General features: G+C 43.4%; 3 protein-coding genes, 1 non-coding gene and 2 pseudogenes across 7 annotated transcripts; 1 reads left to right on the top strand and 5 right to left on the bottom strand.

The window, feature by feature from the left end:
- Nucleotides 1-13,514: 13,514 nt before the first annotated feature.
- On the bottom strand, nt 13,515-13,832 carry LOC120095266 (cytochrome c oxidase subunit 7C, mitochondrial-like). Its single transcript, XM_039087631.2, has one exon. The coding sequence runs from the start codon at nt 13,784-13,786 to the stop codon at nt 13,541-13,543; it is 246 nt and encodes an 81-aa protein (XP_038943559.1). The 5' UTR covers nt 13,787-13,832; the 3' UTR covers nt 13,515-13,540.
- Nucleotides 13,833-32,538: 18,706 nt separating this feature from the next.
- Nucleotides 32,539-32,670, bottom strand: LOC120095450 (small nucleolar RNA SNORA17). Its single transcript, XR_005490922.1, has one exon. It is a non-coding gene; the product is annotated as a small nucleolar RNA SNORA17 (small nucleolar RNA).
- A 10,544-nt stretch (nt 32,671-43,214) lies between these two features.
- On the bottom strand, nt 43,215-43,680 carry LOC103693441 (60S ribosomal protein L27a pseudogene; annotated as a pseudogene).
- A 15,135-nt stretch (nt 43,681-58,815) lies between these two features.
- Nucleotides 58,816-91,675, top strand: Nufip2 (nuclear FMR1 interacting protein 2). 3 transcript variants are annotated; one of them, XM_003750867.6, is made up of 5 exons: nt 58,816-59,058; nt 59,178-59,581; nt 64,586-66,298; nt 79,565-79,597; nt 83,119-90,188. In XM_003750867.6, the coding sequence occupies exons 2-5, from the start codon at nt 59,305-59,307 to the stop codon at nt 83,169-83,171; spliced, it is 2,076 nt and encodes a 691-aa protein (XP_003750915.2). In that variant the 5' UTR covers nt 58,816-59,058; nt 59,178-59,304; the 3' UTR covers nt 83,172-90,188.
- A 641-nt stretch (nt 91,676-92,316) lies between these two features.
- Cryba1 (crystallin, beta A1) lies at nt 92,317-98,872 on the bottom strand. 2 transcript variants are annotated; one of them, NM_013056.1, is made up of 6 exons: nt 98,634-98,669; nt 96,873-96,937; nt 95,885-96,003; nt 94,548-94,689; nt 93,077-93,219; nt 92,317-92,593 (listed from the first exon to the last, which is right to left on the bottom strand). In NM_013056.1, exons 1-6 carry the CDS (start codon nt 98,662-98,664, stop codon nt 92,446-92,448), a joined length of 648 nt encoding a protein of 215 aa, NP_037188.1. In that variant the 5' UTR covers nt 98,665-98,669; the 3' UTR covers nt 92,317-92,445. The 2 variants fall into 2 exon arrangements, with proteins under 2 accessions (NP_037188.1, XP_017452534.1); XM_017597045.3 differs by lacking the exons at nt 92,317-92,593; nt 94,548-94,689 and having other exon boundaries at nt 93,093-93,219; nt 98,634-98,872.
- Nucleotides 98,873-107,900: 9,028 nt separating this feature from the next.
- Nucleotides 107,901-116,883, bottom strand: Bola2-ps5 (bolA family member 2, pseudogene 5; annotated as a pseudogene).
- Between the last annotated feature and the right edge of the window lie 4,510 nt (nt 116,884-121,393).

Genomic DNA, 121,393 nt, shown 5'->3' on the forward strand with positions numbered 1-121,393 from the left:
GACAGTGGTTGTGAGGAGACTGACAGTGGTTGAGAGGAGACTGACAGTAGTTGTGAGGAGACTGACAGTGGTTGAGAGGAGACTGACAGTGGTTGTGAGGAGACTGACAGTGGTTGTGAGGAGACTGACAGTGGTTGAGAGGAGACTGACAGAGGTTGTGAGGAGACTGACAGTGGTTGAGGGAGACTGACAGTGGTTGTGAGGAGACTGACAGTGGTTGAGGGACACTGACAGTGGTTGTGAGGAGACTGACAGTGGTTGAGGGAGACTGACAGTGGTTGAGGGAGACTGACAGTGGTTGTGAGGAGACTGACAGTGGTTGAGAGGAGACTGACAGTGGTTGAGAGGAGACTGACAGAGGTTGTGAGGAGACTGACAGTGGTTGAGGGAGACTGACAGTGGTTGTGAGGAGACTGACAGTGGTTGAGGGACACTGACAGTGGTTGTGAGGAGACTGACAGTGGTTGAGGGAGACTGACAGTGGTTGTGAGGAGACTGACAGTGGTTGTGAGGAGACTGACAGTGGTTGAGGGAGACTGACAGTGGTTGAGGGAGACTGACAGTGGTTGTGAGGAGACTGACAGTGGTTGAGAGGAGACTGACAGTGGTTGAGGGAGACTGACAGTGGTTGTGAGGAGACTGACAGTGGTTGAGAGGAGACTGACAGAGGTTGTGAGGAGACTGACAGTGGTTGAAGGAGACTGACAGTGGTTGTGAGGAGACTGACAGTGGTTGAGGGAGACTGACAGTGGTTGTGAGGAGACTGACAGTGGTTGAGAGGAGACTGACAGAGGTTGTGAGGAGACTGACAGTGGTTGTGAGGAGACTGACAGTGGTTGAGAGGAGACTGACAGAGGTTGTGAGGAGACTGACAGTGGTTGAGGGAGACTGACAGTGGTTGTGAGGAGACTGACAGTGGTTGAGGGACACTGACAGTGGTTGTGAGGAGACTGACAGTGGTTGAGGGAGACTGACAGTGGTTGAGGGAGACTGACAGTGGTTGTGAGGAGACTGACAGTGGTTGAGAGGAGACTGACAGTGGTTGAGAGGAGACTGACAGAGGTTGTGAGGAGACTGACAGTGGTTGAGGGAGACTGACAGTGGTTGTGAGGAGACTGACAGTGGTTGAGGGACACTGACAGTGGTTGTGAGGAGACTGACAGTGGTTGAGGGAGACTGACAGTGGTTGTGAGGAGACTGACAGTGGTTGTGAGGAGACTGACAGTGGTTGAGGGAGACTGACAGTGGTTGAGGGAGACTGACAGTGGTTGTGAGGAGACTGACAGTGGTTGAGAGGAGACTGACAGTGGTTGAGGGAGACTGACAGTGGTTGTGAGGAGACTGACAGTGGTTGAGAGGAGACTGACAGAGGTTGTGAGGAGACTGACAGTGGTTGAAGGAGACTGACAGTGGTTGTGAGGAGACTGACAGTGGTTGAGGGAGACTGACAGTGGTTGTGAGGAGACTGACAGTGGTTGAGAGGAGACTGACAGAGGTTGTGAGGAGACTGACAGTGCTTGTGAGGAGACTGACAGTGGTTGTGAAGAGACTGACAGTGGTTGAGAGGAGACTGACAGTGGTTGTGAGGAGACTGACAGTGGTTGTGAGGAGACTGACAGTAGTTGTGAGGAGACTGACAGTGGTTGAGAGGAGACTGACAGTGGTTGTGAGGAGACTGACAGTGGTTGTGAGGAGACTGACAGTGGTTGAGAGGAGACTGACAGTGGTTGAGAGGAGACTGATAGAGGTTGTGAGGAGACTGACAGAGGTTGTGAGGAGACTGACAGAGGTTGTGAGGAGACTGACAGTGGTTGTGAGGAGACTGACAGTGGTTGAGAGGATACTGACAGAGGTTGTGAGGATACTGACAGTGGTTGAGGGAGACTGACAGTGGTTGTGAGGAGACTGACAGTGGTTGAGGGACACTGACAGTGGTTGAGGAGACTGACAGTGGTTGTGAGGAGACTGACAGTGGTTGAGGGACACTGACAGTGGTTGTGAGGAGACTGACAGTGGTTGAGAGGAGACTGACAGAGGTTGTGAGGATACTGACAGTGGTTGTGAGGAGACTGACAGTGGTTGAGGGAGACTGACAGTGGTTGAGGGAGACTGACAGTGGTTGTGAGGAGACTGACAGTGGTTGAGAGGAGACTGACAGTGGTTGAGGGAGACTGACAGTGGTTGTGAGGAGACTGACAGTGGTTGAGAGGAGACTGACAGAGGTTGTGAGGAGACTGACAGTGGTTGAAGGAGACTGACAGTGGTTGTGAGGAGACTGACAGTGGTTGAGGGAGACTGACAGTGGTTGTGAGGAGACTGACAGTGGTTGAGAGGAGACTGACACAGGTTGTGAGGAGACTGACAGTGGTTGTGAGGAGACTGACAGTGGTTGTGAAGAGACTGACAGTGGTTGAGAGGAGACTGACAGTGGTTGTGAGGAGACTGACAGTGGTTGTGAGGAGACTGACAGTAGTTGTGAGGAGACTGACAGTGGTTGAGAGGAGACTGACAGTGGTTGTGAGGAGACTGACAGTGGTTGTGAGGAGACTGACAGTGGTTGAGAGGAGACTGACAGTGGTTGAGAGGAGACTGATAGAGGTTGTGAGGAGACTGACAGAGGTTGTGAGGAGACTGACAGAGGTTGTGAGGAGACTGACAGTGGTTGTGAGGAGACTGACAGTGGTTGAGAGGATACTGACAGAGGTTGTGAGGATACTGACAGTGGTTGAGGGAGACTGACAGTGGTTGTGAGGAGACTGACAGTGGTTGAGGGACACTGACAGTGGTTGAGGAGACTGACAGTGGTTGTGAGGAGACTGACAGTGGTTGAGGGACACTGACAGTGGTTGTGAGGAGACTGACAGTGGTTGAGAGGAGACTGACAGAGGTTGTGAGGATACTGACAGTGGTTGAGGGAGACTGACAGTGGTTGTGAGGAGACTGACAGTGGTTGAGGGACACTGACAGTGGTTGTGAGGAGACTGACAGTGGTTGAGAGGAGACTGACAGAGGTTGTGAGGAGACTGACAATGGTTGTGAGGAGACTGACAGTGGTTGTGAGGAGACTGACTGACAGTGGTTGTGAGGAGACTGACAGTGGTTGAGAGGAGACTGACAGTGGTTGTGAGGAGACTGACAGTGGTTGAGGGACACTGACAGTGGTTGTGAGGAGACTGACAGTGGTTGAGGGACACTGACAGTGGTTGTGAGGAGACTGACAGTGGTTGAGAGGTGACTGACAGAGGTTGTGAGGAGACTGACGGTGGTTGAGGGAGACTGACAGTGGTTGTGAGGAGACTGACAGTGGTTGAGGGACACTGACAGTGGTTGTGAGGAGACTGACAGTGGTTGAGGGAGACTGACAGTGGTTGAGGGAGACTGACAGTGGTTGTGAGGAGACTGACAGTGGTTGAGAGGAGACTGACAGTGGTTGAGAGGAGACTGACAGAGGTTGTGAGGAGACTGACAGTGGTTGAGGGAGACTGACAGTGGTTGTGAGGAGACTGACAGTGGTTGAGGGACACTGACAGTGGTTGTGAGGAGACTGACAGTGGTTGAGGGAGACTGACAGTGGTTTGAGGAGACTGACAGTGGTTGTGAGGAGACTGACAGTGGTTGAGGGAGACTGACAGTGGTTGAGGGAGACTGACAGTGGTTGTGAGGAGACTGACAGTGGTTGAGGGAGACTGACAGTGGTTGTGAGGAGACTGACAGTGGTTGTGAGGAGACTGACAGTGGTTGAGGGAGACTGACAGTGGTTGAGGGAGACTGACAGTGGTTGTGAGGAGACTGACAGTGGTTGAGAGGAGACTGACAGTGGTTGAGGGAGACTGACAGTGGTTGTGAGGAGACTGACAGTGGTTGAGAGGAGACTGACAGAGGTTGTGAGGAGACTGACAGTGGTTGAAGGAGACTGACAGTGGTTGTGAGGAGACTGACAGTGGTTGAGGGAGACTGACAGTGGTTGTGAGGAGACTGACAGTGGTTGAGAGGAGACTGACAGAGGTTGTGAGGAGACTGACAGTGGTTGTGAGGAGACTGACAGTGGTTGTGAAGAGACTGACAGTGGTTGAGAGGAGACTGACAGTGGTTGTGAGGAGACTGACAGTGGTTGTGAGGAGACTGACAGTAGTTGTGAGGAGACTGACAGTGGTTGAGAGGAGACTGACAGTGGTTGTGAGGAGACTGACAGTGGTTGTGAGGAGACTGACAGTGGTTGAGAGGAGACTGACAGTGGTTGAGAGGAGACTGATAGAGGTTGTGAGGAGACTGACAGAGGTTGTGAGGAGACTGACAGAGGTTGTGAGGAGACTGACAGTGGTTGTGAGGAGACTGACAGTGGTTGAGAGGATACTGACAGAGGTTGTGAGGATACTGACAGTGGTTGAGGGAGACTGACAGTGGTTGTGAGGAGACTGACAGTGGTTGAGGGACACTGACAGTGGTTGAGGAGACTGACAGTGGTTGTGAGGAGACTGACAGTGGTTGAGGGACACTGACAGTGGTTGTGAGGAGACTGACAGTGGTTGAGAGGAGACTGACAGAGGTTGTGAGGATACTGACAGTGGTTGTGAGGAGACTGACAGTGGTTGAGGGAGACTGACAGTGGTTGAGGGAGACTGACAGTGGTTGTGAGGAGACTGACAGTGGTTGAGAGGAGACTGACAGTGGTTGAGGGAGACTGACAGTGGTTGTGAGGAGACTGACAGTGGTTGAGAGGAGACTGACAGAGGTTGTGAGGAGACTGACAGTGGTTGAAGGAGACTGACAGTGGTTGTGAGGAGACTGACAGTGGTTGAGGGAGACTGACAGTGGTTGTGAGGAGACTGACAGTGGTTGAGAGGAGACTGACAGAGGTTGTGAGGAGACTGACAGTGGTTGTGAGGAGACTGACAGTGGTTGTGAAGAGACTGACAGTGGTTGAGAGGAGACTGACAGTGGTTGTGAGGAGACTGACAGTGGTTGTGAGGAGACTGACAGTAGTTGTGAGGAGACTGACAGTGGTTGAGAGGAGACTGACAGTGGTTGTGAGGAGACTGACAGTGGTTGTGAGGAGACTGACAGTGGTTGAGAGGAGACTGACAGTGGTTGAGAGGAGACTGATAGAGGTTGTGAGGAGACTGACAGAGGTTGTGAGGAGACTGACAGAGGTTGTGAGGAGACTGACAGTGGTTGTGAGGAGACTGACAGTGGTTGAGAGGATACTGACAGAGGTTGTGAGGATACTGACAGTGGTTGAGGGAGACTGACAGTGGTTGTGAGGAGACTGACAGTGGTTGAGGGACACTGACAGTGGTTGAGGAGACTGACAGTGGTTGTGAGGAGACTGACAGTGGTTGAGGGACACTGACAGTGGTTGTGAGGAGACTGACAGTGGTTGAGAGGAGACTGACAGAGGTTGTGAGGATACTGACAGTGGTTGAGGGAGACTGACAGTGGTTGTGAGGAGACTGACAGTGGTTGAGGGACACTGACAGTGGTTGTGAGGAGACTGACAGTGGTTGAGAGGAGACTGACAGAGGTTGTGAGGAGACTGACAATGGTTGTGAGGAGACTGACAGTGGTTGTGAGGAGACTGACTGACAGTGGTTGTGAGGAGACTGACAGTGGTTGAGAGGAGACTGACAGTGGTTGTGAGGAGACTGACAGTGGTTGAGGGACACTGACAGTGGTTGTGAGGAGACTGACAGTGGTTGAGGGACACTGACAGTGGTTGTGAGGAGACTGACAGTGGTTGAGAGGTGACTGACAGAGGTTGTGAGGAGACTGACGGTGGTTGAGGGAGACTGACAGTGGTTGTGAGGAGACTGACAGTGGTTGAGGGACACTGACAGTGGTTGTGAGGAGACTGACAGTGGTTGAGGGAGACTGACAGTGGTTGAGGGAGACTGACAGTGGTTGTGAGGAGACTGACAGTGGTTGAGAGGAGACTGACAGTGGTTGAGAGGAGACTGACAGAGGTTGTGAGGAGACTGACAGTGGTTGAGGGAGACTGACAGTGGTTGTGAGGAGACTGACAGTGGTTGAGGGACACTGACAGTGGTTGTGAGGAGACTGACAGTGGTTGAGGGAGACTGACAGTGGTTGTGAGGAGACTGACAGTGGTTGTGAGGAGACTGACAGTGGTTGAGGGAGACTGACAGTGGTTGAGGGAGACTGACAGTGGTTGTGAGGAGACTGACAGTGGTTGAGAGGAGACTGACAGTGGTTGAGGGAGACTGACAGTGGTTGTGAGGAGACTGACAGTGGTTGAGAGGAGACTGACAGAGGTTGTGAGGAGACTGACAGTGGTTGAAGGAGACTGACAGTGGTTGTGAGGAGACTGACAGTGGTTGAGGGAGACTGACAGTGGTTGTGAGGAGACTGACAGTGGTTGAGAGGAGACTGACAGAGGTTGTGAGGAGACTGACAGTGGTTGTGAGGAGACTGACAGTGGTTGTGAAGAGACTGACAGTGGTTGAGAGGAGACTGACAGTGGTTGTGAGGAGACTGACAGTGGTTGTGAGGAGACTGACAGTAGTTGTGAGGAGACTGACAGTGGTTGAGAGGAGACTGACAGTGGTTGTGAGGAGACTGACAGTGGTTGTGAGGAGACTGACAGTGGTTGAGAGGAGACTGACAGTGGTTGAGAGGAGACTGATAGAGGTTGTGAGGAGACTGACAGAGGTTGTGAGGAGACTGACAGAGGTTGTGAGGAGACTGACAGTGGTTGTGAGGAGACTGACAGTGGTTGAGAGGATACTGACAGAGGTTGTGAGGATACTGACAGTGGTTGAGGGAGACTGACAGTGGTTGTGAGGAGACTGACAGTGGTTGAGGGACACTGACAGTGGTTGAGGAGACTGACAGTGGTTGTGAGGAGACTGACAGTGGTTGAGGGACACTGACAGTGGTTGTGAGGAGACTGACAGTGGTTGAGAGGAGACTGACAGAGGTTGTGAGGATACTGACAGTGGTTGAGGGAGACTGACAGTGGTTGTGAGGAGACTGACAGTGGTTGAGGGACACTGACAGTGGTTGTGAGGAGACTGACAGTGGTTGAGAGGAGACTGACAGAGGTTGTGAGGAGACTGACAATGGTTGTGAGGAGACTGACAGTGGTTGTGAGGAGACTGACTGACAGTGGTTGTGAGGAGACTGACAGTGGTTGAGAGGAGACTGACAGTGGTTGTGAGGAGACTGACAGTGGTTGAGGGACACTGACAGTGGTTGTGAGGAGACTGACAGTGGTTGAGGGACACTGACAGTGGTTGTGAGGAGACTGACAGTGGTTGAGAGGTGACTGACAGAGGTTGTGAGGAGACTGACGGTGGTTGAGGGAGACTGACAGTGGTTGTGAGGAGACTGACAGTGGTTGAGGGACACTGACAGTGGTTGTGAGGAGACTGACAGTGGTTGAGGGAGACTGACAGTGGTTGTGAGGAGACTGACAGTGGTTGTGAGGAGACTGACAGTGGTTGAGGGAGACTGACATGTGAGGAGACTGACAGTGATTGTGAGGAGACTGACAGTGGTTGAGAGGAGACTGACAGTGGTTGAGGGAGACTGACAGAGGTTGTGAGGAGACTGACAGTGGTTGTGAGGAGACTGACAGTGGTTGAAGGAGACTGACAGTGGTTGTGAGGAGACTGACAGTGGTTGAGGGAGACTGACAGTGGTTGTGAGGAGACTGACAGTGGTTGAGAGGAGACTGACAGAGGTTGTGAGGAGACTGACAGTGGTTGTGAGGAGACTGACAGTGGTTGTGAAGAGACTGACAGTGGTTGAGAGGAGACTGACAGTGGTTGTGAGGAGACTGACAGTGGTTGTGAGGAGACTGACAGTAGTTGTGAGGAGACTGACAGTGGTTGAGAGGAGACTGACAGTGGTTGTGAGGAGACTGACAGTGGTTGTGAGGAGACTGACAGTGGTTGAGAGGAGACTGACAGAGGTTGTGAGGAGACTGACAGTGGTTGAGGGACACTGACAGTGGTTGTGAGGAGACTGACAGTGGTTGAGGGACACTGACAGTGGTTGTGAGGAGACTGACAGTGGTTGTGAGGAGACTGACAGTGGTTGTGAGGAGACTGACAGTGGTTGAGGGAGACTGACATGTGAGGAGACTGACAGTGATTGTGAGGAGACTGACAGTGGTTGAGAGGAGACTGACAGTGGTTGAGGGAGACTGACAGTGGTTGTGAGGAGACTGACAGAGGTTGTGAGGAGACTGACAGTGGTTGTGAGGAGACTGACAGTGGTTGAAGGAGACTGACAGTGGTTGTGAGGAGACTGACAGTGGTTGAGGGAGACTGACAGTGGTTGTGAGGAGACTGACAGTGGTTGAGAGGAGACTGACAGAGGTTGTGAGGAGACTGACAGTGGTTGTGAGGAGACTGACAGTGGTTGTGAAGAGACTGACAGTGGTTGAGAGGAGACTGACAGTGGTTGTGAGGAGACTGACAGTGGTTGAGGGAGACTGACAGTGGTTGTGAGGAGACTGACAGTGGTTGTGAGGAGACTGACAGTGGTTGAGGGAGACTGACATGTGAGGAGACTGACAGTGATTGTGAGGAGACTGACAGTGGTTGAGAGGAGACTGACAGTGGTTGAGGGAGACTGACAGTGGTTGTGAGGAGACTGACAGAGGTTGTGAGGAGACTGACAGTGGTTGTGAGGAGACTGACAGTGGTTGAAGGAGACTGACAGTGGTTGTGAGGAGACTGACAGTGGTTGAGGGAGACTGACAGTGGTTGTGAGGAGACTGACAGTGTTTGAGAGGAGACTGACAGAGGTTGTGAGGAGACTGACAGTGGTTGTGAGGAGACTGACAGTGGTTGTGAAGAGACTGACAGTGGTTGAGAGGAGACTGACAGTGGTTGTGAGGAGACTGACAGTGGTTGAGAGGAGACTGACAGTAGTTGTGAGGAGACTGACAGTGGTTGAGAGGAGACTGACAGTGGTTGTGAGGAGACTGACAGTGGTTGTGAGGAGACTGACAGTGGTTGAGAGGAGACTGACAGAGGTTGTGAGGAGACTGACAGTGGTTGAGGGAGACTGACAGTGGTTGTGAGGAGACTGACAGTGGTTGAGGGACACTGACAGTGGTTGTGAGGAGACTGACAGTGGTTGAGGGAGACTGACAGTGGTTGAGGGAGACTGACAGTGGTTGTGAGGAGACTGACAGTGGTTGAGAGGAGACTGACAGTGGTTGAGAGGAGACTGACAGAGGTTGTGAGGAGACTGACAGTGGTTGAGGGAGACTGACAGTGGTTGTGAGGAGACTGACAGTGGTTGAGGGACACTGACAGTGGTTGTGAGGAGACTGACAGTGGTTGAGGGAGACTGACAGTGGTTGTGAGGAGACTGACAGTGGTTGTGAGGAGACTGACAGTGGTTGAGGGAGACTGACAGTGGTTGAGGGAGACTGACAGTGGTTGTGAGGAGACTGACAGTGGTTGAGAGGAGACTGACAGTGGTTGAGGGAGACTGACAGTGGTTGTGAGGAGACTGACAGTGGTTGAGAGGAGACTGACAGAGGTTGTGAGGAGACTGACAGTGGTTGAAGGAGACTGACAGTGGTTGTGAGGAGACTGACAGTGGTTGAGGGAGACTGACAGTGGTTGTGAGGAGACTGACAGTGGTTGAGAGGAGACTGACAGAGGTTGTGAGGAGACTGACAGTGGTTGTGAGGAGACTGACAGTGGTTGTGAAGAGACTGACAGTGGTTGAGAGGAGACTGACAGTGGTTGTGAGGAGACTGACAGTGGTTGTGAGGAGACTGACAGTAGTTGTGAGGAGACTGACAGTGGTTGAGAGGAGACTGACAGTGGTTGTGAGGAGACTGACAGTGGTTGTGAGGAGACTGACAGTGGTTGAGAGGAGACTGACAGTGGTTGAGAGGAGACTGATAGAGGTTGTGAGGAGACTGACAGAGGTTGTGAGGAGACTGACAGAGGTTGTGAGGAGACTGACAGTGGTTGTGAGGAGACTGACAGTGGTTGAGAGGATACTGACAGAGGTTGTGAGGATACTGACAGTGGTTGAGGGAGACTGACAGTGGTTGTGAGGAGACTGACAGTGGTTGAGGGACACTGACAGTGGTTGAGGAGACTGACAGTGGTTGTGAGGAGACTGACAGTGGTTGAGGGACACTGACAGTGGTTGTGAGGAGACTGACAGTGGTTGAGAGGAGACTGACAGAGGTTGTGAGGATACTGACAGTGGTTGAGGGAGACTGACAGTGGTTGTGAGGAGACTGACAGTGGTTGAGGGACACTGACAGTGGTTGTGAGGAGACTGACAGTGGTTGAGAGGAGACTGACAGAGGTTGTGAGGAGACTGACAATGGTTGTGAGGAGACTGACAGTGGTTGTGAGGAGACTGACTGACAGTGGTTGTGAGGAGACTGACAGTGGTTGAGAGGAGACTGACAGTGGTTGTGAGGAGACTGACAGTGGTTGAGGGACACTGACAGTGGTTGTGAGGAGACTGACAGTGGTTGAGGGACACTGACAGTGGTTGTGAGGAGACTGACAGTGGTTGAGAGGTGACTGACAGAGGTTGTGAGGAGACTGACGGTGGTTGAGGGAGACTGACAGTGGTTGTGAGGAGACTGACAGTGGTTGAGGGACACTGACAGTGGTTGTGAGGAGACTGACAGTGGTTGAGGGAGACTGACAGTGGTTGTGAGGAGACTGACAGTGGTTGTGAGGAGACTGACAGTGGTTGAGGGAGACTGACATGTGAGGAGACTGACAGTGATTGTGAGGAGACTGACAGTGGTTGAGAGGAGACTGACAGTGGTTGAGGGAGACTGACAGAGGTTGTGAGGAGACTGACAGTGGTTGTGAGGAGACTGACAGTGGTTGAAGGAGACTGACAGTGGTTGTGAGGAGACTGACAGTGGTTGAGGGAGACTGACAGTGGTTGTGAGGAGACTGACAGTGGTTGAGAGGAGACTGACAGAGGTTGTGAGGAGACTGACAGTGGTTGTGAGGAGACTGACAGTGGTTGTGAAGAGACTGACAGTGGTTGAGAGGAGACTGACAGTGGTTGTGAGGAGACTGACAGTGGTTGTGAGGAGACTGACAGTAGTTGTGAGGAGACTGACAGTGGTTGAGAGGAGACTGACAGTGGTTGTGAGGAGACTGACAGTGGTTGTGAGGAGACTGACAGTGGTTGAGAGGAGACTGACAGAGGTTGTGAGGAGACTGACAGTGGTTGAGGGACACTGACAGTGGTTGTGAGGAGACTGACAGTGGTTGAGGGACACTGACAGTGGTTGTGAGGAGACTGACAGTGGTTGAGAGGAGACTGACAGAGGTTGTGAGGAGACTGACAGAGGTTGTGAGGAGACTGACAGTGGTTGTGAGGAGACTGACAGAGGTTGTGAGGAGACTGACAGTGGTTGAGAGGAGACTGACAGTGGTTGAGAGGAGACCGACAGTAGCTGTGATAGGAACTATCTTGCTGCTCTGCAAGACAGGCACGCTCTCTAAATCCATCTCCTACCCCACCCCCGAATCCCCTAAGCCTTCTCCCCAGTCATTACCTATTTATTTTGAGACAGGATCTTTGTACCCCTACCTGGTGTGAAATTTACTATGTAGAGCAGGCTGGCTCTTGGATTTCAGACCCAGGACAAGGGGCTCATGCATATTTCACATACCAAAGCAGACCTGCCCTCCAGGTTCTCCCAGCATCCCTCAGTCCCTGGCACACCCCCTTCCCAGCCATGAATGTTCAGTCCAGGGGCTGGGCTGCCTCTCCCCCAGAGGCTCCTTCCTGTATTATCCAAACATTTTGGTCTTCCCTCTCTTCCCTTTTCTCTCTCTTCTCTTCTTCCCTCTTCCTGTTTGCATTCTATCTCTCTTCCTCCTCTCCCTCCCTCTCCCCATGGGGACTTCCCATTTATACTCTAATCTGGTTTGAATTGGCTCATTTTGCCAGTGGAAAAATAACTTATCACTGGCCTTGAGATCCAACTATTTCTGCCTTCCAAGTGCTGGGATTTAAGGTAGGTATTACCAAGCCTGGCCAAAAAACAAAACAAAACAAAACAAACCTTAAATACAAAGAAATGAAGTAGAAAAGCTCTCCCAATAAGAGTTAAAAAATTACAAATGACTCTAAAATCTTTATTTTCTTTAACAATAATTCCACTTCTAAAAAGTTAATTCTAAGGAAATATGGGCCTGGACGAATGGCTTAGTGGTTAAGGGCATCTGCTCTTCCAGAAGTCCTAGGTTCAATTCCCAATACCAACATGGCGCTCTCAACCATCTGTAACTCCAGCTCCAGAGGGTCTCATGACCTCTTCTGGCCTCCAAGGGCACCAGGCACAAGTGGCTCATAAAGATTCAAAACAGCCATGCAGAGGAAAATACAATTACGAAAAACTGGAACAGAAGAGGGAGAAAGGATACATGCGTGAGGATACATGATATTGTAATGGTGAAAACAGGCTTTTAAGCAAGGGTGTTATAGTAACAGATGTTTCTCAGAGCTGCGAGATGCTTAAATGAGATACTGCACATTTCTTAGCATGCGCTCAGTGTACAAAGCATATGCTTAAAATTTTGCCTGCTTGATTTCAATGATAGCAAGCAAACCACACCTCAGCCACGCCGATCACCATCTGTCTCCCAGCCCCCCATGCTTACAGACAATGAAATGTCATGGACGGAAGGCTACAGATGATACCAAACTTCTGCATCGAGGGGTTGGGGATTTAGCTCAGTGGTAGAGCGCTTGCCTAGGAAGCGCAAGGCCCTGGGTTCAGTCCCCAGCTCCGAAAAAAAGAAAAGAAAAAAAAAAAAACAAAACAAAAAAAAAACAACAAAAAAAACTTCTGCATCCAGCGTTCAAGTGGGACTTTGCTATCTCAGTTTCCAAAAATGTCCACCTCTTATTTAAAGCCTGGCAGTCCACCACATACCAGGCTGTCTACTAAGGTTACCAGTAAGGCCAACGATAACTCCTTGAAGCCTCACCTTGAGAAAAGAATCTTTTATTTATTTATTTATATCATTAGTTTATTTACATTTTTTCTAGTATAAGAGTTCAAGAGTTTAATCCAATTTCCAGATCATATCTCTTAAACTTTCTTCATTCTGTTAATGGGATGAATTAAATATCCTTATTTTTTTTAAAGATTTATTCATTTATTATATATAAGTACACTGTAGCTGTCTTCAGATACACCAGAAGAAGGTATCGGATCTCTTTACAGATGTTTGTGAGCCACCACGTGGTTGCTGGGAATTGAACTCAGGACCTCTGGAAGAGCAGTCGGGTGCTCTTAACCGCTGAGCCATCTCTCCAGCCCATATCCTTTTTTTTTTTTTTTTTTTTTTTGGTTCTTTTTTTCGGAGCTGGGGACCGAACCCAGGGCCTTGCGCTTCCTAGGTAAGCGCTCTACCACTGAGCTAAATCCCCAGCCCCCATATCCTTTTTTTTTTTTTTTTTTGGTTCTTTTTTTCGGAGCTGGGGACCGAACCCAGGGCCTTGCGCTTCCTAGGCAAGCGCTCTACCACTGAGCTAAATCCCCAACCCCATATCCTTATTTTTTAAGCAGCTGGTGCCTTACTATAAAGAAAGGAGCAGCAAATCCAGATCCAAAGTACACGGTCATCATAGCCAGTAACCGCCACTTGTTTTCCACTGAAAACGGCAAATTCTTCCCCGGACCCTCCTCATAGTGGCTGCGATGCACCACGGAGGTGGTGAACCTCCAGATACTCTGGCCCAACATGCTGCTGGAAGTTCTCCGAGAGTCACAGAGACGGAAGGCAGAAGAAATGGCCATACCACCTCACCCTACTTTCTTCACGACCTTGCTATCCTGAACAAGAAGACTGGAAGGGGGGAAAAGAATCTTACGAGAGAATGCTGCTCTACTCTATGTCGTCACAGTTTCCTCTCCCTAGTCTCAGGCAGAAATTTCTAGGAACCATGATACTAGCACAAGTTTCTAAGAGGTCCAGTTGCTATGAGTTGTCCCCCAACTTCTGAGGTTCCTCCCTTTCCAACTTTGTTGTTGGTACTGGTGGGGTTTTTTTGTTGTTGTTTTTTGTTTTGTTTTGACTTTGTTTTTTTAAAAGATTTATTCATTTATTATATATAAGTACACTGTAGCTGTCTTCATATACACTAGAAGAGGGCATCGGATCTCCTTACAGATGGTTGTGAGCCACCATGTGGTTGGTGGGATTTGAACTCAGGACCTCTGGAAGAGTAGTCGGGTGCTCTTAACCGCTGAGCCATCTCTCCAGTCCTTGACTTTGTTTTGACTGGGTTTCTCTGTAGCCCTGGCTATCCTGGAACTCACTCTGTAGACCAGGATGGCCTCAAACTCATAGAGATCTTCCTGCCTCTGCCTCTGGGTGCTGGGATTAAAGATGTGTGCCCCCACCATCAGACTTCCTTTCAGACTTTTGAGTCTTTTTTTTTTTTTTTTTCCTGGTTCTTTTTTTCGGAGCTGGGGACCGAACCCAGGGCCTTGTGCTTCCTAGGTAAGCGCTCTACCACTGAGCTAAATCCCCAGCCCCCAGACTTTTGAGTCTTAAAGTGGAAGAAGCAGTCCTCTTCCTCCTTCCTTTTCCTTTTTCTCCTCTTGTTTCTCCTGGGTTCCTCCCCTCCCCCCATCTCTTTGTGATGCTAGGGATAAAACTCGGGGGGGGGGGGGGGGGGGCTCAAGCACACTAGGCAAGCCCTCTACCATTGAGCAACATTCCTAGGCCATTGCTAATCAAAAATTAAAATTCAAGAATGCTTTTGCTTGACTGCAGAGATGGCTGCTCTTCCAAAAGACTTGGGTTCAGTCCTCAGCACCAACAAGGTAGCTCATAACTCTTGGTAACTTGAATCCCAAGGGGCCTGACGCCCTCTTCTTTCCTCTTTGGCACAAACAGGATGCAGACATACATGCAAGGAAAGCACTTACAGACATAAAAATAAATAAAATAAAAAGAGCGTCTTTTCTGAGGACGGAGAGACGGCATAGCAGCTTGTTCTCAGCACCCACGTGGCAGCTCACAATCATGTCTGTAACTCTAGTTCCAGGAGACCCAATATTTTCTGGTCTCCATGAGCACCGGGCACTCACGTGGTACACATACATACACATGCAGGAAAAACACACCCATAAAATAAGAGTAAATAGATTTTTTTAAAAAGATGTGTATTCTTGCTGAATGTGATGATATATATCTCTAATCTTGTCTTTTGGAAACTGGAGACAGGAGGGTTATAGAATTTCATTGTCTTTCTCAGCAATAGAGTGAGTTTTAGGTCAGTCTGGTTTACAGGAAACTCTCTTTCAAAAACAATCAGCCGGGCCTGGTGGTGCATGCCTTTAAATCCCAGCACTTAAATCAGGCAGATCTTTGTGAGTCTGCAGTCAGCAAGGAATACATGGTGAGAGACTTTAATCTCAACAAACAAGCAAACAACAACAACAGCAAAAATCAAAATGTCGGGCTTGGTGATACACACCTGTAATCCCAGTATTGAGGAAGCTGAGGCAGGATGGTCTGATCATCTTGGGCTACAGAGTGAGATTATGAGTCAAAGAAACAAACAGGCATCGGAGAGCAAGCTCAGAGGTCAAGAACACTTGCTATTCTGGCACAGGGCCCAGGTTCAATCCCCAGTACTCATGTGGTGGCTGATCTCATCGGTAATAACTCCAATCTTAGAGGCTCCAATACTGCCCTCTGGTCTTTGCAGGTACCAGACCCACATTGGTGCACATACATATCTGCAAATACTCAGACGTATAAATTAAAGTAATTGTATTTATTTGGTTGGTTGATTGTTTTTGGTTTTCAAGACAGGCTTTCTCTGTATAACTGCCCTGGGTGTTGTGGAACTCACTCTGTAGACCAGGCTGGCCACACACTCACAGAGATCCACCTGCCTCAGTCTGCAGAGAGCTGGGATTAAAGTCATGCTATGGCAAGTAAATCTTATGAGAAAAAAAACCAAAAAACCAGGGTCAGCGAGTTGGTTCATCAAATAAAGGCACTTGAACAAGCCAGGTGAACTGAGTTTGATTCTCAAACCTACTTAAGGAGGCTTTCGACGTGTGTGTGTGTGTGTGTGTGTGTGTGTGTGTGTGTGTGTGTGTGTGTATGTGTGTATGTGTGTATGTGTGTGTGTATGTGTGTATGTGTGTATGTATGTATGTATGTATGTATGTGTATTGACATGTGCCACACACATCATGTACACCCACAAACAACAATAATAAAAAAAAAATTAAGCAGGGGCTGGAGAGATGGCTCAGTGGTTAAGAGCACTGACTGCTCTTCCAGAGGTCCTGAGCTCAATTCCCAGCAACCACATGGTGGCTCACAACCATCTGTAATGGGATCTAATGCCCTCTTCTGGTGTGTCTGAAGACAGCTACAGTGTACTCACATACATAAAATAAATAAATCTTTTTAAAAAAAATTAAGCAGAGAAACAAATCCTCGTCTATGGAATAAATATTTGGAAGGAGAGCCAGGCGGTAGTGAAGTAGTACATCTTTAATCTTATACCTGGGGAGGCAGAGCCAGGCGGATCTCTGAGTTCGAGGATGGCCTAAGAGTTTTTCAGGACAGCCAGGGCTACCCAGAGAAACCCAGTATGGAAAGAAAAAAATTAATGGGGGGAGGGTTGGGAGGGGAACACCCATAAGGAAGGGGAGGGGGGAGGGGGATGTTTGCCCGGAAACCGGGAAAGGGAATAACACTTGAAATGTATATAAGAAATACTCAAGTTAATAAAAAAAAAAAAATTGAAAGGAAGATGAAGGCTAAATAAAATTTGGTATCCTGGCCTCTAACTGGCAGAGTCTATCCAGTTGAAATAACAGTTGCAAAGTATTTTCTACTTGGCAGATATCGTTTGAAGTGTTGGCGGTGTAAAATAAAGCAAAATAAAGTCCTTTATTTCTACTGGTCAGGAAGAATTTGGCAGGTAGAGGAAACAGCTTCTAGAAGTCAGCCATCTTTCAACATCAAAAGGTCACTGGGTAACTAAGAATCACCTGTAGGATTGGGAAGCTAGGTTCATGGTTATCTGCCGCAGGACAATGATCCGAGTCTAACTATCCTTAGGGGTCCCACTGCCATTGATAAGTACAGATTCTTAGGAATTGAAACTGCCAATACTATTGGAGCAGACATCAGACAACACTTTTCTATTGCTGTCTCTGTCACTCAGGAATTCATTCTTCCTCCAGGAGTCTGTCTATCCCACCAAATCTCTTTCGCTTAAATTGCTAGCACCGATTAAACGAGCTAGAGCAGAAAAAGCCATGTATGGTGGTGCACATCCATAATCACAGCACTTCGGCTGAGGCGGGAAGACCGCTGAATTTGAAGCCAGCCTTGGTTGCAGAGTGAGCTCCAGGCTCTCTGTCTTAGTGAGCTCAGACTCTGTCTAAGCTACAGCATGAGACTCAGCGTGAAACCAAAACACAAACAAGCACACAGCCTGGCAACCATCTGCTCGGACGCTAGAGGCTGTGCCCACTCCTTACTTTAAGGGAAGTCAAAGAAGTACACGGTACTTACTGTTTCTGTCTCTAAGCAAGACTCTGGGCCTGGGAATTCAGGAAGAGACATCTCATAATCACTTTTCCCAAGGCAATAACAAATGTCCGCTGGAGAGGAAGAGCGTGGGATGATAAGAGGTTAGAGAAATAAGCAGGGACCCAATAATTCAGGGTTTACAGGAGAAAATGAGGAAATGTTTTTTACCTGGGGACTAGTATGATTGGATTTGTGGGGTTCTTTAAAAAGATAATTGTAGTGGCTGCTGCCGTGGACAGTGGGGAGGGGAAAGCAGAGAAAGGGAGACCATTGAAGTTCAAACTAGAGTTCATTGTACCTGGACTAATATGCCAGGAAGAGAGAACGGAAAAAGTGCCTGTGGGCGTCATCTTAGAGAACGTGAGGAGCGCTTGTGGATGCGGAGAGAGAAATTGGTGGCTCATGGCTGATCCGAGTCATCTGTCCTGTCTTCCCTCCCATCGGCCACATTGGAGTTAACGTGATCTTCAAAAACATCAAGCAGATCACGTTTCTTCTCTGCTTAAAAACTTTAATGGCCTCTGTAGCTCTAAAAACAAAACCTAAGCTTCCGTCTGTGACTTCAAACACCTTCATGACTGAGTCCTTCCCTTCTCCCCCAATCACTCCGTGCCCCATGCTCCTCCCTAGTCATTACCTTCAGCAATTAGGACCTATTTATTCATGCTGTAGTCTATTATAGTCTATTTTTCCTTTAAAATTTTTTCGAATGTTTTTTTCTGGAATATACTCCATTAGTTTATTGTTTGGTGTTATTGTTGTTGTTGTTGTTATTAAATTTTCTTTTTTTTTTTTTTTTGGTTCTTTTTTTTTTTTTCCGGAGCTGGGGACCGAACCCAGGGCCTTGCGCTTCCTAGGCAAGCGCTCTACCACTGAGCTAAATCCCCAACACTATTAAATTTTCTTATTATTACTGTTGGGCACCTGTGACTGTATGTGGAGGTCAGAGGACAACTTTCTGGGCTTGTCCTTCTTTCCGCTTTCACTTGGGTTCTGGGGCTAAAACTCAGGCTATGTGGTAGCAAGTGCTTCTACCCACTGAGCCATCTGAGTAGTTCTCATGTTTTTATTATTTATTTTTATTTATTTAATTAAAATTTTTGGACTCCTAGGTTCAAGTGTTTTTCCACCTCGTCACCTGGGGCCTGGGAATAGAGGTATTTGTCATTTCTCTCTTCGTTTGCTTATTCATTTTTGAGTCAGTGTCTCCTGAATCCCAGAGGGGACATGCATGCAGTAAAGATGATCTTAAACGTCTAAGTTAAGGCCATCCTTGGGCAGTAGGGATGGCTCAGTGGTTAAAAGCACTGGCTGCTCTTGCAGAGGATCTGGGTTTGATTCCCAGAACCCACATGGCAGTTCACAAACACCTATGAGTACAGTTCCAGGGGAATCTGAAACTTGGTAACGTCCTTGGACACCAGGCATGCACATGGTACACTTACATGCACACAGGCAAAACCACATTAAATAAACAAATAAACCTTTAAGACTTCTGGTCCTCCTCCTTCCAGCTTTCTGGTGCTTAGGTTATAGTACTCAGCGTCACACCCAGCTTTATGTGGTGCTGAGGACCAAATCCAGGGCTTCTCGAATGCCAGACCAGGGCTCGGCTAACTCCACTCCCTGCTCCGCCTTTGCAGTCTTCTCTGTATATGACTCACTCACAGAGGCAATCCCTTAGCTGTTTCCCAGCAGAGAATGACTTTATCTCCCAGGGTTCTTCCAAAACTAGAAACTCTTTTGTCATGATGAAAAGGATTGTAGGATATCAGCAGACAAAAATCTAGGGATGTTTCTAAATGCTCAACAGGGCATCCTTGTGAGAGGAAGAACTAGCCATGAAGCTAGCAGGATGGTTCATAAGTAGGGGTACTTGCTCCCAGACCTCATGACTTACTTATAACTGTAGAATATACTTTCCTTATCAAAGTTTTACTTTAAAATTAATGTAAATCAAATCCTCAACAAAGTATTTTTTGCAATTTTAAAAAGATGTATTTATTTATTATATATAACTACACTGTAGCTGTCTGCAGATACACCAGAAGAGACATCTGATCTCATTACAGATGATTTTGAGCCACTATGTGGTTGCTGGGATTTGAACTCAGGATCTCTGGAAGAGCAGAAAGTACTCTTGACCACTGAACCATCTCTCTAGCCCCAAAGTATTTATTTTTTTTAAAGATTTACTTATTATATGTATGTGAACATACTGTCTCTTTCTTCAGACACACCAGAAGAGGGCATTGAATCCCACAACAGATGGTTGTGAGCCACATGTGGTTGCTGGGAATTGAACTCAGGACCTCTGGAAAAGCAGTCAGTGCTCTTAAGCACTGAGCCATCTCTCCAGCCCAAAGTATTTATTTTTAATCATTACTTAAACAGATACTTTCGGAGCACCAACCATGTACCAATCAATGAGCTAGATGCTGCTGGGAATATAAGGGACAAGAAATGATTCTTGAGGGCCAGTAAGATGGCTTAGAGGGCAGAGGAGCTTGCCACCAAGACTGCTGATCTGTGCTTTGATCCCCTGAGAAAGAGTGAATGACTCCTGCAGTAAGTTCTTTGTTCTACACCCACACACACCATGGAATGGAATTGTGAGCATTTGTACATGGGCACTCACACAGGATGCATTTTATATATATATTTTATATATATATAATACATATATATATAAATATATATTATATATATATATACACACACACACACACATGCGTGTGTGTGTGTGAATGGAGAGAGAGAGAGAGATAAAATACAATTTTAAAAAGGAGATGGAGGAGGAGGATGAGAGCTGTCTCTTGATCTCAAAGGGCTTACAGGTCAAGGTTTGGTTGGGAAGATAGAGAGCCATTTCTACTTTGAAGCGCTGTAGGAAATGAGGGAGAATACAGGTTCTGTGCTTCATCAGTTCTGCGGGAAGGATGAGAAGGAAAGATGCAGGTAAACAACTATAGTCGCCAGAAAAGAAAAAAGCCAAGAAGAGCAAGATCTCTGCCAGTGATGGAAATCGAGACGACTGCTGGAAGAGGATTTGACCAGCCCTGCAGGGAGCTAGGTGAGAACTGGAACAAGTGCAAGGAGACTTGGAGACAAGGCGAGAGGGCATTTGAGACAAAGAGAATGGCAAGAGCCAAGCACAGAGTGTGTGTGCCAGGAACACACAGACTTGCTTGGCTAAGGCACAGCAGGCCAGTGAGAGCCTAGACTGAGTCCAAAGTGGGTCAGTTGAATAAGGATAGCCATGACCCGAATTGTACCCATATTTCCTATAATTTACAGCAGCGCTCCCAGGTGAACCCAGGGAAGGAGTTTTGAGAAATCTGGTGACTTAGCAAATTGTTAGCAGACCAGTATTTCTTTGAGCCTGGCTTACTACACCTCTCAGAAACTCAATATGACAACACCCAAGGAAGGACAGAGATCCCAACACACAATAGAACGTGTCCTTTTTCGTTCTATAAACAATATGTTGCTAAATTTTATTTTCAGGGGAAAAATATCTCAGAAATGAGTTCCTTTCTTTTGCTTCCAGGTATGACAGAAATGAATGGACACAAAAAAAAAAAAAAAAAAAAGGGGAGGGGAAGAAGGGAGGGGCAGTGAACAGGGAGACTGCTCACTTTGTCTTAGGAACAAAGCTATGCTGAAGAACTCATTCGCAAAAACTCCAGTCGTCACAGCAGTTGGTCACTGCTTTTTCTACTGTTCCTACTTTAAAAGAAGTCATTCCCTACACAGACATCATCTTCTGCTGTTGATGGTTGGGACAGTTCCTTTTCACCTCTTTTCCCTTTTCTTCCACCCAAATCTAGCTGCACATCTGGGAAGATTGTGGTGGCAGCAATTTCAGAAGCAGGACCTGAGGATCAAAAGAGCAGCTTCGGGCTGGAGAGATGGCTCAGAGGTTAAGAGCACTGACTGCTCTTTCAGAGGTCCTGAGTTCAAATCCCAGCAACCACATGGTGGCTCACAACCATCTGTAATGAGACCCGATGCCCTTTTCTGGTGTGTCTGAAGACAGCTACAGTGTGCTTAATAAATAAATAAATAAATCTTAAAAAAAAAAAAAAAGAGCAGCTTCAAGCTTGATCTAGGTTTAAATGTTTAGTTTCTGTCTTCTGAGGCATCCTGGCACTTATTTAAATGAGGAGGTTAAAGATTAAGGAAGGTGTGAGTGGCTTTAAAATAAGATGGACGCTGGCTTGCAGGTTATAAACAGTGTAATCAAAATTCTCTAGGGGTTGGGGATTTAGCTCAGTAGTAGAGCGCTTGCCTAGCAATTGCAAGGCCCTGGGTTCGGTCCTCAGCTCTGGGAAAAAAAAATTCTCTGAAATTCAGGGAGAGACAGAGCAAGAATAATTAGAGCATCAGACTCTCCGGTCCCACTTCTTCCTCCCAACAACCCTAAGAGGCAACAGCCAGTGTTCCCTGAGCGTGTACTTCATACCAGTTGCTACTCAGACTCTGTATTCCCAGCTAAGCTGTCACAGCCAAAACTGAAAAGTTGGACACGGGGTTCACTGAACACAGGACATGAACCAGAGCCCTGTGCTGAGAACGTGACAAGCATTTCCCATGACAAGTGTCTGTTTCACTGGGGAGTCAGAGGGGATAAATGGGACACATCTACAGCCCCCGGAGAGGAGTGGGGCCCAAGGCAAGGCTTTTGTACTCTGTAGCTCATGAGCTTCAGCGCTCCAAATATAGAAATGGACAACTGGTTCAAGGTGTCACAACCAGCAGACACAGGCTGGCGTCTGAATAGAGGTCTGTCTAATACAAGAACTGAAATGCTGACATTTTGTATTAATAAAAGCAAAGGAAGACAATTTGTTATTCTTTTCTTTCTTTCTTTCTTTCTTTCTTTCTTTTTTTTTTTTTTTTCCTTTTTGGTTTTTCCAGACGGGTTTATCTATGAAGCCCTGGCTGTCTTGGAACTTGCTCTGTAGACCAGGCTGGCCTTGAATTTTCTGCAACCCTCCAGCCTTTGCCTCTACCCTCTGCTGAGATAGATCACAGGCATGCACTACCATGCCCTGCCTTTAAAGATGCCTACCTGTGCAGGAGAGAGATAGGCGGGGTCTAGCACACACCAGGTTCTGAATTCAATCTGGAGCAGCTCCCCTCCTTCCCCCAAAATAAGCCTTAGCTTGAGCTACTCTAACTAAACACCTTAGACTGGGTAATTAATTTTATTTATTTATTTATTTGCTTACTTATCTATCGATTGATTGGTTGATTGTGTTTTAGAGAGAGGGTTTCTTTATGTAGCTCTGGTTAGCCTGGAACTCGCTCTGTAGACTAGACTAGCCTCGAACTCAGAGATCCGCCTGCCTCTGCCTCCCGAGTGCTGGGATTAAAAGCCTCCACAATCAAGGACAGGAATTCCATTTATGAAGGCTCCACCCTCAAAAACCTAGGACTCTCCCTACAGCTCCATCTCTCACGGACTCTGGGCATTAGGCTTCAGTGCAGGAATTTTAGAAGGTTGTATGGATTCAGGCTATTTAGATACAGAGCCTTTAGTTTTAGATTATCTGAAAACAGAACTGCTTACAGCATTCTGGTAGTGGTCATGTTCCTAAACTGAACTCTCTGGGAACAAAACTATCAGAGACACTGAGGAGAAACACCATATTTCTGGGATGGAATATGGGAAGTGCAGCACACTCAGGACATCTTAGTGTGTCAAATAAATACATAAGTAAATGAATGAATGAACGAATGAACGAATAATAAATAAATAAATAAATAAATAAATAAATAAATAAATAAATAAGAAATGTAATATTCAGAGCAGCACCTTGGAGGTCCTGTGGATCTGTGTCTTGCTTCAACAGTGTTTGGACAGAACGGACCTGGGGACTCCCACTTTATTAGTTCCCAGACGCCTTACAAGTCTCTCCAGTCACAGCCCCCAGAACCATCTCCTCCCTGCCTTCGGCTCCTAGGACCAGCCAGCACCGTCTTCATGGTTAGCCCCATACTCCTGATCAGCCATGACCTCTCAGATTCATCAGAATTATTCCACCGAAGCGGGAACTGCTGCGAACCACCTGGCCAACTTGCACCTGCGGGCCTCCTACACTTCACGGTGTTGAGCTGCAATGTAGGACAAATGGGCAATAAAGCCATCAAACTACCCAAGGCCAGGTGATGATGTCATCTCCACGAGTGACATGCACGATGCATCATTTAGGAATTCCAAATTTGTTTTCTAGAGCCCACGTTAAACCGCTTACGATCATCTGTAACACTGGATCAGAGCCCTCTTCTGGCTTCTTTAAGCACGAAGACACACATGGCATACCCTCACAGAGACACATAAATAAAAGTACATAATTTTTAAAAAGAAGATGAAGTGTGGGGGTGATTATTTCTAGCTCACTACTTTAGAGAGTGGTCCAGGCAGGGGAATCCTGAAGCAGGAACCTGGTCAGGTCGCATCTGGAGTCAGGAAGCAGAGAAAGATGGTGCTGGGACTCAGCCACTTCCCCTTGACATGGAGTGGTGTAGCTCACTTCAAGGGTGGGTCTTCCCACCTCCATTAACCCAGTCAAGACAGCCCCCATAGGCGTAGCCAGAGGCCAATCTAATGGACAGAATAATTCCTCATGCAGGGTGTCTCCCAGGTAATTCTCAACCCTGTCAAGTTGATAATTAATATTAACCATCACGTCAAGCAGAAGCTGGAAGTGTTATTGCATGTCTATAATCCTTGCACCCTTATGGTAAGATCAGAGGCAAAGACAGGAGAATCCCTGGAAACAAACAGGCTGGCTAGCCTGGGGTACATAGCTTTGACCAAGAAACCCCATCTCAAACAAGGTGGAAGGACCAACACCTGAGGTTATCCTCTGACCTCTGCCAGTGTGCTGTGCTATGTGTGCTGTGCTGTGTGTGCTGTGTGTGCTGTGTGTGCTGTGCTGTGCTGTGTGTGCTGTGCTGTGCTGTGTGTGCTGTGCTGTGCTGTGTGAGCTGTGCTGTGTGTGCTGTGCTGTGTGTGCTGTGCTGTGCTGTGTGTGCTGTGCTGTGCTGTGTGTGCTGTGTGTGCTGTGCTGTGCTGTGTGTGCTGTGCTGTGCTGTGTGTGCTGTGCTGTGTGTGCTGTGCTGTGTGTGCTGTGCTGTGCTGTGTGTGCTGTGTGTGCTGTGCTGTGTGTGCTGTGCTGTGCTGTGCGTGCTGTGCTGTGTGTGCTGTGCTGTGTGTGCTGTGCTGTGCTGTGCTGTGTGTGCTGTGCTGTGCTGTGCTGTGTGTGCTGTGCTGTGTGTGCTGTGCTGTGCTGTGCTGAAGGCATACCTGATTGTGCTTTCACTCTCACACTTACACAAGATTATAGAATTATAATGCATATTATAAAATAAAAACCCACAAGTTTATAAAAATAATAAGCAAATGGTAAGTCAAAGATCTTTTTAATTATAGGTGTATGACTGTTTGTTTGTATGTAAATGAGACCAAAGGTATGCCTGCAGAGGCTGGAGGACATCAGGTCATGTGAAAATCAAGTGACAGATAGCTTGTGAACCTTAGCCACTGAGTGTCTTCTATTTTTCTATTTTTTTTTTTTTTTCAGAGCTGGGGACCGAACCCAGGGCCTTGCGGTTGCTAGGCAAGCGCTCTACCACTGAGCTAAATCCCCAACCCCAGCCACTGAGTGTCTTAACCACTGAGCCATGTCTCAAGCCCCAGGTTTTTGCTTGTTTCTTCGACGTTTTGGTTTCTGTTTTTGTAGTGCTGGAGGTAAACCTATAGCCTCACACAGCCTAAACCAGTACTCCATTACCCAGCTACATCTCTAGCTCTATGAAAACAACTTCTTTACAGTGAAATATGAATGAATACGTGCAGATAGAATCTAAGATTAGAAAATCGCCATTTGGAAACCATTATAGAAGTAGTTACATCGGCCAAGAAACATGGCTAAGACCAGAAGCTGAAAACTGGATAAAGAACAGGCTATTTTCATAGCCTCAAAATAGCTCCCCACAACCCGCTTAATAATCACAAACTGGAAGAGGGCTCGTTTCAAAGTGGATAAATCTGGCAGAAAGTTAGCGTCACCAGCTAATGGCACCAACTGAAATCGTGCGATATCTGATGAGATGGGGTAAGAAAAGCCCATGGTAATTCCTCAGGATTGCATTAGCTGACCAACCTTAACTGAGCAATCAATGTTCTAGCAAAGAACCTCTCTTTAGTCTTCAAAAGCATAAGGGAAATTGAGAGTGTAAGTGTGCACCTATAATCCCAGTACTTGGGAGTCGATGGTAAGTTTGAGGCCCAGCTGGGTTACATAGTAAGACCCTGTCTCTGTCTCTCTGTCTCTGTCTGTCTGTCTGTCTCTGTCTCTGTCTCTGTCTCTCTCTCTCTCTGTCTCTGTCTCTGTCTCTGTCTCTCTCTCTCTCTCTCTCACACACACACACACACACACACACACACACACACAAATTACAAGTCAAGAAAAGACTGAGGAAGTACTCTTCTAGATCTAAAGTTACAATTAAGGGGCTAGAACAGCAGTTCCGAACACTTGGAGAAAGAGGTCCTGGGTTCAATTTTTTGCAACCACATGGATGTTCACAACTGCCTGTAACTTCAATTCCAGGGAATCTGGCACCCTCACAAAGACATATGTGTAGGCAAAACACCAAACACATGTCACATAAAAGAAGGAAGAGGAAGAAGATGATGATGACAAGGATTGTGCTGGGGCAGAGGTCGCAGCAGTGCATGCACCAGCAGAGACAGGCAGATCTGTGAGTTCCTGGCCAGCCTGCTCTACAGAGCGAGTTCTAGGACAATCAGGGCTACACAGAGAAACCCTGTCTGGAGAAACAGAAAACAAAACCACTTACTGCTCTTTCAGAGGACCAAGGAGCAGTGACCCACACAACCATCAGCAACTCCAGTTCCAAGTGATCCCATGCCCTCTTCTGCCCTCTCCAGGCATCAAGCACACAACATGTTACACATATATGCATTCAGGCAAAACACTTTTTTAAAAAGATATTTATTTACTTATTTATTTATTTACTTATTATGTATACATCACACAGCTTTCTGCCTGCATGTATACCTGCAGGCCAGAAGAGGGCACCAGATCTCATTACAGATGGTTGTGAGCCACCATGTGGTTGCTGGGAATTGAACTCACGACCTCTGGAAGAGCTTGAAAGAATAAAAAATGCAGCTAAGAAGTCAGAAGTTTGGGGGTTGGGGTTTTAGCTCAGTGGTAGAGCGCTCGCCTAGCGAGCGCAAGGCCCTGGGTTCGGTCCCCAGCTCCGAAAAAAAGAAAAGAAAAGAAAAAAAAAAAAGTCAGAAGTTTAAAGATGCTATCTCGGGCTGGAGAGATGGCTCAGTGGTTAAGAGCACCCGACTACTCTTCCAGAGGTCCTGAGTTCAATTCCCAGCAACCACATGGTGGCTCACAACCATCTGTAAAGAGATCCGATGCCCTCTTCTGGTGTATCTGAAGACAGCTACAGCGTACTCACATACATAGAATAAATAAATAAATAAATAAATAAATAAATAAATAAATAAATAAATAAATAAATAATCTTAAAAAAAAATGCTATCTCACCCCTAAGAAGCCCTGAATACCTCAAATTCCAGACCCTGCCCTCTACCTGTAAGTAAGTAAAAGGTCACATTTCTTGAGCCTGCTCTCCCAGGAACTAGATAAAAGGACTTAAGATAAGGCCCTTAGATATGCAATTCCCGAAAATCTTAGAGAGCAACCTTGAGAAGCAGGAAGCTTCTAGGAACTAGCTGACCATAAAGTTAAGCAATCTTGAGAAACAAGCTTCTCCTTGTGATTTTCCAATGACGCCACCCCTGCCCCCTTGGTTTGTGGCTTCTTCCTTTAAATACCCTTTCTCCCAGCCTCTCGGGGTTGAACTCCTGTGCCCCTGCGTAGGATATGAGTCTTGACCCCAGTGCACTGGTTCCTATCAATAAACCTCACGTGATTACAGCAAGGATGGTCTTGTGTGAGTTCTTGGGGGGTTGCATCATCCCGAGACTTGAGTGAGGATCTCCCTGCTCCGGGGATCTTTCAAGCTTCCTGTGCTCTTAACCTCTGAACCATCTCTTTAGCCCCAGGCAAAACACTTATTCACAAAAAAAAAAAATACACATAAGTACATAAATCTAAAAATAAATAAGAATTAAGGCACAAGTAAATATAACAGGTGATCTTGGGCTAACTCCTATACTTACAGACTTTATTGAATCCTTAGACAACATTCAGCCAGCCAGGCTGTGGTTTCCTGATTTTGAGAGCCATATTGTATTTATGTAGGATAGCCATGTTGGGAGGCATTACACTCTAACCTACATGTGGGTCATGGAGCACTGTGTTGTCCACCTCCTTCATCTAGTTCAGACTAGGAGACATTTTTTTGTAGCATACTTGCAAAGAAAGTGGTAAAGAACGGGTGACAGATTATGAATGTTGTTAGCAATCAGTGCCTGTTATGTATGTAAGTACTAATGCCCAGGCAGTGTTGTTTTCTGATCTTGGCCTGTGGGCATGACATTATCAAACTATCACTGCTAAACAACATGGTAGAAACCCTGTCGACTACTTACCTCTTTTCCCTCCTCCCAGTCTTTCTTACTAACAGAATCCTGTTTGTTTGTTTGTTTTGTGTTTTTGTTTGTTTGTTTGTTTGTATTCGTTTTTTGAAATGTGGCTCCCTCGAGGTGCTCCCTATGTCTGGGAGATGAAGTTTGTTGTTCCAAGCCAGTCATGGTTGAGACAGGAGCATTCTCTGTCATTTTGGTTCATGACACCTGAATGCAAGTTTGCTAGGAGTAAAATAGGATTTGGAGAAAGATTGTTCTTGCTATAATATGACATCCACAGAGAAAATGACCTCTCTTCTGTTAGGTGTGATGGTTGACCAAGCCGGCTCAGTCAGCCTAACAGAGTCTCAAGGGAGAGAGTGAGGACTGAAAAGAAAAAGACAGTTAGACAGCACTAGAACAGGCCTCCAGCCAGTGCTGAGGTTGAAGTGGGTTTAATTTTTTCCGGGACAGTCCTAAGGCATAAACAAAGTTGTTAAGGAAAACGAAGCATAAACCAAGGTCCCCTGATTATTGCATTCAGAGCCTTAACAAACAAGAGCCATCAGGACACACAGAACACGTTCCTCGGCTGCACTCTTCGTCAGCCTACGTCCCTGTCCTAGCCCAATGTCAAATTCCTGCCAAATTCCTAGAAGGAGGCCCCCAAAGCTCTCCACAGATGGTGTCTACTTGTGATACTCCTAGGCTGCCGCAGCCTGACGTACAGGAGATGCCCAGAGGGTAAACACAGATAACAGACGACAAGACAGAAAGATAGACAAGAGGGATGGAGCTTTTTCCTGGCAATCTCATTCGCTGCTGCATCTGCCAACCCAGTAACCACCCTGACTCCTACCTGTGAATAACTCATTACTCACAGCGTCTGTGTATGCAAATTCCCCCAATGCTTGAATATGCTTACAACTACAAGATCAGTACCTGCAGGCCTTTCGCACTCCATCACTGTTACATGTCCCCGTTCAGCAGTGTGTCGACCCCTGGGAGGATCAGGGTTGCATAGAGTGGGGTCGAGGGTAAGACTCACCCTGGATATAGTCTCCTTTGACTCTAGCTATATAGGCACCATGTAGTTCAACGCAGAAGTGTATTTAAGCAAAAGCCATGAAGATCTAGACCCTTTATAACAAAATTCTGAGACTGAGCTGTTGGATTTCCCTTGAGAAAGCTTCAAATAAACCACTTCTTTGCAAACAACAGTTTACTGTCACAAAAAATAGATGACCTAGCTCATGGTCATAATTAGCCTTCTGAACTGAATGACAAGCGAGTGTCTCTCGTTTTCTCCCCTTTCCTTGCCGCTTTGGGCTTCCCACTGTTCCTCAGAACATACATTTTACTAGTAGGTATGCCATGTTTTGTTAATTATCACACTACATACATGTTATGAAACACCATTAAAAGGGCAAGTATTTTGCAGATGAAATAAAATGACTTAGTTTTTTGTGATAGGGTTTCTCTGTGTAACCTTGGCTGTCCTGAAACTCTCTCTGTAAACCAGGTTGACCTCAAACTCATGGATGCTGGGACTAAAAGTGTGTATCATCACTGCGTGGCACAATGAAGTCTTACAAAAGGTTTAAGGAGGAAATCCATTCCCTTCCTCCCCCTCTTCTTCTGTCTCCCCTCCCCTCCACTCCCCTCCTCTTCTCCCTCTCCGTGTGTGTGTGTGTGTGTGTGTGTGTGTGTGTGTGTGTGTGTGTGTGAGAGAGAGAGAGAGAGAGAGAGTATCCAGGGTCCTGCACATGCTAGGCAGTGCTCTGTCATTAAGCTAATGTCCTCAGGCTCTTTCTCTAATTTTATTTATTTATTTATTTATTTATTTATTTATTTATTTATTTATTTATTTATTTTCAGGACAGGGTCTCGTATTTCTGAGCCCCGACAGACTTTGAACTTCTGATGGTTCTGCCTCCATCTCCCAGGTGCTGGGGTTATTGGCACTCATCATCGCTCTGGACACCTTTTTGCTAATTTTTACCTTTTGGGGTTCCAGTTTATATCATTTAACCACAGAGAGAGGAGGGGGAGAGCGAGAGAGATATCATTGTGATGTTTATTCTTGATTGTCAGCTTGACTAGATCCAGAATTAACCCAAGTGGCTAAGTATACTTGTTTTAAATGTTGATTCATTCTCTCTCTCTCTCTCCCTGTGTGTGGTGCGTTGATTGTTAAAGATTTATTTTATGTATGTGAGTACACTGTCTCTCTCTGCAGACACACCAGAACAGAAGAGGACATACATTGGATCTCATTACAGATGGTTGTGAGCCACCATGTGGTTGCTGGGAATTGAACACAGGACCTCGGAAGAGCAGTCAGTGCTCTTAACCACTGAGCCATCTCTGCAGCCCCTAAGACTGAATGAACTTTTTTTTTTTTTTTTTTTTTTGGAGCTGGGGACCGAACCCAGGGCCTTGCGCTTCCTAGGCAAGCGCTCTACCACTGAGCTAAATCCCCAACCCCCTGAATGAACTTTTTAATGATGTATTTTTATTTCGTATGCATTGGTGTTTTATGTGCATGCATGTCTGGGTGAAGGTGTTGGATCCTATAGAATTGGAGTTACAGACAGTTGTGAACTGCCGTGTGGGTGCTAGGAATTGAATTTGGGTCCTCTGGAAGAGCAGCCAGTGCTCTGAACTACTGACTCATCTCTCTGGCCCCAGGAAAAGACCTTTGTAAACTTACATCATGCACCCAATCCCATTCATTTCCCCTCCTCTTGTACCCACCCTTCACCTTTGTAACCTCCTCCCCAACAGAGAAAAATAAATCAATATCTTCTGGAAGCTGTAGTACATCATGGTGCCTCCCATGTTAAACCCTTTTGTCCACAGTTCTTTGCTTGCAAATGTTCGTTACAATGACTCATTGGTTTGGTATGAGGCCTCTGGCTTCTGCTAATCTATCAGTACTTGATTGGAACTCCTCTCAGATATCCTGTTGTTGTCCTGTGTCATGGAGATCCTGTAGTTTTGGATCAGTAGGGCTAGCCCCTTCATGCACTCCAGCAGTTCATTGATGGGGTAATGTTGGGGTGGGCCAACTCAAAGACTTGGATCTGGGTCTGAGAGGCATCTGAGCTAGTCAGCTGGCTTTACCGATCTCTTGCCCTTGGGGCTGGCTCACTAGAAACCCTGCAACTAGAGACCAGCTCTACCCTGCTGACAGGCAAGATACAGGGCCCACTTTCCCAAGTGTTGCATGCAGCTGGTGAGGTACATGGCCAGTTCTCCTACTCTCATGACCCTGGGGGGCAGCTCTCTTGCTTGCCATGGGTGGTGAGGGATGAGGGAGAGGAGGTGTTATCCCACCACTGCACCACAGACAAAAGGCAGGGCTGACTCTCCTGTGCTCACACTCTTGGCACAGGCTCACCTGCAGTTCCCACATCCAGGACCAGCTCTATTCTGTTGCCCAAGTGAAGTGCAGGGGCCTCATCTCCCAAGTGCTGCAGTGTAGTTGAGGGGTAAGGACAGCTCTCCTGCTTCCTGTAGGTGGCAGAGGTTGAGTGTCAGGGAGGGTATCTCTTCCTTACCCACACCACTGCATGGCAGGCAATTCGTGGGGCCAGCTATCCCATACTCACACCCTTAGGGCCAGCTCACTTGCAACCCCCACACCCAGGACCAGCTCTACTGTGCTGCCCACTGGAGGTGCAAGGCCTGCTCTCCCAAGGGCTGTAGCAGGTGAGGGGCAGGGCCAGCCCTCTTGTTCTCATGACCCCATGGCCAGGTCTCCCACCATGCCCAGGTGAGAGGTGGGGCCAGTTTGCACAATCCTCAGACATCAATATATCCTGGAGTAGCATCCCTGAATCAGAGATGTCTGCCTGGTTTTTGGAAGTAACAGATCCCTGCTGCTGTAGTACCACTGACCCAGATATGGCCCTGGTGGCAGCATAGGCCAGGGCCCTACCATGGTCCCAGGTGGCATCACTGGCTTCTCACATCAGTCTGTTCTTCACTGTCCTTGAGTCTGCAGCTCTGCCTCTCAGTACCCACATTCTTCTGTTTCTCGTACATTTCTCCACCACTTACTTGTTCCTCTTAGTGGTACCTGGGGTCTCGGAGTGTCTGGGGTTGTCTTAGGAGTGCTATCAGGAATGCTATTCTCTGCTCCTGCATGATGGCACTGGGTAGGGGTCATCTCAGGAACGGTCTGCACCCCAGGGCCTGTAAAGCACTGGACTGGTAGTCATTTCAGGTTCCCTATCTGGGCCCCAAGGCAAGGTTCATCTGTCTTGGGCTCACTCCCACCCAGGGCTGGTGGTCCCAGGCATGGGTTCTTCTAATCTCCAGCTTGCTGCTCACCCTGGGAGCCCATCTGGGCCTGTGTAGCACCAGGCTCTAATTTTTTCAGGGGATGCTAGGCTACTAATCATTCAGATGTTCATAGGACAGAACACTGGGCTGAGACATAGCCTCTCTCCTCTCTGTCACCTACTCATCCACGTGTGACACAGCAGGCATACCTGCAACCCCTCTAGAGGCAGGAAGACCCACTTTTAATTCGGATCTTTAGAGGTGGGAAGATCCACCTTAAATCTGGTGGCACACCTTCTGGTGGCAGCCCAAGTAAACAAAATGCAAGGAGGAAGCTTGCTCTCTCTGCCTGCTTGCTCTCCTTCTCACTGGCAAGTCCATTCCTTCACTGGCATTAGAGCCTACTTCTTTGGGATTCTGACATATATTGAAGATCAGCCAAGACATCCAGCCTCACAGAATGAACAACTACTGGATTCTTAGACCTTCTGTCGATAGACAACCATGGTTGGACTAGCTGGACCACAGCCTGAAAAAACATTCCAATAAACACACATTCATATATTCAGACTTGTAAGTTCTGTCCCTCTAGAGAACCCGACTTCATAGCCTTCTTCACCGCCGGGCCTGTTTGTCTTCTCCATCAGCCTTTCCTCTCTCTGAAGACAAAGCCCCCCATCTAAGTGTTCTCTGTGGTTAACCCAGTGCCGAGGCACTGCTGCATGTATAGCCCGGTGTTAGAAATACTGACTGAAGGAGTAAATGAGTGAGCGAAATGTTGCCGCTCACTCACTATTCCAGTAAAGAATAGCTTGGGGTGGAAATAGTCGTTACTAGCTGTAATATCCTGATGGCTGGTGTTGGGTTTATTTTAATTACTCACTTTTTCCTTGGGGGATTGAAGTCAGGGCCGGGTATACATTTTATCAGCGAGCTGCACCCTGGTTTCTCACATGGGCTTTCAGCATCCCCTACTCCTCTTAGTATCTCCTTCTCCATCAGGGGGTGTCTGTTCAATGCTTCCCATCTTGTAGCACCCAATTAGAAGATTAATTTTGAGAGAACACACATGTCCTAAGACTGAATTTACAGGGTTTTAGGTTTTGAAGTTCTTATTGAAATGAAGTTGATTTCATACTCTTCTGGAGTAACTCCAAGCATTCACTATTCAATGCGAATAATTCAATATTATTCTGGAGGAACTCCAAGGCATTCACTATTCAAAGGAAAAAGACATTTGTTTTGTTTAGCTGAAACTGGACTGGAGCTATATGAGACACTGCTGCTTTTGTAGATAGTTTTGTACACTTTGGGCATCCAGGAATAAGCCTGGCTTTGGGAGACTTATATTCTTTCTAGCTTTGCTGCAAACCTTGCATTATGTATTTTACTGAATGACTTGTTTTCTGACAATCTTTTTATGTAGCGCCCACACTGTCCCCCGCTCCATCCTCCTGAGTGCTGAGATTTCCGACCCACACTACTGTATCCAGCACCGACTCCTTTTCCTAAATGTAGAAGTAAGTGTGTTTGCTGTAGAAATTATGGAAAACATAGGAAAGATGAAGGAGACACAAGAAGGTATAAAGAAAGCAAACCAGGGGTTGGGGATTTGGCTCAGTGGTAGAGCGCTTACCTAGCAAGCGCAAGGCCCTGGGTTCGGTCCTCAGCTCCGGAAAAAAAAGAAAAAAAGAAAAAAAAAAAAAAAAAAAAAAAAAGCAAACCACCCAGAGTTAGACACTCCCAGAACCTTGAACTTTTGTTGCTATTTATTTTTGTTCCTATATCTTATATCTTTTTGAGGCAAGGTCAAATTCTGTAACTCCCAACTCCAGTTACAGTCCTTTGGCCTCTCCCTCCCAAGTGCTCATGCCGAACACTTTGATTTCGTTTCTCTCAGCCTTGTTTCTGTATGTATGGGATGGGTGTACACATGTTTGTATAAGATATGTGCACATATATGTGCAGTTAGTATCCATAGAGTATGGCAGGCTCCTTAATTTATTCTTTGTCTCCCATCATTCCTTGTGTGATTCTATGGATATATATATTCTCTAATATAAAAATAATTTATTTTTAATGTACATTTGGTGTTTGGCCTACATGTATGTCTGTGTGAAGGTGTCAGATCCTCTGGATCTGGATTTACAGACAGTCGTAAGCTGCCATGTGGGTGCTGGGAATTGAACCAGGCTGGTCTCAAACTCAGGTCACCCGTCTCTTCCTTTCCAGTGCTGAGACTAAAGGTGCACACCACACCACCCAGTTTACATTTTGATTTTTATTTTAGGAGGGGGATGGTCATTTATTGGTTTTCACGGAGTTGCAGAAGAATTCTGTGGTCGTTTGGCAGAATTTCACTCCTTGGAGAGAAACCAATCTTTCTTTTTTTTTCCCCTTTTTCCTTGTTTTTATTCTCGAAGGTGCTTTTCTTCATCTGTGACATATTTTTAAAATGTTGCTTGGTTAAGTCTAAATGTTGATTTTATTCACTAATCAGCAGACATAAGTCTTAGGAAAGGTATTTATTATTGCTGCTGTGTCTATGGTGCCTCCTGATGTGCCTACTCCATTCATTCAATAGCTATCACTGAGTGATGGCTCTGAACCAGGTGCCATGTTGGGTACTGGAGTTACATCGTTAGGGAATAAAAATGCTTACATTTTTCCCCCTGGTGATATATTCTTAATCTGTTCTTCACATCACCCATGTGTTTATTCTGAATTTTCAAAGGAACCTTACTCTTATGAACTATAGTACTTTTGATGCCCCAAGATTTTTCTCCATTTTGTTCATTTCAACATTAAGAGACAGGTCTGCATAAATACTAAAACAGAAATTACAATGGTTCTGCTGGGGTTGGGAGATACATACCTTTAATCCCAACACTGGGGAGGAAAAGGTAGGCAGGCAGATCTTTATGAGTTCAAGGGCAGCCTGGTCTACAGAGTGAGTTCCAAGATAGCCGGGACTACAGTGAGAAACCCTGTCTTGAAAAACAAACATTGTAGTGGACCAATTAGGTGCTGGAATGTGGGGAGCAGAACCTGACTCTCCTCTGCCCTCACCCTGCCCTCTATCCTGACTAAAAAGTTGTTAGTGGGGTTGGGGATTTAGCTCAGCGGTAGAGCGTTTGCCTAGCAAACGCGAGGCCCTGGGTTCGGTCCCCAGCTCCGAAAAAAAAAAAAAAAAAAGAAAAAGGAAAAAAAAAAGTTGTTAGTATGATTCAATCAAGGTGATAATATTTTTTCAAAGAATAAAATCCTGGACCTTAGAGTTGCGCGTGTACGCATGCGCACATTCAAGAATGCGGTCAAACGAAGACATACCAGTGACAGATCTTTCCTTCCTCCCCTTGTTTCTCAGGGATTGAACTCTGGCTGTGTCAGGATTGGCACAAATATCCTCACTCACCTGCCGAGTCATCTTGCTGGCCCAGGATGCCGAAATATATTACAGAAGTGGAATCTTGACACAATACCTCCTTCTAACTGGGCCCTTCTACATTCTAACTAGCAGAAATTCCTCAAAGTTTCTGGCATATGAGAGGTTTTCCCTCTATTTTTAGTCTTTTGATCATTTCAATGTGAATTTAGGAATGAGTCAGTTTAGAAGCCTGTCCCACAAAGGCTTCTTATTTTAAAAACTACACAGTGACTTTTTTCCCCCTATGCTAAGAATGTTAGAAAAAAGTGTTCCAGACTCATAATTATATGTAGTTTTACATTTTTTTTCATAAAAGGTCTCAAATCCCTTGGGAAGCCACATGCTATAATGAGAGTGGGAAGAGGGGAATGTGATGGTGATATATAATTTTACTGTGGCTTTTAAACAAACTATTTGAAATTTTATGTTTTATAATCTCGGATCTTCTTATGTCATTGTGTGGCAGAGAAGTGTGTGTGTGTGTGTGTGTGTGTGTGTGTGTGTGTGTGTCTATACACATATAGAAGTTCTCTGAACTGCTAAAATGCACACTAATAAAACCTCTTGGTTTTTGTCTGGATACCACTGGAGCTTTGTGGATAGCCAACCTGGCTCATGAAGTGTCTTCTGGAGAAATAGCGGATGAAGGCTGGTGCCAGGAAGCCGGTATGCCAAGGAATTCTAACGTACAACTGGGCAAGGCTAGCTGTGCACGCGGTCGGTCGGGCTGTGTAAGACTCAACAGTGGTGAATGGAGTCCTAGTTCCAGGTTAGGCCAAGGCACTACACCAGGTTTATCTGATTATCTGCCTCCCCTATTCATGGAAATAAAGGCCTCTGGGTAGGTTAATTACGGTGTCGTAAACAGCTTTTGTACTTCTGGCCAGCATAGCCAGCAGATGTTGTCTATTTTTGTAGGATGATTTGCAGTGTGCAAAAAGAAACATCCGTATGGTTATCTCAGAATTTTAAAGAAGGCATCTTCTTGCTTAGGAAAAATTTTCTGGTTCTTTTTTTTTTTTTTTTTTTTTCTTTTTTTCGGAGCTGGGGACGGAACCCAGGGCCTTGCACTTCCTAGGTAAGCGCTCTACCACTGAGCTAAATCCCCAACCCCAGGAAAAATTTTCTAGGCTCAACCTATTAACCCTTTCTGTATGGTACGACTCGGTTCATTATTTAAAAGGAACGGAGAGAAGTCCCGAGTGAGTATTGTTTGACAAAGGCACGGCCATGTCGAGGACCAATGCCTTAGCCCCATGACAGTGGCAGAACCTACCCTGGTTGAGACTCAGAGGGATGGCAAAACCTGTCTCAGGTCTGAGTGCAGATGTTGATGGTGTGGGAAGAAAACGGCCACCATAGCTTTCTTCTCGCCCTACAATGGCCTGGAGGCTGCCTCCCGATAGGGACTTTTCCTGCTGAGATTAGCTAAACCAGCCTCATTCAGCTGCATATAATAACCCTGCCTCCTTGCTTATCTGTATGTAATAATCCGGCCTCCTTACTCACCTATATGCAATAGCCACCTCCTTGTTCAAATGTGTACAATAAACATGCTGAGCTCCCAGGGGGCTGCAGCCTCTTCGACCTTTCCTGTCTCTGTGTGTCTGCCATTTCTTTATTACCTTGCCGCCCCAGTTAAGTCAACCCTAGAGCTGTGCAAAGACACAGCATATTCATTTTTCTTTTTAATTGTATGTATTGCCTGGGGTAGGGTGGGGGTGAGGATGTGCACCTGTGTGTGCAGTACTTGCAAAGGCCAGAAGAGGGCATCAGATCCCACAAAGCACCTGATGCAGGTGCTGGGACTCAAACTCCCTTAAAAAGCAGAAAGCTCTGTTTCAAAGTGATGAGCATAAAAAGAAGGAATGAATTTCTTCTTTCTGTCCAATGTTGTGATGTTTAAGTCAATCCTTCGGAGAGTAGCTCACACATAGATTGCACTGTTTCTTGACTTGTGCAGAAGGCTTACAATTACAGGGAATGATTGCAATACAGTAGTTGATGGGGTGGGGGAGGGTGATATAAAATAATCCCAAGACAAGGAATATCATGATTTGATTTATAATTTAATAAACAGATAAATAAAATTTTTGGTGGTAGTAGGAATTGGACCCAGGGTCTCACAGATGCTAAATGTGTTGATAAATATTTATTTGACTTGATACAAACTTAGACACACCCAGAAAGAGAAAGTCTTAATTGAGGAACTTTCTCCATTAGACTGACTTGTGGGCACATCTTGGGGCATTTTCTTGATGGCTAATTAGTGTGGGAGGTCCCTGCCTGTGAATGGTACCATCCCTCAGCAGGTCATCCTGGGGTGCAGTAGAAGGGTTGCTAACAAAGCCAGAGGAGCAAGCCAGTAAGCGGCATTCCTCTGTGGTTGCTGCTTCAGTCCCTGCTCCAGATCCCTCCCTTGAGTTCTTGTCCTGGTTTCTCTCAGGGATGGACTGTAACCTGTAAGCCAAATAAACTCCTTTTTCTACCCAAGTTGGTTTATTGTCAGTGTTTTATTACAAGACAGAAACCAAACTAACATCAGAACTCTAACACCAAGTTACATCTGCAGCCTGCAGACTTAGACTTTAAGATTATGCCATCTCGGGGGTTGGGGATTTAGCTCAGTGGTAGAGCGCTTGCTAGCAAGCTCAAGGCCGTGGGTTCGGTCCTCAGCTCTGGGGAAAAAAAAAAAAAAAGATTATGCCATCTCTTCTGTGAAGAACGGTGAGGGAGTTATGAATGGAAGTCAGAGATCAGAGCCTGGGTCAAATGGAAGATAGAAGGAAGCAAATGCAATTAGAATATCTTTAGTGTAGAGATGATAGACTCTGGTCAGGGGTGGGACAGAAAAGACCAAGGATGGAGGACTCCTGGGTTTCAGGGTTAAGTCAATTAGTAAAGGTAGCATCACCACAGATTGGGAATAATTTTGAAGACAGGTTTGGGGGAAACAACCAAAGTTTTTTTTTTTTTAAATTTTCTGGGATCATAATTACATAATTTACCCTTTTCCTCTCCTCCCACCACACTCTCCCATATGCCCCTCCTTGCTTTCTTTCAAATTCATGGTCACACATATATAAAACATGTTGTTAAATACATATATGTATACACAGAGCAGCTCGTGTTTTAGGCAGTCATGCTGATGAGATCCTATGGGTGCAGCCTTTGGTTTTGGACACGGTATATTTGAAATACCTATGAGGTATCTAAAAAATTATCACAGGTACACACCTGCGATACTGGGCATGGTGGTACAAACCTGTCATCCCATCACTCAAGAGGCAGAGGCAGGGGACTGTCTATAGAGTTTCAGTCTGATCTGAGCTACAGTGCGAGACCCTACTAAAAAAAAAAATCAGGGGTTGGGGATTTAGCTCAGTGGTAGAGCGCTTGCCTAGCAAGCGCAAGGCCCTGGGTTCGGTCCCCAGCTCTGAAAAAAAGAAAAAAGAAAAAAAGATTAAAAACAAAACACACAACAACAAAATCCAGTGAGTGTGGACTTTAGAGAGCATGGGAACGTAAGTTAGGAGTGAACGCTTGCAGAGCGATTTCTTGGAATCGGGAAACTGAGGCAATAACGTGTTTATCTGGGGTGGGGGGTGTTTATTTTACTTACTTGTTTATTTTTATGTGCATGGGTGTTTTGCCTATATGTCTGTACACCACATGGATACTTTGCCTGTGGAAGCCAGAAAAAGGCACCAGATCCCCTGGAACTGGGATTACAAAGAGTTGTGAGCTGCCATGTAAGTGCTAGGAATTGAACCCAGGTCCTTTGGAAAGAGCAGCCAGCTCCTTAACTGCTGAGCTGTCTCCCCAGGCCAGCTTTTTGTTCTTTGAGAGAAAGTCTCACACTTGTAGTCCAGGTTGCTCTAGAACTTATGGCAATCCTGCACCAGCTTCCCTAATGCTGAAATTTAGTGGTATAAACCACCATGTACACCTGATAAGTTATGCTGAGAACTTGATAAGCTTAGGGGCAGTGATTGGGTTCTTGATTCCTAATGTAGTGCCTGGGCAAATGTCTATGTTCCCTTTCCTGATGTTAATGTGAGATTCTGAGTTTTTCTAGTCAGTCTTGTAATTTCACTGTGAACTTTAGAACAAAGCATTCTTTCATTCTTTTAAAAATATTGTTTTTGCTGGGTGGTGGTGGCACATGCCTTTTTCTCTTTCTTTCTTTCTTTTTTTTTTCTTTTTTTCGGAGCTGGGGACTTTCTTCTTTTTTTTATTCATTCACTTTACAGCCCACTGCCCCTCTTCTCTGTCACCCTCTCCCATAATACTTCCCCCATTCCCCCCTCTCCTTCTTCTCTGAGCTGGTATGGGTTTCCCTAGGTATCCCCTTACTCCCACACACAAATTAGCATTCAAGGGCTAGGCCCTTCCTCTCCCACTGAGGCCAGGCAACGCAGCCCACCTAGAACCTGTCCCAAGTACAGGCACATGCCTTTCATCCCAGCACTCAGTAAGCAGAGGCAGGCAGATCTCTGTGAGTTCCAGGCCAGCCTGGTTGAGTTCCGGCACAGCTTGAGCTGCACAGAGAAACCATTTCGAAAAACAAACGAAAAATAGTTTGTTTGTGTTTTTCAATTGTGTGCATGTGTATTTATACTTCATGCACATTTGAGAACAAGTGCCTGAGAAGGCCCGAGGTGTTAGAGCCCCTGGGGCTGGAGTCTCTGGTGGTTTGTCAGCCACGCAACATGGGTGCTGGGAATGGAACTTGGGTCCTCTGCAAGAGCGGTACTTACTCTCAACTGCCGAGCCATCTCTTCTGCCTGGACTAGGCCATTCTTTTTGTTCTGTTTGTCTGTCTATTTGTTTTTCAAGACAGGGTTTATCTGTGTAGCCCTGGCTGTCCTAGAACTAGCTCTGTAGACCAGGCTGGCCTTGAACTATGAGCTTTGCCTGCCCTTGCCTCTGAGTACTGGAATTAAAGACATGCACCACCACACCTGGAAATATCTCTGAGTCTTTAAGAACTGGGAATTAGTCATATTAATATTAGAGACCTAACTACCCCCCCATGCTCATTCAAGCAACCGTAGATAAACTCAGTGGGACACACACACACACACCCATTTCTGGTGTGTCTTCAGTCAGCCACAGTATACTTATATTTAATAAATAAATAAACAAATAAATAAATAAATATTTAAAAATTATTTTATGTATGTGAGTACACTGTCACTGTTTTCATATACACCAGAAGAGGGCATCAGATCCCATTATAGATGGCTGTGAGCCACCATGTGGCTGCTGGGAATTGAACCTCTGGAACTCAGGTCCTCTGGAAGAGCAGTCAGTGCTCTTAACCACTGAGCCATCTCCCCAGCCCTAAAGGTGAACTTTCAGTTGGGCTGGCTTACAGTTTCTGAGGTTCGGTCCAGTGTTGTCCTAGTTTGAGGCCTAGCAGCATGCAGGCAGACGTGGTGCTGGAAGAGGGGCTGAGATCTCGATCTGAAGACATCTAGGAGAGGACTATCCTTCAGGAAGCTAGGAAGAGGGTGACAGACTTTCTCTAACAAGGCCACACCTCCTCTAGTCAGATTATAACTCCTAATAGTGCTACTTCCTGTGAGCTTGAAACTTGTCTCGTCTATAAAGTGAGTTCCAGGAGAGCCAGGACTGTTACACAGGGAAACCCTGGCTCGAAAAACCGGAAAATTTACTGGAGTGCCATACCAATGTGGAGGCAGAGGTGGGAATGGTGAACGGTTTGTCACTTATGTTTAAAATTTCCTACCCACATGGCTGGGAACATAGTTCAATAGAGCATACACTTCATGTATGTAAGACTTCGCAGCACCAAATAAAAGAAAGAGGGAAAGCACCTGGAAAGGAGGCTCAGTGGTATAGAGAGCTTGTTTCTCTTGCAGAAGCCCTGGGTTCAATTCCCAGCACCTACATACCAGCTCACAAACATCTGCAACTCCAGTTTTAGGGGATCTGATGCCCTCCTTTGGCCTCACTGGTTGTCAGGCACACAAGTAGTGCACAGACACATATGTAGACAAAACACCTATATACATTAAAGAAAAAAAAAAAAAAGACCAGGGCTGGAGTTCAGTGCTTAAAAGCACACACTGTTCTTCCTAAGGGTCCGAGTTTGACTCCCTCGGGCAGCTCACAGCTGACTCTAACCCCAGTCCAGGAGGTTCTCACACCTTGAACCTTTGTGGGTCTTGCATTCATGTGCACATACCACCACAATGCACATAATTAAAATAGTAAAATCAGGGTTGGAGAAATGGCTCAGTGGTTAAGAGCACTGACTGCTCTTCCAGAGGTCCTGAGTTCAATTCCCAACAACCACATGGTAGCTTACAACCATCTGTAATGAGATCTGGTGCCCTCTTCTGGCCTGCAGTCACATATGTAGGCAGAATGCTGTACATAAAATAAATAAATAAATCTTTAAAATAGTAAAATCAGGGGCTGGGGATTTAGCTCAGTGGTAGAGCGCTTACCTAGGAAGCGCAAGGCCCTGGGTTCAGTCCCCAGCTCCGGAAAAAAAAAAAAAAAGTAAAATCAAATACAAGACAAAAACGCACCCATACACATAAGATTAAATGACTTTAAAAGTTCATGGGTAAGGTAGAGGAAGGTCAACAAACAACAGAAGATCTGAATAGATACCTACATGGTTGGTGGATGGATAGATGGGTGGAAGAAAATTAGGTAAATAACCAATAAATGGTAAATCTGCTGTTAACAAAAGGCTGTAGAGAAGCCCATCAGATGGCTCACCAGGCAAAGTCATTAGCCTTAAAGCCTGATAACCTGAATTCAATTCCTGAACCATATTTAAGAGTAGAACCAGAGGGGTTGGGGATTTAGCTCAGTGGTAGAGCGCTTGCCTAGGAAGCGCAAGGCCCTGGGTTCGGTCCCCAGCTCCAAAAAAAAAAAAAAAAAAAAAAAAAGAGTAGAACCAGAGGGGTTGGGGATTTAGCTCAGTGGTAGAGCACTTGCCTAGCAAGCGCAAGGCCCTGGGTTTGGTCCCCAGCTCCGAAAAAAAGAAAAGAAAAAAAAAAAAAAAAAGAGTAGAATCGGAGAATTCTACAGAGCTGTCTTCTGATTTCCACATGTGTGCATGGTATACACATTTACACATGTTCATGTGCACACACACACAACTGTAAAAGTTTTTAGATATACTGTTAGGTTATTCATGATTGAGTCACTTATAATTATTATTTTCAAAGATTTGTTTTATGCATTTTTTTTTTTTTTTCGGAGCTCGGGACCGAACCCAGGGCCTTGTGCTTGCTAGGCCAGCGCTCTACCACTGAGCTAAATCCCCAACCCCTATGCATGTTTTTTTTTTTTTAATGTTTGCATTTAATTAACCTCTGAAGTGGCTTTAAGCCACCAGAACACAGGCACCTCCAACACCCTTTATCTTCACTTCAGCTCTTCTGCTGAAGAATTTGGTCTTCACGATGACAGGTTGCTTAGGGAGCTTCCCCTTCCCCAGAACTTTGTAGTAGCCTGATTGAACAACATCAATGATGGGAGCAACTCCAGTCTTGTTTTTTGCTGCATTGACCCGTGTCTGCTCGCTGACCAACGTCCATAATTTATCCAGGTTGACAGTTGGGCAGAAGCTCTGGTTCCTCTTCAGGTGGTAATGCCTCATGCCAGCTTTGCCAAAGTGACCCGGATGATGTTTGTTAGAGTTGATCCTGTGGTGATGCTCGCCTCCAGCATTCCCGCGGCCTCCTGGGCGCTTTCCGTGCTTACGGATGCGACCGTGGCCGTGTGTGGCCCCGGAGTTTCCGGGTCTTCCTCAGTCTGGATGGCATGGCGGTGGCAGAAAAGAAAGAGGGCTTACGCATGTTTTTTTTGTTTTTTTTTTTTCTTTTTTTCGGAGCTGGGGACCGAACCCAGGGCCTTGCGCTTGCTAGGCAAGTGCTCTACCACTGAGCTAAATCCCCAATCCCCTATGCATGTTTTTTTAAAAAAAGATTTATGGGTTGGGGATTTAGCTCAGTGGTAGAGCACTTGCCTAGGAAGTGCAAGGCCCTGGGTTCGGTCACCAGCTCCGGAAAAAAAAAAAAAAAAGAAAAAAAAAAGATTTATGTTAGTGTGTCTTTATGAGACACTCAACATGGGTGCTAGAAACAGAAGAACTCAGGTTCTCTGGAAGAACAGGAAATATTTTCAACCATCTCTCCAGCCCCATGATTTTTTTTTTAATGTACAACAGTGGCTTTGATTAAGTTTTACTCCATTTTACACTAGTGTATGAATATTGTTTTCATTTTTTTTAAAAAAAGATTTTGTAGTTCTAGACAGGTATGGTGATACACAGTTTTAATCCTAAAACCAGGGAGAGGAGTCAGGTGGATTTCCGTGTGTTAGAACCCAGCCTGGTTTACACAGTTCTAGGCCAGTTGCCAAGTCCTGCATGGCCTTGTGGAAGGGATAGAGTAACATGGTTCCCGCTCCCAGAACAGAGCCAGCAGGGCATGGCCCTGGACTAGTGTTGATGGTTACTGGGTGTGAGGCTTATTTGTATTTAAAAAATATTTTTACTTCATATTCCTCCAGGACATATTCTCCGTGCCAAGGTTATCAGGGAATGTTATCCCTACCAAGGTTTTTTTTTTTTTTTGTTTGTTTTTTGTTTTTTTTGGTTCTTTTTTTTGGAGCTGGGGACCGAACCCAGGGCCTTGCGCTTCCTAGGTAAGCGCTCTACCACTGAGCTAAATCCCCAGCCCCTATCCCTGCCAAGGTTAATGACTCCATGATAATCAGTCACAGCAGCAATCTTAGAGGTGAGGGTGTGTCTATGCCCTTAGCAAAAATGATAAACACTAAGACCTTAAGGCTGTGGAAAAGAACTCTGAAAACATGAGTTCAAAAATATATAATTTCTCAACTATGCGAAATATAAGGATGTAATATATGAATTATATGAGGGGCTTCATGAACCTAAAAGAACAGAGGCAGGGCTGGAGAGATGGCTCAGCAGTTAAGAGCACCCCACTACTCTTCCAGAGGTCCTGAGTTCAATTCCCAGCAACCACATGGTGGCTCACAACCATCTGTAAGGAGATCCAATGCTCTCTTGTGGTGTGTCTGAAGACAGCTACAGTGTACTTATATATAATAAATGAATAAATCTTAAAAAAAAAAAAAGAACAGAGGCAGATGCACTGTAAACCAGCTTGTGACAAAGATACAAAGGCAAGCGGATTTCGGAGTTCAAGGTCAGCCTGGGACAGGTCGAGATCAGGCACAGGCATGGTAGGAATGCTTGTCTCACTTGTGAGATCCCACCCAGCTAGTTTATTTTCTGTGCTCCCAAGGGCAGGCAAATCTCTGAATTCCTTTGCAATTTGTTTAAAAAGATTTATGTATTATGTATACAGCATACTGCCTACATGTACACCTGCATGCCAGAAGAGGGCACCAGATCTCATTATAGGTGGTTATGAGCCATCCTATGGTTGCTGGGAATTGAAGTCAGGATCTCTGGAAGAGTAGACAATGTTCTTAATCTTTGAGCCAACTCTCCAGCCCTCATTTGCAATGTTAAAAAGAAAAATGTGCTTGCTGTCTCTTCAGGGGCTGGGGCCAGGGAATGCTGATTCATAGGATAATCAGGAGGGAACCTGGAGCAAAAGACTAAATTGATATGTAAATACAAGACTGGGCTTTACCCTGCTAGAGTAAGAGGTATCCAAAGAGAGCTGTCTGAAGAGCAACTACAGCTCTTCTAGAATGTTTTCTAGCATCTATCTGGAGAGAACTGCTTTGAGAGGTAATACAATACAGCTCTTTGAGAATTTTTTTCTTTTTTTTTTTTTAAGATTTATTTTATGGATATGAGTACACTGCAGCTGTCTTCAGACACACCAGAAGAGGCCATCAGATCTCATTACACATGGTCCTGAGCCTCCATGTGGTTGCTGGGAATTGAACCTCTGGAAGAGCAGTTTAGTGCTCTTAACCACTCTCCAGCCCCTCAGAATTTTTTTCTCCGGTTATTTGATTTTGATTGGAAAACCCAAAAATTACTTTTAGAATTTTTCTAACAGGGTTTCTGACTTAGTCTGAAAATCCAAGAGTTTCTTATAGCAGCTTTTCTGACTTTGATCAGAAAACCTAGGAGCTATCCAAAGAGTTTTTAGAATGTTTTCTAACAAGAGAGAGCTGTCTCTAGTAGAGTTGCCTCAAGCAGAGATCTCTCTGGAGAGACATCTCGAGCAGAACACAAGCTGTCAGCTTGGACTGACAATCTGACTTGGAGTCCTTTCTTTCTTTTTTTTTTTTTTGGTTCTTTTTTTTTTTTTTTTTTTCCGGAGCTGGGGACCGAACCCAGGGCGAGTCCTTTCTTTCCTATGCTCTCAAACATCCCTTCTTTCAGGAACCCTTCTTTAAGCCAAAGCTGGTCCTTGGCAGCCAGTTAGGGCTACATGGTGAGATCTGAGATCAAATGAGGGAATGAGATTGACTATATTCATTGCCAGATATCATAGCACATATTTGTTATCCCAGCACTGCATGTTTGCCAACTTAATAAGTCAGGAACTTGGGGCTGGAGAGATGGCTCAGTGGTTAAGAGTCCTCCCTGGCTGCTCTTCCAGAAGACCAGGGTTCGATTCCCAGCACCCACATGGCAGTTCACACTCTATAACTCCAGTTCCAGGGCATCTAACACCCTCATACAGACATACATGCAGGCAAAATGCCAATGCACATAAAATAAAATTTTAAAAAATTATTAAAAAAAATCAGAAACTTCACGACTTGTGTATTCTCCAGTCACATATGAAATAAGATTATATTTGGAATGTAGCTGATTGGTAGCAGTACAGTATGCAAAGACAGTCTAAGAGTAGTTTTTTTTTTCCTTCAGAGCTGGGGATTGAACCCAGGGCCTTGTGCTTGCTAGGCAAGCGCTCTACCACTGAGCTAAATCCCCAACCCCCTAAGAGTGCATTTTTAAGACATTTTTTGTTTTTGTTTGGAGACAAGGTTTCTCTGTGTAGCCTTGGTTCCCTTGAAACTTTGTAGACCAGGCTGGCTTTGGACTCGCAGAGATCCTCTTGCCTCTGCATCTAAAGCACAAAGATTAAAGGCATGGTGCCACCACTACCACATTAGGTCATCTTTAAGAGACATTTTTACTATTTTATTATTTGTATTGTATTTTATTACATTTATTTGGGGGAGGGCGAACACATGTAAGGTCTTTGGAGGTCAGAGGATAACTTTGGGGAGTCAGTTCTCTCCTTCCACCAGGCAAGTTCAGAGATTGAATTTAGGCCAGAGGAGGCATGGTTACCAGCTAAGCCATCTCAGTGGCCTCAAAGCATGTGTTTAGACGGCAGTAGACACCCTCTGAGATGAGCCAGGGTTGCTGCCACATCAAAGGACAGCCTCAAGGCCTCTCCTCTTGTGTATAACTCAGATGAATGACTCACCTACTTTTCTAATGTTTAATAACTTTATTAAGAAGTTTAATTGATTGCACATAGACAAAAATGTATATAATTAAATTATTTAGGTTTTTTATGCATATAGAGGTGTTTTTGCCTGCACGTTCCTGCACCCATGCATGCGGTGGCCATGGAGGTAAGAAGGGGATATCGGATCCCCTAGAATTGGAGACAGTTATACACTGCCACGTTGGTGCTGGGATTTAAACCTCGGTTCCTTTGGAAGATCTGCTAGTGGTCTTAACTGCTACGTGGTCTTTCAAGTCCAAATGTACATAATTTGTGAATAGTAAAAATCTGGTGTATATTATTAACGGAGGAGGGTGTGTGTGGGGTGTGTGTGTGCAGAACTGGTCGTCTTGAGGGAGGACACCTGTACAAGGCATTGTATGTTAGACTCTACCTAGGTAGCTTATATCAAAGTCCTGGTGTCTAGTGAGCTTCCAGCCAGTGTCCTGGGAACTGGGGACAATTTTTCTGTAGGGATTCAAGTGCAAAGACAAGAAATAAAGTGCAGCCAAACACTGAAGATTTAGCAGCATTATTTAGCCCTAACTTTTCTTTCTTTTTTTAAAAATATTTTTTGAGTTCGGTATAGTGGGGTGTTGTGACACACAACTTTACTCGCAAGCAGAGGCAGGCAGGTATCTTTGAGTGTGAAGACAGTCTGATCTACAGAGGCAAGTTCCAGGACAGCCAGGACTACACAGAGAAACTGTCCCAAAAAAAAGAAAAGGTTTCTGGAGGGGAAACCATAACGTTTGAAATGTTTTTTTTTTTCTTTTGTTTTGTTTTGTTTTTTTTTTTAAATCTAATAAAAGGACAAATAAAGCCAACAACAACAGTAGTTTTGAAATTTTATTAGATGTATTTATTTTATGTGAGCAAGTATGCCATATGTTTACTCTGTCCACAGAAGACAGAAGAGGGCATTGGATCCCCTGGAATCTGAGTTTCTGATGGTTACGAGCCACTATACGGACCATGGGAACTGAAATTTGGTCCAAGCCTGATGACTGGGTTCAACCCCTAGAACACACATGGTAGAATGAAACTGATTCCTATAGGTTGTCCCTGGATCCCTCCCCCTCTCCGTATAGAAGTAAATTTTTAAAAAAAGATTAAAGTTTTAAAAATCATGTCTATTGGGGTTGGGGATTTAGCTCAGTGGTAGAGCACTTGCCTAGGAAGCACAAGGCCCTGGGTTCGGATCCCAGCTCCGAAAAAAAAAATGTCTATTTTATTGTATTGTATTTATCTTTTTTGAGCTAGGGTATCAGTGTGTAACTCTACCTAGCCTGGAACTCAAAGAGATCTATCTGCGCTTCTGCTTCCCCAGTGCTGGGATTAAATATGCTTGCCCACACCCCGTTAAGATTAATTACACTTCTATACTAACAGCAACGTTTCTTTTTCTTTTCTTTTCTTTTTTTTAAGATTTATTCATTTTATGTGAGCCCACCGTTGCTCTCTTCAGAAATACAAAAAGAGGCATCAGATCTCATTACTGATGGTTGTGAACCACCATGTGGCTGCTGAGATTTGAACTCAGGACCTCTGGATTAGCAGTCAGTGCTCTTAACCACTGAACCATTTTTACAGCCTTTTTTTTTTTATTATTTATTTAATTTTATTGTATGTACATTGGTGTAAGGATGTCAGATCTTATAGAACTGTAATTACAGACAGTTGTAAGCTACTGTGTGGGTGTGGGAACTGAACCCGGGTCCTTTGGAAGATCAGCCAGTGCTCTTAACTGTTAAGCTATCTCTCCAGTCCACAACCTCTTCTTTTTCTGGTTCTTTTTTTTTTTTTTTTTTTCCCCCCCGGAGCTGGGGACCGAACCCAGGGCCTTGCGCTTCCTAGGCAAGCGCTCTACCACTGAGCTAAATCCCCAACCCCAACCTCTTCTTTTTCAAAACCAAGGTCTCTGTACATAGCCCCAGAAGTCCTAGAACTCACTACATAGATTGGGCTGGTCTTGAACTAACAGAAATCCACCTGTCCCTGCTTCTGGAGAGCTGGGATTAAAAGTGTGTGTCCGGGGTTGGAGAGATGGCTCAGTGGTTAAGAGCACTGACTGTGGGGGGTTGGGGATTTAGCTCAGTGGTAGAGCGCTTGCCTAGGAAGCGCAAGGCCCTGGGTTCGGTCCCCAGCTCCAAAAAAAAAGAACAAAAAAAAAAAAAAAAAGAGCACTGACTGTGGGTTGGGGATTTAGCTCAGTGGTAGAGCGCTTGCCTAGGAAGCGCAAGGCCCTGGGTTCGGTCCCCAGCTCCTAAAAAAAGAAAAGAAAAGAAAAAAAAAAAAAAGCACTGACTGCTCTTCCAGAGGTCCTGAGTTCAAATCCCAGCAACCACATGGTGGCTCACAACCCTCTGTAATGGGATCTGATGCCCTCTTCTGGTGTGTCTGAAAATAGCTACAGTGTACTGATATATAACAAATAAATAAATCGTAACAACAACAACAAAAACAGTTAAAGGGAGGGAGGGAAGCTCTTTTAGGTCACTGGTCTTTAGGTCAATGTAAGGGAAGACTGGAAGCACTTGCATGAGCCAATGCTGCTCACTCCATGCAAACCAGGAAGCAAAGTGAAGGAGAGGAAAAGCCAGAGGTCTTCCTTCCCCTTTTCAACGGTCACCTCTCAGTGACCTAAATCCACGCTAGTTTTTCTGTCAATTTAACACAAGCTAAAGCGTTTCTGAGGAGGAAACCTCCTCGTTTGAGAAAATCCCTCCATAAGATCTGGTTGTAGGCAGGGCATTTTTTTTTTTTTCCTTTCTTTTTGTCGGAGCTGGGGACTGAACCCAGGGCCTTGCGGTTGTTAGGCAAGCGCTCTACCACTGAGCTAAATTCCCAACCCCGGCAGGGCATTTTTTTAAGTTAGTGATTGATGGGGGACTCTGATCCCACTGTGGATGGGGCCACTCAGGGTAGGTGGCCCTAGATACTTTAAGAAAGCAGTTTTAAGGGCTGGAGAGATGGCTCAGTGGTTAAGAGCACTGACTGCTCTTCCAGAGGCCCTGAGTTCAAATCCCAGCAACCACATGGTGATTCACAACCATCAGCAATGAGATATAATGCCCTAGTCTGGTGTGTCTGGAGACAGCTACAGTGTACTTATATATAATAAATTAGTCTTTAAAAAAAGAAAGAAAGAAAGCAGTTTTAAAACAAAATAAAGGGGGGTTGGGGATTTAGCTCAGTGGTAGAGCACTTGCCTAGCAAGCGCAAGGCCCTGGGTTCGGTCCCCAGCTCCGAAAAAAAAAAAAGAAAAGAAAAAAAAATAATAATAAAGGCTTGGCAGTGGAGGCCCACACCTTTAGCCCCTGAAGTCAGGAGGAAGGGGCAGATGGCTCTCTGAGTTCAAGGCCAGACTGATCTACAGATCTACAGATCGAGTTCCAGGAAAGCCAGGGTGACTCAGAAAAACCCTGTTTCAAAAACAAACAAATTGAATGAATGAAATGAATGAATGAAAAGGAAGCAGTCTTCAGTGTGGTGATGGCACACACCTTTCTTTTTTTTTTTTTTTTTTTTTTTGGTTCTTTTTTTCGGAGCTGGGGACCGAACCCAGGGCCTTGCGCTTCCTAGGTAAGTGCTCTACCACTGAGCTAAATCCCCAGCCCCGGCACACACCTTTCATTTCAGCAAAGGCAGGCAAATCTCTGTAAGTTCAAGACCAGCCTGGTCTACAGAGTGAGTTCCAAGACAGCCAGAGAAACCTTACCTTGAAGAACCCAAATGATCAACCAACCAACCAACCAACCAAACAAGTAGTCTGAGCAAGCCAGGAGGAGCAGGCCAGGAAGCAGTGCCCTCTAGGGCCTCTGCATCAGCTCCTGCCTGCAGGTTCCTGCTTAGGCTTCTCTCTGTGGAATGTGATTCAGGATATGTAAGCCCTTTTCTTCTTAAGCTGCTTTGTTCCTGGTATATCATCACAACAATAGTAACCTTAACTAAGACAACCAAGCTTCCTTTTCCTAGGTTCCACTTCCTAGAGAGTCAACAATCTGTCAGTGGTACCTCATGCTGACAACCAGTTTTAAGCACACAAGCCTCAGTTCCAACCTGAGCCCAAATATTCAAGACCAGTTTGTTTAAAATAGCAAGACCCTTTCTTGGGGGAAGCAAGGGAGGGCAGGGTGGTGGTGGAAGTGGTGGAATAAGGACCATAACATATTTAATCATTTTGTAGCATCAAAAAGTATTTGTTGGGGGCTGGAGTGATGGCTCAATTGTTAAGAGCACTGACTGCTCTTCTAGAGGTCCTGAGTTCAAATCCCAGCAACCATGTGGTGGCTCACAACCATCTGTAATGAGATCTTATGCCCTCTTCTGGTATTTTTGAAGATAGCCACAGTGTATTCATATATAATAAATAAATAAATCTTTAAAAAAGGTATTTGTTAGCAACTTTATCTAAACCTACCTCATTAAAACCCATGAATTAGACTTTCAAATGAAAAACAGTTGAGTGGGGTCAAGTAATCTGTCCACGTGAGATACAAAGCAGAAAAGAATTGCATCCCAGATCTGATAAAAAAAACTTATCTATGTTGGTATCAGGGAATCAGGGTTTCAGGAACTTATCTTCCAGGAACTGCAGTCAGAGACAACTATCAGGTAACAACATGGACGCCTAGCACAAAAATGGAGTTTCTTTAGCCATCACAGGTGTATGAATAAGATTATTTTTCTTGCTAAAATGAAACAGTGAATGTTACCAGTGATTTGCTTTATTTTGAAATTGCAACTATTGGGGGCTGGAGAGATGACTCAGCGGTTAAGAGCACTGACTGCTTTTCCAGAGGTCCTGAGTTCAATTCCTAGCAACCACATGGTGGCTCACAACCATCTGCAATGGGATCTGATGTCCTCTTCTGGTGTGTCTGAAGACAACTACAGTGTACTTATAACATAAAAGAATAGGGGTTGGGGATTTAGCTCAGTGGTAGAGCGCTTGCCTAGCAAGCGCAAGGCCCTGGGTTCAGTCCCCAGCTCCGAAAAAAAGAAGAAAAAAAAAAGTTTCTGTATTTCTGAAGTTGAAATGGTACCCAACATAAACGGGTAAAGGCACATGGAAAATAAGGTGTTTGAGTTGTGATTTTCATTGTTTTTTTTTTGTTTTGTTTTGTTTTTTTTTGTTTTTTTTCGGGGCTGGGGACCAAACCCAGGACCTTGTGCTTCCTAGGTATTTTTTTTTTTTAAAGATGTATTCATTTATTATATACAAGTACACTGTAGCTGTCTTCAGATACACCAGAAGAGGGCATCAGATCTCTTTACAGATGGTTGTGAGCCACCATGTGGTTGCTGGGAATTGAACTCAGGACTTCTGGAAGAGTAATTGGGTGCTCTTAACCGCTGAGCCATCTCTCCAGCCCAATGATTTTCATTGTTAATTGTAGTCTTGCAACCCTACTTAACTAATCTCCTGAACTGTACAAAGAGAAACAGCAAAATTCCAAAAAAGCACATACTAGTGAGTAAAGAGAAAATGTTCACTCATTAGTCAGCAGAGATGAGCCAGGCCTGGAATACCAGCATTTAGAGGGTGGAGACAAGGAATAATGATTTCAGAGACAGCCTCAGCTACATAGTGAGCCGTGGGGTACTGGACTGATCTCCCAGCACTCAGGAGGCAGAGGCAGGTCCTGTGAGGTCCAGGCCATCTAAGGTCACAATAATGAGAACCTGTTTTACAATAACAACACACACACACACACACACACACACACACACACACACACATCAACAAAAGAAGCTGTTCGGGCTGGAGAGGTGGCTCAGTGGTTACGAGCACTGACTGTGCTTCCAGAGGTTCTGAGTTCAAGTCCCAGTAACCACATGGTGACTCACAACCATCTGTAACAGGATCTGATGCCTTTTTCTGGTATTTGAAGATAGTGACATTGTACCCACATACATGAAATAAATAAATTTAAAAAGAAAAAAGAAAAAAAAGAAAGAAAAAGAAAAAAGGAAGGGGGAGGAAGAGTTAAATCTTTTTCAGAATTGTTTGACATTTTTACTTTTTTTTCAGACAGGGGCTAACTATACAACTCTGGCTTTACTAAAACTCACTGTGAAGACCAAGCTGGCCTCAAATTCACAGAGCTGTGCCTGCCTCTGTGCTGACTGAAGGAAGATAAGCTGCCACACCTGGTTTAACATTTTCATTTTATGACAGTACTTAAAATGTTACTTCTTGGGGTTGGGGATTTAGCTCATGGTAGAGCGCTTGCCTAGCAAGCACAAGGCCCTGGGTTTGGTCCTCAGCTCTGGAAAAAAAAAATGTTACTTCTTATACTTATGTAGTACTAAATGGCTGAAAGTTGTTTAGGGCCTTTTCAGAAATGATTGAAATTCTGTACAGGGCTTTGAACCCTAGCACCCAAATCAAGGACCTCCGTCAAAATGATCTAATGCCCCACTTTGGGGTCCTTTTAAAAATTTATTTATTTTTTGTTTGTTTGTTTGTTTTTTAAATAACACGACGTTTTAAAAAAAGATCTATTTATTTTATTTATATGAGTACACACTGTCTCTGTCAAGAGACAGGTTCCTGGCATAGCCAATAATCAAGGTACCACAGTGGTGCAGTGCCACAGCCCCTGAGGCAGACACACCAACTGAGGCAGCCCTAGGACCTGGCTGTCAGTATGCCATAAAACAACACTGGTCTGGAACTCCCATCTGGCCACTCGGAGAGGGGAGCGGCCGCATGAAGGCTTTTGATGGGGCCTCTGGTCTACTCAGGTAGATGCAGGCCAAATTAGACTCTTGCCTGGTTCCGAGTTGATGAGAAGTGGAGACACTAGTAGTACCTTAGAGTCTGTCTCCTTTCCACGTGCACTCCAGCTACCCTGCGGTCTCTGCTTGGCCCACAGGCTTTCCCTGCTCTAGGACAGAATTTCCATCTCTGGTCTATGTTGTGATGCACACCTTTAGTCCCAGCATTCAGGAGATAAAGGCAGGCGGATCCTTATGAATCTGCGGCCAGCCTGGTCTACAGAGTGATTTTCAGCAGACTTACATAGTGAGACCTCTGTCTCATAGACAATAAAAAGGACAGAAACTATGTGCATGATTTACGTGGTGTTAGGCATCAACTGCAGGGCTTGGTGAATGCTAAACGAGAACTTTACTGTGTTACAACCCCAGCCCTTGAAATAATTACTGACAGAACAAGATGTTTTTCTTTTTTGGGGGGGTGGAGTGTGGGGGGGTGGTTTGTAGCCCTGGCTGTCCTGGAATTTACTCGGTAGACCAGCCTGGCCTTTAACTCAGAGGTCAGTCTGCCTCTGCCTTCAAAGGCATGCACCACTACTGTCAGGTGATATTTTTTCAGTATGTAATATTTGAAAAGATAATATGTTTTTTTCTTTTTAAAAAAATTGTGTGGGGCTGGAGAGATGGCTCAGTGGTTAAGAGCACTGACTGCTCTTTCAGAGGTCCTGAGTTCAATTCCCAGTAACCACATGGTGGCTCACAACCATCTGTAATGAGATCTGATGCCCTCTTCTGGTGTGTCTGAAGACAGCTACAGTGTACTTACATATAAATAAATAAATAAATAAATAAATAAATAAATAAATAAATAAATCTTTAAAAAAAAATTGTGTGGGGTTGGGGGTTTAGCTCAGTGGTAGAGCGCTTGCCTAGCAAGCACAAGGCCCTGGGTTCGGTCCCCAGCTTGAAAAAAAAAGAAAAAAGAAAAAAAAAATTGTGTGCCCTATGGGTGTTTTGTGTGTATGTCTGTGTACCACATGTGTGTCTGGTGCCTCAGAGACCATAGGAGACCATAAGATACTCTAGAAGTGGAGTTAGAGTTGTGAGCTCCTAGGTGGGTGTTGGAATGGAATCCCTGGCACTTTATTTTATTTTATTTTTTGTCTTATCTTTCCGGAGCTGGGGACCAAACCCAGGGCCTTTCGGTTGCTAGGCAAGCGCTCTACCTCTGAGCCAAATCCCCAACCTCCCTGGCACTTTATAAGAGACTATTCTCTCGGGGTTGGGGATTTAGCTCAGTGGTAGAGCGCTTGCCTAGCAAGCGCATGGCCCTGGGTTTGGTCCCCAGCTCCGGAAAAAAAAAAAAAAAAAAAAAAAGAGACTATTCTCTCAACCACTCACCCACCTCTCCAGTCACAACATTTTTTTTTTTTTTTTTTTTTTTTTTTTTTTTTTGTAATGAGAGCCATCTTAAACCTGACATTTAATGTTTTTGACATTTTGCAAATTGACTTGGAAGTATAACCTCAGGTCATACATGGTGGTCCATGCTTTTCATTACAGCACTAAGAAGGCTGAGACATGATTAGTACAACTTTGAGGACAGCCTGGGGTACATAGTAAGACCCTGTCAAAAAGGACGGGGAAAAATACGAAAGCAGAAAAACAAAAACAGGGCTGGAGAGATGGCTCAGGGGATAAAAGCACTGACTGCTCTTCCAGAGGTCCTGAGTTCAATTCCCAGGAACCACATGGTGGCTCACAACCATCTGTAATGGGATCTGACGCCCTCTTCTGGTGTGTCTGAAGACAGTGACAATGTACTCACATATATAAAATAAATAAATCTGAAACAAAACAAAAACAAACTGACAAACAGCAAAATGACAAAATGGAAGTCACAATATTACCTATAGGCATGACTGCATACAAAAAGTAATGCAGATGGAGATGGAAAAGTAAAAACAATAAAATCTATTTAACTTACACATTTTCAAGTATTTATTGAACAGCGTTTTTTTAAAGATTTATTTCCTTATTTAATGCAATGTGAGTATACTGTACTTCAGACAGGTTTTCCTCTAAGTAGACTTGGCTGTCCTGGAACTAGCTCTGTAGACCTTGAATTCATAGGATGATCTACCTGCCTCTACCTCTCAAGCACTGAGATTAAAGCCATGAATCACTAGTGTCTAACTCTTTCCTTTTTCCTTTTTTTTTTTTAATTATATATAAGTACACTGTATCTGTCTTCAGACACACCAGAAGAGGACATCAGATCTCACTACAGATGGTTGTGAGCCACCATGTGGTTGCTGGGATTTGAACTCAGGACCTCTGGAAAAGCAGTCAGTGCTCTTAACCACTGAGCCATCTCTAGAGCCCTTCTTTGGTTTTTCAATGCAGGGTTTCTCTGTGTAGTCTCGGCTGTCTGTGAGAGAAGGGAGACTAACATAACATACCTATTGTCAAATAAATTCATACTAAAAATGTTGTATATACCTTCCCAAAACATACTTAGTCACCATGAGATATTATTCAGTCAAAAAAAGGAAAGACCTTTTTATTCATGTCATGTAATATGAACACATATTAAGGTATTATGGTAGCACACACTTGAAATACCAAAATGTGGGAGGTAGAAGGATCAAAAGTTCAAGGTCATCCTTGACTACAAAGTGAGTTGGAGGTTAGCTTAGGGTATAAGAGATTGTGACTCCAAAAAAAAAAAAAGAAGAATCAAAACAACAATAAACGCCAAGCAAACAGAAATGCATAATTGAAACAGGGCTGGAAAGATGATTCAGTGGCTAAGACTACTTGTCGCTCTTGCAGAAGACCCAAGTTTAGTTCCCAGCCCCACATACTGAATCACAACCATTCTTTTTTTTTTTTTTTTTTTAAAGATTTATTTTATTTATTATATATATAAGTACACTGTAGCTGTCTTCAGATACACCAGAAGAGGGCATCGGATCTCCTTACAGATGGTTGTGAGCCACCATGTGGTTGCTGGGAATTGAACTCATGACCTCTGGAAGAGCAGTCAGGTGCTCTTAACTGCTGAGCCATCTCTCCAGCCCGAATCACAACCATTCTTAATGCCACATGTAAGAGACCTAACTAGCTCTTCTGACTTTAGCAGCCACCAGGCATACACATGGTGCACATACACACATCATGCCGGCCAAAAACAAAAAACAAAAACCCACACATACAAAATACACCTAATTATGTTTACTACCTGTGTGTGGTGCCCTTGGACTTCAGAAGAGGGATTGGATCCCCTGGAACTAGAGTTATGGATGATTATGAGCTGTATGGGAGTATTCAGAATTGAACTCTGGTCCTTGGCCAGAGCAGAACATGCTCTTTAACAGTTGACCTAACCCTCCACCCTCAAGGGCTTTACCAGTTAAAAGGCAGTGGGGTTTCAAGAGTAATAGGTCCTAGAGGTTCACTAGAGATGGTTGTAGAAGAATGGGAATGTCGTAATACCCCTCAACTGTGTACTCAAAATGGTTAAGTGGGAACTGAGTGTGATGGTGCATGCCCACAATGACAGTATTTTTGAGCTAGAGATGGTTGTAGAAGAATGGGAATGTTGAAATACCCCTCAACTGTGTACTCAAAATGGTTAAGTGGGAACTGGGTATGATGGTGCCGGCCCGCAATGACAGTATTTTTGAGGGAGAGGAAGGGGCACAGCAACAATTTGTAGTCTGCCTGGGCTACATAGTGAATGGTAACAGGCCAGGCAGCAATACACAGTAAGATCCTGTCTCAAAACCAACCAAACAAACAAACCAACCAAGACAACAAAACAAAATAAATACAAAAGATGGTAAACTTTACATTTAAAATTTCCCTTGTATTACGTAGATGTGTATGCATTATATGTATAATTTAAATGAATTATAAAGCAAGCATTCATGTAATAGCACATTGGCTGGGTGTGCTGGTATGTAGGACTTTAATCCTAGCACTCATGAGGCAGAAGCAGGGGGAACCTCTTAGTTGGCCAGACACTTCTACAAAGGTAGTTCCAAGTCAATCAGGGTTACATAGATGCTGTTTCAAAACCAATCCAATCCAAAACACACAAACAAAACTCCCAGTCAACACCCACCCCTAATATACTAAGAGGGTGCCGCGTGTCTGTCCTCATCACAACCTTCTTCCTTCCTATCATAACAGGTTGAATTAACAGCATAAAATGCAAATATGCCTTTAAATTTCAATGTTTTCTTTCAATTTAAAGCAAAAAATGTAAAAAAACCCAAAACTTAAAGAACTTTTAAAGATTTTCTTTCTCCTTTCCTTCACTTTTGAAAGTCTTATCCTAAAACCTATTTTGGTTTCATAGTTGACCTCACCTGCAGTGTTTAATTAAAAAAACAAAACAACAAAAAACTTCAGTGTAGATTTTTCATTCCTCTCTCTCTCTTGCCTTCAACTACAAAGAAACAATGATTTAAGCCCTTTGTGCCCTTTTAGAAAATTACACAGATACCCTATTGTGGAACCCTATAATCCCTCCGTGGAAAGGAAGAGATTAGCATATGAATACAAAGCAAAATGAATCCAGAATACAAAACGATCTATCGAGTTGTGAGGCTCTTGTATTCTTAAAAATGTATTTATTTCCTCTTTTTTTGTATTGCCCCTTTCGTGGTTTAAGGGTTAAGGAAATTGAGACCCCCCCCCGCCTCCCTCCCCCTCGACTACCCGGAAAAGAATTAAACACACACACACACACACACACACACACACACACACACACACACACCCCAACATATTCTAGGAGGTGCAAAACCAACAGATGGCTCCTAGCGCCAGTAGAATCCTCAGTGGAATCTGCTACACTCGACATCAGCTTGCTCGCTGTGAGGAGTGTAGAAAGTGCTGTTCGCTAACTGCGTGGTGAAGGAGAGAAAGCGATAGAAGAGAGAGCCATAATGCTGACGTTGAAGGCCCGGCCCTGTGAGGTTGCATAGGGTAAGTGGCGTTGGCCAGGCGGCGGTGGCGAAGGGGAAGGGAAGAGGATTTGGGCTAGGGGCGGGGCTTGACGCGCAGCGTGGCTCCTGATTGCTGGAGCGCGGCTGCCAATCTCGCAGATCCGCTCGCTTAACCAGTGCGCTGGCGAGACGCGCTCAGATATACTGAGCGAGCGCGGAGAAGCAGTCTCAGATCCTGACGGTGCAGCAGCCCGCAGCCTCAGCCAGGGAGTCCCAGCCGCTTTCAATGGAGGAGAAGCCCGGCCAGCCACAGCCTCAGCACCATCACAGCCACCACCATCCGCACCATCACCCCCAGCAGCAGCAACAGCAGTCGCACCACCACCACCATTATTATTTCTACAACCACAGCCACAACCACCACCACCACCACCATCACCAGCAGCCTCACCAATACCTGCAGCATGGAGCCGAGGGCAGCCCCAAGGCCCAGCCCAAGCCGCTGAAACATGAGCAGAAACACACCCTCCAGCAGCACCAGGAAACGCCGAAGAAGAAAACAGGTCTGAGAGGGAGGGCGGTGGGGGAAGGGGACTGGGTTGGGGGGAAGGGATGGGGGTGGGGCTAGATGTGAAAAGCGCGGACCCGGTCGGGGTGTGCGTCCCGCCGGGCCGGGGATGCCCCCTTCTATTCTTCCCGGGCGCGGGCCGCGAGGTGGGGATTGCAGCGCCCTCTCCTTCCCTTTAGCATGGGAGAGGCCCAGTCAGGCCAGCGTGACCTTCCTCGGCCCCCGCCCCGGCCGGAGGCAGACCTGTACGGTCGGCCTTGGAAGTCCAGCCTTATTTTTCCCTCTAGTGCGGCCCTGGAGTTGCCTGAATGTGGGGGCCCTAAGAAGGGGTGAAACTCATCTGTCCTAAAAAAAAAAAAAAATCCCTTGAGGTGTCTGTAATCCAGGCCTAGTGAATTCCGGTTCGGGTGGTGTCGCGAGACCCGCTTGCAGGCGGCGAGGAGCGGGGCTGAGGGCTGAGTTGAGGAAGCGTCCTCCCTCACCCGCCACCCCAAGCCCACCTGTGGCCTTGGGGTTTGCTGTCCTGGGGGGGGTAGGCTGGGACCCCATCGTCCCTCGGGTCTTTTCTATCCCTAAATGCCCATCTTGGGCTCCGGACCCCGCTGTCTATCCGCGAGGCACCTCCAGAGGCCGGCGCCCCTGGCCCGCTCGCCTCGGAGCCGGCGAGGCTGGAATGTTCTCTTCTCCTCGCGGGGCCGCTTCCTGTCCGCCATGTTGGAAGCCGATTCCTGTCACCGACTCTGGCCGGCTGAGGAGCGGAGGGGGAAGGGTGCGGAAGGCCACACGGGACGCTGGCACCGCTGCCCCGGGACCCTGTGCAGCCCTCTTCAGGTCCCCCGCACTGCGGGCGGCCGCCGCCCGCCGCCCCTCCCCCCGCCCCGCGCCGGGTTGTGTAACCCGGTGGCGGCCGCGCGGCCCCGGGCGGGTCCCTGGGGTGAGGGGCGGGGGCGGTTGGGGTGGGGGAGGGAAGCGGCCACGAGGGGAGCGGCCTGCACCGTGGACTCGCGCGCCGACGGCCGCGTTTCCCGCTCCCGGGTGCGGCGGGAGGCGCGGGCGGCCGGGAGGGAGCGGGCCTCGAAGAGGAGCTAGAGGGGGAAGGAGGCCCGGGCGGCGGCCCCAGCGTTCCGCCGGCCTGCGAGGGGCGAGGGGATTCATTTTGGGTAGAGGCGGTGCCTGAGGCCTGGTGGGGTACACAGCGGGAACCAAGCTCCCGGGTCACGAGTTTCTCTGCCACAGGAATCTCATCTCCTGCCAGGTTCGCTCACGACTCCGCCTCAGAGGCTTTTTCACTTAGGCCTTTTTCTTTATAGCAGCGCATTTCCTACCCAAGGAGGGTGGGGGGCCCGGCAACCTCTCAAACCTTACTCCATTGGTTTTTCCACTCAACACCTACTAAACTTGTGAGCTGGGTTAGTGACTGTAGGAGGGATTAATCAGATGTTCGATTGGATGGACAACACGGGCAGTTTTGGGTTCCCTGTTTCTTTAACGATGAACTGGAAAGGAAGTGACTTGTCCATGCGGTTGTCACTAATCCCTTACCTTGGACAAGACCTTTTTGGTTAAAGTGAGAGGTGTTTTTGGTGCATTTTAAAACCGACTTCTATCCCCAAACTGAATGTTATTTAACATATTAAACGTGGAGTCTTGAAATATTTAAAAAATAAGCATCAAAGTTTATATATAAGCACATTAAAGTGCTTTTTTTTTTTAAACTGAAAAGGGAATGCTTAGAAAAATGTTAAACTTAGCCTATCATATAATACAAGTAGTTACTGGTGAAAAACTTAGTGTAGACCGTAAGTTATTTGAAGACACCTGGATGGATATCAGATTTTCTTTTATAAGGTGGTAGGGACTGATGATGGAGCAGAAATGTTTAATTGTAAGGATTTACAGCAGCTTAGAGACTTAGGAATTATGTAACTGCATTGGTTTTGGTTTTTCAGAAGGTGAGAAAGTGTCAAGGTTGCCAAATGGAACTGTTCAAAGATTTAGAATTTATCTTTTACAAGGTTTGTGTATTCCCCATCGGATTCCTTACTCCATAGAGATGCAGACCTTGAACCATTCATTGAAGGTGGCTGTCCTCAAAATGTCTTAAATTGGGATGAAGAATATTATCAGTTGGGCTGAGTGGCTTTTCCATGTGTAGTTTGGTCATTTTATACAGTGCTAAGAAATCTAGAAAATGTTAGGTACATAACGTAATGGGTTTTTATGAACCATTACTCCCAAACTTAAGTGAAACTGGTTTTCTGTATTCAGAAGTAAGGGCATAGGAGGCCAAACATGTTGAGTAATTGCAATGTCAAATCCAAAAGCTAGATTTATTGGGACTCAAGTTTTACTGAGTCCATTTGAAGTGGAGTTATCATGGCAGCCCCAAATAGTAAAGACACAGGAATTCTTTGCTTTCTGTTATAACTACTATCTTCACATTTTTCTTAAATATCTAAGCTTTAAAAGATGCTTTTTAGACTTTCTGCATACCAAGGCCACAGGGAGACAACTATGTATTTATTCAGAAGTGAGATTTATTTATTTTTGTCATTAACACTTTTAAAAGCTGCCTAGTAGGTTGCATTTTGTAAACTTAGAATTGAACCTAGGACCCTTGGTGTATAGCAGGTAGGAGCTATATACCACTGAGCTACATTTTAATTTGTAATTCTGGTGCCTCATTCTCCTAGGAAGCTGGAATTAATGTGGGCCACCATTTGCTACCTGAGCTTTTTTCCCCCATGATTTATTTCTGGTATTTAAGTTACTAGTAAGCAAACTTAGGTAGAATTGTTGCAGTTTACTTAAAATTTTGTGTTGTGGTTCAACTTTTTTGGACTTCAGTTTTTATCATTGCATGTAACATTGCCCACCTTTAGTTTAAATATATAAAATTATGATTAATGAATCAGAAGATACAGATATTGCTTAACTTTTTTTTTTTTTTTTTTTTGGTTCTTCTTTTCGGAGCTGGGGACCGAATCCAGGGCCTTGTGCTTCCTAGGCAAGCACTCTACCACTGAGCTAAATCCCCAACCCCAATTGCTTAACTTATTAAATGGTAAAGTAGTTCTCTTGGCTGCCTTTGGTTCAGGCAAATCTATTAGTTAGAGTCTCTACCCCCCTAATTTTTTTTTTTTTTTTTTTTTTTTTTTTTGTTTGAGACAAAATTGCAGGGGTACGTATCACTAGACCTGGCTTAACATTCTGCATTTTTTTTTAAAGAAAACATTATAGAATACAGAACTACATATACTGTTTTTGTCTTATAGTTAGCCTCTCTCTGAGGAAAAAAAAAATAACACTTGAGACAGGGTCTTTGCCCTGGCTGGCTTCAAACTCAGATTTTCTTCAGTGCTAGGATCGAAAGCATGTCCCACCACCTCAGCTCCATGAAATTTTTTTTTTATTTGTGACCTGGAGATAGAGCTTATTGGTAGAAGACCTTCCTAGTATGATAAGATCTTGAGCTCAGCTCAAAGCAACACAGGAAGTTTGATTGATTGGCTATCATAGTTTTTAGAAAATGAAAAATGGTAATACAATGCTGGAAATAAGGAATTTATTTTTCCTAAGTAAGGGTTGAACCTTGAACTTGATACATGCCATTGTGTATTTCTAATGCAGGACAGTGGCTGTGTACACCTTTACTCCCAGTATTGGGAGGCAGAGGCAGGCAAATCTCAGAGTGAGTTCTAGGATGGCTAGGGCTACATAGAAATCCCGTGTCAGAAAGCAAAAGTATTGTCTGTAGTTTGCTATTTGTTCAACTACATTTTCTTATTTTCTGGAAGTTCATACAGAAGAAAATGTATTTGTTGTTTGATTGAGGATTTCCCAAAGATCTTAAAACAATTGATAGCTAGTCCCCATTTTATTAGTGAGCAGGAAGTTGTGATTGACCCAGTAAATCACTTCTAGTAAGAATTAACTGTAAATTGGGCAGTGGTTGCTCATGCCTTTATTCCCAGCATTGGGAGGCAGAGGCAGGTGGATCTCTGAGCTCAGTGACAGTGATTTCCAGAACAGTCAGGACTACACAGAAAAACTTGATTTCAAAAAACAGACAAAACCTTAGCTGTATGGAGTGAAGTCTATATTCAAAAACTTGCCTGCTTTGGAATTTTAGTTGCATTTCATAGTAGTTTTGTGAGCGTGAAAGTGTTGCAAGGGGGTAGAAATCTGGGTTGTAGACAGATTTCTAGTTCTGCTACTCTGACTTGGATGTTAACTTTTTCTCTCCTGGTCCTTTAATTCAAATAGACACCAAAAGTAAGGGAAAGTAAGAGAATGAGTCTTAATAAAAGAGTTAAAAATGTTTTACATATTTTTGTTTCATATGTTATGGTATACTCTTATGTGGAGTTATATTTGGAAGTCCACAGGCCTTATGGCTTTGTCTGATAGACATTGGCAACTACTCACTCACAGCCCTCAATTTCCTCTTTGGGAGAAGGGAGGGAGGGGCAGTAAGTAGTACTGGGTAGGGATTGAATTCAGTGGTCATGCAAGGGAGGCAAAAGCCAAAGTCTTATTTTTATTTTCCTTTTACAATTGTATCTGAAGTAGCACTGGTTTGTTTAAATAGTATGTGTTTGGGACAAGGTTCTATCCTTGTCCCACCCACCCAGGGTGGCTTCAAACATGCAACAATCATCTTGCTTCACTTGTTATAACAACCTCATTGCTGTAATACATAAGGTTTGTTCTGTTTAGATAGTTTGGAGTAATATTATGGCTTGCTGCTTGAAAGGTCCTGATCTTTCTAGTTGATTTTGGCTACTGGCCCAGTAGATGGACCTCATGTGAGTTGTGTCCTAGGTCTGCTTCTGACTGGCAATGAACTCTGTGTCATAAAATTTGTAAAATGGGCTGACAAGAGACGAGATACAAACCCTACATACAGCTTACTTGGTATTTGGGGTTCAATAAAGTTGTTCAGTATTGCTGTGATTTAAATGTATGTGTTTTGTTTGTTTTTGTTTTCCTTCTATAGGCTATGGTGAAATAAATGGTAATGCTGGAGAAAGAGAAATATCTTTAAAGAACCTCAGTTCTGATGAAGCTACCAACCCTATTTCCAGGGTCCTCAATGGCAACCAGCAAGTTGTAGACACGAGCCTGAAGCAGACTGTAAAGACCAGCACCTTTGGAAAAGCAGGAATTAAAACCAAGAATTTTATTCAGAAAAACAGTATGGACAAAAAGAATGGGAAGTCTTATGAAAATAAATCTGGAGAGACCCAGGCTGTAGATAAGACCGACACTATAGCAATTCCAAATGGTGTTATAACAAATAATTCAGGCTATATTACTAATGGTTATATGAGCAAAGGAGCAGATAATGATGGGAGTGGATCTGAGAGTGGATATACCACTCCTAAGAAAAGGAAAGCTAGGCGCAATAGTGCCAAGGGTTGTGAAAACCTTAATTTAGTGCAAGACAAAATAATGCAAGAGACTAGTGTCCCAGCATTAAAACAGGGACTTGAAACTTTAAAGCCTGACTACAGTGAACAAAAGGGAACTCGAGTAGATGGTTCGAAGCCTATTTGGAAATACGAAACTGGACCTGGAGGAACAAGTCGTGGAAAACCTGCTATGGGTGACATAATTCGTAAAAGTTCAGATATTAAACCTGGTCTGAGTAGCAAAAAGTTTGATGATCGGCCCAAAGGAAAGCATGCCTCAGCTGCTGCCTCCAAAGAGGACTCGTGGACCTTGTTTAAACCACCCCCAGTTTTTCCAGTGGACAATAGCAGTGCAAAAATAGTTCCTAAAATAAGTTATGCAAGCAAAGTTAAGGAAAACCTCAACAAAACTGTACAGAACTCCTCTGTGTCACCAACTTCATCTTCATCATCATCATCTACTGGGGAAACTCAGACCCAATCCTCAAGTCGGTTATCCCAGGTCCCCATGTCAGCTCTGAAATCTGTTACTTCTGCCAGTTTTTCTAATGGGCCTGTTTTAGCAGGAACTGATGGAAGTATGTATCCATCTGCGGGTCAGCCACTGCTAACTACTGCTGCTAATACTTTAACACCCATCTCTACTGGGACTGATTCAGTTCTTCAGGACATGAGTCTGAGTTCAGCAGCTGTTGAACAAATTAAGTCTAGCCTTTTTATCTACCCTTCAAATATGCAAACAGTGCTGTTAAGTGCACAAGTAGATCTGCCCTCTCAGACAGATCAGCAAAACCTGGGAGATATATTCCAGAATCAGTGGGGTTTATCGTTTATAAATGAACCCAGTGCTGGCCCAGAGACTGTTATTGGAAAGTCATCAGATCATAAAGTGATGGAAGTGACATTTCAAGGAGAATATCCTGCCACTTTGGTTTCACAGGGTGCTGAAATAATTCCCTCAGGAACTGAGCATCCTGTGTTTCCCAAGGCTTATGAGCTGGAAAAACGGACTAGTCCTCAAGTTCTGGGTAACATTCTAAAACCTGGGACTACTGAGAGTGGAGCCTTATCCTTGGAACCCAGTCATATAGGTGACCTGCAAAAAGCAGACACCAGTAGTCAAGGTGCTTTAGTGTTTCTCTCAAAGGACTACGAAATAGAAAATCAAAATCCTCTGGCCTCTCCTACGAACACTTTGTTAGGCTCCGCCAAAGAACAGAGATACCAGAGAGGCCTAGAAAGGAATGATAGCTGGGGTTCTTTTGACCTGAGGGCTGCTATTGTATATCACACTAAAGGTAACTCTTATTTGTTTCTTTTTCAAAGATTCCAATGGGCTGATAAGTCCCTCCCCTCTCTATCCTGTGTGTGGGGGTGGGTGTGGGGGTGTGTGTGGGTGTGTGCGTGGGTGTGTGCGTGGGTGTGTGCGTATATTTGATACTCTATATTGGGAATACCTGGGTAAGAATTAGTATCATCAGTTAATTTGAGATTTTTGGAAATCATATTAAAGTTTAGAGGAATGTAATTTTCCAACATAAAATGATCAAGAAAAGCATAATTGGTCACATAATTAGAGGGGCTTCATGTTGCTTTAAAGATAATATTAATATTATTTTATATAGGGTCTCACAGGTTTTTTGTTTTTTTTTTTTTAATTTTTTATATGAGTACACTGTCGCTGTCTTCAGACACACCAGAAAGAGGGCACCGGATCCCATTACAGATGGTTGTGAGCCACCATGTGGTTGCTGGGAATTGAACTCAGGACCTCTGGAGGAGCAGTCAGTGCTCTTAATCACTGAGCCATTCTCTCAAGCCCCACAGCTTTGCTTTTTTTTTTTTTTTGGTTCTTTTTTTCGGAGCTGGGGACCGAACCCAGGGCCTTGCGCTTCCTAGGTAAGCGCTCTACCACTGAGCTAAATCCCCAGCCCCAAACTAGTATATCTGAATTCTTTGGTTCTTTCTTTTTTTTTTTTTTTCTTCTTCGGAGCTGGGGACCGAACCCAGGGCCTTGCGCTTCCTAGGCAAGCGCTCTACCACTGAGCTAAATCCCCAACCCCACTTTTTTTTTTTTTTTTTAAGTGATAGAGTCCAAGGTTTTATAAGCCAAATGGGCTTGAAATTCTGATCCTCTACAGGTGCTGCTGGGATTGCCTGTGTATGCCACCAACTTTGGCCACCCTCTCTTGTTTCTTAAAGTGTATACTCTATTAGCAAAGCATTTCATGGTTTTAATTGCTTATAATGAATTGGGCAGTAGTGTTCCTCCAAGTTTTGTTCCTTAACTACTAAGGCTTGAGCCTTGCTCTTTCCTTCTTTCTTTCTTTCTTTCTTTTTTTTTTTTTTTCCGGAGCTGGGGACCGAACCCAGGGCCTTGTGCTTGCTAGGCAAGCACTCTACCGCTGAGCTAAATCCCCAACCCTTGAGCCTTGCTCTTAAATACGTGCCAGGCAGGGAATTAAGAACTTTCCTGACATACCATGCAATGGTGGTGCAATCTATCAGCACTTGGGAGGCAGAGGCAGGATTTCTGAGTTGAGGACAGTATGGTCTACAGAGAAAGTTGTAGGATACCTAGGTTACACAGAGAAAAACCTGTCTTAAAAAAAAAATCACAAACCCATCAACCCCCACCTAAAGTAATCCTAACTCGAACAACAGAATTTTTTGGGACTTGTAGAGATAGCTTTTAGTAGGCAAAGGCACCAGCTTCCAAGCCTTAGACCTGAGTTGAGTTGAGTTCCAATTCCTGGTTCCCAGAGGTGGTCCTCTGACATTCAGTTTGCCATTGCAGATCCCTCACCTGGATAATTAAAGAAAAATGAAAACTTGCTGAATGCATAACTTTGTGGGGGAGGAATTGTGTGTAAACCTGTCTATCCAGGAACTGAGTTTGTAGACCAAGCTGGCCTAGAACTCATACCCACTTGCCTCTGCCTACTGAGTGCTGGGATTGAAGGCCATCCTCCATGACACTAAAAGAAAACAATTTTTATTTGCATCCTTTATGTCATTTCTACTCCTTGGGTATAAACATCTATTGCCTACTGCACATGCTAATTTGTTTTTAGAAACTATGTAGTCTTCCCTATCCTGGAACTACCTATGCTGACTAGGCTGGCCTTGAACTCAAATACATGTCTATCTCTTTCTTAGTGCTAGGATTAAAGGTGTATGCTACTTTTTAATTAAATACTGGTTTATTTTGGAGTGACTTTTCATCTGTAGGAAAGAGAGAGCCCATCAGATTATAGGGATGAAGATTTTTTTTTCTCTAGAATAAACTTGCCTTAGAGAATAACAAAGTTGTTTGTGACTTAAGATTTATTTATTATATATAAGTACACTGTAGCTGTCCTCAGACAGACACATCAGAAGAGAGCATCTGACCTCATTACAGACGGTTGTGAGCCACCATGTGCTTGCTGGGATTTGAACTCAGGACCTCTGAAAGAATAGTCCGTGCTTTTAACCACTGCCATCTTCCCAGCCTGACTTTTTTTTTTATTAAAAACTTATATACACTGTAGCTGTCTTCAGACACACCGGAAGAGGGCATAAGATCTCATTACAGATGGTTGTGAGTCACCACGTGGTTGCTGGGATTTGAACTCAGGACCTGTGGAAGAGCAGTCAGTGTTCTTTTTTTTTTTGGAGCTGGGGACTGAACCCAGGGCCTTGCGCTTGCTAGGCAAGTGCTCTACCACTGAGCTAAATCCCCAACCCCTCAGTCAGTGTTCTTAACCACTGATCCATCTCTCTAGCCCCCGACTTTTTTTTTTTTTTTTTTGGTTCTTTTTTTCGGAGCTGGGGACCGAACCCAGGGCCTTGCGCTTCCTAGGTAAGCGCTCTACCACTGAGCTAAATCCCCAGCCCCCGACTTTCTTTTTTATGTGTTTACATTTTGGCCTGCTTTTCTGTTCCCACCACACCAGTGCCTGTAGTTACAGATGGCTATGAGCCACAATGCAGGTGCTGGGAACCAAACTTGGAAGATCACAAGTATTCTTAACCACTGACATGAACTTTTGGGTGCTAAGGAGATATTGGGTATTCTGGAGGTGAAATTACAGGCAGTTGCAAACTGTTCAATGTTGATTCTGGGAATCTAATTTGGGTTCCACTGCAAGAGTAGAAGGTGCACCTAACTGTTGAGCCATACTAAGGTTAGCCTTTTATAAATTAAAAAAAAAAATGATACTTTCATACACAGTACTGTGACAGTATTTTCACATCACTCTCCTTTGGGGACTCATAATGCTGTGTCCCCAATTCACAACCTCTTTATTATTTTTACTCATATATACTTAGGCACACATGAGAATGTAGCATGCTTAAATCTTTTTTTTTTTTTTTTAAAGATTTATTTATTTTATGTATATGAATACACTGAGCTGTCTTCAGACACACCAGAAGAGGACATCAGAGATGGCTGTGAGCCACCATGTGGTTGCTGGGAATTGAACTCAGGACCTCTGGAAGAACAGTCAGTGCTCTTAACCACTGAGCCATCTCTCCAGCCCAGCATGCTTAAATCTTAAATGTTTAGGGATGGCTGTTTGGGATCGGGGTACTTTCCTAGCAAAGACTTAATTCTTCTCACAGTCCATTAATTTCCTGAAGCACTTCATCTAAGGGTAGGACCTTGGGACTTCTCCCAGTAGTTTGCCTTTCTTGATCTGTAAACTGAAAGACATGTACTTTTATATACATGTACTTTTTATTTTTTTTTTTTATGTATTTTGTTTCCTCCTTTTTAAAAAAAATAGGGAGTTAGGTGTTATACACTCTTTTTTTTTTTTTTTTTTCTCGGAGCTGGGGACCGAACCCAGGGCCTTGATGATACACTCTTAATTCCAGAAAGAAGACTGATTTGAATTCCAGGCCAACTTTGTCAACATAGCCATTTAAGGACAGCTAGGGCTACAAGGTATAACTTGTAGAAGATGGGGGGTGAGAAAGGGGTGGCTGAGGTTGACTTAAGTTTCTTCAAAGTTTTTGTTTAAAAGCATATACTACCATAGCTGCTGGTTTTAGGAATCTTGACAGGTAGATTATTTTGACTTCTTCTCCAGGTCTCCTTGGAAATAAAAGTTTAGAGGCTGAAAGTAGAGCAGAAGAGAAATGCTTATTAGGTTCTTAAGGTGTGTTTAATTATATATGCTAAATTCTGTGAGGAGAGTTGGGTGGTTTTGGTGTCATTTTCTGTGTCATCTGCTCTCTAGGGCCTATTACAGAAAATCACAGTGTCTTGTAGTTTGTGATAATTAGGAAGAAGATCTTGTTTCCAAAGGTGGTTAGTTGGTGGCTTTTTGTGTAGATTTTTGTTTCTTAGAGCCAGGGAGATTTCATATTGCTTAGACTAGACCTACAAAAAAATTCCTTTTTTTTTATTGCTGGAGTTCATTTTGAGAGTATCTCACTGTTGACCAAGGCTGGTGTCACAGATCCATGTGTCTCTGTCTCCCAACTCCAGGATTAAAGGATTGTTAAGACCCGAGTCATCATGCTAGCTGATGTTTTTTCTTTCTTAAAAAGGAGTGGGGTCTCTTTCTGTAGCTTTGGCTTTTGTTGTCCTGGTTGGCTTCAGAGATTGGCCTGCCTCTGCCTCCTGAGTGAGGGTTATATGTGACCTTTATATGTGTCACTTCTCCCAGCTTTGTGTTTTTGTTTTCCCCTTGAGAGACAGGGTTTCTTCTCTGTGTAGCCTTAGCTGTCCAGACACCCAAGAGATCTATCTACCTCTGCTGAGATTAAAGGTGTGTTCCACAACCTCTTTTTTTTTCTCTTTGTAGTGTAGAAGTGATACAGATGAACTAAATACCATTTTGCATGGTTGCAGTTACTACAATGAATTTAGTAAAGTAGTACATCAATTCGAATTTTGCAATTTTGAGCATTAATAAGTGACCAAACAGGTATTTTGCCTAAATAAAACAGAACTGAGCAGATAATCAGATAATCGTTCATTTTGGTTCCAGGAGGGCAGGTTCTTTGAATTACTACTTGATATTGGTTGGTTCAGCAGTGGTTCATTGACTTACTGATTTTTTGAATTTGTTTTGAATCAGTATTTTGAAAATAGGGAGTTACAATAGTTGTGAACTGTTTTTTGTGGAATCTGATAACCAAAGTTCACCCTTTTGGAAGAGCAGCAAGTATTAAGTCTTGGTTTTTTTTGTGTTTTTTTTTTTTTGTTTTGTTTTGTTTTGTTTTTTGTTTTTGTTTGTTTTTGTTTTTACTTCAAAAGGAGAATCATTTGAGCTTAACTGCACTATCAAGAGTACCTGTTTATATAATTAAGGGTTCTGGTCTTTTCAGTGTTGAGTAGTAATTTACTGAGTTTAAGTTAGGCTTAGAATTGGAAGTTCTGTGCATTTCTTCTAGCTTCAAAAATAGGCCATTCACAATATAATTTAGTAATAGGTAGAAGGGTGTGTCATTTCAGTAGGGAGGGTGCATATTTTAGGTTTTATTGATAACTTACGGAACTGCTAATTTTACTTTTAATATAAGAAGCTCATTGCAATTAAAGATAAAATGACAGATTAAAGCATAAGGGTCACACAGGATTTATAGTCCAGTTGGCATTTTTCTCTTCATATGTGTATATTGTGCCATGGACTTTGTTCAAGAAATGACTATTAGCCTGGTGTGCTGTGACATAATTTTAGCATTTTAGCAGCCTGATTTACATATCAAGTTCCAGGACAGCTAGAGCCATGTAAAGAGACCCCCTCTCAAAAAAGAAAAAAAAAGCATTGAATGACTATTAAACTGAAAACCCAGCTTGGTTGGTGTAAGCCTGCAATCCTAGCTTTCAGAGGAGAAGCAAGATCAGGAGTTTAATTAGACTTCAAGAATATTTTCGGGGTTGGGGATTTAACTCAGTGGTAGAGCGCTTGCCTAGCAAGCACAAGGCCCTGGGTTCGTTCCCCAGCTCCAAAAAAAAAGGAAAAAGAAAAGAAAAGAAAGCATATTTTCAGATATATATAAGATCTATTGAAGAAGGTAGAAAAATAAGACTTGGTTGGGTATAGAACTTAGTGGTAGAATGTTGGCTTAGTGTGCATGGATAATAAGCTCTTCCATTTCCTCACACCACAAATTTTATCTTTGTGTACCATGATAGAGCAGTGTCAATTAACAAGCGAAGAGTAGGTCCTTTTTCTTTATGTCATACTAAAGTAATGATAATGTCTCTTGGAGTTTTGTTTTTGAGACAAGATAGGCTAGCCTAAAGAACCAACTGCTTCTTTTTCATGATCACAATCCCTGGCCCAGCTCATTTCTCCTTAACTTAAAAAAATTCTGAGGATTTAGTTACCATGTTTTAATATTACAGTAGAGTTGAATCAACCTGTTTCTTCTCTTCTGGGGATTAAAATCAGGACCATAACCATGTTAGGAAGGTACAGCCTTCCATTTCTTTTTTTTTTTTTTTTTTCCAGAGCTGGGGACCGAACCCAGGGCCTTGCGCTTGCTGGGCAAGCGCTCTACCACTGAGCTAAATCCCCAACCCCCTTCCATTTCTTTTTAAAACTGGGAATGTGTGTGTTGTATTTCTCCATTCTTCTATATCTGTAATGGATACTTGTTTTACTACTTCTACATTTTAGCTATTATGATACCACCCTAAGCATGGATATAGAAATAGCTTTTCAAGACTGTGTTCCGGGGTTGGGGATTTGGCTCAGTGGTAGAACGCTTGCCTAGGAAGCGCAAGGTCCTGGGTTCGATCCCCAGCCCCGGGGGAAAAAAAAGAAAAAAAAAAAGAAAAAGAAGACTGTGTTCCATTCTTATGTTTTTGAGAAATATTGTACTGTTTTTCACAGCAGTTTTACATTGTACTACTAAGAGTACACAAGGGTTTGGATAGCTTCACATCTTGGTAAGCTCAATTTCTGTTTAAAGATTTATTTATTTATTTATTTATTTATTTATTTTATGTATATGAGTACACTTCAGACACACCGGAAGAGGGCATCAGATCTCATTATAGATTGTTGTGAGCCGCCATGTGGTTGCTGGGAATTAAACTCAGGACCTCTGGAAGAGCAGTCAGTGCTCTTAACCACTGAGCCATCTCTCCAGCCCTCAGTTTCTGTTTAATAGTAGCCACCACATTGGTTATGACAGGTGGATAGTATCTTAAAATTTATACTTTTTAAAAAAATTTATCCTTATGTGATGAATTTTTTGCCTACATCTGTATGTCATATGTGTGCCTGGTACTCAATGCAGGCCAGAAGAGACACTGGGAGACTGGAGTTACACAAAATTCTGAGACACCATATGAGTGCAGGGAATTGAACCTAGGTCCTCTTGAAAAGTAGCCAGTGTTCTTAACTGTGAAGCTATCTTCCCTGCCCAGTTTATTTATACTTTTCTGATGATTGATAATTTAACATCTTTTCACTTGTTTATTAACCATTTGTGTGTCTTTGCAAAAAAATGTCTTAGTATTTGCCACAGTTTGACACTCCAGCCACTACCCCTTTTGGGGACAGCCTACTCATTATTAGCTCTGACTGTCTTGAAACTCACTATGTAGACTAGGAGATCCATTTGTCTCTGCCTTCAAAACCCTGGGATTATAAAGGCCTATGTAATGCCTGGCTTTTTGTTTTTTAGTTGTTTAGTGGTTATTTCTATATTCTGGATATGTTTTTAAAGTCAAGGTTGTAAAGGAGATGGGAGTTGCCTATTTGGTCAAAAAGCTAACTTTAAAATTGAGTTGCTCTTGCACTCAAACATTAAAAATGCTAGTATTTTGCAATATTAAAAAATAGACTATGTGTAGTAATTCGGGCCTTTACCAGTATTTTGGAAACAACAGTTTCAGGAGTTCAAAGTTACACAGTCTGAGCTTTGTGAAACCTTGCTTCAAAAACCAATGTAGGGTTTTTGAAGTTCTATCTGTGGGACCCAGGTGGTAGATGGAGAGGACCTACTCCTGTGGGTCCCTTGCGATCTTTTTGTACAAGTTGCATATATATACCCACATACAAAATAAACAGTGCATTAAGACAACAGTCATAGAAATTTGGGCACAGGTCTTGGGATCCCAGCTACTGCTGAGGCTGAGTCAAAATAATTCCAAATTTAAGATGAAAAAATTTTGAGGCTAGTCTAAGCAACATGGAATAGAACCAACCATCTGCTCCTCAGAGCATCCACATGTATCTTAACACCAGTACCAGCGTGGATAGGATCTAATGCCTTTTCTGTTTTCCTCAGATACTAGGTACACAGCTATACAAAATAAAAATCTTACAAAAAGGTAAAAAGAGGGAGAACTGGGTATAGATAATAATTCAGCAAAAGAACAGTTGACTTCTGTCATGAGGGGGGAGTATTCAAAGTCCAGTGCCACAAAAAGTTGAGATGAAAGAGTTTACACTCAGTTACAGTAAAAGTGAGATAGCTTGAAAGGTATCCTTTAGCTAAAATCAGTTAAGAATGACAAATTTTGTAGAGCGCTTGCCTAGGAAGCGCAAGGCCCTGGGTTCGATCCCCAGCTCCGAAAAAAAGAACCAAAAAAAAAAAAAAAAGAATGACAAATTTTGACATTTATCATGCAAGGATGAACCTAGTGGGAATAGGTCCCAGGTGTCAGGCTCAGGTTTATAGGCTCAGGCAGCAAGTTTCTGAATCCCCCACCCCCACCCCCAGCTGGGGACCCAACCCAGGGCCTCTACCACTGAGCTAAATCCCCAACCCCCAGTGATTAAATATTTTAGTGTATTAGAAATTGCAGTGAAAAATACAATGTTAAAATGATAGCAGTATAAATGGGTTTAAGATCTGTGTGCCAGCTAGTTTAGAGTGTCTGATTTTTTTTTTTTTTTTTTTTTTGGTTCTTTTTTTCGGAGCTGGGGATCGAACCCAGGGCCTTGCGCTTCCTAGGCAAGCGCTCTACCACTGAGCTAAATCCCCAACCCCGAGTGTCTGATTTTTTAATCACCCAAAACTAATGTCTTTTCTGTAGATGGAGAAGCTATTAGTATAAAAATATATTTCAGACAAACTGAGTGCAGTTTGTAGCAGGTTATTAGCATAGATAGTTTGGTTCTCTGGTTTTAGTTTTGGTTTTAGTTTTGGCCTTTCGAAAAATTCTGATACATACACATTTGGTGTAGTTCTAGTTGTTTTCTTCAATTAGAAACTTTGATTTAGAAGGTCTAAAATCTATCCTCAGCTTTATCCACTCCCCCGACACAATTTCTTTACTGTGAAGGAGTATAGCACTAATTTGAAAGTGTAGTTCTTCATTTTCTCTTGAAGTACCTACCGTAGACTAAAGTACTTGGCTTATTTATGAGAGAGAACTACTTATCAGGAAGAAGCTTTTCTTTGTAGAGGCAAAGGATATATTTCAGTTGGTAGAATTACCTAGCACCACATAATCAAAGTATTAGTGATATAGGCATATAACTGCATTTAGGAAGTAGAAGAACTGAATCCTATACATAGAGTATGAGGCCAGCTTGCAATACAAGAGACCTCTTCCTCAAATACCCATAGGTGAAGGAAAAAAGCACAAGCATGTAATACAAGATTCTAAATGTCAGGAAGCTACAAATAAATGGAGAATTTTAGTAGAGATAAGATAATTTCCAGTATAGAAGAATAAATACAACAGCCTGTATTATGGAACATTTAAACTGGATTTTGATGGATGGAATCTTGCTTGTTTGTTTGCAGAAAGGGTCTTATTATGTTTGTTGCCTTGGTCTTTAGACCAGGCTGGCCTAAAACTCAGAGATCCACCTGCTTGCCTCCTGAGTGCCACCACACCCGATGGTCTTTTAAAAAGTTTTGCTTATGTATATGTATACTTGTGCATATAGGGATCTATGGAGGCCATAAGAGGGTATCAGATCCCAGTGGAACTAGACTTACAGTTGTGAGCTGCTATGTGGGTGCTGGGAATTGAATTTGGGACCTCTGGAAGAGCAGCCAGTGCCAAGCCATTCAATCCGTCCGTGTTTTTATTTAAGTACACTGTAGCTGTCTTCAGACACACCAGAAGAGGGCATCGGATCTCTTTTTTTTTTTTTTTTTGGTTCTTTTTTTTCGGAGCTGGGGACCGAACCCAGGGCCTTGCGCTTCCTAGGTAAGCGCTCTACCACTGAGCTAAATCCCCAACCCCGGCATCGGATCTCTTTACAGATGGTTGTGAGCCACCATGTGGTTGCTGGGAATTGAACTCAGGACCTCTGGAAGAATAGTCGGGTGCTCTTAACCACTGAGCCATCTTTCGAGCCCTTGTTTTTATTTTTTTTTGAAGATTTATTTATTTATTTATTTTGTATATGAGTACACTGTAGCTGTCTTCTGACACACCAGAAGAGGGCATCGGATTCCATTACAGATGGTTGTGAGCCACCATGTGGTTGCTGGGATTTGAACTCAGGACCTCTGGAAGAGCAGTCGGTGCTCTTAACCGCTGAGCCATCTCTCCAGTCCCCTTGTTTTTATTTTTTAATGTGAATGTGATTGTTGAATTTTGTGTGGATTTGGGAAATTACCAATTCCAGACCAGCAGTTAGTTACATTATAACTCAGACTTGCAAGAACTGGAGCCAGGTCAAAATTAGGCAGACAAAAATGCAGGGCCTGGTATGGTAGTAGGTAGTACAGGCCTGTATGTACTTCAATCTGTTTGAGAGGCTAAGGCAATGGATTACAAACTCAAGGGTCACCTAGGTAATTCATTCAGAATATGTCTGGAAACAAAAGGAGGAATATATATATGAATATATATATACCTTGCCTAATATACAAGACTCATGTTTAATCCCCAATGCAGAAAAAAGAAAAGAATAAGAACAGTGGGGGAAAATACATGTATAGGGACAATAAAAGGCTTTAAAGTAAAGTGGTCAGATTTCTAATGATAAACTATAAAAATTCACTATAATTGTAGAATATGATTATCGGCCTGCTTGATGATAAATGCCTGTAATCCCACCACTTGGGAGATAGGGGCAGAGGTTCAAAGTCATTTTGGAGTCCAAGCTACATGTCTCAGCATCAAATGAGAGAATGGATAGAGAATGGCTTCCATCTAATAGCTACGAACACAGATAAGGCCCACTCAGATTTTGGCTTCTAAGTAAGTAGTACGTTTGCCATTAAGAGAAAAGAATGAAGACTCCCTAGAGAAATGACTAAGAAGGTGACTGTCTCTTATTCAGAAAAAAGAGCACTGCTCAAAGGATAATGGTTATGCCGAAAGCCATGGGATAAGGCTAGAGAGATGGCTTTTGTAGCATGCAATTGATGGCACCCTTGTCTGAGGTCTTGAAGATCTGCAGGCATACATATAATTAAAAATTAAATAAATTTTGAAAGCAAGCTATGGAGTACTCAACTGTTACGTCCCTGACACTCCAAATTACTTTGTACTTGTTTGATGCATGCAGAAGCAGGAGAATCTGAGTTGGAGCCAGTCTGGTCTACAGAGACCAGTAAGTACTGCCAGAGGCTACACAGAGAAACCCTGTCTCAAAAACTAAAGATGAGGGTTGGGGATTTAGCTCAGTGGTAGAGTGCTTGCTAGGGCCCTGGGTTTGGTCGCCAGCTTGGGGGGGGGTGTGTGTGTGTGAAAAAGTTAAAAGAGAGGGAGAGAAGGAACAGATGAATATCCTAGTGAAATAGACTTTTCTGGGCTGTAGAGATGGCTTTATCAGTTAATAGCACTGACTGCTCTTCCAGAGGTTCAGTTCTCTGCAACCTCATGGTGCCTCACAACCATCTATAATGGAATCCAATGCCCTCTTCTGGAGTGAGTTAAAAAGTACTCAAATACATTAAATAGTGTTAAGTAAATCTTTTTTAAAATGACAGCTCATTGTTGACTTAGAACCATGTTCAGCTAGATGAATTAATATGGCACTAATTTGTAGGTAGTAGGCTTTATTTTTCTGGTAACTAAATAGAAAGAAGATAGATTAAAATATCCCGAAAGTGGTACTCGCTTTTAATCCTAGCTCTTGGGAGACAGAGTTAGATGGATCTCTTGTTTGAATCCTGCCTGTTCTACAGAGTTTAGAACAGTCTGGGTTACACAAAGGACCCCCCCCCCCCAAAAAAAAAAAGCACCCCATAAACACTAAAAATATCCCAGGTAGAGAAATGCAAAGGTCTTCTTCCTCTTGTATTTATAGAGTAAATTATCAATCTATTCAAAATAAACGTGAAAATAACCTTTGGGGATCTGCAGACTTTGGAAGTTGGGTATAAGGTTACAGTTGTTTTATAAAATTGACAAGGAAGACTGGTGTAGTGGCTTAAATTTGTAGTGTCAGCTCTTGGGAGACCGAGAGGATTGTCTGAAGTTCAGAGGTGTATAACATGACATGTTAGTGACACCCTGTCTACAGATAAACATGGCTTTACTACTGACACTCAGGAAGCAAAGGCTGTCTTGAGTTCGAGGCTAGTTTGAATGTGTCAACTTAGAGGCCCCTCAGAGTTACATAGTGAAACACTGCCTCAGTACTTAATTTAAAGATAAATTTCATTAAAAAGAAACTTAGCATTTTTTGAGTGTGTTTATGCATGCCTCTATTGGGAGACTAGTTCAAGGCTACCCTGGTCTATAAAGTCCGGAAAACCTAGGGCTACACAAAGAAGAAATTTCTCATTTTTGTGCTCTAACAAGTCCTATATAAATAAACTATACATAGTAAATAGTAAGTGGAGTGGTTAGAAGGTCCAGTTCTAGAGTGCAAATTAACTTTTTTGGTATGGGCACTATTAGAAAAGTACTATTCTGTTTTTCATTCCTTTTTCCCAATAGTTTTCATCTCTATTTTTAGGGACTAACTCTTAGGGTTTTTTTTTTTTTTTTTAAAGATTTATTTATTTATTTTGTATATGAGTACACTGTAGCTGTCTTCAGACACACCAGAAGAGGGCATCGGATTCCATTACGGGTGGTTGTGAGCCACCATGTGGTTGCTGGGATTTGAACTCAGGACCTTTGGAAGAGCATTCGGTGCTCTTAACCACTGAGCCACCTCTCCAGCCCACTCTTAGGGTTTTATATTATAAGTATTATAAGCTATGTATGGTCTTACTCATTTAGATGTCCACTGTAAAGCTTTATGTAGTGGGGTAATAGGTGAGAAATAACATTAAATATGTGCAGACTTTCGCATATCTTTGCTATTTGTAAACACAGAATCTTGTCATTTTCACATAATTGGCTTTTAGTGTGTGTGCATGTGTGTGGCGCTCAATGAACAGCCAGCATTCTTCTACCATGAAGGTCTTAGAAATTAAACTTGACATTAGACTTGGTAGGAGGCAATCCTGCCAGCCCAATTTTTTTTTTTTAAATAATAAGCATGTACATAGCCTAGATGCTGCTTAAAAGTTATTTCAAACTTTTAGTGCCTTGTGTTGCATACTATAAGTCAGCTCTACCTTTATCCCAGCAGTAGTCAGTCTAGGTCTTTCAGATGTAAGGGAGTAAAGCATAGCAATATTATAAGGAATAAAAGCAGAATTTTGTACAGCGTTCATTAAAATATTTTTTTCTCTTACAGAAATGGAATCTATATGGAATTTGCAGAAGCAAGGTAAGAATGGTTTGCTACTTGAAATGTTAATACTAATAAAAAATAGTGACATTTGTTTTAGTGAGAATAATTGGAATTCTGACCTATACGAATGAACAGGCTTTATATTTTGTATTAAATTAACAACTTGTCAAAAGAAAAGATAGTTGCCATACCAAGACTGCTAAAGAATGACCTGTAATCCTATCTCTTTGAAAGCCAGAGCTTGAAATTTAAGGCTATCATGGGCTATAGTTTTGCAGGGAAAATGGAAACTCTGCCTTTCAAAATAGTTTAGTTTTGGTTTTTTTTTTTTTTTTTTTTTCTTTTCTAAAAAGGTTTTGTGTAGATCTGGGTGGCCTTGAATTTACATAAATCCAACTGCTGCCTTCCAAGTGCCGGGGTTAGGCATGTGCTACTATGGCTGTAGAGGCGTGAAGGGTTTTATTTTATACTTAGTGGTAGAGCTCATGGTTAATACACAAAAGGCCTTGGGTATGATCCCCAGTACAGCCCAAGTGCCTTCCTGTGTCTTCCAAATACAAATGTTTTTGAGGAAATCAATATAAATGTCTAACCATTCTGCCTGTTTGTATAGTAAACAAAAGGATACCCTAAGGACTAAAATATTTTCCTATTTTAGGATAATATACAGAAACATCTAGACTGTATGTTCTCTGGAATGGTGTTTGGAAATAAGAATAGCAGATTCACTTTTCCTCCCATAACCCAAGATTGAAAAAGTAGGACTGGGTATACAATTTACATGTTGTCTTTGATTGCTCTCAAGTTCCTAATTACATAAATAACCTGTTTGGTTTGTGTAGTGGAATGTGTATGTGTATGTTTTCAAGGCTGACCATTTGGTACTAGATAAACAATTGGGTGCTTTTCTGGGGAAGACTTTCTCAGTTCTCATGTGTTATTTCATTGCCTGTAGTTCTCTGTGTTGCATTGAAGTACCTGGACTTGCTCATTCACTTCAGCATGTTTATTGTCTTCCTTGTTTATTTAGCTCATATCTATGCAGTCATGTTGGTGAGACTTACTGTGTATAGCTTCTGACATTACTAGGAGAGGATTTCTCTAATGGTCTTTGTGTGTTACAAAGAAGTTTCTTTTATGTGGGGGAGAGCTACACTTCACTTGTCCATATAGGAACAAATATTATATAGAGTATAGTTAGGGTTATGCTGGATTAGTAAAGTGGTGATTTTATACACACACACACACACACACACCCAAGATCCATGATTTTACTACCCATAGGTATTTGGCTAGGTTTCCAGTACCAGGAATGATTTCCCTTTTGTTGAGTGGGTCTTAAGTCTCATTACAGACTTGTTAGTTATGTCAAGGTATGTGTGCCATTGTTACATCCTTAAGGTTATCATTGCTAGTTGTTGTGGTTTATAGGTTGATAGCCAAGGATCAAGTTTTTTGTTTAGTACAGCCATGGCTTAAAGATAATTAGCAAACACTTAAGAATTGCTTCTTTAGGGGCTGGGGATTTAGCTCAGTGGTAGAGTGCTTACCTAGGAAGCGCAAGGCCCTGGCAAGGCCCTGGGTTCGGTCCCCAGCTCTGAAAAAAAGAACCAAAAAAAAAAAATTGCTTCTTTATACATTTCAAATCAAAGAGACTACAAAATGAGTTCTGCAAACTTGATCCACCAAATTGAGAAATGCAACATTGTAAAATGGTTAGTGACTGTAAGGATGAGCATTGTCTTCATGGCAGATTGTCTTTGGAGTTCTAGAAATGATATTTTTGTATTGTCTTGTTAAGTGAGCCAGGTCAATTCTTTGTGGGCCCCCCCCCCCCAGAGCTGGGGACCGAACCCAGGGCCTTGAGCTTCCTAGGCAAGCGCTCTACCACTGAGCTAAATCCCCAACCCCTTCTTTGTGGTTTTGATTTGCTTTTTTTGAGACAGGTTTCTCTGTAGTTGTGGCTGTCTTGGAATTCCATCAATAGACCAGGTTGGCCTGCCTCAGTTGGGAATTAAAGTGTGAGCTACCACTATCTGGTTTAAGCTAGGTTAATTCTTAAACTGGGATAGCTTGAGAACTTAAGTGTTGTTGTTGGATCTCTTCCTTTCTGTTAAGTAATGATTGGAAGGTTTGCATGCTCATCTTGAGGGATGGAAGAATCTAAGACCTTATGCGTATGAGGAAATTACTCTTTTATCTTTGTGTAGGTTTTGGCTGTCTTGAAACTTACTATGTACACCAAGCTGTCATTGAACTCAGAGATCCACCTGCCTCTGCCTCCCAAAGTGTTGGAATTAAACATGTGCTCCTCCACCACCTGGCTTCCTGGTTTTCCTATTTACTAAAGCATACTAACTTTTTAAAAGTTAATAGCCAACCTGGACTATATATTGCAACAACCCCAGCACTTCTTGGAAATAATGTAGAACAAAAAATACTGTCTCTACTGATACTGTGTTTAGTGTCACACACCTTTAATCCTGGTAGAGTCGGGCTGTTTTCTGAGATCAAGGCTAGCGAGGCTATAATCCTCATCATCTTTACTGGTTAGATGCTTTAGCAGGTAAAGGTGCCTACTGCAAAACTTGAAAATGAGAATTTAACTTCCAAAACCCATATCAATCAAGGTGGTCAGAAGAGAATTCTCAAAAAAGTTGTCCCTTGCCCTTTGTATGTGCCATGTCTGTCATACACATGAACATAGCCAAACATAAGTAAATATAAATGTAAATATAAAATAAACATAGCCAAACATAAGTAAATATAAATGTAAATATAAAATAAAATTGTAATTATCTCCAGAAGGGAGCACAAACTATGACTGGACAAAGGCCTTTTATATTCTAGGCATGTGCTCTGTATCTTGGGTCCTACATTTATGTTTGCTGAAGATAGAGATAATATTGTGGGGAATAAAGAGTAATTGAGTGATTAGGGATAAGCTAGTTATTGTATGATGATGTTGATTATTACCATGAAATATTTGGTGTTAGATTTTATTTGAGCCAGCCATTCCTTGTCAACCATCCCACTGTAGTTAAAATAAATTTAGACTTTAGGCTAGGGCATGAGAACACATGTAGCACCTGGCACAGGAGTTCAGTCAAGGTCAGCTACCATAGCAGGTTTTCAGAACTTTAAAAACAAAAAATTCCTTGCTAAACAAAATAAGCCCAAGAATTTCTCTATTAAATTGTTTTATGACTTGAGCTTCTTTCTCCTTGCTTTTATATTTGCTACTTTTGTAATCAAGTGAATTGTAAGGAAAACTCCTTATGAAATGAACTTAAACATGGTTAGTCTCTAGAGGTTGAAGCCCTTACTGGGTGTTAGAGGACATTATTGTTGGGAATTTATTGGGAATGCTGAATGGCCACATTTTGGGTTGAGAAACTAGATCACACTTGGATAATACCAAAAAGAAAATGGCTTTTAAATTTATTTTAATCAGAAGTGTCTTCAATTTAAATGATTGCTTGGGATTTGTTTCTGGGCTAATTGAAGGATTTGTTTTGAATTTGTTTAATTAGTTTACTTTTTCACTTTGCCTCTAGATCCCAAAAGGATAATCACTTACAATGAAGCCATGGATAGTCCAGATCAATGAAGGACCAGACTGCCTATTTGTAACCTTTGTGCAGCATTAGAGCCACCGTTCATGTGGGACACAAGGCTTTCATGCTCCTAGATCTTCAACGCAGCAGAGGAACCATAAGTAGAATCACAGGATAATATATACAAATATATATATATACATATATATATATATATAGTTATTTAAAAAAAAGGCAACTGAGAGTAATTAGACTTCTTAAGGAATCAAATTTATTTCAAGAGACTACACATGGTTATTTAATCTCCGGTACCGAATAGTCTTTTTCTTTATTATTTTGTTAGTTTTTGTTTTTAAGTGTGAATGCAAGTGATTAATGAATACAGACTTAACAAGCGTGGTTCTAAAGTTCCTGCTGTCATCTACTTGGGCAACAAATGACCCACTGGAAAGGCAAATCCACTTACTTCTAGGTATCTGTACCTTGTTCTGTGACTAAAGTGATACACTAATCACGGGGAACCCAGAATGATTCAACATTTTCCCCTACTCCGCCCTTGATCTTTTAGTTTTATTTTGAGCCCTGCGAGAATGCTGGATAAATGCCTTGAAGTTTGCAGGGGTGTTTTTTGTTGTTTGTTTTTTGTTTTGTTTTTTTTTTTAATCCAATGATTTGCATGTCTTGCCAAGAGTTGTGCAGCCTCTGGGGTGTTGGGGAAATAGTTCCTTTCCTTTTATTTTTTGTGGGGTGGGGACAGGGGGAGGGCATTGAAGTTTTACAATCCTGGAATAGTTTGTGGGTACATAGTTAACTTACTTTGGTTACATGTTTGACTTTTAACAGCTGAAGAATCTAAGAGTGTCATTCAAGGAAAAGTTGCAGAACGAGTAATTGGCTGATAATTACCCATTGTAATTGTGTAACTGGGAGCAAAAATCCATTCTGCTTTTCTGCTGTAGGTGCTCAGACTTGCTCTCTGTCACTAACACTAAGTGCGTACTCTTCTTGTTTTTCATCAACCATTTAAGAGAAACTTATGTACCTTTCTGTAAATTCTTTTAATTTCAGTTTCTCAGCAAAATCTAAAAAGGAAAAAAAAATTCATGAAAACCGTCTTTTTTTAGCCAGTGAGGAGGTAATAAACACTGCTTATATATGTAGAAGGTGTGTTTTCAGGCAAATTCTACTTCTCAGCTTACATATTTCTAATTATATCTTAATATATTTTATCATTAGAGCAAGATTGGGCTTGGGGTTTTTTTTGTTTGTTTGTTTGTTTGTTTGTTTGGGTTTTGTTTTTGTTTTTTAATAATGTGAAATTCTGAAAATTTTGGGCAGAAAGAGGCATTAGCCCTGTCTTATCATCGCATTATCATCCTGTTGTGCTGCGGCTTGTGTATAGCATGCTAAAACGTGTGTGTGTGTGTGTGTGTGTGTGTGCTTGTGTATAGCATGCTAAAACGTGTGTGTGTGTGTGTGTGTGTGTGTGTGTGAGAGAGAGAGAGAGAGAGAGAGAGAGAGAGAGAGAGAGAGAGAGAGAACGAACGAACGAACTAAGGGTCCAATTTAAGACTGGGTGAGTTAGTGGCATAATTACAAGTTCTGGCCTGATGTAGCATCATATCACACACAACAGAGAAATTAATGTATCCATGTATGTCAAATGCAAGTTAAACTAGCAGGGCATTTACAGAGTTGCAGTCTAACAAAGGCAAACTGGATCCCTTGGACACTTTGAGGGGGTTGGGGGTGGGGACAAAGTAGTTACTTTTTATTCTTGTTTTATAAGAAATGTCCAGTTTTGAGTGATTGTAGTATGGATGGATTTTCTGGTTTTGTTAATTATTTCAGGTTTTTAACAAATGTTCATGAAAGAACCTATTTGATTTACTGCAGAGAAAAATACTTTTTAGTCTGGATTTCTGCCCTACTTAGATTTTTTTTTTAAAGTATAAGCATGGATTGCCAATTCCACTTGATGTAAACAAAACTTTTTATACATAATATATAATAACTTATTGTATCAGTCCAGGTTCAGAAACTTGTGGTAGGCCAGTTTCAGATAGTTTCATTTCACCTGTAAACTGTATCACTTTTACTGATATTGTAATTTTCAAATGTATAATATGTTTACAGATGTGCCCTGCATTTAGTAGCTTTGTTCCTATTTTTCTTTTTTTTTTTTTTTTTTTTTTTTCCTTTTTGGTTGAGTCTCCTGCCTGCCAAAAGCTAGGATGCTTCAGGCCCCTGTACATCAGTGAGGCATCCTTGAGCTTTAAAGCACTGAGCAAACTGGAAAATGCAACACGCCACATACTGAACTGAAAAGTCTGTGTTTTGTGTTCCTTTTTTTTTTTTAATTTTTAATAAAAATTTTCAAAAAGTTAAAAAAATTTTGATTAAAGAAAAACGAGGCTCCAGTTTGTTTTATAGGTTTTAAAGTTCTGCCGTGTGTTTAATTGCCTTGTGTGACCACTTGTCGCCTTAGGGCTGAATCCTTACCCCACTTTTTTTAAGTGTCCGTTTTGCTTGCCTGGAATTTTAAAGTTGGTCTGTTGCACAAATCACAAAAACAAAAGAACAAAAAAATACTTCCTAGGTTTATGGCATACAAGGTTGAATGAACATACTTAAAATGAAAAAAAAAATCCAGTTTCCTGAATTGGGATTTTAACTTAGAAGTAATACTTAGTACCTTTAAAGGCCTTCACTTTCATAATTCTTTTCCATAACTTTCAGGCTGCGGTGCAGAGAAGCTAAAGAGAATGTACCCTTTCTCTGTCCAAGGGTTGAGAATCTCACTTCCTCTAAATGAGACAATGCAACATTTCACTTTGATTTCTCCACTGAAATTTTCTTGATAATGTGGTTAGAGGTGTGTGTATACACACACACACACACACACACACACACACACACACACACACACACACACAGTAGTTAGAAATGTCTCTTAAACTTTCTGGGATCCCTAATGGTCCATCATATTAACTGTCAGTATTTTTTGGACATTGGGTTAATGGACTTAGTTGCCTCAGTACAAGCAGGACTTTGGGACAGATATCTTTTGTGCTGTTTGATACTTGTCTCAATCTTTCTCCTTAGGTCCTCACACAATTCCTTACAGAGCACTTATTAAAAAAATGTCTTACGAGTTCATCTGTTTTCTGATTATTTTTTTGTGTGTAAGCTTCTAAAGAAACATCAGCTGTGATTAATTTAGCACATTTAAATAACAGTATGTTGTCGGTATAAAGAATTTTCCTTCAACTCAGAGTATTAGTACTGTAGCATAAACCAAATACAGTCTAGAGGGGATTTTTAACATCCCTCCATTTAAAAGACTGAAAAAGATACGTGTGTGTGGATGTATGTATGTTGGGGTGCTTGTATGTTGGGGAAAGATGAAGATACTAAGAATTAGTAAATGAATGTGTAAGACATATTAGTATTCAGAGAATGAAACTTGTATTTATTTTGTGCCATTTGTTTTCATTACACGGAATAAAGTCGGGTGGTTTAAATCCTTCAAGGGTAGTACTAGAAAAATGGCACTAAGGATGAAATCATGGCCTATTTTTTTAATAGCTAAGAAACTAATTATGGGTGATGATTTCCTTTTCAGTTTGTCTTGTAGTTTTTACGTCACCACTCAATTTTGTGTAAAAGTCTTGAATAATCTTCCTTCCCCACAAAAGACAGGGTGTATTTATCTTTTCTCTATTCGTCCTCATTTCAACAGCCTGAAGTTAATTGCATAGTGTTTCTGCTAACCTTAGTAATGAACCTTCACATCAATAAAGTTTTTATGGTGTCTATCTAGCCTGCCCTCTGCTTCCTAGGAGGGGATAGCCAATATCTTAAAAATTTTGTAGTGATACCTTTTTTCCCCTGTCCTCAATCTGCTTTCCTAGTTACCACTCTGAATCTGCAAAAGAAAAATAAAAACCAGTGCTGTAATTTTTTTTCAAGTGACAGTTTTTAGAGAAAATAAGGTAAATCTTGAACTGATAGGCAGTTGTTTCTTCACAAAATAGGACACATCAACAGTAGTTGCACACTTGGCTGTTAGACTTGTTGCCAGCCTTCACCAAAAGCATTCTTTTTTTGGGGGGGGGGGTTAAGGTTAAGGACATGTGATATGAACTTGCACCAGATGGGCACATGCAAGGAAATTGAAGACCTGGCGCAGTTTAAAAACCTGTCTGTATGTGGTGATGGTGATGATGAGGTTTCTCTCAAGTTACTTAGTGTGCTAATTGCTAAGGATTTTATGCCACTTGACCATATTTTCAAATGATACAATTCCTTTTATATATTAACCAGTCAAACTAGTATAGTGTAGTGGACCAGATATGTGAAGAATTATTTCTGTAAGACCTGTTGATGTATGCCTGCCAGAGTGGTTTTTGATAGGACTGTATTAGAAAAGGATGGGATTTACTTCCCCAGTCTCCTAGAAGAAAGCACAGGACGAGTAAAAGCATAAGTAGCTGCTTAAAGATGGCCAGAAGAACATAAGGCCTGAACGCCATTACTGATTTCCCTTCAAAAGTATTGATATATTTCTGTGTTGAGGAAGGTGGGCTTCTGCTGTGGGTATCTTAAAATGCTTATGAACACCTAGATATAGATATGTGAGTTGCAAGACCATTCTGTAGGTATAAAAAAAGATAAATTATCAACTCCACTCAAGGACTGATCTACTCACCAAGTTTTAAGAGAGATCTTGAGGCAATTATTAGATGCCAGCAGTAGTGAGTTTTACCCAGCAGTAGTGAGTTTTTCGTTCTCCGTAAGATGCCCAGCAAAGCAGCAGTAGTGTATTATACTATTGTATTATGAGGACTCAGATATGGACTGAAACTCAAAAGACACCCTAAGCTGTAGTAGGGTTGCTGGTTCAAACATTTCCTATTTAGAAAATTTTGTTCTGTCCAGAGTTCTGAAGCCATTTTTTAACATGTAGGTGTCTGTTTGAATTTTTGTTTTGTTGGGGAGGGGGAAGATAACCGGTTTCACAGTGTAGTCTTGGGTAGCCTGAAGCTTGCTCTATATACTAGGCTGGCCTCAAACTCAGATCTGCCTGCCTCTGCCTCCAGAGTGCTGGGGTTACCACCAAACCTGGCAATGTATTTTAACAGCCTTATTTGAAATAGTTACAAATGTTTCCCCTAGTTGAATTTTGCTTTCATTGTAGTCATTTTAATCTACAGACCAAACAACTTAGATCAACATTACAATAGCTTTCTATTTAGACCCCTTTCCTCAGGTGCTAAACAAAGGCTCCAAAATGAATACTGCTTTAGTAACATCTCTTATTCCTAAAATGCATATTTCTTTTACTAATTGTAAAGATTTGGTGTTAACAAAATGGTTTTAATATGTAAATATGAACGAATACCTTAAGTTCTTCTTGTCTATTAAGTCTGTTTGCATTTATCTTTTGTAGATAATTTTTCACAATCTTTAATACATTTCATTAGGTATTGCATCTTTAGAATGAAAACAACTGTTTTGTCTTAGATTACGCCTGCTGCTGCTGCTGCTGCTGCTGCTGCTGCTGCTGCTGCTGCTGCTGCTGCTGCTGCTGCTGCTATGGGAAACTGAAAATCAAGAATGTGATGCACTTTTTAACATTACTATATACCATAGGTTGCTTTAATACCTTTTTTTGGTAGCACAGCCACTAACAAAAGTGAACAGAGTTTATTATTCTCTTCAGGAGTGAGTCAGTAAAGTAGTCTGTAGTTTGTGTTGACTTATGAAGGGGACAGTAACTTAGGAAATAAATTTTTGGTTAATATTATATTTTGGCCTTAAAGTGTCTTCTACTACTGAAAATAGTTATAGCTTTGTTTCTATTATTCCCTCTGCTTCAAAAAGACTTGGGAAGAATTAGAGGAAATCATTTCATTTGTTTTTAGTTCTCAGTAAGCTGCGTTTTGTTTTTTGTTTGTTACAATTTTATCAGAGAAGTAATGTTGCCCTGCACCTATCATATTTAGTTTAGTTAACAAGCTCCCAACTATTCTACTTCTCTAGTATATGTTCAAAGGTAAAATATAAGAATGCTACTTGACAAAGTAAAATATCTTCGCAAGCACATACTCAAACATGAAGGAGAAAAAACCCAAAAGTATAGAGGAAGGACACCAAATGAGGTGGAGGAATATGAGAATGATGTGTGGTCCAAAGCTATCTGGTTATATTTTGATGTTGCCAATATTACAGAGCCAAAATTTTAATTTGCTTACTTAATATATTTGTTGGCCAGAGATCTATTTTTATATCAGTGTGCCTTGCATGTATATTAACTTTGGAAAGGCCATGTATTAATGCCTGAAATGTTGATGGTTCTTACCACCTCACTGATTTTTATGCAGTTGAAATGTTCATTCTATTGCCCAACTGGTGCTCTCTGTTTAAAGTTATAGATCTTGTCAAACTGGAACTCTTTTATAAACTGGGGAAGTGACTTGCTTTTTCACTTATTTTTTTTCCCTCCGTTTTTAGTCAGTTAGTGGCTGCTCTGTAGTGGGAAATAGTAAAAAAGGTTCTTCACTACCTACCCCCACCCTCAACACCACCTTCAAGTAATGTGATAGTATCGTTTCTTTGTGTGCTTTGAAAAAATTTCAGCTTGCTGTCTCCTTTAGTGTTATAAAAGGTATTATTAAAAGCATTGTTTGCAAAAAATACAGGAAATGATGGCTGTCCACGTTAATTTGGGATTCTTTGTGAGCTTTATTCCAAGTTACTGGCTCATTCCAACAGATTTTATTGTTGAAGCACCTTGCTTAGGGATTTTAAATATTCATGTCTACAACACTTGTCTCAAAATAATAAACTGTGCAATTCTTGTCATTAAAAAAAAAAAAAACAAAGACAGATCTGAACTCTCCCTAATGTGACTTGTTAGTTTCTGTATTTCCTGCCAGTGTAAATGTGAAAAGCTTTGCTTGCATTACGTTTTAGAAATGCATTTTGCACACTCAGTTTGCCGAAGCTCCGTGAAAGGTTAGATTTAAGTAGATGAATAAAGCTATGCACATGTTCTGAAAGTTTAATCTGTGTGTCATTACCAAAAGTAATCTGTCATTATTTTGCTGTTCGTAGCTTTACCATCTTTGGAAACATGGTTCAAAGTTATAATTCTGGGCTAGCTCATCAGTGGAACTAAAGGGAGGAAAACTGGCAACCACTGAATAAAGTTCAGCTGAAGTGAGAGCTTAACCTGTCTGTATCTGTTAAAGGGCTTTTCTTCAAACAGGGCAGTTGTATCAGCTTTATAAACCATTGGATCCAATGCGCTTCTCAGTGAAATTTTGAATATTTATGAAAAAGAAATGGAAAGTCATTCAAACTAAAATGAAGGAAAGACCTTTGCCATATGAAGCTCGGACAATTTTATGTCTTAAAGCTGGTTTAAAGGTAGGGTAGCATTTTATTAACCTTTATTGCTTTAACATGAATTTGATTAACTGGATAGTTTGAAATTAAAGTCATTCAGTTTAAAAGTCAAAACACAATTGTTTTAAAGATATTTTAAAAAGCCCAAGCTGATGTGAGTGAGTTGAGAAGTTGGGCATGTTTGGTTAATTCACTGCAGTTGCATGTACTGAGTAGTTTCACTTACATGAGGTGTGCACTTACAAGGTTGTGTAGATCTGCTGGCCAGATGTTGTCATTCATCTTATAACAGGAACTTTGGTGATTTCCTTAGGACATTCATAGATGAGTTAAGTAGAAGACATTACCAATGGTGTTTTCCCCAGGCTCCCAGATATAAGATATATTTCATTTTATAGCTTTGGCTATCTAAAAGAGGGTTACTTCACTTTCATCTTGTTGACTTTGAAAAGACAGCAAATTCTGTTTGTTCATAGTGATGATTATAACAAAACCTAGTAGAGTTTCAAAATGTGGTCAGTGATGCATAATCTTAAAAACAAAGGCAGTAGCAAACAGCTTGGATGGATTTTGAATATCTGTTAGTAGTTGATTACATCTGTAATCCTGGCAACCAGAAGGCTCAAGCAAGAGGATTGTGAGTTCAAAGCCAGATTGGCCTGCATGGCAACAACATAGTAAATGTATTGGAGAACTAAAGTAATCTATTGTGTGCAGACATTTATTCATGAACTGGGTTGCCTTTTAATTTTGGAAAAGGATAATTAGTACATTACAGTTCTGTTAGAAGATGTTGGCCCTTTCCTGCTGAAATTTTTTTCAATACCTGTTTTGCCCAGTTTAAAAAATAATAAAAGTAGGTCTTTTCTAGATAGAAGAACAGTGACCAGAAATTTACTGTTTTGCTAAATAACTAACTGCTTAGGTATTTACTAAAGCCGTTGCTGATGTTATGAATTCCAAGGAAGTGTCAGTTACATGATCTTCCTTTATTAATGTCTTACTTAATGTTCAGTGTTTTAAAAATACAAAATTACACTCTACAACCATACTCAGATTTACTTATTTTATCAGAAAAACTTGAGATTTGTAGATCAAATAAGACAATAAGTGTACATTGTTGAATAAAAAAAATTTAAAAGTTTTTGAGGTGTTTGTGTTATTTTTGTGTGTACTTTAAATTTTAAATTCCTTTCTGAAAATTTAGGTAGGATTTGTGGCTTTTAACTATTTTCCAAATGTTATTTGTTGCAAAGAGCTTCAGTCTTAAAGATAACTGATTATTGTCTCTTTTCTTGAGACAGGGTCTCATACTATAACTCTGGTTGTCCTGGAACTCACTGTATATAGACCAGGCTGGCCTCAATCAAACTCAGATCTACCTGCATCTGCCTCCCCCCATTGCTGGGATTAAAAGTTTATGCCATGTTCTTACTCCTCTCTTGCTCTCTGTTCTCTTTTCTTCCCTGCTCTTCCCCTTGTCCCTCTTGCTCTCCATCTCTCCCCACCTTCCCTCCACATGCCCATGGCCAGCTTTACCTCTTTTCTACTCTTCCCTCCCCCCCCCCCCCCCCCCAGAGCTGGGGACCGAACCCAGGGCCTTGCGCTTGCTAGGCAAGCGCTCTACCACTGAGCTAAATCCCCAACCCCGCACAGTCAGTGTTCTTAACCATTGAGCCATCTTTCCAGCCCCAAAATAATCTTTAAAAAAAAAGTGAAGCCCCCTCTACCCCAAAAGCCACAAAAGAGATTTGTACAAAGTATTTGAATCAGTCTCTAAGGCACTTTTTTTTTTAAATGACATTTATTGTGGATTTTAGTGCTAACATTTGGATGCAGTGTCTGGGCAGAACATAAAATTCTATAATGCTTAGTAAGTTTGCATGCTTGAGGAATTTTGAATCTTTGACTCTACTATTGTTGTATTCGGCGAATTGATTGGATCTGAGAAGTCTGAGCATGAGTTCCCCACTCTCTCCAGTGTTTGTAGTCTCCTCCGTGATGGTCACATTCCAAGATATACTGATAACCACGATATCCAGGATACTGGTAGCAAACCCAACTATAAAAGTCAAAGTACATTACATTTTAAATCTGGTAAGAACATAAACCCCAGAACCAAAGTCCTCTCAATGTCATGTCATTAGTAGGTCCCAACTGATAGACGATTAGCCTTATGAAAAAATGAAGGGGACTGGAGAGATGGTTCAGTGATTTAGAGCACTAACTGCTCTTCCAGAGGCCCTGAGTTCAATACTCAGCAACCACATCACAATCATCTATAATGTGATTCAGTGCCCTCTTCTGGTATATCTAAAGAGGTTACAGCGTACTTAATATGTAAAATAAATAGAAAAGAAATAGAGGTGTCAGAGTAACCGCTTCTACAGATATCCAGTTGAGGAAGATAGAGTAAGTGGTAGCTGGAGCAAAGCATTTCAGATCAGTGTCAGTTTGCCAGTGTATGGCATCTAGTAAACCATGACCCCCGATGTCTTAATATTTACAATCTTTGAAGTGTGCTTCAATCTTATTTTGTACTTACGCTCCACACTGTATCTTCATGGAACCCACTTCATTGTTGAACCAACCCATGGCTTGTAAGGAAGGGTAGTCATCACAGATCTCCCACTGGCGTCCAATAAAGTTCTCTTTCTCAAAGATGGTGATCTTAGACTCTTTATGATTCTATAATCCAGAAGTTTAAAGACGTTAGTAGTATAGTTATTCTAGCTTAACAAGTTAGTATTAAACTCATTTTCTGGCATAATGTCATTGTTGGATTAACAGGGATTTATAAGAGAAAATCCAGCTGGGCAGTTCATGCTACACACCTTTAATCCCAAACAGAGATAGTTAGAACTTTTGAGTTGGAGGTAGAGAACTAAACCTAAGAATCATTAGAACATATTTGATAAGTTTCTAGCCCAGGCAAGTGTCACTCCCAAAGTCAGAACCATTTTCAACTCTTAAAGATCTAATGGTTGGTTGGTTTCTGCATAAACATTTTTACTCAAAAGTTGCTGGGTACCCTAGACTGTCATGGGGCCACCATGTTGGAGGGGGAACATGGTGATTTAGTACTGAAGAAGGTAGTTCCTGCACACCTTATTCCTGAAGTAAAATATTTGTGGACAACTGGCTGTGAGCTGCTGTATATGTTCTTAGATCTCGATATCTGCCACTATTCCTTTTGTTTGCCTTGCTCTACCTCACCGCAGCTCCAGATTCAGTCTACTCAAACCATGAGCTAGCCCTTTAAGTCAGGTACTCTTGTCAACAATGAGTAAATGGCAATACAAATAAGGTTTTTCAAAATTAGAAAAAAAAGACCAAGTTTGGCCAGTTCAGTCCTAAATGAGAGCTTAGTGGAAAACTGGACTTTATTAAGGAACTGAAAGGAATGATGAATTGTTCCCTAAGTTTCGGGAAGAAATTACTTATTTTAAATGTGGACAAATAGTGCAAAAAATATTTCGTAATGGTTAAGCAGTTTATATGATCTCGGAAACAGAAATAGATGCTTCTCTATTTGCAAATAGTATAATTCACAAAAAAAATTACATCATTTTAAAAGATAGAGTTAAGTTTTAAGACTTAATTTAGAATGCAACCTAATTGTTGAACAATACCTGATCTTAAAATTTTACATATGAATGTAGCGAAGTGATATTGGAAGACCTTCCTATACAGTACTTAGTGAAGTTGTACTTAAACATTAACCTGGTTCTTCAGTGGAACCTAAACACACTCCAATTTAGCTGGCCATAAATTTACTTTCTAGTACATGTAAGTAGTTTCTCACTCATCCTTTAACTAACAATTTGATCTTGAGTATGTGCTTCCTGCCCCAGTAAGAAGAGCCTCTTTTTTTAGCATAAGGTGGAATATCAAGTGGTAGATTGGAAAGGCATCCTTCATTCTTTACTTTCATCCTAGTACATTCAACACAAATACCAGTCTGACCTCATCCTTACCCCACCCCAATGCAAGAGAAGTGGAAATTTCAGACTCACAGCAGAACAGATGGGTCGGAAGGACATGAGACGCTCAATATGATAGGCATTGCTCCCACTCCAGGCATCCCATCGAGGGTATTCTCCTCTCTCCAGGATGAACTGTTGCCCACAGAAGCTGGTGTGCTCATAACCAATCCAGCTGCCAAAAATAAGTAGTGGCTGTTCATGGTGCTCAAAACCTATATGGCCTTAAGGAGAAGGCCTCTTTTGTTTTGAGTACTTATAGTGGGATAAAATACCAGGACTATCACTAGTGAACACTCATGAACAGGTTTTGAAATATATTTTGAACATAACCACTGAAGATAGAGGGCCCCTAGTAATGTGTATTAACAAAGCTCTATTTCCATTTTAGTGATACCCCCCCCCCATCTGAAGTTTCAGATTGATGATCCAGTGACCATTTCTATGGCTCCAGAGCTTATAAGTCTCTTCCTAAGAGCAATAACATGATGGGACTGGGTATCTGTACTTGTTTCTTTTCTTTTTAAGATCTATTATGTGTGCAGTTTTCTGCCTGTATGTATCTTTGCATACCAGAAGAGGGCATCGTATTTCATTATAGGTGGTTATGAGTCATCATGTGGTTGCTGGGAACTGAATTCAGGACGTCTGGAAGAGCAACCTGCACTCTTAACCTCTGAACCACCTCTCCAGTTCCTCTCTTTGTTTATTAGTTTGAAGGTTCTTCCTCTTGCTGTTCATACTTCACCTTCTTAGTGGAGCATCCTAAATTAACAACCTAGTCTTTTTTTTTTTTTAATTATTTACTTTATTTATAGATGGTTGTGAGCCACCATGTGGTTGCTGGGAATTGAACTCAGGACCTCTGGAAAAGCAGTCAGTGCTCTTAATCACTAAGCCATCTCTCCAGCCCCATTGTTTCTTTTAGTAGAGCAGTGGTGGTTCACATCTTTAACCCCAGCACTTTGGGGGCAGAAGCAGGAGGATCTATGTGTTTGAGGCCAGCCTGGTCTTTGGAGAGAGTTCTGGGACGGCCAGGGTTACACAAAGAAATCCTGTCTCGAAAAGTGAAAAAGATTTTCTCCTTTCCCTATTTTATGCGGGGAAGAAAAACAAGTAACTTATAGACTACAAAAGCATACATACAATTACTGTCCTGCCTCATTGCAGGTCTGCTAGGGGTGTGAACATCACCCCTAGCTTTGAGTTACTTAATTGGGCATGTAGTGATCTTTAGAAAAATAAAACACCTCTCTCTAAGAAATGATTGGCATCTGGGGAGCATCTTCCTAGATCCTTACTCAAATGGTACCATGTCTAACGAGATCTATCTGAAAAGGTCCTGAAGCTCTGTTGGTACTCATACTCACGCGCCACACTCCACCTTAAGTGACCGGACATTATCAAAACTACGTTCAGAGACATTTGGGCAGGAGCTGGTGAACTCCATCCTCTTGCCCTGGAAGTTCTCCTGATCATAGATGGTTATCTGAATGGGATTGAATGAGACAAAGAAGAGAACCAGGTACAGCAGTAAGAATAGGGGTATAAGTTAAGACCATCTGTTTATCCTGTGATTTCATCACTAGCTATAACCCAGGCTACCCGATAAGGTCTCTTCCAGTGTAGTCAGGGCAAAAAGGGGTTCAAGTTGATACCAGTGCTCAGTGGACATTAACATGTTCAGGCTAAGTTTATGATGGAAATAGTGTTCCAGGGACAACACAGAATTCAATTCATAGATCAAGGCCTTGTGAACTCTGATTTCACCAACTGTCCTGTTCCTATGTGACCCAGAGGTCAGGATTTTGGGACTTCTGGAAGCACCTTGTGGATTTTTTTTTTTTATTTGCTTCTAAGGCATTAAGGGAGGATTGTGATGAATTTTTCATCCTTTCAACTAGAACCTGGATCCTGATTTGACAAGCTCCCCAAACTGTGAACTTGGGTCAGAGTTGACAACTGAGGAAAGGATTAAGTATTAGGGGAGTAGTGACAGACCTGGGATCTGCCACTTCAGCTCATAACCAAATCCAACATCAGATTGAGAAGAGGGGCCTGCATCCCATGACTTTGGGAGACCTAATGGCAAGATAGAATTGGCCTAGGAAACAAGCATCATCATCTATCCATCATGGACCTCCAGAGTCACCCATCAGGAAAACTGCCTTTCAACAGTGTCTAGGTGTCAGATTGACCCTCCTACAGAACTGTTTTGGTTTGGGTTTTTTTTTTTTTTTTTGGTTTTGGGACGGGCACTATCTCAAGAATAAGTACAGCCTGGAAGCTACTGTGTGCCAGTACCTCAGCCCTGCCCTGTTGGATCCTTTCATTTTCTATGTGGTTGGCTCAGCTTACCTTCCATGGCCCCATGGACCCTGGCATAGGGTTGGTCTGAGCCATCTTGGTGGTTGGAAGAGTTTCTGGAAGAGAGGATACATACCAGTGATGTGACTAAGATAGATCTCTTTAGCCATATCACAGGAGTAATGAGGAAAAGAGGCTTACAGTCCCAGATTTTTGGTTGAGATCCTGCCTCTGGGGCTACTATCAAAACCTCAGGTTTTCTATCAACAAACCTTTTACACACAGTCACTATAAAGATTAGAAAAGTAGGGGTTGGGGATTTAACTCAGTGGTAGAGCGCTTGCCTACCAAGCACAAAGCCCCGGGTTCGGTCCTCAGCTCCGAAAAAAAGAAAAAAAAGAAAAGAAAAGTAATACAGATAAAGAACTGTGAAAGCATATGGTACTCTTGATAAATATCCCTTCTGTCCTCTTGCTTGCCTGCATCTCCCTGGCAACTGTCTAGACTCCGTGTCTCTAGTCATTCAGTCAGCAGGGTCAGAATTTTCCACCTCACCTGTCACTGATGAAAATGCAGCCTGTACTCCAACCCTTTGTGTCTTCCCAGGACCCAAACTGACCAATTCTGCATATCCATGCCGCCATCTCCTCTCTCATAGACCTAGATTTTTGGCCTTGCTGCCTCAAGACCCTTCTGCCTTTTCCAGCCTGCAGAGTTTGACTTCTCCCTCACTTTTCAGCATTCATCATAGTACTCATCTATATCACTACTGAATATACACTGGGTCAGCATCTCCATAGCAGGGCTGGACATTCCTGTGTGACTGATACAGGCTCATGCTAAAGCTGTGGTGAGATGGGGCAGAGAGTAATTTGAAGTTAATGCCTGCTATTTGAAATAGTAGGTAGGAGGATTGCAAGTTCAAGACCTAGTTGGATCACTTAGACTCTGTCTCAAATTAATAAGTAAGGGCTGTGAGTTCCAGGCTCACTAGGGCTACAGAGTGAAACTCAAAAAAGGAGGGGGAGGTGTGGTTGGGAATATAGCTCAGTACTAGAGTGCTTGCTCAACATGGGTGTGAACCCTCAGATTCAATTCCTAGTACTGTGTAGATCTCTGTGAGTTCAAGGCCAGTCTGGTATACAGAATGACTTTCAGGCTGCCAGGGCTACACAGGGAAACCCTGTCTTGAAAAGCCAATGGCTTACTCGATGTCAGACCCTGCATTGCTTGAATAATATCAAGTCAGCACAAGTCAAATACCATCACTACCCCATTTTATGTATGAGGATCAACAGCGATAGAAGTTAAGCACTGGGGTTGGGGATTTAGCTCAGCGGTAGAGCCCTTGCCTAGCAAGCACAAGGCCCTGGGTTCGGTCCCCAGCTCCGAAAAAAAAAAAGAAGTTAAGCACTTATCATTAGCGGTCCAATGAGGAGAAGGGTGAAGGAAGGAAAGGGAGAAAGAAGACTGGCAGATGCATATCAGGTTTGTAGACCCAGAATCAACATGGAGGATTCTACTCGGGCATCAAGCCCAGGAGCTAATGCATGAAAATTTTGGTATTTCTATGTGGAGCTTCCAAATAAGCAGCATCTCTTCCTTGCTACACCCATCCTGTGTCCAATAACCTGCTGATGCCCAGTCTTGATTTCTAAGAATGTAGTTATTGCAAAAGCAACTACTAAAGCTGTCCCCCACTTTCTCTTTCTCCCACAGGTTCTAACCTCTAGGCAGGATACAACTGGTTCTTCCTCTGCATCTGTCTGTCAAGGAAAGGAAAGATAAAGGCACTGTCAAGGTCTTACTCACCCAGCTCCCGCTGCACAGTCTGGGTCTCCATCTGGTGCAGCTTCCTCTCCGGATCCCCTCTTTATAGTCCTGCAGAGTATGGCCAGCAGCTCTGTCAGCACTCTCTTTCCCCCTCTCTCTTTGTTTCTCCTGATCCCCAGAGCTTTAGTGGCTCAGCCTACTGGGGGAGGTGTCCCTCAGAGCTTTGTTTAGGGTTCCAGAAGTGCAGAGGCCCTTCTGTTGGGCAGGGCTGGCTGCCTAGGGAGATCTTCTCAGAGCGGCTGGGAACTAAGGACAGAAGTGTTCTATAGTGAATGCTTGGCCCTATCCTGTTTGACAGTCTTGAAAGATTCTATAAAACACATCAGAATCATCGAAATGGACCATATGTATGTGTACACACACACACACACACACACACACACACACACACACACAGAGAGACAGACAGACAGACAGACAGACAGACAGAGAGACAGAGAGAGACAGAGACAGAGAGAGACAGAGACAGAGAAAAACCAAGAGTTTTGGGGCAAGCCTTTGATCCCAGCACTCAGGAGGCAGAGGCAGTTGGATCTCTATGATTTCAGGCCCTGCTTGGTCTATATATTAAGTTCCTTAACAGCCCAGGCTATATAGTGAGACTCTGTTTCAAAAACAATAAAACAAAACACCTAAAATAAATAAGTGAAAGTATTTTTATAAAACTGAGCCTTTTTGAGAAAACATAAATCTTCTCAAAGCTCTTTACTCTATTATTCTATACACAGCTGGATAGGAACGAAGTTCAATTACAGTCGACATGTAGACCCGAATCTCACTTTGTATTATTAAATTAAATATTCACTTTAATACTGTAGTTCACTTTTAAAATTTTGGGGGCTGGAGAGATGGCTCAGTCGTTAAGAGCACTGACTGCTCTTCCTAGAGGTCCTGAGCTCAATTCCCAGCAACCACATGGTGGCTCACAACCATCTGTAATGGGATCCGATGCCCTCTTCTGGTGTGTCTGCGGACAGCTACAGTGTACTTATATATAATAAATGAATAAATCTTTAAAAAAAGGGGGGCTAATAACCTGGACAATTTTTTTGATATCACTTTGTGTGTATGTGTATTTAGTGTGTGTGTGTGTGTGTGTGTGTGTGTGTGTGTCCCTGCACGTGCACGCAAGCGTGCGCGTGGTCAGAGAACATCTTGTTTGTGAGAGTCAGTTCTCTCCTTCTACCATGTGTGTTCCAAGGATTAAATTCAGTTGCGGGGCTTAGCGGGGAGCATCTTTACCAGCACAGCTGAGCCATTTTGCTCCCCTCTCCACACACACTCCTTTTCTTAGTCCTTTTCTCCCTTCCAGACTGACATTTCTTTGGTCAACTATTTCTTCTTTCATTTCCTCATCCCTGGACTGGTTTAGATGGCCTCACCTTGTAGAAATTTCTTTAGAAACTAGAAATTTTGGGATCCAAAAGAGGGAATTGAGTCACTTGATTTAGGACAAAATTTTTCACAATATATCTTTCTGTAATCTTTGAACTTTAAGCAACAAGAATGCATTTTATATTTTTATATTAGCCAGGCAGTGATGACCTTTAATTCCAGGCAGAGTTTAGGCCTGTGGGTTCATGGCCAGCTTGATCTACAGAGTGAGTTCCAGGACAGCCAGGACTACACAGAGAAAGCCTGTCTTGAAAAACTATATACGTGAAAACAGTTATTTTTGAAAAATAAATATGACATAATTATCTGCATCTACTATTTAGCTTGGCAAGTCCATTTTGAGAAAATGAATGTGTCCCGAGACTCTGGAAGAGTGACAATTCACTGCGTGGCACCCCGCTGTGCACAGCCTCTCATCCAGCCTGCACTGCCTAGGGCTCTTTTTCACTATCAGGATCTTTGGGGAGAGTTTTATATTCGAATGAGTTGTTGATTCAATAAAGACTGACTTGGTTAATTTTTCATTTTAGAGAGGAAATGGAAACACAAAATCATTGCATGGGAGACTGTGTGTGTTTCAGTGAGTGTGCAAACCATCGGCATAAGTCCACCGAGAATTCTGAGGCTGCCACCCCACCCCCACCCCCACCCCCATCCCCACCCCACCCACACCACACACATCATTTTTCTTTTATCACCTCATGTCACAGAAACTTGAGGATTGTGAGGTCTCCTGTGATAATTACCAAGTTTTCAAAAAGGGTTTGAAGAGCTGTGGCTTCTTTTATGATAATGGGAATCAATCCCAGGGCCTGTGTATGTTAATACTGTATATCCAGCTCTCTCTCTCGTCCTGAGCCATGTCTCTTCACAAAGATGAGGACCATTTCTCCTTCCTTGTTATCTGAGACTCTGCTTTGCCTGTCCTACATGGATCTTACCTCCAGGGCAGCCGGGAAACCCCAGCTCCCAGTCCCATCTCTTTTCAGGGAGTTTAGGGCCAGGGTTACCCAAGGAGTAGAAAGGAACCAGTATGTGATCTCTTCCCAGACTGAGTTTCACAATTTCCTGTTCATCCTTCATCCTTAGTAACTGCAGCACAGAGCACACTGACCATGAGTCTGGCATTTTATTCCTGATCCTCTCAGGATAGCCTCATGAAATGGGTCAATGCTGCAATTATTTTACAGATGAGTAAACTGAGTAACTGGAAGGCTAGATTCTAAGCCAAGAAATCTAGTGGGATTCAACCCATGTCTATTTGACTGCAACAAGCATGCTGTTTCCTCTCTGGCCTGGTGCCTGGCATTGGATGATCACTGCTGGCCCACCTACAGCTGTCAGACAAGGCAGTTGATGTGATCAAGGCAGTGTTAGATACTCAGAACTCAGCAAAGAGTAACTGTCTTTTTGTGTCAAATAAGATTCCATCTTATGCTAGGGTCTCATAGAGACAAGAAGAAATAGGAACAGACTCTAGGGAAAAAAAAGTCAGATAAATGTTTTCTTTGAATTGGAAAAGACCATAGTTATTCAGTTTTCTAGTAATTTTCTTTATTATTTGTGCATTCTATCAGCACCCTGCCTGTGTGCTTGTGCAAGTGCATGTATGTGAGTGTGTGTGCGTGTGCATGCAACCTGGGGCTGGTTGGTGTTCAACCATATTTTATGGGTGACTTGTCCCTCTGGCCTTGCCTCTGGGCCCAGGGGTAGGGGAGTCAGGCCATGGGGCCAGGGAAGCCCTTGGACTCAGCACATTGAGGAAAGGACAATGGGGCTGGCCAGGCAGCTGAGCAGCACTTCTGTTGGACACAGCAGGAAAGGTACAAAGCAAAGGTCCCTGTCAGCATTCAGTCAGCTCCTGCCTCCCCGACAAGGGCCTGCTCGGGGGACATTTTCTCCCTGGTCCCATTCTATGTCTTTAAACAGGAAGGAGATCTGGGGCCTGGATAATTTTGAAAAGGCCAAGAAGGCCAAGCAGTAGCAGAGAACTTGGGAGCCATCTCAAATTTCTGCTTCCTCTGCTCCAGGCATGGATAGATATGTGCACTGGCCAGAGAACAAACTCCAAGGCTGGTTTCTTCCATTTGAGACAGGCTTGCAAGCATTTTAGTCCAGTGCAGCCTCATGGGGTTTTCAGTTCTGCAGACCAACCACTTTCCTTCCAATAGAACCCATAAAACTGATACAAGAATGGGTGTCTAGGTAGAATGTGTCCTGTTGATGACATAGCCCACTCCCTACTCCCGACAAGCAGTGGTAGATTGCTTCTCCCTTAGGGCTGCTCAACTGGAAGAGAAGAACACTGGACACCAGTTTAACTTAAACTTCAGATCAGCATTAGAATAAAGAGATCACAAACTTACCATCTTTTCAAAATCACATCTATTTAATATGTGTGTGTGAGTATGTATGTGTATGTTTGTATGTATGTATGCGTATGTATGTCTGTGTATATGTGTGTGTGCCTGTGTATATGTGTATATGTGCGTATGTGGGTGCGAAGTGCATGTGTGTGTATGTGTATATGTGTGTGTTCGTGTGAGTGTATGTGTATGTGAGTATGCATGTGTGTGTATGTCTGTGTGTATGTCTGTGTATGTGTGTATATGTGTGTGTATGTGTGTGTATGAGCATATGTCCGTATGTATGTCTGTGTGTGTGTATGTGTATGTATGTCTGTGTATATGTGTGTGCGTGTGTGTGCATGTGTGTGTATGTGTGTGTATGTCTATGTGTGTGCATGTGTGTGTATGTGTGTGTATGTGTGTGTATATGTGTGTATTTATGTGTGTATGTATGTCTGTGTATATTTGTGTGTGCGTGTTTATATGTGTATATGTGCGTATGTGAGTGTGAAGTGCATGTGTGTGTATGTGTGTGTGAGTTTATATGTGTGAGTGTGCATGTGTGTGTATGTCTGTGTGTATGTCTGTGTATGTGTGTATATGTGTGTATGTGTGTGTGCATGTGTATGTCTGTGTGTGTGTGAGTGTGTGTGTGTGTGTGTGTGTGTGTGTGTGTGTGGGCAGGAATGTCCCCATGGAAGTCAGAAGAGGTATTGGATCCCTGGAACTCAAGTTACAGATGGTTGTGTTTGCTGGGAACCAAACCCAGGTGTTCTACAAGAGCAGTAAGCACTCTTAATCACTGAACTATCTCTTCAGCCCCAGAGAGTCATTTTACCTGAGGCACACATGCATGCAGGTACCAGTAGAAGCCAGAAGAGAGCATCAGATTCCCTAGAGCTGCAGTTACAGGCAGTTGTGAGCCAGCTGACATGGATGCTGAACACAGGACTCAGGTCCTCTACAAGAGCACTATGTGCTTTTTTGAACACCCATGTTTTCGGTTTTGTTGTTGCTTTTATTTGTCTTGGGGATTTTCTTCTTTGAGACAGGGATAAGTATGGAAGAATGTACCACTGACTCCTTTTATTTAATATTCATTCATTCATTCATTCATTCATTCATTCATTCATAGACAGGGTTTTATGTCACTGTCCATCATACTTGGACTCAAGTAGCTGAGATAGGAGTGTTGATCATGAGTTTGAGGCCAGCCTGGACTACATGTATAGTGAGATCCTAACTCAAAGAAACAACAGGGTTGGGGATTTAGCTCAGTGGTAGATCGCTTGCCTAGGAAGCGCAAGGCCCTGGGTTCGGTCCCCAGCTCCGAATAAAAGAACCAAAAAAAAAAAAAAAAAAAAAAAAAGAAACAACAAAAAATTTGTAAAATTATTATGTGTTCATTAAGAGAGAAAAAAAATATATATATTAATGTCTAATTTTGGCCAAGCATGGCTATACACATTTCAACACTGGGGGGAAGTAGAGGCAAGAAGATCAGGAGATTAAGGCCAGCCTAGGTTATGTGACACCATGTCTCAAAATCAAAAACAAACAAAATACCTACTTCTTTACTGGTTCTGTTTTCAGCACCTTCCTTAAGTACATTTACTAGAATTTTCTACATGCTCACACCCTGTCTTCCCAGAGACAAAAGTTTCTTATATTGCTGCATAGCCGATGCCCAGAAATTCACACCCTGCAACACACACACACACACACACACACACACACACCCCACATACACATTTTTAAAAAGATTCATTTATTATATATAAGTACACTGTAGCTGTCTAATTCACACCCTGCAACACACACACACACACACACACACACACACACACACACCCCACATACACATTTTTAAAAAGATTCATTTATTATATATAAGTACACTGTAGCTGTCTTTAGACACACCAGAAGAGGATATCAGATTTTATTACAGATGGCTGTGAGCCACCATGTGGTTGCTGGGATTTGAACTCAGGACCTCTGGAAGAGTAATCAGTGCTCTTAACTGATGAGCCATCTCTCCAGTCTTACACTTTTATTTTTTTTTAAGATTAATTTGATGGACTGAAGAAATGGCTCAGCAAAGTTGAGTTCCCAGCACTCATGTTGGGCAGCTCACAATCACCTTAAACTCTTATCTCTGTGGGATTTCACATCTTCTTTGTCTTCCACAGAAACCAGGCTCATGTGTGGCACACAGACATACATGTAGGCAAAACATTCATACACATAAAAAGAAGTACGCTGGGGTTGGGGATTTAGCTCAGTGGTAGAGTGCTTGCCTAGCAAGCACAAGGCCCTGGGTTTGGTCCCCAGCTCCGAAAAAAAGAAGAAAAAGAAAAAGAAAAAAAAGAAGTACGCTGAAGAAAAAGGATTCATTTTATGGTGTGCACCAAGACACTATTTTTATTATGTGTAGGTGGATGTGTCTATGTCTGGGTATATTCACATGAGCAGGTGTCCAAGGAGGTCAGAGGCACTGGATCCCCCTGGAGCTAGAGTAACAGGCGGCTATGAATTGCTCTACATGGTTCTAGGAAGGAGCCTTAAGTGCTCCTTACTATTGAACAATCTCTACAGCCCTCACGTGCCTTTTTTTATAAGGACACCAGCCATTGTATTTACTATCATCCTTGATTCTGGGTAAGCTCAACTTAATTTCCATTATTTTATCTTCAAAGATACCATTTCCAAGTCTGGTCATATTTGAGGTCCAAGACGGACGTGCATTTTAGGCACACACTATTCAGCCAAGGACAGTCTTCAGGTTCAGAGATGAGCAGTTAACTCCCCACTGTATCCAACAGAGATGATTCCCAACAATGTTCTTAACTTCATATAGCCACTATTGTCACTAACTTCAACCTGTTTGTCTTCTGATGGCTCTTTCTCAGAAATGGGCTTGTGATATCCACAATGAACCTCTTCTGGGACCTCTTGATTGAGACTCACAGAGGCAGTGATTGATGTAAAAGCAAGAGGAATTTTATTGTTCCAACATGTTGGGGCCTCCCCACTTCAAAAAGGATATGGCCCTGAGCAGACTCTAAGAGGGAGTTATATACCTTTGATAAGGGCAGAATTCAAACAATTGGGGCAGAATTTACACAATGGTAACTAGGCAAGATACTATGAGCATTTGGTGGAGTGAAACAACTCGAATCAACTCAGTGTACCATTCTGGACTTTCCAAGGAGGGTTGGTTGGGAGTCACAGGTAGCTTTTTCTGATAGTTGGCTTGCAGTGTTCTAGACACTAAACAAGCTCTACTCTCTGGAAGGGAGGGGTCTTTGTGCTTGGAGGTTTGTGGTGGAATTTTCCCACTGGCCTTAGATTGACCCCAACTCTGGCTCCTTCAGTACCATTCAAGCCAAATATCCAGGAGCCCTACTTGTAGTTGTTGGTTAAGACAGAGTCTGAACAAAAGATGGGGCCTTACAGTTGGTTTTATGTACTGCAAGCTGGGCTCTAACTCCTAATGTAGCCAGTGATGACTTTGAATTTCTGAACCTCCTGTGAAATGGGAACTTAAGGTTCTTTGGAAAGTCAGTGGGATGGTATTTTGCTGGCGCAAACACATGAACTATTTAGCTGAAGTGGACACAGGTGAAAGACTAAGGTCATGAAAGAATGTTTAGCTGAAGCAGACACAGGATAGAGGATGTTCTGCTAAAGCAAGTATGTGAAAGAACATGTGATGAAGAATTCTTTGCCTCACATTGTGTAGTTGAGCTGCATTTGTCAGGACTCCATAGAAACTCTGCCATAAAAACTTCTGGTGGTGTGCTGCAGTTGCTTGGACTCGGGCTGACTGGTAGAGTAAGATGAGCATGTAAGTGCAGCTGAGACAGGCATACATCTTAAGGCAAGACATGTTATGAAGCAAAACCCATGGAGGACACATGATATTTGGAAGATATAAATAGGACTTGAGGGACAATATTGGAGGTTGATCTTGGCTTGCTTATAGAGCTAGCTATACAATGCTTGTAGGTCTCGAGTCTTCGCTGATCTTCACTTCGCTGAGAGAAGCACCTTTCCTGGTGTCCCTCCAGTCTCTCTGGCTGACTCATGCCAAGGCTGAGGTCTGGCTGTCTTTGCTGTCTTTGCTGTTGATTCATGTTTTCAATCCCGACTCTACTGAACTGGACTGTTGTCATACCAGTGAATTGTTTGCCAGTGTGTTGAGCTGGGGTTGAGCCGCCACTGCAAACTAATGAACTGATTTGCTGATTTCCAGGCAATACAGATGGGAGTTGCTCCAAAGAACCTTTCTAAACAGGTCCACTTTCCCCATATCCTTTCTTTACCACTGACTCTGGTGGGTAGTAGGCTAGAAGGGAGGTTAAAACATCTAAGAACCATCATTAAAAATAGGTGTTTGAAAAAAATTACAGTCACACTCCTGTCTCACTCCTCACGTGCTGGATGAATAGTCACAAATGGCCATGTCTTGCTGGGACCACTCTTTTTCTCATCTCTGTACCCAATCTTTGGCTCAATCTTCCAAATTCCCCTCTCCAAAGTCCTGTGTGTTCTCACTTCTCCAGTCCCATTATATTAGTGCCTTATACAATGAGGAACTTAATTTAGGTCTTCTAATAGAAAATAACATAGGAGGGTAAGTTTGGACTCTAGCCCTCCAGTGATGTTTCTAAGATTTAGACTTTTTCCATCCTGTTCTACTGACATCAACGTTGACTTCATTCTAAGGCTGGGTGTTTTCTATAGCAACTGGGGCTGTGTGCTTCTTTGTTCATAGTCACTGTGTGTGTGTGTGTGTGTGTGTGTGTGTGTGTGTGTGTGTGTGTGTTTCTAGAGAGGCGATGCAGAGAGACAGACATAGAGAGACAGAGAGGATCCTATGGCTTTCTAAAGATCAAGGATTAACTTTCTTAGGAGCCCCTACAATCCCTACTCCATGCCTTACAGGCAGAGATTAGCAAAGGTTACAGATATGCAACTGTACATCAGCAAATCTCTTTCTTTGAATATACACCCCTCCACACATACACATATGTATGTTTGCACTTTGAAATCCATCCATTTTAACACTTTAAAAAAAGATTTATTTACTTATTTATTTCATTTATGTGAGTACACTGTCACTGTCCTCAGACACACCAGAAGAGGGCATTGGATCCCCATTACAGATGGTTGTAAGCCACCATGTGGTTGTTGGGAATTGAACTCAGGACCTCTGGAAGAGCAGTCAGTGCTCTTAACCACTGAGCCATCTCTCCAACCCTTAACATGTTTTTATGGCCTAGAATTTAGCCCAAGATAGTATAAATATACTTATTAAGTATACTTTTGGTAGTATACATTAACTGCAATGCATAATATTGCTTTGTATCTCCTACTTGTAATTATGTTTCTTGACTCATAGTCTTGCTGTGTGTGTGTGTATGTGTGTGTGTGTGTGTGTGTGTGTGTGTGTAGCTCTGTGGCTGACCCAGGACCTGGAACATGATAGACAAGCACTCTATTTTTTTTTTTTTTTGGTTCTTTTTTTCGGAGCTGGGGACCGAACCCAGGGCCTTGCGCTTCCTAGGTAAGCGCTCTACCACTGAGCTAAATCCCCAGCCCCCAAGCACTCTATTCTTGAGTGACACCATGACCTCTATTCCTGCGTTCTGAATCATGTATGTGTTGTGTGTGTTCCTATGAAACATGGGTGCTAGGGATTTGAACTTAGGTCCTTATGTTCACAAGGCAAGTACTCTATTGACTGAGCTATCTCCCCATTTCCATATGTTGTTCTTTTTCAAACACATATAAAGTGGAAACTTTAGGGTTCTTTGGAAAGTCAGTTGTATGGGATGGTGTTTCGCTGAGGCAAACGTGAAGGAATGTTTTCCTGAAGCAGACACAAGTGAAAGGTTGTTTTGCTAAAGCAGGCACGTGAAAGAATGTTTTCCTGAAGCGGACACAGGTGAAAGGTCAATACAGACTTGAGAAGGAACATTTCACTGAGTCAAACACAGGTGAAAGGATGTTCTGATAAAGCAAGCACGTAAACGGACATGTGCGTGATAAAAGATTCTTCATTAACTAAAGGACATGCATGTATTGGTCCACCTTATATTGCACAGTTCAGTTCCATTTGTCTAGACGCCACAGAGAAAAACCAAAAAACTTCTGGTGGTATATTCTGGTTTCTTGATGATTCTTCAGACTCAGGCGGATTGGCAGAGTGATGTCAGCTGATACAGACTCATAGGTGGAGGCAAGACCAGTGGAGGACAGGTGATGTTTGGAGGGAGTGTAAATAGGACTCAACAGACTGTGAGAAGGGCTTGTTTGTAGAGCTAGCTGTGCAGTGCTTGTTGGTCTTGAGTCTTTGCTGATCTTTGATTTGCTGAGAGAGGCACAGCTGAGAACTTCTTTTGGCATTCCTGGTGATCCTGGTTCCCCCTGCTGACTCATGCTGATTCAGCTGTGGCCTGGCTGTTCCTGCTAGGTTATGCCACTGCTTCTGCTATCCCGACATTACCGAACTAAACCGCTGGTATAGCCATGAAGTGTTTTTGAGTGGATAGAGCTGCCACTGCTGACCTGCAAACTAAACCACTAATTTCCTACAACAAAGATGGGATTTGCTCCAAAGAATCATTTCTAAACAGGTCCACTTCCCCTGTATCTTTTTTTTTTTCACTACCTCCGGTGGGTGGTAGGCTAGCAGGGAGGTTAAAGCCTTAATCATTAAAAGTAGGTTACACACATTAAAGTTACACACATATTCCTACATGACATCTCAGTATTATCATACAGATTCAATTCCTTCCTTTATGCAATTTGACCATTTTAAATGGTCTGTCTATCATGCACCAGTCTATCTGTCATCCCTCTATCTGTGCATACTCTATTATTCTGAAGTGCTAGGACAAACCCAGGGTCTTATACATGTTAAATAAACATTCTACTGTTGGTCCTCAGAATTTATTTTAAATTCATTTTCATTCAGAAACATCTTTTGTGCTTGTCCTACTGGCTGTAGCAGCCATGTTACGAATTTTCTCATTCATTGTATGTCTCACCCTGTCATGATATTTGTGTCTTTTTGTGAGGGAAAAATCTCAACAGGTAGTTTAGGCTGCCTTCAGCCTTGCAGGAATTCCCCAGCCTCAGCATTCTGAGCACTGAAATCACAGGTTGGAACTACCAGGATCAAATGGCATTTGCTTCTTATTTGTTTCTTTAGCAAGTTGGGTCGTGTTCATCTCTAGGTTTGGGGGAAATTTCAGTCAAGCCTATTTTGGGCTTCTGTATTTTACCATTTGACTTCTCTGTCTCACAGCTGAAGAGCTTTGACTAACTTCTTGGCCAATAATCCTCAGTGGGTCTACTGTGGGCTCAGGTAAATCTTGACACTGACACAAGGCTAGAGCCTGACTTTTCATCCCACAGACTCTGGGCAGACACCTTGCTCTTCTTTTTTTTTTTTTTTCCCCAGAGCTGAGGACTGAACCCAGGGCCTTGGGCTTGCTAGGCAAGCACTCTACCACTGAGCTAAATCCCCAACCACCTTGCTCTTCTGCTCTGTTCCACAGCCCAGTGGGACAGTGTTTCTGGAATCAGCCTTATCTTCAGGGCACTCCTTCTGTGGTTGACTTCGAGCAGGATATCTGGATCCAGCTCCTGGCTCTGAGGTCACATCTTGCTTCCCTAGAATCATTACGGTCCTGATTCTGATACTCTAAGGGACTCTGGGCTTCAGCCGATGATAAGAGAATCCTGGGCATTGCCCTACCCTATTGTTTGGCTTTGTGGTGGTTGTTTGAGATAGGGTCTCCCAGTTTATTTAGTTGAACTTGAACTCATGATTCTCCTACCTCTGTATCCTACATGTTGAGATTACAGGTGTGTACCACCACAACCACTTCCCACCGAGAAATTTTAGATCCCTTTTTAAATTTTAAATATAAGCAAAAATCGCACAAAATATGAACAAATAATCTGACAAGATTTTATGAAATACACTGAGATCAGCTCATGACGCTTACCCCTGCATCCCTGCTGAGACCTCCCCAGGTGCCTCCAGTCTCTCCACATAAAGCCAGTTCCTATTCCATTCTGGCACTGGAGATTTTTCTTAGCTGTTTGTATTCTGCATGTGTGTCACAAGCACATTGGCTCTTCCTTCCTGGACTCCTTTTCTCACAGCTGAATGGTTAAGCTCTGCCACATTGTTGCGTGAAGCTGGTACTTTGTATCCTCTCATTGCTGGGTGGTACCACAGCCTATAAAAGCCTTATTCCAGAGCTGCCACTGGTTCTCAGCCTGCTGGGGACCCATGAAAACAGTTCTTCCTGTGTTAGGAGCCACCACCATAAAGTTATTCTGCTGCTACTTTGTGACTGTAATTTTTCTACTGTTGTAAATGTTTGGCATGCAGGATCTCTGATATGCAACCACCATAAAAGAGCCCTTTGATCCCCAAGGGGATCGACCTACAGGTTGAGAAGTGCTAACTTAGGAACTTCCTTACTTTGTAGCTATCATTCACAGAATTGGTAGAAACCCTTTCTCTTTCAGGTTCACATGGGGTATATACAGCTGTTTGGGAGATAAAAGGGAAAGGAATGGCTGGGTGAGCTGCTCACTCACTTTTTGTAGACACCCTGAACAGAATTTTAACATGTACTAACATATTTGCAGTCACACATAGCTTTGAGGTCCATAAGTCACAGAGGACTCAGAACTAATACATGTCTTGTTTCTCAAAATTATTGGTCTTTTTAAAAATTTTTTATTTGTTTACATATATGAATGCTCTGTTTTCCTGCATGCCAGAAGAGGGAATCAGATTCCATTACAGATGGTTGTGAGCCACCATGTGGTTACTGAGATTTGAACTCAGGATCTCTGGAAGAACAGACAGTGCTCTTAAACACTCACTTAGCCATCTCTCTTAGCTCTCTCTCTCTCTCTCTCTCTCTCTCTCTTTCTCTCTTCCTCTTTTTTTTTTTTTTTTTTTTTTTTTGGCCAGGTTTAAAATTTAATGCTTGTTCAGGCCTGGGTCCCTCATTCCTGCCGCTGTGGGGTCCACTGCTCTGGGGTCAGAGTTTTCTGCTCAAAGGCATGGATGTGCGGGAGCTCTTCAGCTAAGCACTCGTTCACCAGCCGGTATCTCTGGAGCAGTGGCTTTCCCTCGAACTTAGCCCACACCACCAGGACTCCGGAAGCTGGTCGCGCAACGGTTCAGAGTCGTGTCCTCCACCTCCATATGCTCTGCCTCCAGGTCCTGCCGCAGCTCCTCGCGGAGGTAGTCGGCGCTGAGTTCGAAGACCACAGCCAGGCGGGGCCACAGCCCAGCGTGCACAGAACCTCACCTCTGGTCCCTCTTCCTCCTTTCTTTGAGACAGGATTTCTTGTGCAACCTTGACTGTCCTAGATCTCACTCTGTAGATCAGACTGGCCTGGAACTCATAGAGATCTGCCTGCCTCTGCCTCTCGAGTGCTGGGATTACAAGCATGCACCATCACTGCCTGGCGCTATTTCTTCTTAAGGTTAACGATTTAAGACTGATGTGAGGCCAGGCAAAATGGTGCACATCTGTAATCCCAGCACTTTGGGAGGCTGAGGCAGGAGGATCTTAAGCTCCAAGTTAGCCTGAGGTACACATGAGAACCTTTCTCAAATGGGAAAAAAAAAACATCTCTGGGGCTGGAGAGATGGCTCAGCGGTTAAGAGCACCCAACTACTCTTCCAGAGGTCCTGAGTTCAATTCCCAGCAACCACATGGTGGCTCACAACCATCTGTAAAGAGATCCGATGCCCTCTTCTGGTGTATCTGAAGACAGCTACAGTGTACTTATATATATAATAAATGAATAAATCTTAAAAAAAAAAAAAACATCTCTGTGGATAGAAGTGTTACCCGCTTGTAATCCCAGCCTAGGGTGGATCAGCCTGGGCTACATGAGAACTTGTTTCATTTTTGCAATTATGGAAAGTCCTAGAATCTAGAGCCACGTGTTATAAGGTACAGATAACTGTACCAGAGAACAATTTGCCCACTTGGAATGAAATGAATCTATCTATAGGTAAAAAACAGGTGGACAGTCACCCTGGAAGGTCAGTCCTGTGAAGTCTCGTTTCTGTTAGGTATACTGTGTGTGACATCGGCTTACTGCTGGCAGGGGATCACTGGCTGAATGGAATTCTAGACTATTGGTATTTGTCCTGTTGACCAGGGATCCTATTGGCTACCCTCCTGTTCTTTCGTCTCTGACCACCAGGGGGCATACATCAGGCTTCAGAGCACAAGCGTTCCCAGCCTGTCAGAAGAAAAGATGAGATTTTTCAAAGTGTGGTCCACAGGATGTGCAGTTAAAATATGGCCCTGCTTGTTGTCTCAGGCCTAGTTAGACTCTGTGGGGATGGAACCTTGAAATTTTATGTTAAACATTGCCAATAGCCACTTCCTACTACCCTGAGGCTAGGACTGTATTCACACTACTTGGGCTCAACACTGTTTTGGGGCATGTTAAGTATCCATCCCCAGCTATTTAGGTGAATTTACTGTTCATTATTATCTTCTAGGCTGATACAAACACACATCTAGCTCTTAGAACTTCTGTGAGCAGTAAAGCAGTCAATTTGCATAAAGAATAGTACCCGGAAGCACCTAGCTTCTCTCTCTCTCTCTCTCTCTCTCTCTCTCTCTCTCTCTCTCTCTCTCTTCTTTCTTCACGCCCGTGAGTCTCTCTCCCTCCCTCTCTTCTGCCCCCACCACTTTAAAAAGGTAGAGTGGGGTGGGAGAAAGCTAGGTGTGGCAGACTATGTCTTTAATCCCAGCACTTGAGAGGCAAAGACAAGTAGATCTCTGTGAGTTCAAGAACAGCCTGATCTATTGGGTTCCAGGACAGCCAGGGTTACATAGAGACAGCCTGTCTCAACAAACAAACAAACAAACAAACATAACAAAACCCCAAATAAATAATGCCCCTTCTAGTAGGGGAAGTAGAAATATAAAGAATGTAAAAAAAATGAAGGTATAACGATAATTTTCATTCCTTTTCTTTGTATTTCTTTGGGGGAGGGCTTTGAAATAGGGTCTCACTATGTAGCCCAGGATGGTATTGAACTTGCAGCAGCTCCCCTACTTCCACCACCCACGTGCCTGACTTTAACCCATTTTTAAGAAGACAGCAGGAAAGGCTGGCAATGTGTCTTCGCAGTTAAGAGCAGAGAACCGAGGTTTGGTTCCCAGATCCCATAGCAACCACCCCCGCAACTCCAGCCCCAGAGGGACCCAGGCCTTCTGATCTCCAAAGGCTTCTGCACTGGTGCTTAGACCAATCCAAAGACATGTAGATAATTTAAAATAAAATATCTTTTAGAAATGGAGATGACAGGAATGGCGGGAGGTAGCCTTGAGGTCTGAAGAGGGCATTGTGGAGCAGTGGGTAAATGGGGAACCTGGTCAGGGAATGGAGAAAAGAGAAACAGGGTGACCTGAGAGCTTAGAATAGGCCCGGTGGTCATGGCTCACACTGTTAACCCCAGCTCTCAGGAGGCAGAGGCAGGTAAATCTCTGTAAGTTCAAGGCCAGCTTGGTCTACAGAGCAAGTCTCAAAAAACAAAAGAACTGAACAAACCAAGCAACGCCCCCCCCCCAAAATACCCAACCAACCAACCACAACATCCTCCAGCAATTAATTAACTTGCTTTTCCTGATAGACCTTTTCTTTTCTTTTCTTTTGCGAGGTGGGAAGAAGGGAGGTGGATGGGGTTAGTGTCCCGAACTCCGCACGTAGTTTAAAATAACTTAACCTTAGCTAAAATCATCATCACAGGGCTAGAGAGACAGCTCAGGGATCAGAGCGTTGGCTGCTCTTCCAGAGAACTCCGACTGGATTCTCACCATGCCGGCTCACACCATCTATAACTCCAGTCCAGGGAAACCGACCGAGGGCCTTCTGCCTCCTCAGGTCTGAAAGCCGTACACAAACACGCATGCTCAAAAACCGCCGGTACAGCCAGGCATGGTGAGGCACTTTCGTCCAGCACTTGGGAGGGAGGCGGAGGCAGGTGGGTCTCTGAATTTGACACCTGCCCGACCTACAGTGTTGGGGTTTGGTATGTTGCCATGTATCATAGTGCTAAATACTGGTTCCCAAGATCTGGTTGCCTCAGAAACAAGGAAATCATCACGTACACCAAGCGATGCTATGTAACCCTGCTTCTTAATTTAAAACTATTGGTTGACTAAAGATGCCTACAGCCTATAGCTGGGCGAAAGAGAGGTGAATGGGGCGTTGGTTCCTGGGGCTTAGGGTCTGAGGCAGAGACCAGAGGAGGAGGAGGAGGAAGAGAGAGGAAGACACCATCGGGTAAGTGATCAGAACTGGCCGTGATGTTTGGCCGGTCAGAGTAAGATCGACCCAGGCAGAACATGGCAAGTTAAATCTGGGGGTTTTTGACAGGGAAGTAGACCAAACAGCTTAGAGGACTGATATCTGCTCAGTTCTAGTGCTGTTAAAGCTTATTATAAATATAAAGGGTTTATGTCTTTTTTCTGGAAACTGAATGATTTATGGCAGGGTAGAGACCCCCAATTAATATTTTCCACAACAGGGGTTGGGGATTTAGCTCAGTGGTAGAGCGCTTGCCTAGAAAACGCAAGGCCCTGGGTTCGGTCCCCAGCTCCGAAAAACAGAAAAAGAAAAAAAAATTTTTTCCACAACAACAGAACAAGTTCCAGGATAGACAGGGCTATACAGAGAAACCCTATCTTGAAAAAACAAACAAACAATCAAAAATAAATAAAAAACAAAAACAGAATCAAAGAAAAAAAGAAAAGAAAAACACCCATATATATTTTAAAATGTTAAATCATAATCATAGTTTGAATAATAACAATGTAATATAAGGGTTGAAGAGAACCAGAAAGCCTGAGGTGCCCTTCCTCTCATATTTACAACACAATAGAAGTCTGGGAGGCAGGGGTCGGGGATTTAGCTCAGCGGTAGAGCGCTTGCCTAGCGAGCGCAAGGCCCTGGGTTCGGTCCCCAGCTCCGGAAAAAAAAAAAAGAAAAAAAAAAAAGAAAAAAAAAAAAGAAAAAAAAAAAAAAGAAGTCTGGGAGGCAATGGGGGTGGGGGTGGGAGGGGGGTGCCTTCTTGTCAGCACACATTGGGGAGAGACTGATGGGAACTTGGGTTTCTGTCCTGGAGGTTGATTACTTCCATTCTTGCAAAAGGAGAGAGACTTACAGACTCTGAAGAAAAACCCGGAGCCTCCACTTCAGAGGAGCCATGAACACGCTAGGTGCGGGTGGATCTGAATGCACACTGTCATTTCCCTCTTCGGATCCCTTGACTCTGCACTGGCTACCTATTTCTGGCTCCCCCATGCCCTTGCGTGAGCGGGGCTCACACTGAGCTTTTTACCATCAGTCTGAGGCTCCTCCATCTCCTCTCTCAGCAAATGGTGTCCTCATTTAAGTCCACTCTGCAGATCATAAACCTGGGTGCTACCTCTGCCTCCTTTTCTGTCTGTCTTCCCACATCTGTCAGTGCCTGTCAGCGTGTCCCCTGCTCTCTCCCCATTTCGTCCATCCCATTAAGTGAGGTCTGGCTAGACCAGGCTTCTAACCAGACTCATGAGTACATTCATCTCCGGTCTCCAGCAGCTCACAGAGTCAGGGGAAGGCAATTTGTAAAACACGAACCTGCTCAAATGTTTTTGTTTTTTGTTTTTTTGGGGTTTTTTGGTTCTTTTTTTCTGGAGCTGGGGACCGAACCCAGGGCCTTGCGCTTCCTAGGCAAGCGCTCTACCACTGAGCTAAATCCCCAACCCCAACCTGCTCAAATGTTAACTGGAGCCCTGAGCTTGGTGTTAAGAGAATCATGACATTATGAATTGAGCAGGACGAGGATGATAGAGATAAAGGCAGCTTTGATCACAGTAGGTACACAGCAAGGAACACTGGACAGGAGGAGCAGAGGGCAGGGCAGTGCGAGTGTTAGAGAGGGAGCTGCTACCTGTGGTGTTGAATGAGTTTCTGTGAGCACACTAATACCATCCTGTGCCGTGTCTGCTGGTTATTCCTGTCACATGGGCCAAATGCACTTGTCTTGGGAGAATATTTGTGTGTCAGGTAGGACAGGAGTGACAGATAAGACAACAAGTTCAAAGTTCAGTCTTCTCTCTTAATTAGTGTCCAGTCTAGATGGTATGTTCTTGCTTGGCATTAGTTGGTGGATTGGATGGTCATGCAGGTCTTGCCGTGGATCTGGGCTTGGTTCTGAGAACCTACGAGGTGGCTCACAGCTGTCTGTAATTCCTGTTCCGGGAGATCTGATGCCCTCTCTGACCTTTGTGGGCACTGCGTGCACATAGAGCCTTCATATACATGCAGGCAAAACAGACATATACATAATTTTTAACCCTTATTTTTATTTTATAGTGTTTTGCCTGTGTGTATATATGTACACCATGTGTATACCTGGTACCTTCCATGGTCATAAGAGGACTTTGGATCCCTTGGAACTGGCGTTACAATGGTTGTGAGCCTCCATGTTGGCCCTAGGAAGCAAACCTGGGTCTTCTGTAAGAGCAGCAAGTGCTCTTAACCACTGAGCCATCTCGCCATCTCAAAACACCCATGTATATAAAATGAAAATAAATAAATCTTTGTTTGTTTTAGTTTTTTTAAGATTTATTTATTTTATGTGAGTACATTGTCACTGTCTTCAGACACACCAGAAGAGGGCCCTAGATCTCATTACAGATGGTTGTGAGCCACCATGTGGGTTCTGGGATTTGAACTCAGGACCTCTGGAAGAACAGTCAGTGCTCTTAACTGCTGAGCCATCTCTCCAGTCCTTGTTTTAGTTTTTTTAGACAGGGGTTCTGTGTGTAGTCCTGGCTGTCCTGGAACTCACTTTGTCTAACAGGCTGGCCTCACACAGAGATGCGCCTGCCTCTGCCTCCCAAGTACTGGGATGAAAGGTATGTGCCACCACTGCCTGTTGAAAATAAATAAATCTTAAAACAAAAACAAAAAAAACCAAACAAACCCAATGCTGTGGACTAAAGAGGTGGCTCAGTGGGTAAGGCACTTGCCGCACAGCGTGAAGACCTGGGCTTGAACCCCTGGAACCTGCCTAGTAGCTGGAACAGTGCAGTGCAATGTCGGCTCTCTAGCAAGATCAGAGGCAGAGGCAGACTGTTCCCCCCAAGGCCCAGCTAGACTGACGAATGTGAGAGACAACAAAGAGATCTTATCTCAAACAACGTGATGGTGAGGACCGATATCTCCACAGGCGGACTGTGCCCAGACTGTGGTACTTATGCACCTGCACTCACACATACGCATGTACAGACATACAAATAACACTCGAGTAAGGGCTCGAGGGAGGAGAGAGAAGCACAAGATTAAAAAAATCAAAAATAGGGGTTGGGGATTTAGCTCAGTGGTAGAGCGCTTGCCTAGCAAGCACAAGGCCCTGAGTTCGGTTCCCAGCTCCAAAAAAAAAGAAAAAAGAAAAAAAAATCAAAAGTAGACAAAAACAACAAAAACCCCACCAAAAAAACAGATTGCAATCTATTTGACAATCCCCTTTTGAGCTGATAGGGTAATAGAGTATGTCCAGGAGGGTAGGCAGAAGTGGTACCAAGTGGCTTCTGAAAATCAGATGCGAAGGGACTCGGGCTCGCTCTCTCTCTCTCTCTCTCTCTCTCTCTCTCTCTCTCTCTCTCTCTCTCTCTGTGTGTGTGTGTGTGTGTGTGTGTGTGTGTGTGTGTGTGTGTCTCGCTCGCTTGGAGTCCTGAGCAGCTAGAGAAGGCGGCTGTGTCTCCTGGGCTTTGATGCTGGAGAGGCCACCCGTAGTATTCCAGCTGACAGGTCCAGTAGTTTGTTAGCTGTTCCTGCAGGGATGCCAGGCATGTGAGTGGTTACTGTATGGCCTCCATGCCCTAGACAAATGGCACAGAGTGACCTCAGCCAATAGCACAAGGAACAAATAAATTGTCTAGCTGAGCCTGCTTGAAATCTGCAGAATTGTGACCATGTATGACAGCATTCAGCAGAGTATAGGTCACATGACTACAACCAGCTGAAAAGCAAGCTGGGAAATGAAGTCTTTATATGAGTGGATGATGCCTAGCTATACATAAGGATTCTATTGCTATAAAAGAAAAGGATCTATCATCAGGCAAAAATAAGCAGTCTGTGTGTGTGTGTGGGAGAGAGGGAGAGAGAGAGAGAGAGAGAGATGTGTGTACATATATGTGATGTATGATGTGTGACATGTGTATGTGCATATATGTGCATGTGTAATATGGTGTGTATATCTAGGATATGTGTGCATGTGTGACATGTGCATTTGTGTGATGTGGTGTGCTCATGACTGTGTGTGTGAGTGTATGTATGTGTGATGTGGGGCATGTTTACATATGATATATATGTGGTGTGGTGTGTGATATGAGGTGTGTGTATGTGTATGTAATGTACATGTATGTGGTGTGTGTGAGAGGTATGTATGATATGTGCGTCTGATGTGTATGTATGATATGTTATGCATGTGATGTAGTATGTGTGTTTGTGTGTGTATGATTGTGTGTGTCAACCCAAGGGAGTAGTTAGACTTGAACTGCTGCTTCTGGTCCCAGACCTGATCCCTCACTTCTCAAGTAATACTGCTCCATCCAGCCGCTCATTTCCTTGTGGATGAGACGATCCTAGATTAGGACAGTGTTTTCCTAGGAGAGGAAAGGCAGGCAGAGTTTCCAGCTTGGGTTCTGAGATACCCTGTTGAGCCCCTGACCAGGTAGATTCACCTGGATGAAGGGCACATGATATGGATTTTGGGTTCTTAGGGGTGACCTCCCTTCTGGCCAGCTTGTGGCTCTGCATGGTGAAATCAGTTCACACCAGTGTTCCATTACGTAAGTGTTTAGGGAGGTACTTGTCTGACCTCCGTGAACTTGATCGTTCTTGGTGCAGGTGGGGTAGCCTCATTGACACTGGGGTGGCAGGTGCTTGTGGGGCTTCTGGAGGATGTGGCTCCTTGGATGTGTGTCAGCTTGTTCCAGCTGTTTTGTTCTCTGAGCACCAGTGCCTTTCTCTATAAAATGGGGACAGCAGGAAGTACTGCAGGCTGGAGATGTGACTGAAACGCAGTTGGTAGAGGGCTCTCCTAGCATTGGGTCTGATCCTCAGCACGACGTCTGTGGAGCATGGTGACTCACACCTGTAATTCCAGCATGTGGGAGATGGCGGTGGGAGGACCAGGAGCTCAAGGTCACTCTCGGGTACATATCAAGTTTGATGCCAGTCTGCTGTACGTGAGACCCAGTCTCACAAGAAAAAAAGTGCCTGTTAGGAGTTTAATGATAATAAAAGGAAATAAAGTAGGTAAAGCACTGATCACAGTGTTTGACTTAACCAAGAACGTGCTGTGTGTGGTGGTGACAGTGGTGGTGCTGATGCTGGTGAAGACGCAAAGCTGCAGCCCCCCAATCCCCTCCCAAAAGGAAGGGAAACTGGTGCCCACCTGGAACCCAGCACTCAAGATTGCAAGTTTAAGGCTAGCCTGACTTACATAATGAACTCTGTTTCAAAGCTAGGGGTAGAGATATTGAAAAGAAGCTGGTAGCAGTAATCATTGTAAATTTAGGGCTGGAGAGAGAGATCTCAGTGGCGAAGAACTTTTGCTAATCCAGTAGACCCACTTCCTAACACCCAAATCGGGTGGCTCACAACTACCTGTAATTCCACTTCTAGGGGAATCCAGGGCCTTCTCTGGCTTCCACATGTCCATAAGAACGTATACTGTACACACATAACATACTCACAAATAAAATAATTTTAAAAATAAATTTTTTATAAAAATTGTAAATTTACATGTAGTATTTGTTTGTTTTTGCTTTTAGGGACAGGGTCTCTCTGTGTATCCCTGGATGTACTGGAACTCACCAGGTTGGCCTGGAACTCATAGAGATCTGCTGTCTCTACCTCGAGTGCTGGGATTACAAGCATGGGCCACCCTTGCCTACCTACATATAGTTCTTTTTTTTTTTTTTTTTTTTTTTTTTTTTTTTTTTTGGTTCTTTTTTTTTTTTCGGAGCTGGGGACCGAACTCTGGGCCTTGCGCTTCCTAGGTAAGCGCTCTACCACTGAGCTAAATCCCCAGCCCCCCTACATATAGTTCTTGATGTGATACTTTTGGAGATTTTTTTTCCTGATTTTTTAAAAGATTTTATTTATATATACATATAATATATATAATATATATTAGCTGTCTTCAGACACACCAGAAGAGGGCATCCTATCTCATTACAGATGGTTGTGAGCCACCATGTGGTTACTGGGATTTGAACTCAGGACCTTTGGAAGAGTAGTCAGTGCTCTTAACCACTGAACCGTCTCTCCAGCTCTTTTCCTGATGTTTTTGTGTTACTTTTTTTTCTTTTCTTTTTTTTTCGGAGCTGGGGACCGAACCCAGGGCCTTGCGCTTGCTAGGCAAGCGCTCTACCACTGAGCTAAATCCCCAACCCTTTTCCTGATGTTTTAAAGGAAGATTTATTATACTTCTCTCTGTCTCTGTCTCTGTCTCTCTGTCTCTCTCTCTCTCTCTCTCTCTCTCTCTGTGTGTGTGTGTGTGTGTGTGTGTGTGTGTGTGTGTGTGTGTGTTATGCACCCACATGACTGCAGATGTTCTTTTGAGTCCAGAAGAGACCATTGGGTCCTCTGGAGCTGGAGCTCCATGACTGAACCACCTGACATGGGAGCTGGCAATCAAGCTCAGGTTCTCTGCAGGAGCAGTGCACCCTCTGGACTGCAGAGCCAGTCCCCTACTGTTTTCTTTCCAAGAAGCTTGTCTGTCCCTTTCTCACTGCCTCAGAGATGAGGCTTAAGAATCAAGCTTCTTGGGGCTGGGGATTTAGCTCAGTGGTAGAGCGCTTACCTAGGAAGCGCAAGGCCCTGGGTTCGGTCCCTAGCTCCGAAAAAAAAGAACCAAAAAAA

Source organism: Rattus norvegicus, chromosome 10 (assembly GCF_036323735.1).
Source record: "Rattus norvegicus strain BN/NHsdMcwi chromosome 10, GRCr8, whole genome shotgun sequence".
Classification (NCBI taxonomy): domain Eukaryota; kingdom Metazoa; phylum Chordata; class Mammalia; order Rodentia; family Muridae; genus Rattus; species Rattus norvegicus.

Excerpts from the sequence above, each read along its gene's own strand:
- LOC120095266 (XM_039087631.2), bottom strand. The coding sequence starts at position 13,786 with ATGGCCATTTCTTCTGCCTTCCGTCTCTGTGACTCTCGGAGAACTTCC.
- Nufip2 (XM_003750867.6), top strand. The coding sequence starts at position 59,305 with ATGGAGGAGAAGCCCGGCCAGCCACAGCCTCAGCACCATCACAGCCAC. Across the intron at positions 59,582-64,585 it reads AACGCCGAAGAAGAAAACAG|GCTATGGTGAAATAAATGGT; the intron begins GTCTGAGAGGGA and ends TTCCTTCTATAG. Across the intron at positions 79,598-83,118 it reads ATGGAATTTGCAGAAGCAAG|ATCCCAAAAGGATAATCACT; the intron begins GTAAGAATGGTT and ends CTTTGCCTCTAG.
- Cryba1 (NM_013056.1), bottom strand. The coding sequence starts at position 98,664 with ATGGAGACCCAGACTGTGCAGCGGGAGCTGG. Across the intron at positions 94,690-95,884 it reads CTTAAGGTGGAGTGTGGCGC|CTGGATTGGTTATGAGCACA; the intron begins GTGAGTATGAGT and ends TATTTTTGGCAG. Across the intron at positions 93,220-94,547 it reads TCCGACCCATCTGTTCTGCT|AATCATAAAGAGTCTAAGAT; the intron begins GTGAGTCTGAAA and ends TCTGGATTATAG.